Below are 144,179 nucleotides of genomic sequence, written 5' to 3'. Positions count from 1 at the left end.
TGGAAGCTGAAGCAATGCATGCTTTTATGTGTGTGAAAGCTTAAGTGTATTTGACTGTGAAGCAGACAAAGGGTCATACACCTTGACAATCTCAGCAGTTTAGGGAGAAAGCTGCATTTAAATTTTAAAAGGCAAGCAAAACAGACGTACTACATTTACACTGTCCCCATTAGAACTGCAAACTATGAATAAGCAGGAAAGAGTGCTATCAATGCTACTTCCAAGCCTATGACAAATTGTGTGAAAATTTCTCATATTTTATGTTTTCCCCATATATTCTATAGTAAGGATATCTTTTTTCAATATGAGTTTTATAAGAGAAACTTAACTAGTGGTTCATTTTCAACTGTTTGATGTTCATCTTAAAACAGTGGAGCTTAATTTCTATGGTTAAAAAAAGACTTGGAAATAATCTTTAAGTGTGCTGTATTAGTAAGAAAAAGTTCAGAACAGGTGATAGAACTGAATTCAGATTGTGCCTTATCATTTATTGAGTAGGTGATGTTGAGCCAATTGCTTACCTTGTCTAGGTCTTCATCTCATCATGATTAAATGAATGGGTTGATACCCAGATGATCTCTGAGGATCAACCATTCTATATTAATAAAGCTCTGTGCTCATTTTATACAGTAAAGTAAAAATGATTCCGGAATCTTCAAATAAAAGCCAATCTCAAACAGAATTTTCTATGGGTAATACCAGTTAGGACAAATGATATCTTTTCACTTTCTTTTGGATAAATTCAAATAAAAGAATGAACACAGTTAAGAGGAAGGTCAAACTGAGGACGGGTTCATGATGAATAAACACTCTTAATGATGCAAAATATCATTTTGAAGATCTTGTTTTTCAAAACCACAAGCCTATTTAGTTGATTTACTTGCTTATTTCATTGCAAGGTTGTTTTATGTACACCAAGAAAGCATGAGTATTTGTTTATTTTGTTGTTGTTTGACTTTGGGTTTTCATTCTTATAAACATAAATTTATATTTGTCCTTCAAAAGTAATAAGCAGAAGTAAGGCAAGTAGGTATCAACTATTCGGGAGCAGCCCTGTCCAAAAGAAAGGTAATGTGAACCATATATGCAAATTTTAGATCTTTAGTAGCCACATTAAATATTAAAAAGAAATGAATAAAATTAATTTTAACGATCTATTTTATTTAACACATTTTCATTTCAAAATGTAATCAATATCAAACGTCATATTAGTGACACATTTTGCATTTATTCTTACTTGGCCTTTGAAATCCAATGTGTGTTTTATATTTATAGAACATGTAAATTTGGACTGGCCACATTTCAAGTGCTCGTGGCTACTGTATTACACGGTGATGATCTAGAAAAATGGTGTAATATGGCTTTTACAAATTATTAAGTGAAAGCTATCTCTCATATTGCCATGCCAAACAGGTCACTAGTGGGGAAATGCACTGATATGACTAAAAAACCCAGGCTGGCTGGTGGAGCAAAGATTTCTAGTCCAGCTTTCAGTCCCCAAGATTCAAACTTTAGGGGGATGCATCAGGATGGACAAAAATGGCTAAGTTGAGACCTATATGCAGACAATTGCAATATGGAGTAGTTCTGCAAAAGTAACATTTGCCAGATGTGATGTTATTGCAAACTTAAAATGCACTCAGTTCAATACATTTGGTTTGCTGATTATTTGATTATAATTTCACAGTATCTGTGAGAGGCTTTTTTTCATTTTCATTTTTATTTTTTGCTTGTTATGGTTTGAATGTCCCCTCCAAAACGCACACTGAAACTTGGTCCTTAATGCAGTAATGTTGAGAAGTGAGGCCTTTAACAGGTAATTGTATTGTGAGGGCTGTGCCCTAATGAATAATTCAATCTATTCATAGATTAATGGATTCATGAATTAATGAGTTAATGAGTTATCATGAGAGAACTGATAGCTTTATAGGAAGAAGGAGAGAGGCCTGTGCTAGCACGTAGCATACTTAGCCCCCTTACTATGTGAAGAAACCACCTCAGGTCTCTTCACAGAGTATCCCCCAGCAAGAATGATCTTACCATATATGGCCCCTTGACTGGAGACATCTCAGCCTACATAACTCTAATAAATAAATTCCTTTCCTTATAAATTCCTCATCTTCAGGTATTCTTTAATAAGCAACATAAAATGAACTAATACAAGGTTGTACACAGAGGATAAGAGCATGATTTTTCATTTTCTTGGTATTGTTGGGGTGTCTCTTGGATTAGGTGGGAATGATTGGAATAATTATGATGCAGGGAATGCATTGCATAAAATTTGTCCACAGTCTTCCATAAGCTCAGAAGTGGCTCTTATGAGTTTCAGTTTCTCTAGATCAATCAATCAATATATAGAAAGAAAGGAAAAGAAAGACAGAAAGAAAAGTAGAAAGAAAGAAAAGTGACAGAAAGAAAGGTAACAAAGAAAGAGAAAGAAAGAGAAAGAAAGAAAGAGAGAGAGAGAAAGAAAGAAAGAAAGAGAAAGAAAGAAAGAAAGAAAGAAAGAAAGAAAGAAAGAAAGAAAGAAAAAGAGAGAGAGAAAGAAAGAGAGAGAGAGAGAAAGAAAGAGAGAAAGAGAGAAAAGGCATCTGTGAGGCTCTGGCAGATGTAGATGGCCCTATGCTCTTTATTTTATAGTAATGGCCCTTAGGCCTTTGCTCAGTAACTTTTCCTTCTTAAGTTTAAACGCCAACATATCATAAGAATAATAATGATACCCTCTGTTTATATTTCATTTTCATTTTCAAAGTCACTTTCACATATATTATTTTGATTTCCGTGAACTATTTGCAAGTTAAAGAAAGCAATTCATCCCTACTACCCCCACGGTATTTAACCCTGATAAAATAAGCTCTGGTTTGTGAGCCTTACTCCTCTTATCCTGTAATGTGAATAATGTCACTTTTGTCACATAATTGTTAGATTAAATAAGAGGGCATGTTTAAAATGCATTGCATAATGTATGTGATCATTAGATGTTAGTTACTCTCATGGATAGAAACTTAACTTAAAAATTGAGCAAACTGTATGGCCAGTTTTAGACATATTGCAACCAAATACGTAAACATTTTGTCAGATAAAATCATGCTCTCATAAAGCTAGAAGGAGTGAAGATTCAATTCATTGGGAAGCTGCTGTGTACCAGACACTGTGTTAGGCACAGATGATCTAATCCACACTTCAAGAGACTGAAGCTGAGGAGAGGAAGTGCTTTGTTCGAGGTCACGTGGTTAATATATAATGACAGTGGCATGTAAATATAAGTTTTTAAAGTAAGCACAAACACTTTTCAAGATATTACTTTCATCCCTTCTTCGAAACGCATAATTTTGTGACTTAGCTTGTGTGTTTATAGAAACAGCACACTGCGGGCAACCTTGATGGTATATGAATCAGGTATACCGACAACAGTAGTGACAGTTGACATCCTGGGCTTAAGGGGAGAAAGCCAAAACAGTACATTCCTATGGTCCGTGACAACATCTCATGTTCACAACGATGACACTGATCCTTCCAAAAATAGAGTTGAACATATTAAAAAAAAAAAAAAAAAACAAAACAAAACACAAACCTTTTTGAACTTTTTTGAAAAGTTCAAAAAATTTTCATCAAAATTGTTAAAATGAAACTAGAAAAGATATTAGGCAATAAATGATTTTTAAAAGTGCTCCTTACAGAGGAGGCTCTGAGGCCACTGACTACAAATTTCATATAAGGTTTTATTTGACAATAGAGATAGATAGATAGATAGATAGATAGATAGATAGATAGATAGATAGATAGATAGATAGATACAACTGTATCTGTATCTCAACACTAATGTTGTTCAACCACTTTCTGTTGTCAAATGTGGAAACTTAGGCCTGGCTGTAGTTGCCCTTCAAGTCTTCCCCCATCCTTGTTTCCCTGGGTCCAGTAGGCTGGACTACTAAACCAGGTTCTGACATATCACTAGGTTGCACACACTACTAAGCTAAGCCAAGGACATCACCCTGTTCTAGGAATTTAAATCTCACACAGAGATATACGGAGACTGAGAATGTTTGGACCTACAGCATCTGACAGCAGTTCCCTAAAGATGGAGTTCATGAGCTTCTTTTGCTCTAATCTCCAGAGCTACTCTGGTTCCTGTCCTTCCTGAGATTTTCTTATCTAGTTCTTTTCATTGAGTGAGTTAACCCAATATCCTCTCAATACATCACCTTGGTTGCTTAAATTCGTCAGATTATGTATCCTCTGTTTGCAACAAAGTTGCTTAAGGAAAGCCTTGGGGAAGAAAAGTGATTTGCTCAAAGTCAGACAGTGAATGGTAAAAACTTGACAAAATGGCAGTCTCCTGATTCTCAATCTGGTCTGTAGAGCTACATGCCCCACCTCCCATGTGGGACTCCCCATTCTATAATGCTTCTGAATGAATGTGGCATTACTGTATCAGACCAACACAAAATTAAGGGCTAAAATTGAGAACGGGCTTTTCGGTCCCTGAGCTCAAAACATACCTACATAACATGTGCCATTTGTATAGTACTTTCTCTCCGTGACTTGCTCAAAGATCAAAAGGTCCAGAAATTAAAAAGCTGGATTGCTGTCTTTGTTTTGGCACACTAAACCTGACAGCATCCTCCTATCTGAAGAAAGGATAACTGTGCTTCAGCTCATATTAGTCCGGATCATCTAGGCTTTGCTCTAGTAACAAAAACAAATCCTGAATCTGATGGATTAACACATGGAAGTATTCTCATTTACATATAGGTCTGCTGGTCTGTCCACCCTGTGGACCAATTCCCCCAAGAGTGACTCAGAAATCCAGATTTTCCTCATCTTGTAGCTCTGCTATTTCAACAGGAGGCTTCTATGGTGACAGTGAGGGTTAAAATAAAGGAAGGCTTTTCACCTTCTCAGTTCAAAAAATGACAACACACTTTACTTCTGCTCACAGCACTCGTTTACCTAGAATATTCAATGTCTGTACTGAATAATTTTGTAACACTTCCCTCCTCTATATGACACGATTATTTGCAGTAATAATCATTACATAAAATAAATAATAATGGTCAGAAAAGTTGAAACTTTTATTTTCCTATGAAGCCTGTAAAAACTAAAAGATTACAAATAAAATAAATATTTTAGTGAAAAAAGTAATAGATTAATACTTCCTATTTACAAAAAGGTCATTTTTGATAATAGGGAGAAATTATACCTATATATTGGTAGGATACAGTAATAAATAATAAAATGGTATTACTGTTTCTGATTTTAATATTTCTGCTAATTTGTCAGATTCATCAAAATCAATCTCGTATTCATGTTCGCTCAGAGTCAATTGAAAAATACTTATTAGCTTTAATTTTAAAATGTTTCTTTTCTATGAAACAGATTTACAAATAATTAGGAAACACACATAAGGATAAGTTTGATAGAGATTCATCAAATGCAGCTTCAAAATAAATTCTGCAAATTACAATACTGTCCATGTCTTTGTTTATTTAAGATTTCTTTCAGAGGCCTTCAAGTTTCTCTGCAGTCAAAACAAAATTTCAATACAAATTAAAATGCTGAGTGGTAGCATAGAAATAAAGGTTTATGGTAACTAATGTCTAAGTCTTTGTCTTCAGATCCCTAAGCTATCACGGTTTATTTTGTATCTACTGGAGGGATATATGGTATCCCAGGAGTTGGAGAAAAGAACTATGTTCCAGGGAGCTCAAATGATTGCAAACTCTGACAAACTTACCGTTAAAGGAAACTTGTGTAGCTGAGTCTGTGTCTTGGAATTGACTTTATACCTGGTAGTTCTCCAAGTTTACTTTCATATAGAATACAGTATTTCTGAAAGCAGGGGTCCCCAACCCCTGGGTCATGAACAGGTATCAGTTTGTGGTTTGTTAGGAACTGGGCTGCTCGGCAGAAGATGAGCTGCACGTGAGCAAGCAAAGCTTCACCTGTATTCACAGCCTCTCCCCATCCCTCTCATTAGTGCCTGAGCTCCACCTCCTGTCAGACCAGTGGCAGCAATAGATTCTCATGGGAGTGAAAACCGTATCGTGAACTGCGCATGCGAGGGATCTAGGTTGCTGGCTCCTTATGAGAATCTAATGTCTGGTGATCCGTCACTGTCGCCCTTCACCCCCAGATGGGACTGTCTAGTTGCAGGAAAACAAGCTCAAGGTTCCCACTGATTCTGCATTATGGTGAGTTGTATAATAATGTCATGATATGTTACAATGTAATAATAATAGAAATAAAGTGCAAAATAAATGTAACGCACTTGAATAATCTCAAAACCATCCCGCAACCCCCAGTCTGGGAAAAAATTGTCTTCCATGAAAATGGTCCCTGGTGCCAAAATGGTTGGGAAACACTGTCTTAAAGGATTAGTAATAGCTAAGTGCTAAGTTGAGATTTGGATATATATGATTAAGACTCAACAGTAACCACAGCAATTCCTTTGAACATAGACTGCCAAAATATACAGTGCGTGCATATATATGTATGTATGTGTGTGTATTAAGGAAGGAATAATATATCACTGATACTGTACCGAATTGCCAAAATGAGGTGGGAATAGGTTGGTTTTAAATTCTCTACAGACTCCCTTATTATATGTGCCCTGGGGGACTGCTTCCACTACCATGGGGTTGCTACAACAGTGGCTCACAATTCATTGGTGACAACCAGTCACTCGACTTTCCTCAGCTGCAGGAGGTCTGGGAAGTGTGGGCAGCTACTAATTTTAAGTGTTCAAGCCACGCTAGCCAGCTCTGTGCCCCAGGTTCGGCAGGATGTTTCCGTGTGTGTGTGTGTGTGTAGAAACACTTCTGGCAACAGGGGGTCAGATTCTATTGGGTCTGGTAGAGATCAAGAGAAGAGATACACGTATATTAATGAAAAAGTTTTTCTACATAAGGCCAGAGGTTATTGTTCAGAGAGGTTTCAGTAAGAACACTGCATAAATCATAGCTTTAGTACAGAGGGATTAATTTTCAAGGCCTCCTTCTATTCTCAGAATTCAGTGCTGTCTTCTGGGGTTTGGCTGCACCCCACATAAACCTAATCCTATGGTCAGAAGAGATAAATTGGGAAAATATACAGTAATAAGGTATTTTCAAAAAATGCTTGCTAAAAATCACCTGGGGCAACCTGTTAACGATACAAATTACCAGATCTTTCTCCAGGAAATTCTACTTCAGTAGTTCTGGGTTAGGCCCCAGGACTCTGTGTGTATAACAAGTATACCAGGTGATTATTATCTTCAGGTGATTTTGGAGAACACTGTGCTAGTTGGAAGAGTAGAGTCTCTGTAGTGGAAAAAAAAAAAAAAAACAAACCTGGGTTTGACTATCTGTTTAAAGGAAAATTTGAGTTTCCCTGAGAGAAGAGCAATTTTTAGCTGCCTGGTCCTGACAGCTTCGTGCCTGATGAAAGGAAGACTCAGCACTCTTCAGTTACTGTTCTGGCTCATCTGGTCAATGTGGTTACTGGCCTCAAGGGGAACAATTGTACAGGTGACAGAACGGATTGTCTTGGTTGCTTGTGGGGATAGGTAGGACGACAGAGACCTATAAGGCAGGGATTTTCAACATGTTCGAGGTAAGATGCATTGTAGTTTAAAGGAGATTTTCACGTGCTTTTAGCATGCATTCCACAAGTACTCAATCAGTGTATTTCAATGTTGGTCCCATATAGAATCAGAGAGTAAGGGTAGTTTTAAAAAATAATGATGCCTGGATCCCAACCCCAGAGATTCTAATTTAATTGCTCTTGGGTATGGTGTGGGCACTGGGATATTTTTAAGCTGCCAAGGTGATTTTAATGCTCAAAGTTTAGAACTGCTCCCTTAGATTGAAAACCAGTGATCAATGACCTCCACCTGGCAGGTAGTGGTTAGGGTTTTTCCTTTACACGGAGAGGCTTGCAATTGGCAAATGGAAGCAGTAGGAAATGTAGTCAAGGTTTACCTTGGAACCAGGGTAGACTGGCAGCAAACTGTGAAGTTTCAGGTTTGCATATAGAGGTCAGGTCTGCGTTCCAGACTCTGAGAAATCTTGAGATAAAAAGACTTTCAAAGACGCCTGGTACAGAGAAGATGATCAATGCAAAATAAGTGAATGGCAGTGCGATCTGACACCTGGATGAACTGCAGTATTTGAAAGTGAGCAGAAGAGGGCACTCTAACACGGGTCATATTGCAGCATGATCCCTAAGTATGTATGAGGTGGGGGCTTGATATGAGAATAAGGCAAGAGCCCAAATTGTGAAACCAGATTTTATCAGTTTAGATAATTTGGATGCAAGTAATAGAATACCCAACTAAAAGGAGCTTAAACAGTAAGAGTATATTAATCTCATACCGGAATTTTGGAGGTAGGCAGCTCCACGTTAATTCATCTCAATGATCTCAGGGCTGTAGACTGGCTCTTCTGTTCCGTGATTCTCTTTGCTTGACCTTTACGGTCACAAGATGCATGCCATATCTCTAAGTTTTGTGTCTGAAAAACTGCATACAAGAGCACAAGAAAAAAGTTGAATCTGAACTGATGTCTTCAGAAAAAAATGAGAAAAACAATTCTTTTCTAGAACACTCTGCATCCTACTCACCAACAGACTCCCCTCATGCTTCATTGGCTGTGCCAACCTCTACATTAATTACCATCAGAAAGGTACGGAGCTACCATCATTGTCTTAGATTATTGTTCATTCCCATGGACCTGTACTTTGCCATTTCATATTTTCTGTTGGAAAGGAAGGGGGAGAACACTGAGGGGGGGACTTGCACTACCCAGTTGATTTGAAATTGAGCTTATAACATCAGGATGTAACCCTCTTTGTATTTTCCTAGCTTGGGAACAGTTTGATCTTAGGCTCTGGACTACTTTGCTCATGAATGATGACTGGGGTGGCCTTAGCAAGGAAGCAAGCCAGTTATTGCAGAGTATTGGATAGTGAGTTTTGTATTAGTTTGCACAGCTGCTAACTAGAGGGCAGATGCATGTGTATTATTAACAAAGAGTGACAAAAGACATGCATGCCCTCATATACAAAGAGACTTTACAGAAAATGATTCAACCAGCTGGAAGGTATTATTTTAATGGCCACCAGTTACAGGATGGTTAGGCTGGAAACCTGCCAAGTTGTATTTTCATTTTTCTCTCTCTCTCTGTCTCTCTGTCACTCACCCTTGCAAGCACACAGAGCTTGGAGAGGGCACTTGATCTTGTGCTTGTTTGGAGATGCTTATTGACACACGTAGGGAATTATTGCGGTCAAATAATTCCTAATTTGTACACATTTGCTCCTTTTGCCCCACTCTGCATAAATTTCGTATGCTTCTGAGAATCCCATGTCAGTGAGTAAATTCTAGAGAAGCCTGTCTCCTGTCCGAGGAAACCAGGTACCCAGCCTGAAGAAGATTGTTGCATATATTTGATGTAAAAAAGAATAGAGATTATGCACCGTGGTTTTATATGGCAGTACTAGGAGCTTATTCCTGGTTACAATATGAACATATTGCATGAGTCTTCTAGTGAATTTTTTTAATTAATCTGATAGGTGACTATTGTCCAGTATTGCTTCTTTGATGAATTTGCTGATTGCAGTGCAATGAAACCTTCTCAAATGAAATGTCAGTGAACCCTAGCAATTTACTATTAATAAACACCTATAGATTAATATCTGTTGTGATAACCATATCTCCTAGAGTTGTATTTTTCATTACAATTGCCGATAATTATAATAATTTTACAATAGCTAACACAAAATGCTTTCCTATATTCTGGGCACATTTGTAATTTGTTTATTCACCTTGACTTAATCTTCATAGTAATGCTATATGTACTAATGTTATCCCAATATTACAGGTGAGGAATCTGAGGTTTAGAAAGATTACGTAATTAGGTAATTGCACACAGATATTGAAAACAGAGTCTGTGTTAAAACCCAAACTATCAAATGTTAAAATTAATATATTTGCTCATTCTGCTATAATACCAAACATTTTGGAACCATGTCATGTAAGTAGCAGGAATAGTAGGATTGTTTAGTTCCTCATTTTAATGGGACTGTCTATAATACAGTGTTTCACATAGAAGTTTGATATTGGCTATGATTTATCATGTTAAATGGTAGCCTTTAATTTCTAATTTGTTAAACATTTTATCAGGAATAAATTTTATTATGACCAAAAACATTTTCTGTATTTACTGAGAAAGTTGTCTCATCTTTTATTTTTTTCCTAGTGATGCAATTAATTATATTGATAAAATTTCAAATATTACATAATCCTTGCATTTCAGGGATTTGAAAAACATTTTTATGTAAATCAAAACCACAGAGAGATGTTACCTTGTGCCTGTGAGGATGGTTATTATAACAAACAAACAAAATATAGCAAGTATGGGAGAGGATGTGGAGAAATTGGAACCCTTGTATACTGTTAGTGAGAATGTAAAGTGGTATAGCTGTTATGGAAAACAGTATAGAGGTTCCTAAAAAATTTCAAAATAGAACTACCATGTGATACAGCAATCCTCTTTCTGAGTGTTTATTCAAAATAAATGAAATCAGGATCCCAAAGAGATATATATACTGCAATATATATTGCAGCATTATTTAAAATAGCCATGATATGGAAATAACCTAAGTGTCCATCAGTGGATGAATGGATAAGGAAAATGTGGTATATACATACAATGTAATACTATTCAACCTTAAAAAAGAAATCCTGGCCAGGCGCGGTGGCTCGCGCCTGTAATCCTAGCACTTTGCGAGGCCGAGGCGGGCAGATCATGAGGTCAGGAGATCGAGACCATCCTGGCTAACACGGTGAAACCCCGTCTCTACTAAAAATACAAAAAACTAGCCGGGCAAGGTGGCGGGCACCTGTAGTCTCAGCTACTCGGGAGGCTGAGGCAGGAGAACGCCGCCGTGAACCCGGGAGGCAGAGCTTGCAGTGAGCCAAGATCGCGCCGCTGCACTCCAGCCTGGGCGACAGAGCGAGACTCCGTCTAAAAAAAAAAAAAAAAAAAAAAAATTCCTATCATGTGTGACAACATGGAGGAATCTGGGAAGACGTTATTCTAAATGAAATAAACCAGTCTCAGAAGTACAAATATTGCATGATTTCACTTAGATGAGGTATCTAAAGAAGTCAAACCCACAGAAGGACAGAGAAAAATGTTGGTGGCTGGGTACTGGCAGGATGAAAAATTTGGGGGAGGAGATTGTTGTTCAATGGGTCTAGAGTTTCAGTTCTGCAAGATGAGTGAGTTCTAGAGATCTGCTGTACAATGTTGTGCCTATAGTTAACGATGCTGAACTGTGCACTTTAAAATGTGTTCAAAGAATAGATCTCATGTTAAGTGTTCCTACCAGAATAAACAATTATAAAATATACACACTACTAGATGTGTTTTATTATCATTTTACTTGGTGTTTTTTGCATATGTAAGTATAGTCTATAGAGTACTGTATGTTTTTGGTATTAACTGTTTGATTTCCAAATAGCAGAAGAATGTTTGCTATAGAAGTTGCTTTGAGGCACTTTCCTCATTTTCCTATGTGTTAGAATGTTTTATATAGCAGAGAATTTTTTTTCAAGGGTAAAGAAGGGTTTCTTAACCTCAGCACTATTGACAGTTTCAGCTGGATAATTATAAACTATAGAATGTTTAGCAGCATCCTTGGCCTTAACCCACTACATGTCAGTAACGATCCTCCCCACCCCGCTTGTGATAACCAAAAATATCTTTAGACATTGATGAGAGATTTTTGCCCCTGGGTGCAAAATCTGCCCCCACACCCTGCTGCCACACACACACCAGTTAAAAACACTGATGTAAAGGAATTCTGCTACTAACTGCCTGGGCCTGGAGCCTTTTTCAGAAGATTTTTCTTTAATAGCATTTTCTATTCCTTTCATGAGTGTTATCTTTCCAAGTTTTCCACTTTGTGTGCCAGTTCTGATAGTTCTCATATATTCATAGAATCATGTATTTCCTCAAGAATTTCTTCATTATTAATAGAATCTCCATTGTATCTATTATTAGCAATATCATCTTTCCCATTTTTTTTTATTTGAATTTTCTCTTTTGTTTGCAGTTACCAGAGGTCTCTCTATTTCAATGTTTTGGTGTTCTATTAATTTCCAAAATTCATTTCCTGATTTATTACCAGGTACTAGGTACTGGGCCATATATATCAAACAAGTTCCCTGATATAGTAAATGAGCCTGGCCAGGCGCAGTGGCTCACATCTCTAATCCCAGCACTTTGGGAGGCCGAGGTGGGCAGATCACCTGAGGTTGGGAGTTCGAGACCAGCCTGGGCAACATGGAGAAACCCCATCTCTACTAAAAATACAAAATTAGCCGGGCGTGTTGGTGCATGCCTGTAATCCCAGCTACACGTGAGGCTGAGGCAGGAGAATCACTTGATGAGCCTGGGAGGTGGAGGTTACAGTGAGCCGAGCTCGCACCACTGCACTCTAGCCTGGGCGACAAGAGCGAAACTCTGTCTCAAAAAAATAAAATAAAATAAATAAAAATATATGAGCCAGTTGCAGGGTACAAATTTGTAAACCTGTAATTGCAGTATTGTAAATTGTAGAATAACAACATAGACTAGGTACTGTCAGAAGACAAGAAGAACAAGTAAATATGAACTCTACAGTCAAGGAACGCTTACCAGAAGTTTGATTGGAGTCTCGAAGAAGTTGAAGCAAAATGATCTTAGACATTATTATGTGGAACTGATGATAAATGTTCTAAATATTTTTTTTTTTTTTTTTTTTTTTTTTTTTTTTTTTGAGGCCCGAGGTCTCGCTCTGCCCTGCCAGGCTGCAGGTGCAGTGGCGGATCTCAGCTCACTGCAGGCTCTGCCTCCTGAGTTCAGCCATTCTCCTGCCTCAGCTCCCAGTAACTTCTGGGACTATGCCCACCACCTTATACCCGGCTAGTTTGTTTTGTTTTGTTTTTGTTTGTATTTTTTTAGTAGAGACGGGGTTTCCGTGTTAACCAGGATGGTCTCTGTCTCTCCCTGATCTCGTGATCCGCCCGCCTCGGCCTCCCAAAGTGCTGGGATTACAGGCTTGAGCCACCGCGCCCAGCCCAAATGTTCTAAAATTTTTAAGAAAGCACAGCTGAGTATGGGAAGATCTGGAGAACAGGTTACATTTTGGATAGAGTTGTTAGTGGTGGAGATAACTTCGGGTGGGGAGAACTGCAGAAATAGAATTTTAAAATTTAAAAGTCAAAAAATTAAGGTACCTTTTTATACTTGAAAGAAAAAAAGAATGCTTTGGAAAATCTCTAGAATTAGTGACAGGAATGTGTGTGCTGTAAGAAAATTAGGATGCTGAAGTAATTAGAGGACAAAACATTAAAGTCTACTTTCACTCATATTTATTCATTATATTTCTGCGTGCACCATGCACTTTCTAACTCTCCTTTTCTCTTTATGATATGTCCTTTTCTGAAGTGTTACATTCATTTCCATAACTGTAGGAATTTTGCTGTTGCCTGAAGAAACCTGTTCTTAATGTGAAAAAAAAAAGGTGTTTCACATCCCTTAGCATAAGTGTTATGGTCATTGTACATATATTTCTCAAATTATTTTTATAAGGAATGGCAGGATCTCTCTTTGGGCCCATCTGATTTCTGGCACAAATCATAGTCTTGCTAGGCAGTGCACCAATGTAAGAAGGACTGAGTCAAGGTCAGGACTACTAAAGAGGAAAAAGCTAAGTGATAATGTTGTTAAATGAATATGAACTGAAAGTTTGGTTTCTGTTTACCTCTCTCGAAATTAGAATTGCCTAGCTTGTGATCTGGAAATGTGTGCATTGCTTTCCAAGTCCCCTTTTGTACTGCGGTTTCCAAAATTGTAATGTGACTTCTTCAGTTCTTTCCACGTGTTCATGTCCCTAAGTAGAAGAGCTATTATACTGCACCTTGCCAAATGGCAAGTGTACCAGCCTTTCTGAGGAATCCCAGGTGACTTTAAAGAGAGATAGGCCAGAAATAATGGATTTTCAATCAAGCTAACTTTTACAATGGAAAATGTTTGATGCAATGCACGTAAGTCGTGAAAGACCTATGCCAAGAGTTAAAAGCACTTGGTGTACCACTTGGCTATTTTAAGAGTGAGGTGCTATATAAAGTTACTCCGTGTGGAGTGGGGTGGTATTGTAACTGGCTAGCATTTCCTGGTGTTTATGCAAGCATACTTGTGTTTACTTTTGAATAGCCTTTCCTTTCTCCGTACTTTTTTTTTTCCCTTTGAGAGAGATGGAAAGGAAAAATCATTTGGGAAAAATTCAGACAGCGTTAAGTGGCCTGCCTGAAAAATCACAGCAACAGGCAAAAATGAAACAACCTGGGAAAAATAAAACATTCAGGCTGCACCTGCACACACATAAGCAAACAGGGTCCAGCACAGAAGGTCTTGGTTCTTTATATAATTACTGAGCTCCCAGGAAAAAGTTTCCTCCCATTTTCAGGCATATACATGGCGGGAACTTGTACAGGGAGGAGGGGGCTTACCTAAAACAAGCACACAGGTATACAGAAAAGAGAAGCAGTGCTTTGTGCTTGCCTAGAGACATACCCATAGCTGCATAAGATAAGGGAAGTTGCACAGACAGCTTTACTGAAAAATTACTCATACTGCTGCAGAGATGAGAGGAGTTTCTTACAAAAGCTTTTAAACTCAGCTATAACTCGGCAATCCACTTGGACTCCCCTCTCTACTCTGGGGAGCTTTCTTCTTTCACTTATTAAACTTTTGCTCCAACCCCCCCTTCATGTCCATGTTCCTTAATTTTCTTGGAAGTAGGACAAAGAACCTGGGGTACTAGTTCAGACAACAAGAAACTGCTACATTAAGGTGCATTGGTGAGACTTCAACATCATGGGCATGCCAGTGGGCCCTTATTCATTCTTCAAGACTTCAGTCACTTATGCTAGGAGGTTGTCTGTGATTATTTTGTCTTCTCCAAGGGGAGTTTGCCATTCATTTTTTTGTGCTTCCACTGTAATATCTCCATTCCCTTTTCATGACATTTATCATGCTGTATTATAATATGTTTGTTTACTATCCTCTCCTCCAGCAATTAATATACTCTGAAGTGAAGTGCCTAGCATGGGTCCTGTCAAGCACTTGGGAAATGAATTGAATGCCGCCTTCTCTGCTGATGTGGCTGACTTCTATATAACTGTCACATATTGTTCAGTCTTTGAAGCTAATGGAAACCTTCCCTTTGGCTTGGGGTAAAGACTTTATCTGTGGCCTCATAGAGCATTGAGTGCTTTTGCTCTAACAAAAAACTGTTGCACTTTATTTTCCTTTTATTTTCTAAGCCTGTTTCCTTTGATTTTTTTGAGGGCGGAGTTTATACTGGATTTATCTTTGTAGCACCCACACTCTAGTGTTTTCCCAGTTCATAACATATAATCAATAAATGTTGGAAGAATGAATGGATGAATGGATTTGTGGATAACTATTGGAAATAATGTGACAGAACAGTGACTTAGAATCACAACATCTGGATGTAATTCCCAGACCTGTCCATTATTATCTGTTTGATTTTGGACAAGTCACTTCATTGTTTGAAGGTTCAATTTTCTCAGTTATACCATAGAAACAGAAATCCTTATTCTGCCTACCTGAGGGGTTTGGTGCAAAGAGAAAACACCAAATAAATAAAGACTGTGAGATTAAAAAAAAAAAAATTAAGTGCAAAATTATGGGTGATTATAAAAGGAAAAAAAAAATGTCAGTCAGGAATGGTGGCTCACACCTGTAATCCTAGCACTTTGGGAGGGCGGGTGGATCACAAGGTCAGGAGTTCGAGACCAGCCTAGCCAATATGGTGAAACCCTGTCTCTACTAAAAATACAAAAATTAGCCAGATGTGGTGGCCTGTGCCTATAGTCCCAGCTACTCATGAGGCTAAAGTAGGAGAATCCCTTGAACACGTGAGGCATAGTTTGCTGCGAGCCAAGATCATGCCACTGAACTCCAGCCTGGGCGACAGAGCGAAACTCCATCTCAAAAAAAAAAAAAAAAAAGTCAAAATGACCTAACTTTATCTTTTTTATATAAAGCTGGAATCGTATTTTTATTTTCTTGAAACAAGGTCTCACTCTGTCACCCAGGCTGGAGTACAGTGGCTGGATCTCAGCTTACTGCAACCTCCACTTCCTGGGCTCAGGCAATCCTCCCACCTCACCCTCCCGAGTAGCTGGGACTACAGGCACACTCCACCACACCTGGTTAATTATATATATATATATATATATATATATATATATAATATATATATGACTGACACTGGGCTAGATGAAATTTGTTTGTTACACATGTCCCCAAATGAGAGAAGGCTATTGGGCAGGACCACATAGGGGATTGCACCTGGGGACAGGGTGACAGCCAAGTGGAGCCAGAGGGGGCAACTTATGTATGACAAGAAGGGTGGATTAGCTAGGTTTTTCAGTCTCCCTAAAGATTGGTTAATTTGAATAATTTCTTATGCACCCAGTGTCATACAGGCTGTGCCTACTTGTCTGGCATCTAGCCCTGAGGCAAATAGGGTGAGTGCATACTGTCCCAAGTGTGACAGTCTGGATAAGGGTTGCCAGCCAGTGTCTCAAAAGTGGGTCAAGAATGCACTGAAGGCCGGGCGTGGTGGCTCATACCTGTAATCCCAGCACTTTGGGAGACAGAGGCCGGCAGATCACAAGGACAGGAGTTCGAGACCAGCCTGGCCAAGATGGTGAAACCCTGTCTCTACTACAAATACAAAAGAAAAAAAAAAGTAGCCAGGCGTGGTGGCAGGCACCTGTAATCCCAGCTACTCGGGAGGCTGAGACAGATAATTACCTGAACCAGGGAGGCAGAGGTTGCAGTGAGCCAAGATCATGCCACTGCCTTCCAGTCTGGGTGGCAGAGAGAGATTGTCTCAATAATAATAATAATAATAATTATAATAATAATGCACTGAAAGCAGCAAAAACAGAAAACTATAATAAAGTGTAAGGATCTCTAATATGTATATACATTTTATCTACAATAACTACATAAGAAATATTTTTCCTACAGAAACTCCTAGTTTCTATCTAAATCAATGGATGGTAGATACGGAGGAAAAGAGTGGGGGCCAAATTCTCAGCTCTGTTTCACCCGAGATTCTTGGTAAAAGTGCAGCATTATAGATGTAACCCAGAATTTGGACTTTCATCATCTGCTTTCAAAATTTAGTTCCATATTCTATTTGCTTTTGAATATATTACCTAAAATGCAAGGTTGTTAATAAGACAGAAGATAATACATGTAAAGTGCCTATGTAGAAATTATAGCTATATTTCAATTCCCAGTGAATATATGAATATAAGCAATAAGTAAAACTACCTGCTAAAATTAAAAAAGAAAGACATCCATAGATAATATGCATCTGTATAAAAATATATAAACCACCTATAAAACCATCTTGGAAAAGAAATATGAATAAACAAAAAATAGACAAGACAGAGGAACATATTTAAAAAATCAAAGGCTCAAAATCAGCAAAAGCCACAATGCAGGAAATTTTACAGAAAAAAATTATTCATTTCCTAGGGCTGCTGTAACAAACTACCAGAAACTTGTTAGCTTAAAACAACAGAAATTTATTCTCTCACAGTTCTGAAGGATGGAAGTCTGAAATGAATATCAATAGGCTGAATTCCAGGTATCAGCAGGGCAAGACTTCCTTTTCCAGCTTCTGGTGGCTGCTGGCATTGCTTGGCTTCTGGCTGCATCACTCCAATCTCTGCCTCTCTGGTCACTTTGCCTCCTCCTCTTCTGTAAAATTTCCCTCTGCCTCTCACTTACAAGGATCCTTGGCCGGGTGTGGAGGTTCACGCCTGTAATCCCAGCACTTTGGGAGGCCGAGGCGTGCAGATCACGAGGTCGCGAGATCAAGACCATCCTGGCTAATACGGTGAAACCCCGTCTCTATTAAAAATACAAAAAAAGGTCCCGGGGCACGCCCAAGATGGCCAAATAGGAACAACTCCAGCCTCCAGCTCCCAGCATGAGCAACACAGAAGATGGGTGATTTCTGCATTTTCAACTGAGGAATGCAGCTCATCTCCAGCAACAGAACAAAGCTGGATGGAGAATGACTTTGACAAGTTGAGAGAAGAAAGCTTCAGTCGATCAAACTTCTCAGAGCTAAAGGAGAAACTATGTAACCAGTGCAAAGAAACTAAAAACCTTGAAACAAGAATGGACAAATGGATAACTAGAATAATCAATGCAGAGAAAACCTTAAAAGAACTGATAGAGATGAAAACCATAACACGAGAACTACGTGACAAATGCACAAGCTTCAGTAAACTGACTTGATCAACTGGAAGAAAGAGCATCAGCGATTGAAGATCAAATGAATGAAAGGAAGTGAGAAGAGAAGTGTAGAGAAAAAAGAGTAAAAAGAAATGAACAAAGCCTCCAAGAAATATGGGATTATGTGAAAAGACCAGATCTACATCTGATTGGTGTGCCTAAAAGTGATGGGGAAAATGGAACCAAGTTGGAAAACACTCTGCAGGATATCATGCAGGAGAACTTCCCCAACCTAGTAAGGCAGGCCAACATTCAAATTCAGGAAATACAGAGAACACCACAAAGATACTCCTCGAGAAGAGCAACTGCAAGACACATAATTGTCAGATTCACCAAAGTTTAAATGAAGGAAAAAATGTTAAGGGCAGCCAGAGAGAAAGGTCGGGTTACCCACAAAGGGAAGCCCATCAGACTAACAGCAGATCTCTCGGCAGAAACTCTACAAGCCAGAAGAGAGTGGGGGCCAATATTCAACATTCTTAAAGAAAAGAATTTTAAACCCAGAATTTCATATCCAGCCAAACTAAGTTTCATAAGTGAAGGAGAAATAAAATCTTTTACAGACAAGCAAATGCTGAGAGATTTTGTCACCACCAGGCCTGCCCTACAAGAGATCCTGAAGGAAGCACTAAATGTGGGAAGGAACAACCAGTACCAGCCACTGCAAAAACATGCCAAAATGTAAAGTCCATCAATGCTAGGAAGAAACTGCATCAACTAGCAAGCAAAATAACCAGCTAATATCATAATGACAGGATCAAGTTCACACATAACAATATTAACCTTAAACGTGAATGGACTAAATGGTCCAATTAAAAGACACAGACTGGTAAATTGGATAAAGAGTCAAGACCCATCAGTTTGCTGTATTCAGGAGACCCATCTCACATGCAGAGACACACATAGGTGCAAAATAAAGGGATGGAGGAAGATCTACTAAGCAAATGGAAAACAAAATAAGCAAGGGTTGCAATCCTAGTCTCTGATAGAACAGACTTTAAACCATCAAAGATCAAAAGAGACAAAGAAGGCCATTACATAATGGTAAAGGGATCAATTCATCAGAAAGAGCTAAGTATCCTAAATATGTATGTACCTATTACAGGAGCACCCAGATTCATAAAGCAAGTCCTTAGAGACTAACACAGAGACTTAGACTCCCATACAATAATAATGGGAGACTTTAACACCCCACTGTCAACATTAGACAGATCAACGAGACAGAAAGTTAACAAGGATATCCAGGAATTGAACTCAACTCTGCACCAAGCAGACCTAATAGACATCTACAGAACTCTCCACCCCAAATCAACAGAATGTACATTCTTCTCAGCACCACATCACACTTATTCCAAAATTGACCACATAGTTGGAAGTAAAGCACACCTCAGCAAATGTAAAAGAACAGAAATTATAACAAACTGTCTCTCAGACCACAGTGCAATCAAACTAGAACTCAGGACTAAGAAACTCAATCAAAACCACTCAACTACATGGAAACTGAACAACCTGCTCCTGAATGACTACTGGGTACATAACAAAATTAAGGCAGAAATAAAGATGCTCTTTGAAACCAACGAGAACGAAGATATAACATACCAGAATCTCTGGGACACATTTAAAGCAGTGTGTAGAGGGAAATTTATAGCACTAAATGCCCACAAGAGAAAGCAGGAAAGATCTAAAATTGACACCCTAACATCACAATTAAAAGAACTGGAGAAGCAAGAGCAAACACAATCAAAGCTAGCAGAAGGCAAGGAATAACTAAGATCAGAGCAGAACTGAAGGAGATAGAGACACAAAAAACCCTCCAAAAAATCAATGAATCCAGGAGCTGGTTTTTTGAAAAGATCAACAAAATTGATAGACCACTAGCAAGACTAATAAAGAAGAAAAGGGAGAAGAATCAAATAGATGCAATTAAAAATGATAAAGGGGATATCACCACCGACCCCACAGAAATACAAACTACCATCAGAGAATACTGTAAACACCTCTATGCAAATAAACTAGAAAATCTAGAAGAAATGAATAATTTCCTGGACACTTACACTCTCCCAAGACTAAACCAGGAAGAAGTTGAATCCCTGAATAGACCAATAGCAGACTCTGAAATTGAGGCAATAATTAATAGCCTACCAACCAAAAAAAGTCCAGGACCAGACGGATTCACAGCCGAATTCTACCAGAGGTACAAGGAGTTGGTACCATTCCTTCTGAAACTATTCCAATCAATAGAAAAAAGCGAATCCTCCCTAACTCATTTTACGAGGTCAACATCATCCTGATACCAAAGCCTGGCAGAGATAAAACAAAAAAAAGAGAATTTTAGACCAATATCCCTGATGAACATTGATGCAAAAATCCTCAATAAAATACTGGCAAACCAAATCCAGCAGCACATCAAAAAGCTTATCCACCATGATCCAGTGGGCTTCATCCCTGGGATGCAAGGCTGGTTCAACATATGCAAATCAATAAACGTACTCCAGCATATAAACAGAACCAAAGACAAAAACCACATGATTATCTCAATAGATGCAGAAAAGGCCTTTGACAAAATTCAACAGCCCTTCATGCTAAAGTCTCTCAATAAATTTGGTATTGATTGAATGTATCTCAAAATAATAAGAGCTATTTATGACAAACCCACAGCCTATATCATACTGAATGGGCAAAATCTGAAAGCATTCCCTTTAAAAACTGGCAGAAGACAGGGATGCCCTCTCTCACCACTCCTATTCAACATAGTGTTGGAAGTTCTGGCTAGGGCAATCAGGCAAGAGAAAGAAATAAAGGGTATTCAGTTAGGAAAAGAGGAAGTCAAATTGTCCCTGTTTACAGATGACATGATTGTATATTTAGAAAACCCCATCGTCTCAGCCCAAAATCTCCTTAAGCTGATAAGCAACTTCAGCAAAGTCTCAAGATACAAAATCAATGTGCAGAAATCACAAGCATTCTTATACACCAGTAACAGACAAACAGAGCCAAATCATTAATGAACTCCCATTCACAATAGCTTCAAAGAGAATAAAATACCTAGGAATCCAACTTACAAGGGATGTAAAGGACCTCTTCAAGGAGAACTACAAACCACTGCTCAGTGAAATAAAAGAGGACACAAACAAATGGAAGAACATACCATGCTCATGGATAGGAAGAATCAATATTGTGAAAATGGCCATACTGCCCAAGGTAATTTATAGATTCAATGCCATCCCCATTAAGCTACCAATGACTTTCTTCACAGAATTGGGAAAAAAAAACTACTTTAAAGTTCATACGGAACCAAAAAAGACCCTGCATTGCCAAGACAATCCTAAGCCAAAAGAACAAAGCTGGAGTCATCACGCTACCTGACTTCAAACTATACTACAAGGCTACAGTAACCAAAACAGCATGGTACTGGTACCAAAACAGAGATATAGACCAATGGAACAGAACAGAGCCCTCAGAAATAATACCACACATCTACAGCCATCTGATCTTTGACAAACCTGAGAAAAATAAGAAATGGGGAAAGGATTCCCTATTTATTAAATGGTGCTGGGAAAATCTGCAGGCCATAAGTAGAAAGCTGAAACTGGATCCTTTCCTTACTCCTTATGCGAAAATTAATTCAAGATGGATTAGAGACTTAAATGTTAGACCTAATACCATAAAAACCCTAGAAGTAAACCTAGGTAATACCATTCAGGACATAGGCATGGGCAAGGACTTCATGTCTAAAACACCAAAAGCAACGGCAACAAAAGCCAAAATTGACACATGGGATCTAATTAAACTAAAGAGCTTCTGCACAGCAAAAGAAACTACCATCAGAGTGAACAGGCAACCTACAGAACGAGAGAAAATTTTTGCAATCCACTCATCTGACAAAGGGCTAATATCCAGAACCTACAAAGAACTCAATCAAATTTACAAGAAAAAAACAACCCCATCAAAAAGTGGGCAAAGGATATGAATAGACACTTCTCGAAAGAAGACATTCGTACAACCAACAGGAACATGAAAAAATGCTCATCATCACTGGCCATCAGAGAAATGCAAATCAAAACCACAATGAGATACCATCTCACACCAGTTAGAATGGCGATCATTAAAAAGTCAGGAAACAACAGGTGCTGGAGAGGATGTGGAGAAATGGGAACACTTTTACACTGTTGGTGGGACTGTAAACTATTTCAACCATTGTGGAAAACAGTGTGGTGATTCCTCAAGGATCTAGAACTAGAAATACCATTTGACCCAGCCATCCCACTACTGGGGATATACCTAAAGGATTATAAATCATGCTGCTATAAAGACACATGCACACGTATGTTTATTGTGGCACTATTCACAATAGCAAAGACTTGGAATCAACCCAAATATCCATCGGTGACAGACTGAATTAAGAAAATGTGGCACACATACACCATGGAATACTATGCAGCCATAAAAAAGGATGAGTTTGTGTCCTTTGTAAGGACATGGATGCAGCTGGAAACCATCATTCTCAGCAAACTATCACAAGGACAGAAAACCAAACACCACATGTTCTCACTCATAGGTGGGAATTGAACAATGAGATCACTTGGACAGAGGAAGGGGATCATCACACACCGGGTCCTATTGTGGGGAGAGGGGAGAGGGATAGCATTAAGAGATATAACTAATGTAAATAATGAGTTAATGGGTGTAGCACACCAACATGGCACATGTATACATATGTAACAAACTTGCATGTTATGCACATGTACCCTAGAACTTAAAGTACACTAAAAAAAAAATTAAAAAAAAAAATTAGCTGGACGTGGTGGCAGGCACTTGTAGTCCCAGAAACTCGGGAGGCAGAGGCAGGATAAATGGCGTGAACCTGGGAGGTGGATCTTGCAGTGAGCCACTCCAGCCTGGGTGACAGAGGGAGACTCCGTCTCAAAAGAAAAAAAACAAAAACAAAAACATAAACCCTTAAAATTGCCTTGAAATATCACCCAGATAATCTAGGATAATCTCTTATTTACAATATCCTTGACTTAATCACATCTGCGAAAACACTTTATTCTCATATAAGATAGCATTCCAGGTTTCCATGAGTTCGAATTTGGATATCTTTGGGAGGAGTCATTTTTACCACAGATAACAATCAAGTTTCCTCAAAAATAATTTCAAAATTGAGTACAAAGAAGAGAAAGAATGGAGAAGAAACTATAAATTAAAAGAGATTTAAGAGCCAGTCATGGTGATTCTTGCCTGTAATCCAATGACTTTGGCAGGCTGAGGTGGTAGGATTGCTTGAGGCCAGGAGTTCAAGACACACCCGGTCCACATAGTGAGACCATATCTCTATTAAAGCATTAAAAATTATCTGGGCGTGTTGGCAGGCTTCTGTGGTCCCAACTGCTTGGGAAGCTGAGGTAGGAGGATGGCTTGAGGCCAGGAGTTCAAGGTTACGGTGAGCTATAATCATGTCACTACACTTCAGACTCTGCAGCACAGTGAGACCTGCCTCTATAAATAATTAATTAAATGAGATTTAAGAGATAACAGGAACCAATATCAAGATGTGAAACTTATTTGGATCCTCATTCAAACAAATACGTTGAAAAAAAGACCTTTGTGAAATTTGCACATCAAATGATATTTCATGATGATAAAAGTTTGTTTTTTATGAGAGAAAATGGTATTGTGGTATTCCTTAGTGAAATGATTATTATCTTCTAGAAATATGTGATGGAAATACATGATGGAATAGTTAATGATGAAATGATATGACACTTCCGTGATGATACATGATATGATGAAAAGCAGCCTATCCAAAGGCTTGGGACATAGTAGGAACTAAATAACCATAGCTGCTATTATTAGAGTTACCAAATAATGTTGTCAATTTTGGATGGAATAAGCTTAATATTTGAGTGAGAAGAGATAATAATATTTTACTAAGTCATTTGGTTTTGAGATTTATTTGATATTGCTATTTATTTTCTTAGTGTTACAATATTATAACTTATCTGGGATCTGAGTATTTTATCACAAGTAGTCAAATAGTATTTGTTCAGATGTATATAGTCATCCATCAGTATCTCCAAAGGGTTGGTGCCAGCATCCATACAGATACCATAATCTGCAGATGTTCAAGTCACTTATATAAAAGGGTGTAGTATTTGCAGATGACCTATGTACATCCTTCCATATACTTTATTTATTATTATTATTATTTTGGAGACAGAGTCTGGTGCTGTCCCCCAGCAGGGCAGTGGTGCGATCTCGGCTCACTTCTGCAACCTCCACCCCCTGGGTTCAAATGATTCTCCTGCCTCAGCCTCCTTAGGGCTACAGGTGCCCACCACTATGCCCAGCTAATTTTTTTTTTTTTTTTTTTTTTTTTTTTTTTTTAGTAGAAACGGGTTTTCACCATGTTGGCCAGGGTGGTCTCTAACTCCTGACCTCAAGTGATCTGCCTGCCTCGTCCTCCCAAAGTGCTGGAATTACAGGCGTGAGCCACCATGCCCAGCAATCTTTTCATACACTTTAAATCATCTCTAGTTTATTTATACCTAATACAATGTGTTATGTAAATACTGGTTTTACTGTCTTGTGTTTTGGTTTGTATTATATTTTAAAAATATTTTCACCTTGCAGTTCCATCTGATGATGTAAAACCCATGGATATAGAGGGCGAACTGTATAAATACACACATGCATGCATAGACACATACACACATAACATATATTTATATTTACATACATATATTCATATTTGCATACAAATAGATGTGCATATCTATCATCTATCTATCTATCTATCTATCTATCTATCTATCTATCTAGCTATAGGTTCAGCATCCATAACTCAAAAACTTGAAATTCAAAATTCTCTAAAACACGAAACATTTTGAGCACCAACATGGTGCCACAGTGGAAAATTTCACACTGGGCCCCATGTGATTGGTCAGAGCAAAAACATAGCTGAAACTTTGATTCATGCACAAAATTATTAAAATTATGGTCTAAAATTATCTTCAGGGTATAAATTAATAAGGTGTATGTGAAACATAAATGAATTTTGCATTGAGACTTGGGTCCCATCCCCACAATAACTCATTATGTATATACAAAATTCCAAAACCCAAATATGAATTCCAAAACACTTTTGATGCCAGATAAGGGATAATCAACCTGTACTATATGTGTGCATATATATATTTTATATATACATGTTACATGTGTATCTATAACATGCATATATGATATATATAACATATATGTATATATATAATATATAAAGATATATAATATATATACAGTGTGTGTGTGTAGTACATATACACATAGTATTAATGAAGGATCTCCAGAGAGGCAGAATCAGTATAATGTATATATTAGGTTGTTGCAAAAGTAATTGTGGTTTTGGACCGTGAATTTTAAATCATTATAACTATTCTCCAATACATCTTTATTCATCAAAATAAGAACCATTACAATCAACACATTTTTGTCAATAAGAAATACATTTGCTTATTCCTGTGGTGTAAAAATCTATGCTTTGGGATTCACCAAACTCTTGGAAAGCATTTTCTGCATCCTGGTTGTGGAAGCATTTTTCTTCAAAAAGTTGTTGAGATGCTTGAAGAAGTGGTAGTCCATTGGTCAGAGGTCAGGTAAATATGGCGGATGAGGCAAAACGTCGTAACCCAATTTGTTCAACTTTTGAAGCATTGATTGTGTGATGTGCAATCAGGTGTTGTGGAGAAGAATTGGGCGCTTTCTGTTAACCAATGCCAGCTGCAAGTGTTGCAGTTTCCTGTGCATCTCATTGATTTGCTGAGCATACTTCTCAGATGTAATAGTTTTGCTGGGATTCAGAAAGCTGTAGTGGATCAGACCAGCAGCAGACCACCAGTGACCATAACAATTTTTTTTTTTTTTTTGGTAAGTTTGGCTTTGGGAAGTGCGTTGGAGCTTCTTCTCAGTCCAACTACTGAGCTGGTCACCCCTGGTTGTCATATAAAATCCACTTTTCATCGCATGTCGCAATCCAATCGAAAAATTGGTTCATTGTTGTTGGATAGAGTAAGAGAAGACCACACTTCAAAAGGACGATTTTTTTTTTCACCCAGCTCACAAGGCACCCACTTACTGAGCCTTTTCACGTTTCCAATTTGCTTAAAATGCCGAATGACCATAGATAGCCCCTGTTGCCATAATTAGTCTCAGAGGTAAAATCGCTTTTATTATCTCCCTCCTCCAATACCCATTCTAGATTTCCTTACATGAATCACCTCTTCTAGACCAGATGACTTTCCTGGAGTTCTGATGCAGCGATGCAGATTTTTTTTTTTTTTTTTTTTTTTAACTGAGACTTGAGTCTTTGTTCACAGAATTTTATTTATTTTTATTTTTTGAGACAGAGTCTTGATCTGTTTCCCAGGCTGCAGTGCACAGTGGTGCAATCACAGTTCATTGCAGTATCGACCTCCCAGTCTGAAATGACTCTCCCAACTCAGCCTCCTTAGTAGCTGGGACTACAGGCATGTGCCACCATGCCTGGCTAATTTTTAACTTTTTGTAGAGATGGGTTTTCTCTGTGTTGCTCAAGCTGGTCCCAAACTCCTGGGCTCAAACAATCTTCTTGCCTCAGTCTCCTAAAGTGCTGGGATTGCAGGCATGAGCCACCGCACCTGGCAAGATTCTTAAGCTGAAACCTTTTAGCTACTCTACTTGTCCATTTACATCAAAATTTTTTGATGAAGAAGCAAAAACACAGCTTACTATTGCGCTTTTAAAAGCATTCCTTCTCTGGGAACCAACATGTCTAGAACCACTGAGTCTAAAGAAGTTGCAGGGATAGGACACACATATTTCCTAAATAGGTCACAGGAATTAATTATAAACAAGCATTCCTATTGTCACCCATTGAGTTCTATCTATTGGTGATGATGATCAATGTTTTAGAGCATTATCTCTAAGCTATAGCCTCAGCTGTATCTTTAAAAAGTCATTCCATTGCTCTATCAGACTGATCACTTCTGGGTATTGCTGTATGTGATAAAGACAGTGGACCCAAATGTCATGTGCAAATACTGTATCTCTTTTGATATAAAGTAGATCATTTGATCCAAGATCATGTTGTACAGAACCCCATATCAGTGGGCTAAACATTCTATATTCCTTGAATAATTGTGCTGCCTGAGATCCTGCAAGCGGGAAAGTTATATCCAAAATATACGTTGATCTCGGTCAATATGCCACCGTCAAGTTGCTGGTGGGTCTAATTAATATTGCCATATTAGAGCATTAGTTTTGATCTCCTATGATAGCATATGGAACAGTGGATGGTGTTAATAGCTATATCAGACTTGATGAATGAGCGTTCCTGCCATTAGGCCCATGCATAGCCTTCATTTGTATCTATCAACATGGCTACTTCACCTACGTGCTTTTTATGCCAGCTGAGGTAGCCAATAAAAGAAACTGGTTAATGTCAGCTGACCAAGTAATTCTATTTGTTTGTTTAGTGCCTTTCTCATGGTCGATGGTTCTTGGAGAGAATTAGTATGTAATCCAGATGTCTTCACAGTGTGCACACTACCATAAGTCCATTCACATGCCTCTTCCTTAGACTTCCTTGTCTGTGATCCTCCAGTCTTTTTTATTCTAAGTCTTGGAGCAATAAGCCAAACAATGATTTTTTAAATATAATTATTCTAGACTCCTTCTCTTTTCACATGAAATGGATGAACAGGTGCATTGGCTTTAGCTCTAAGGATTTAGAGGATTTTCTTTCTCTGCTATCTTAGGGGGGCATCCCTGTGTGAAGCTGTAATGTCGTCACAGTCCACCTGGGGGCTGTACCCACATACCGAGCAGACCCTACTGTAAACCAAGGTTGGCTTTCCTTAGCCTCAATTATGTGGCCATAGGGGTGAGCTGAGGGAAAACTGCCAGTGCAAGAACTGGGGGTGCCATACAGTTTGAGGCCACTTGCCCATGCAGATTAGCTGCATCATTGGCCAAACACCGTTTACCCGAGGGCATAATTATCTGATCTGGCAAAGCTATTACATCAGCACAAAAGGTGTGATTGAGGATATTATTTGGTTGAGTTTTTAATAGTCCAATTTCATCTGCCAGGGTACATTTATTTTTGTAGGATCCAAAAACAGATGGAAATATAATGATGGATGACTGTCTCTGTTTCCCTGAAGTCTTTTAATCAGGTACTAATTTCTGCCATTTTTTCTGGGATGCAGTATTATTTTAGATTTGCTATGTTGGCCAGCAGTGAATGGATTGTGGTGTTGAGTGTTTCGGTGATTGTCGCTCAGTTTTCTGCAGAATGATACCTCTTACCTTCAAGCCAAAACCCAAAGTGGGGTCTCTGTAAGCTCCCAAGTATGTACATTCCAATTAAACATTCAGTAACTAGAATAATTACCATGAGGTACATCTGTAGACCCAGTGATCTCTATATGCTCCATAACTCCACTTATTATTTGCTCCCTATAAGTACCAACTTTAAAGGAGGGGGGGCGGCTAATGACATTTAAGGTCTCTGAGAATCAATGCCGGCTTGGACTCCACGTCTCAAAATATGTGGTATTATCCTTTCCACAATGTACAATTACAGAAGTGGATGGTTATAGGTTCTTTTGGAGAAATACTGTGGTACTATTCACCTTATATCCTTACCATGGTGTTGGCAGGGTCTTTCTCTATGGGAACCTGGCCTAGTTTTCAATCAGTGAGTTCTGGGTCTGAGAACTGACTATCAGCCAGAACTTGGGTGAATTGACTATCATCCAGAATGTGGGCAAGAGACCATAATTTTTCACTGGATCACCTACCTTCAGTTTCTTCATCACCTATTCTTGATTTATCTTGGTTGTATAAATTAAGCAATACCTTTGTTTACTATCCATTTATCTTGCCCTCAGAGACACTGTATTCTATTAGTCATCCTTAAAGCTCTTTGTGGATCAGAATCCTTTGGCAACCTGATCTACTCTGGTCTTGATGCACTTTATGATCATTGTATATACTGGGCTTCTACCATTTAATTACTGCCACCTGGTCTCTATTTATTTTTTGAATCCTCTTGTCCTCTTTGCTGTCAGGGAAAATAAATCTGTAACACCATCTCTTACTCTCAACCCTGACCTAGAGAGTACAGCCAGCGTATAAATCCTAGGATAACAATCAGTATCTCACATGCCACCGTATAATCCCCTCCTCTTGAGTGTGGGAAAAACCTTTCACTTGTTTCTAGCCAACAGAATATAGCAGAGGTCATGGGATGTTATTCCTTGATTACAGCACATTATACAATACATACTGTATATATACAGAGTATATATAGCATTATACATACTCTGTATATATACAGTATTATACATACTCTGTATATATAACATTATATATTCTCTGTCTTAGTAGCCTGGAATGAAAGTTTCTCCTTCTAGACTTAGAGAAGCAAAAAGGCATGTTGTGAAATGCCTATGGATAGGGCCAGCCACATGATGTTACTGTGGCCAGCCTCTATGACCTGACGACAATTTCCAGTAAATATCCAGTAAGAAGCCAGGGTTCTCAGTTCCACAATGAAATAGATTCTGCAACAACCATGGAAGCTTGGAAAGAGAACCCTGAGCCCCAGAAAGGAATGCAGGATGGCTGGCACCTTGACTGTAGCCTTTTGAGAGATCTTGAAACAGAGGATTCAGTTAAGCTATACCTTGACTCCTGACCATGAAAATTGTAGTATAATAATTGTATGTTGTTTTAAGCAATAAATTTGTGGTATCTTGGTACACAGCAATATAAAAGTAACACAGCCACACACTGGTTTCTCAACATTGCCAGTTCCTTTGTTACCAGTGTATTCCATATTCCTTTGTTAAACGGATTTTCATCTGGACCTGTCTGCAGCCTGTGATGAGCTGTTGGTTTTTCTGGCCTTATATAGTAAATCTGCTCTAGCATGTCTAACTATCTGAACTTTTGGATTCCTTCTTCCTTCTACCATGGTATTTATTTTTCACTTAGAGTAGGCACTTTTTGCATTACTCTTCTTCACTTCGAGTAGGGACTTTTTGCACTTTCTTACCTTTGCTAGGTTTTAAAATCCTTAATCCTAAGACATCTATTCCATATTGATAAACTCACCCCTTCCAACTACATTTTGCCTCCCTTTGAGTCATCATCTCCAGGGTCTAGCCCTGTTTATACCCTTTTTTTTTTAGTATCTCCTGTCCATTCAGCATACACTCCCTTTCTCTCCTTTGCCAGCCCAGTACTTTCCCTAGCCAAGTTATGTTACTACTTCACCTTAGTTATTTTTCTCTTGGCCAGAAGGTGGGTGGAGATTAATTGTGACTCTAAATTGTTGTACAAAGCAAAAACCTGTGCACCTTCTTCAAGCAAAGAGTGAATGCTATTTTGACAGAGAACAGTGAGCCACTGGGCCAACTCATTGGGTTCAAGGGAACCTGGGGAATCAAGAATTGCAGATATATTGACACAGATGGCCCCATCCCAAGATTCAGAGTTTTTTTTTCTTCTCTGTGATGGTTCTGTCTAACATAATCAGGATTAAACATTCAGGCTTCTTGAGAGCTTATTGGGAGGCTCTAGCAGGGGAGTGCAGCTACTCATATACCCTTGACCGAAGACCGGTCCTCCTCTATCAGGGATGGTTGTCCTCTTTGACCAAGCACGCAGCTTCAGGAGGGATGTACATGGAGTGGTGAGGCAGGAAGGAGACACCCGCCTAGCCAGCCATATCAACTGGATCAACCCTGGCAATCAATGGGGTGACAGATGTCACAGCCAGATCACCCTCACATCCAAGCATTCGAGCTTCTTGAGCTACTCTACCCTTATAAATAATTTCTGAGCCATAGCCTCATCTTTTTCTGCCCTTCAGCTGCAGAAGATGAGAGGTTCTTTATAAAAAAGAATCCCTCAGATTTTTCTATTCTGCCTTAAATTGGGAATTTGTTACACTCAGCCTTTCCTTGTTTTTCTCCAGTGCATCATTAATAACCACAAAATCATCAAATTTCCTACCCCTTATAATTACCACTCTCCTAAAACCTTGTAAAGGCCTCAGATATTGTGTATACTATTACATTCTTTTCTATCCCCTATTCCATTCCAGTTTACCACCAATGAATATTTTAATAATTGCACTGCTATATCATGCTAGTGACTATTAGTACTCCAACTACTACCAGAAATGAGGTCATCCCATCTAGCTAACCAGTGAATAATCCAGCTCCAAAATCCCGTAATTGAGACTATAGGTCAGGTTTCTCAGGGAAACAAATAGTTGTATAATGTAGGTTTATTGGAGAATGGCCTCAAGAGTGGCATCTTTAGGTGAATGAGAGAAGAAGAAAGAGCAGAGAGAAAATTTAAACCTTGATGTAGTTGCAATCAGGCTATCCCACAGGGACCTCTGAACCTGGAGTTGTCCTTCAGAATTGTCCTGAATTGAGGCAGGGGGGTCAGGTCTTTGTCCCTTCACACTGACCAGGCATTCAGTGCAGACTGTTGCAAAAGAAGATGTACAGCTTTGGGCAGGGTTGCTTCGTTAGGTCAAAGGCAAGTTCCAGAGGGGAATCATAAGCTGTGAGTCTTTAGCAGCCACCAACAAGTGGGAAAAAGAGTGGCTTTGTCCTAGTGGAAATATTTGTATGGAGCACTGCACCATGTACTCTTATTTCTAAAGAGGCTGGTAGTCTGTGATTATAGATTATATTATAGTTAAGGAGGCTTTCTCATCAGATCCATTTTTTTCCCAATAGTATACTTTAAAACAGAATGAACATTTTAACAGTATTTTCTTTAGTCAATAAATATTTGTGGAATGCCTACTATGATAAGCACTGTGGATACAGCCATAAACACTCTGCAACTGAAGAAATAAAAGCATCCCCTTCAGTCCCGCCAGATGGAGACTGGGAATTAGAATCATCCTTGATTTAGAATGTAGTCATTATAAACACTATTTTGAAAGCTTCAGCTGCATCTTTCTGTAGTTAAAGGACATAAAGAAATGTATGGCTCAGCAACCACGTTATTTTCCATTCACAGTTGACAAAATAAAACCCTGAAAGGGAAATAGGTATTAAGACAATGAAGAGGAGGAACTAACACTTCTCTGTATAATAGAATAAACTAACATCAGTGCGAGAGCCAGTTTTGCAAATTATGGGACAGTTGATAGGTTAATACTGTACTATCTTTGCCAATTAGTTTTTGTCTGTTTTCTTGGTCAGCTTTATTAAGGTAAAATTACATAATTTTTAAACCAACTTTAAGTGCACAATTTGATGAGTTTTGGCAAATGAACATAGGCATGTAGCAACCACCAAAATCAATATATAGAGTATTTCTATCACTCATAAAATTTCTTTGTGTTCCTTTGTCACTGATCAGATATCTGTCACTATACTTTGTGTCTTCCATAACATATAAATAAAATTAGACAATACATAGTCTTTTATGTCTGAATTGTTTCACTTAGCATAATCTTTTTGAGATGCACCAGCAAAGATTTGTGCACAAATATTGATATCAGCTTTATTCATAATAAACCCAAACTAGAAACAACCCAAAGTCCATCAGCTGGTGAAAGGATAAAGAAACTGTGTTAATCCTTTACTATGGAATAAGTACTCAGCATTAAAATGGAGCAAACTACTGATAAACATAAGGGTTTTCTGTTTTACAGGCATAATAAGTTATGTTTTATTCACTGAAAAATTGAATTCATAAGATAAGAGAAAAAATTATTCAATGTTTTGATACAGCTAAGGGTTAGATCAATGGAAGACGCTGAGGAGCCAAGAAGACGCAAGCCTACTACCTTTGTTTTCCTATTAGAATAAGCATTTTGTTATTTCTATCCATATTCTCATGACTTAGCATACATGTAACCAATATTTACTGTTTTGTGAGTTGACTTGACAGGATTAGAATAGTTCAAAAAATTGAAAATCCCATACAAGAGTCTGAGATGGAACAGTGATCATTGGTGTGGGGATTGGTAAAACACTTTGGCAAATTCATTAATATATAACAAACATCTTAAATATAACCATACACATGTTTTTAACTTTTATTTTAGATTCAGGGTACATGTGCAGGTTTTTTATATAGGTAAATTATGTGTCATGGGGGTTTGGTATACAGATTGTTTTGTCACCCAGCTAATAAGCATATTACCCAATATATGATAGTTTTTCAGTCCTCACCATCCTCCTACCCTGAACCCTCAAGTAGGCCCTGGTGTCTATTGTTTCCCTTTTTGTGTTCATTTGTACTCAATGTTTAGTTCCCACTTATAAGTGAGAACATGCATAATTTAATTTTCTATTCCTATATTACTCCATATATTCTGTTTCATGTTACTCCAAAGGAAATTATCTCATTTTTCCATGGCTGCATATACCATTATGTCTATGTACCATGTTTCCTTTATCCAGTGTACTGTTATGGGCATTTAGGTTGATTCCATGTGTTTGCCATGGTGAATAGTGCTGTAGTGAACATATGCATGTATGTGTCTTTATGGTAGAATGATATATATTCCTTTGGGTATATGCTTAGTAATGGGTTTTCTAGGTAGAATGGTAGTTCTGTTTTTAGGTCTTTGAGGTATCTCCAAACTAATTTCCACAGTGGCTGAACTAATTCACATTTCCTCCAGTGGTGTATAAGCCTTCCCTTTCTTCCGCAACCTTATTAGCATCTTTTATTTATTGACTTTTTAATAATAGCCATTCTGACTGTTGTGAGATAGTATTTCATTTTGGCTTTGATTTGTATTCCTCTAATGATTAATGATGTTGGGCATTTTTTCATATGCTTGTTGGCCATGTGTAAGTCCTCTTTTGAAAATGTTTGTTCATGTATTTTGCCCACTTTTTAGTGGGGTTGTCTGTTTTTTGCTTGTCAATTTGTTTAAATTTCTTAATAGATTCTTCATATTAGATCTTTGTCCAAAGCATACTTCGCAAATAATTTCTCCCATTTTCTAGGTTGTCTGGTTACTCTGATGATAGTTTCTCTTGCTGTGCAGAAGCTCTTTATTTTAATTAGATTCCAATTGTCAATTTTTGTTTTTGTTGCAATTGCTTTTGGAGCCTTCATCATAAAATTTTTGCCAGGGCTTATGTCTAGAATGATTTTCCTAGGTCATTGTTCATGGTTTATATAGTTTTAAATGTTAAATTTAAGTCTGCAATCCATCTTGAGTTAATTTTTATATGGTATAAGGAAGGGGTCCAATTTCAGTCTTCTGCATATGGCTAGCCAGTTACTCCTGAACCATTTATTGAATTGGTAGTCCTTTCCCCATTTCTCATTTTTGTTGACTTTGTCAAAAGTCAGATGCTTTCAGGTGTGTAGCATTATCTCTGGAATGTCTATTCTATTCCATTGGTCTATGTGTCTGTTCTTGTACCAGTACCATGCTGTTTTGTTTACTTTAGCCTAGTAGTATAGTTTTAAGCCAGATAATGTGATGCCTCCAGTTTTGTTTCTTTTGCTTAAGATTATATTGACTATGTGGTCTCTCTTTTGGTTCCATATGAATTTTAGAGTAGTTATCTTCTTCTTCTGTGAAAAATGCCATTGGTAGTTTGACAGAAATAACATTGAATGTGTAAATTGCATCAGGCAATATGGCCATTTTAACAGTATTTTTCCTATGCATGAACATGAAATGATTTTCCGCTTGTTTGTGTCATGTATGATTTCTTTCAACAGTATTTTGTAATTCTCATGTTGACATTCTTCGCCTCCCTGGTAGGCTGTATTCTTAGGGTTTATTTTATTTTATTTTTTGGATAATGTAAAATAAGATCTATTTTTTTATTTGACACTCAGCTTGGATGTTGTTGGTGTACAGAAATGATACTGAATTTTGTAGGTTTATTTTGTAGCCTGAAACTTTGCTGAAATTGTTTACAGATCTAGGTGTTTATGAGCACAGACTACTGAAATTTTTACATATAAAATTATATCTATGTACATATAGAGATAGCTTGACTTCCTGTCTTTCTATTTGGATGATTTTTATCTATTTCTCTTGCCTGATTGCTCTGACCAGAAGTTCCAGTACTATATTCAATAGGAATGGTGAGAGTGGGCATCCTTGTCTTGTTCTGATTTTCAAGGAGAATGCTTCCAGCTTTTACCCATTCAGTACAATATTGGCTGTGGGTTTGTCATAGATGGTTCTTATTATTTTGAGACATGTTCTTTCAATACCTAGTTTATTGAAGGACATGAGGGAATGTTTAATTTTATCAAAAGCCGTTTTTGCATCTTTTGAGATAGGTGTTTGTTTTTGTTTGTTTGTTTTTAATTCTGTGTATGTGACTTACTGATCTGCATATGTTGAATCAGCCTTGAATCTCAGAGACAAAGCCTACTTGACTGTGGTGGATTAGCTTTTTTGTGTGCTGCTGGATGTGGTTTGCTAGGGCTTTGTTGAGAATTTTTGCTTCTGTGTTCAGCAAGAATATTGCCCAGAAGTTTTCTTTGTGTGTGTGTGTGTCTGCCAGGTTTTGGTATCAGAAAGAAACTGGCCTCATTGAATGAGTTAAGGAGAAAACCCTTATCCTAATTTTTTTGGAATAGTTTTAATAGGAATGCTAACAAGTCTTATTTATACATCTGATAGAATTTGGCTGTTAATCTATCTGGTCCAGGGCTGCTTCTGGTTGGTAAGCTTTTTATTACTGCATCAATTTAAGAACTTATTATTACTGCTCAGGTTTTAAACTTCTTCCTGGATCAATATTGGGAGGTTGTACATTTATTGATTTCTTACAGGTTTTCTAATTTGTTTGTATAGAGGTTTCCACAATACCCCTTGAAGGTTTTTTTTGTATTACTTTTAATATTTTTTAATTTTTGTAGGTATATACATTTATGGGTTACATGAGATATCTTGATACAAACATGCAATGCATGATATTAACATTGGGGTAAATAGGTATGCATCACCTCAACCATTTATCCAATCAAATTATATACTTATACTCATTTTAAAATGAACAATTAAATTATTTATTATTATAGTCATCATTTAGTTCTAGCAAAGACTAGGTCGAATTTTTTCTTTTTTTTTTTTTTTATTATACTTTAAGTTCTAGGGTACATGTGCATAACGTGCAGGTTTGTTACATATGTATACTTGTGCCATGTTGGTGTGCTGCACCCATCAACTCGTCAGCACCCATCAACTCATCATTTACATCAGGTATAACTCCCAATGCAATCCCTCCCCCCTCCCCCCTCCCCATGATAGGCCCCCGTGTGTGATGTTCCCCTTCCCGAGTCCAGGTGATCTCATTGTTCAGTTCCCACCTATGAGTGAGAACATGCGGTGTTTGGTTTTCTGTTCTTGTGATAGTTTGCTAAGAATGATGGTTTCCAGCTGCATCCATGTCCCTACAAAGGACACAAACTCATCCTTTTTTATGGCTGCATAGTATTCCATGCTGTGTATGTGCCACATTTTCTTAATCCAGTCTGTCACTGATGGACATTTGGGTTGATTCCAAGTCTTTGCTATTGTGAATAGTGCCGCAATAAACATACGTGTGCATATGTCTTTATAGCAGCATGATTTATAATCCTTTGGGTATATCCCCAGTAATGGGATGGCTGGGTCATATGGTACTTCTAGTTCTAGATCCTTGAGGAATCGCCATACTGTTTTCCATAATGGTTGAACTAGTTTACAATCCCACCAACAGTGTAAAAGTGTTCCTATTTCTCCACATCCTCTCCAGCACCTGTTGTTTCCTGACTTTTTAATGATCGCCATTCTAACTGGTGTGAGATGGTATCTCATTGTGGTTTTGATTTGCATTTCTCTGATGGCCAGTGATGATGAGCATTTTTTCATGTGTCTGTTGGCTGTATGAATGTCCTCTTTTGAGAAATGTCTGTTCATATCCTTTGCCCACTTTTTGATGGGGTTGTTTGTTTTTTTCTTGTAAATTTGATTGAGTTCTTTGTAGGTTCTGGATATAAGCCCTTTGTCAGATGAGTAGTTTGCAAAAATTTTCTCCCATTCTGTAGGTTGCCTGTTCACTCTGATGGTAGTTTCTTTTGCTGTGCAGAAGCTCTTTAGTTTAATTAGATCCTATTTGTCAGTTTTGGCTTTTGCTGCTGTTGCTTTTGGTGTTTTAGACATGAAGTCCTTGCCCATGCCTATGTCCTGAATGGTATTACCTAGGTTTTCTTCTAGGGTTTTTATGGTATTAGGTGTAACATTTAAGTCTCTAATCCATCTTGAATTGATTTTCGTATAAGGAGTAAGGAAAGGATCCAGTTTCAGCTTTCTACTTATGGCTAGCCAATTTTCCCAGCACCATTTATTAAATAGGGAATCCTTTCCCCATTTCTTATTTTTCTCAGGTTTATCAAAGATCAGATGGCTGTAGATGTGTGGTATGATTTCTGAGGGCTCTGTTCTGTTCCATTGGTCTATATCTCTGTTTTGGTAAAGGACCTCTTCAAGGAGAACTACAAACCACTGCTCAGTGAAATAAAAGAGGACATAAACAAATGGAAGAACGTACCATGCTCATGGATAGGAAGAATCAATATCGTGAAAATGGCCATACTGCCCAAGGTAATTTATAGATTCAATGCCATCCCCATCAAGCTACCAATGAGTTTCTTCACAGAATTGGAAAAAACTGCTTTAAAGTTCATATGGAACCAAAAAAGAGCCCGCATCTCCAAGACAATGCTAAGTCAAAAGAACAAAGCTGGAGGCATCACGCTACCTGACTTCAAAATATACTACAAGGCTACAGTAACCAATTTTTTCTTTACAACTATGTTTTTTACCCATCAACACTCCTCCCTTCCATCACAGCCCATGGATTACTATTTCTAGTCTCTGGTAACCATCTTTGTATTCTCAATATCCATGGGTTCAATTGTTTGAATTTTTAGCTCCGACAAATAAGTGAGAACACATCATGCTTGTCTTTCTGTGTCTGGCTTATTTCATTAAACATAATGACCTCATATTCTATCCATGTTGTTGCCGTTGACAGGATCTCATTTTTTTCTAGGTGAATAGTACTCCATTGTTTATAAGTGCCAAATTTTCTTTAGTCATCTGTTTATAGAAACTTAGATTGTTTCCAAATCTTGGGTACTATGAATAGTGCTGCAGTAAACATGATAGTGCAGATATCTCTTCAACATAGTGATTTCTTTTTCTTTTTTTGGATATATACCCAGCAGTGGGATTGCTGGATCATGTGATAACTCTATTAACTCTATTTTTAGATTTTTGAGGAACCTCCAAATTGTTCTCCATAGTGGTCGTACTAATTTACATTTCCTGCAACAGTGAATGAGGTTCCCTTTCCAACACATCTTCAGCAGAATTTGTTATTGCATGCCGTTTGTTTTTCTTCTTTTGAGAAGTTGTATGTTCAAATATTTTCCTTGTACTTTGATCGGATTATTTGATTTTTTTTCCTATAGAGCTGTTTGAGCTCCTCATATATTCTGGTTATTAATTCCTTTTCAGATAGCTACTTTGTAAATATTTTTTCCCACTCCGTGTGTTGTCTCCACTTTGTTGGTTGTATCCTTTGCTGTGCAGAGCTTTTTAACTTGATGTGATCCCGTTTGTCCATTTTTACTTTGGTTGCCCGTGTTTGTGGAGTATTACCAAGAAGTTTTAATTCTGTTGCATTTTGTTTCTTTCATTTCCAGGTTTTTAAAGGTCTTTTATCATGAAGGGATGTTTACTTTTATCAAATGTTTTTACAGCATAAACTGGAATTATCATATAGATTTTTCCCTTCATTCTGTTGGTATGATGTATCACATTAATTGATTTGCCCATGTTGAACCACCTTTGTATCCCTAGGATGAATACCACTTGATTATGATGAATGATGTTTTTGACGTGTTGTCAAATTTTATTTGCTAGTATTTTATTGATTATTTTTATGTAAATATTTATCAATGATATTGACCCATAGTTTTCCTTTTTTAATATGTCTTTGGTTTTGCTATCAGGGTAATATTGGCCTTGTAGAATGAGTTTGGAACTGTTCCCTCCTCCTCTGTATTTTGCATAATTTGGGTGACATAGGTATTAGTTCTTCTCTAAATATTTGGTAGAATTCAGCAGTGAAGCCATCGGGTCCCAGGTTTTTCTCTGCTGGCAGACTATTTCATTTTTTTATGGCTTCAATCTAATTTCTTATTGTTGGTCTGTTCAGATTTTGTATTTATTCACGGTTCAATATTGGTAGGTTATATGTATCTAGGAATTTGTTTATTTCTTCTAGATTTTCCAATTTATTGGCATGTAGTATTTCATAGTAGTCACCTAATGATCCTTTGAATATCTGCAGTATGAATTATAATGTCTTCTTTCTCATCTCTGATTTTATATGTTTGTGTCTTCTCTTTTTTTATTAGTTGTGCTAAAAGTTTGTTAATTTTATTTAACTTTTCAAAAAGCCAACATTTAGTTTTGCTAATGTTTTGTATTACTTTCCATTTCAATTTTATTTATGCTTTGATATTTATTATTTTTTTCTACTAATTTTTGATTTGGTTTGCTCTTGCTTTTCTAGTTCTACAAGATGCATCATTACGTTATTCATTTGAAATTTTTCTCATTTTTTGATCTCATTTATAGCTACAAATTTTCCTCTTATTATTGCTTTCCCTGTATCATAGGTTTTGGTATATTGTGTTTTAAGAAATGTTTCAATTCTAATCAGTAGGTGGCAGTCAGGCTTGTTTCTTTTTCTTCAGGGCATAAATTTCCCCAGGTCCCAGGCAAGTAGAGAGGTGCCATTGGGAGTCCGGGACTGGGGTCAAAGATCTTTGAAGCTTACCTGTTTTTGTTTTGTTTTGTTTTGTTTTGTTTTATTGTACTATTACTGAGCTGGGACTCAGTCCATGAAGTGAAGTCCTTACTGCTCTTCCCTCCCCTTTTTACAGGCAGAGTTGCTTCACACTGTAGCCACTACAGGCCCATGGGGAGTACTGCCAGGTTATTGCCAATGTTTCTTTAAGGCACAAGGACTTTCTTAAGTCAACTTGGGAAGAATGCTGCCTTGCCTTGGAGTCACCCTTCAGAGCAGTGGGCTCCCATCTGGCATAGGGCAGGTCCAGAAATATCATTTAAAAGCCAAATCCTGTAATTGGGGACCCCCAAAGCCTGCCAGGTGCTCTATCCCACTGTGACAGAGCTTGTAACTATTGTGAAAGACAAAGTCCCCTTTACTTTTCACTTTTCTCACGCAGAAGTCTCTCTCCATAGCCACCACAATTAGGAATGTACTGAATCTCACTTGAAGCCAGCAAGTCTCAGAGTCTCACCCAAGACCCATCGTGTAGTACCTGGGTATTACTGCTGGCTATTCAGGGCCCAAGGGCTGTTCAGTTAGCAGGTGATAAATCCTGCCAAGACTGGGTTCTTCCCTTCAAGGCAGCAGGCTCCCTTCTGACCTAAGGTATGTCTAGAAATGTTATCTGGGTGCTTGTTCCTGGAAAGGGCACGTCATGTCTCTGACAAATGCCCTATCCTGCTTCGACCGAGCTGGTATCTAAGATGTAAGACAATGTTCTTCCCACAATTTCCTCTCCTCTCCTCAAGTGAAAGGAAGGGGACTCTGGGAGCTGCAAGATATGCAGCCTGTGTTTAAGTGAAGGGTGGCACCAGACTTCCTTTGGCAGCTCTGGCTGGTGTCTCAGTGGGTTGCGTGGCTCACCCATCTACTGGTTCTGAGCCCAGTTCAGCACTAGGACTCCCCTACTAATTGCAGTACTCGTGGCTGTCTTTCATGTTTATTTAGGGACCCATAGCACTCCAGCCTGAAGTGGGGAGGCTTTGCAGAACTCAAATTCCAACTGTTGGGGTGGGTGATTCCCCTCAACCTAGGGCTGGTTTAAATACCTCCTCTATGGACAGGCATCAGCTGAGTTTGGTCTGGTTTTGCTTTCTGCTATAACAGAGCAGCATTGAGTTCAATGCAGCGTGTCACAATTGCCACTCTCTGTATCTCCCAAGTGCACAGATTCTCCTGACTGCACATCCACTACCAGGGATGGTGGGGAGAGTGGTGTTTGTAATTTAAGATTGTTTTCTTCTGCCTCTTTAAGCTATATAAATATAAAACCAGATACTTTGAATTCTCACCTGATTTTTGGTTCTCATGAAGGTGGCCTTTTGTCTAGATAGTTATTAAATTAGCATCCTTGCTGGGGGCACCATCAATGGAGCCTTCTATTCAACCATCTCTCTTCACTCCTCCCCCAACCTCAGTATTTTTTTTTTTTTTAATTTCTCTGCAGTCAGTGGTAAAGTCCTTATTGTCTTTTCTGATTGCTTGAAACCTCTCTCTCTCTCTCTCTCTCTCTCTCTCTCTCTCAATCCAGCTAGCATTCTATCAATCTTATTCCTTCTAAGAACCAACTTCTGGTGACATTGAGCTTTTGTATGTTTTTTGTGCATGTCAATTTCATGTACTTCAGCTCTGCTGATTTTGTGTATTTCTTGTCTTCTGCTAATTTTGAGTTTAGTTTTCTCTTGCTTTTCTAGTTCTTCTATGTGTGACATCTGATTGCTAATTTGAGAATTTCTAACTGTTTTATGTGGGCATTTAGCACTGTGAACTTTCCTCTTACTGCTGTAGTTGTGTTTCAGGGATTCTGGTCTGCTGTATCTTTGTTCTCATTCATTTCAAATAATTTCTTGAATTCTTTCTTAATTTCATTGTTTACCCAAACATCATTCAGGAGCAGGTAGTTAAATTGTCATTTAGTGATATGGTTTTGAGTGATCATCTTAGTATTAATTTTTATTTTTATTGCATTGTGGTCTAAGAGTGTGGTTGGCATAACTTTTTTTAATTTGCTGAGAACTATTTTATGTCCAGTTATGTAGTCAATTTTGAAGTATGTGCCATGAACACATGAGACTAATGTACATTCGGTTGTTTTTGGTTGGAGAGTGCTGTAGATATCTGTTATGTCCATTTGTTCTAGATTTGAGTTCGGGACTCAAATATCTTTATTCATTTCCTGCCCCTATGATCTGTCTAATGCTGTCAATGGTGTGTTGAAGTTACCCACTGTTACTGTGGCATTACCTATGTCTCTCTGTTAGTTTCTTAGGTTCTTTATTTATTTATTTATTTTGAGATGGAGTCTCACTTCTTCACCCAGGCTTGAGTGCGATGACGTGATCTTAGCTCACTGCAAGCTCTGCCTCCCGGGTTCAAGCAATTCTTTTGCCTCAGCCTCCCCAGTATCTGGGATTACAGGCATGTGCCACCAAGCCTGGCTAATTTTTGTATGTTTAGTAGAGACGGGGTTTCACCATGTTGGCCAGGCTGGTCTCCAGCTCCTGACCTCAAGTGATCCACCTGCCTCAGCCTCCCAAAGTGCTGGGATTACAGGTGCGCGCCACGGCACCTGGCGGTTTCTTAGTTCTTGCTTTATGAATCTAGGTGCTCCTGACTTGGGTTCAAATATATATAGAATAGTTAGGTCTTTTGGTGGAATTGAATCCTTTAGCATTATGTAATACTCTTATTTGTCTGTTTTGATCACTGTTAGTTTAAAGTCTGTTTGTCTGAAATTAGAGTAACAACTGTTTTTCTCTTTTCCATTTTATCAGTACATTTTTATTGATCCCTTTAGTTTGAGCCTATGGTTGTCATTGCATGGGAGATAGTTCTCTTGAAGACAACATACCATTTGGTCCTGCATCTCTATCCAGTTTGCCACTCTGCCTTTTAATTGAGGCATTTAGCCTGTTTATATTCAAGGTCAATATTGATATTTGCAGATTGGATCCTGTCATCATGTTGTTAGCTCATTATTTTGCAGAGTTAATTGTGTAGTTGATTTATAGTTACAATAGTCTATGTATTTTAGTGTGTTTTCTGTGATGGCCAGTAATAGTCTTTCATTTTCATAATTAGCACACCGTTATATGGTAGGTATGGTAGTAACAAATTCCCTTCACATTTATTTATCCTGTTTGAACAGGGTCTTATTTCTCCTTTGCTTATGAAGCTTACTGTGACTGTATATAAAATTCTTGGTTGGAATTGCTTTCATTTAAGAATGCTGAATATAGGCTCCCAGTCTCTTCCGGTTTGTAGGTTTCTACTGAAAGATCTTCTGTTAGCCTGATGGGGTTCCCTTTGTAGGTTACGTGCTTCCTCTCTCTAGCTGCCTTTAACATTTTTTCTTCCATGACTTCCTTGGAGAATCTGATGACTATATGTCTTGAGAATGATTGTCTTCCATAGAATATCACAGGGTTTTTTAAAATTATTATTTTTGTTCATTTCCTGAATTTGAATGTTGGCCTCTCTAATGAAGGTGTGAAAAATTTCATGGATAATATCCTGAAATATGCATTCCAAGTTACTTGCTTTCTCTTTCTCTCTTTCAGGGATATGAGTCATAGATTTCGTCTCTCCATAATCCTGTATTTCTCAAATTTTGTTTATTTTTTTAATCTTTTTTTCTTTATTTTTGTCTGAGTTCATCCAGAAAAGCAATTATTGAGCTCTGAGATTCTTTCCTCAGCTTGATACATTTTGCTTAATACATGCAATTCTTCTCTGAAATTCTTGAAGTAAGTTTTTCAGTTCTGTGAGATCAATTTGGTTCTTTCTTAAAATAGCGATTTCATCTTTCAGCTTTGATAAAATTTTATTGTATTCCTTAAATTCTTTGTATTATATTTTGACTTCCTCCTGAATCTTGATAAACTTCTTTCCTATCCATGTTCTGAATCCCATGTCTGTCATTTAAGCCATTTCAGCATGTTTAAGAACCGTTGCTGGAAAACTAGTGGTGTCATTTGGAGGGAAGAAGACACTCTGGTTTTTTGAGTTTCCAAAGTTCTTGCACTGGCTCTTTCTCATCTGTGTTGGGTGATGTTCCTTAATCTTTGAAGTTGCTCTCCTTTGTATAGGGAGTTTTGCTTTTATTTTTGTTGATACCTTTGGGTATTGTATTGTGTTATAAGATCCGTTTAGTCAACTGACTTCCTCTCTGGAAGATTTCAGGGTGTTGAGGTTCAGATCAGCACTCCTGGGATGTATGCTCTAACTCTGGGGGACTAATACCAGGCCGGATGCTTTGTTCTCTGGCCCCTTGAGGTTAGGAAACTGTTACACTGGAGGGATTGAATTGCTCCCAGTTTTCTGGTCACAGCAGTCTAATGGGGGTTGCCAGACAAAGTACTTCATTAGCATAGTGGCAGCAGGGACCGTGGTCCCTTGTGCATGCCGGCAGCAACAGTGGTGTGGATGTGTGGCACTCATCAGTGGGGTTACTTTGGCAACATTCTTGCATGGGCTTGCACCGGTGGCAGCAGCACAGCAGGGGCAGGACTCCAGTGTTTTTGCATGCACTTGTGCTGGTTGCAGCAGTGGAGTGGTGGAGTGCCCGTGCATCAATGGGATGAGGTGCTGGCGGGAGCAAAGTGATGGCAGGAGGATTCGGTCGGGGAAGGCCATGAGTGGGTGTGTGTGCATTGGTGGGACCAGTTTTCTGGAGCTCCTTAAAAGTTAGGCTTGGTCTGCAGTGAGGAAGGTATAAAGAGGGTCCTTGGGCAGCATTCTGATTCAGGATGTGAGGCTACTTTGCATGCAGGTATGTCCAGGGTAGGGCCCCAGGAGAGGCTAGCAGACAGGGTGGCACTCAGAGCAGACTGTCCCCATTTCATGGGCAAGACCTCGCTGCTTTGTCCATGTCTAATAATTACCCAAAAGCTAAAGCCACATAGGGAAACGTGGGAAGCCGTGGGGTATGGGGATCACTGGCTGTCTTCCACTGCAGCCATTTCATTTCCATGGCAAACCCTCTAGGTTCTGCAGAGGCTGGAGTCCTGCTCCTGCCACCTCTCTAAGCAGTTCTCCCTTCCAGCCCAAGTGTCCATTGGGTCATGGGGTCTCCTATAGCTAGAATTCCAAGGTCCATGGTAAGAGTGGGCCACTCCTTGTCTGTTTAACTCACCCCTTCCCAGGAGCCACTGCGAGTCAGGGGTAAGTCCCAGTGCTCAGCAGCGCAGTCACATGTTCCCAGCTTATCCCTCTCCAGCCTAGTGTTTGCATCCTCCCTCCATCCACTCTGAATGCCTTCCTTCCAAAAATCTGCTCACAGTTTGCCAGTCTTCCTGATGTCCCTGTCTTTTGGTGTGAGATGTTTTTCCTGGCTGCATTTAGTTGGCCATCTTAGCTGACATCCACTGAGCTGCTGTCAGTAGGGTTTAGTAATTAAGTAATGGAGAGTAACATTTCCCAGCTTCTGGGTGTCCCAGTATCCTCCCTATGGATTCCCCAGTACTTGCAGGTCACAAGGTGACATGGGCTGTGACAAAGTCACCTGGTGCCTTCCAGAGATTAGGAGATGGAGCAATGGAGACAGGACCCAAGCTCAGTGTGCAGGCACAAGAGACATACATATTGACTCACTTTACTTATGGAACTCTTTTCTGTAAAAACAGAAATGCAGCTCAAGGATTTTATACACTGATGATCAATGTAATTTTATCCATTTTATTTTATTTTTAAATAAAATAATTTATTAGAACAGTTTTGTATATTTAAATAATATAATTTATATATTAGAACACTTTTAAGTTTACAGAAAAATTGACCTCAAGTACAGAGTTCCTATATGACTCTATACCTGCCCCCAGTTTTCTCTATTATTAACATCTCGTATTTATATAGTACATTACTGTTAGAATTGATAAACCAATTATATTGATATATTATTGTTAATTAAAATTAATAGCTAAATTTGGGTTCATTCTTTGTATTGTACAGGTCCATGAATTTTTACAAATTCACAATATACAAATTCACCATTATATCATAAATAATAGTTTTACTATCCTAAAATTATTTGTGCTTCACTTATTTATAAAATCCCCTCTCACTCCTCAACCTTTGACAACCACTGATATTTTTACTGTTTCTATATTTTTGCTTCTCAAAAATGTTATATAGTTGGAATCATACAGTATGTAGCCTTTTCAGATTGATTTATTCCCTAAGCAATATAGTTTTAATGATCTTGTGTGGCTTGATAGCCCATTTATTTTTATTACTGAATAATATTCCATGGTATGGATAGATCACAGTTTGAATAACAATTCATCTATCGAAAGACTTCTTGGTTGCTGACAATTTCTGACAATTATTAATATAGATGCTATAGACATATGTGTGCAGGTTGTTTGTGTAGACATGTTGCCTACTCATGAGTATAGGAATACCTCAGTGATATTGGGGTTTGGTTCCAGACCACCACAATAAAGCATATATCCCAATAAAGCAAGTCACATGAATTTTTTCCAGTGCATAAAAAAGTTGTGTTTATACTGTACTGAAGTCCATTAAGTGTGCAATAGCATTATATCTAAAGAAAACAATGTGCATACTTTTTAATTTAAAAATACTTTATTGCTAAAAACTGCTAAGGCGCATCCGAACCTTCAATGATTTGTAATCCTTTATTCTGATGAACAATCTTGCCTCATTTTTGATGACTGCTGACTGATCAAGGTGATGGTTGCTTAACATCATAAACCAAACTCTGCTAGCTTCAAGATTTTTTTGCTGCACCTTTCTAGCCTCTCTCAGCTTTCATAGAATTATAGAGTTAGGGCACTGCTGTAGATCAGGCTTTGGCTTAAGGGAATCTTATAGCTGGTTTTTGATCTTCTATCCAGGCGATTAAAATTTTCTTCTTATCAGCAATAAGGCTGTTTTGCTTTCCTACAATTCATGTGTTCACTAGAGAAACAATTTTAATTTCCTCTAATAACTTTCCCTTTTCATTGACAACTTTGCCAACTGATTGTCACAAGCGGCCTAGCTTTCAGCCTATCTAAGCTTTCAACATTTCTTTCTCACTAAGTTTAATCACTTTCTGGCTTTTGATTTAAAGTGAAAGATAGACAGCTCTTCATTTCACTTGACCACTGTGAGGACATTGTAGCATTATTAATTGGTTTAATTGTATTATTTTTGTGTGTCATTGAATAGGGAGACCAGAGAAGAGGTAAAGAGATGGGAAATAGCCAGTACCTCAGCAATCAGAACATATACAACATTTATGGGTAATAACACAGTAATGATAGTAACATCTAAGATCACTGATTACAGATCACTGATCACAGAACAGATTTAGTAATAATGAAAAAGTTTAAAATGTCGTGAGAATTACCAAAATGTGACACAAAGACACAAAACGAGTACATGCAAAAAGGCAATGATAGATTTTCTATACATAGAGATGCCACAAATCTTCAATGTGTAAAAGAAGCAATATATGCACAATAAAGTGAAGCACATGAAGCAAGTTATGCCTGTAAATACTTAGGAGCACTATTTCTTCATTTTATAACAACCTCACCAGAATTTGGTGTTTTGAGTATTTTGGATTTTAGCCATTCTTATAAGTGTGTACTGATACCTCACACCTTGTTTTATTTTGCAATTCCCTAATGCCATTTGATTGAGCATCTTTACATTGTTTATTTTTAAACTGTGTATCTTCTGTATTGAGGTATCTATGAAGACGTTTCACCCAGATTTTAATTAGGTTGTTTTCTTTCATATTGTTGAATTTTAAGTTATTTAAATATTTTGGATATAAGTCTTTTATAAGTTTTATATTTCCTGTTATGTCTTTATCCAGTGGTTTTGGTATCAGGGCAATGCCCATTCACAGAATCACTTGGGAAGTATTCTCTTTGCTTTTATTTTTTGTGGAACAGTTTGCAGATAAAAAATGCTATCATTTTTATCCATAATTGTGTCCTAGAATTAACCAGTAGAATCATTTTGGCCTGCTGTTTTTATTTTTGGAGGTAATTAACTGTTGATGCAAGATTTAAAACAGATGTAGCCATTTTCAGATTATCTGTTTCTCCTTGTGTGAGACTTGATTATTTGCATATTTCCAATAGTCTATTTTATCTCAGTTATCAAATTTGTGAATTTTTACTCTAACATTTATTATATAACTTTTCTGATTATGTTGGATGGAATTTACCCTTTTTTATAGTTTACTAAGGTGAAATTTTAAATTATTTATTTTACATACTCTAATTTTCTTATATGCAGTTAATGCTCTAAATTTACAATTAAGGACTGCTTTTATTGCATGTAACAATTTTTAAATATTTTTGTTTTATTTAAAAAATTGGCAAATAATGTATATATTTATCATAAACAACATGGTGTTGGAATTTCCAAATGGAGCTAATTAAAATATGCATTACATTAAATTGTTAAATAACCTGTTATAACAAGGTTTCTTGTAAGACTAATGGTAATCACAAAGCAAAAATCTTTAATAGATGGAGTAAAGCTAAAAAGCAAGGGATTAAAATATACAATTTTAATTGTATATTGAGAACACTTGGACACAGGAAGGGGAACATCACACATCAGAGCCTATTGTAGGGAGGGGACAGCGGGCAGGGATAGCATTAGGAGATATTCCTAATGTAAATGATGAGTTAATGGGTGCAGCACACCAACATGGCACATGTATACTTATGTAACAAACCTGCACATTGTGCACATCTACCCTAGAACTTAAAGTGTAATAATAATAAGAAAAAGAAAAAGAAAATACACAGAGGAGAAAATTTAAAAACCATTAAACACACCTACAGGATCTAGGAAATAGCCTCAAAAAGGGAAATTTATGAGTTTGGCCTTAAAGAGGAGGCAGAAAAAGGGATAAGGGAAGAAAGTTTATTGAAAGGGATAATAGCAGAGAACATTGAAAACCTTGAGGAAGATATATATCAATGTTAAAATACAAGAAAGCTATAGAACACCAAACATATTTAACCCAAAGAGGACTACCTCAAAGAACTTAACAACCACATGTCCAAATATCAATGATAGAGAAAGAATCCTAAATGCAGCAAGAGAAAAAAAATGAATAACATACAATGGAGCTCCACTATGTCTGACTATACAGTTTTTAGTGGGAAAGTTATAGGCCAGAAGAGAGTAACATGTTGTAAGAAAAGTGCTGAATGAGAAAAACATTTACCCTAGAATAGTATATCTAGCAAAAATACTTTTCAGACATGAAACAGAAATAAAGACTTTCCCAGAAAAGCAAATGCTGTGGGATTTCAACACCACATCATTCCTACAAGAAATGTTATAGGAAGTACTTCAAATAGAAAACAAAGGACTTGAATACATAATAAGTAATCACATAAAGGTACAAAACTCACTGGAAATAGTAAGTCCAAAAAAAAAAAAAAAAAACCCAGATATTTTAACACTGTTATTTTGATGTGCAAAATATTCTTATTTTAAGTAGGAAAACAAAAAGATGGATCAATCAAAAATGATAACTACAACAACTTTTCCAGACTTCGGCAAAAGTACAGAAATATATAAATAGAAACAAAAAGTAAAATACTGAGGGGGCTAAGTTAAGACATAGAGTATTAGTTTTCTTTCTCCAAGTTTGTTTATGTAAACAGTGTTCTTATTAAGATAAAATAATGGGCTACAAGAAAGTATATGCAAGCCTCTTGACAAACTAAAAAAATATATGATAGATGCACACAAAATAAAAAAGCATGAAACTAAATCATATTACCAGAGAAAATCACTTCACTAAAGGAAGATAGGAAGGAAAGAAAGAAAGAACACTACACACACACACACACACACACATACACACACACACTCATACACGGAGAGAGAGAAAAAAAAATGAAAACAACAAAATAGCAGGAGTAAGTTCCTACTTATCAATAATAACCTTAAATGAGGATGGACTAAATTCTTTAATCAAAAGATATAAAGTAGCTGAAAGGGTAAGAAAATAAATATTTATTTATATTTGGCCTGCAAGAAACACAGTTCACCTATAAAGACACGCATAGCCTGAATATAAAGGATGGAAAAAGATATGCCATGTCAATGGAAACCAAAATAATAGCAGGAGTCACTATACTTACATCAGATGAAATAGAATTTAAGACAAAGTTATAGTAAGTGACAAAGAAGGTCACTATATAATAATAAAGGGGTCCATTCAGGAAGAGAATATAACAATTTCAAATACATATACACCCCAAACTGGAGTACCCATATATATAAAAAGATGTTATTAGCACTACAAAGAATGATGGGTCCCAATATAATAATAGCTGGAGATTTCAACAACCCACTTTCAACATTGGACAGAAGTTCTAGACAGAATATCAACAAAGAAATGTTTGATCTAATCTGCAATATAGACTAAATGGATCTAACAGATATTTACAGAACATTTCATACAATGACTACAGAATAAATATTCTTTTATTTAGCATATGGATTATTCTCAAGAAGAGGCCATATGTTAGGTTCACAAAATGAGTCTTAATTTTTTTAAAATGCAATAATATCTAGCATTTTCTCTGGCCATAATGGAATAAAACTAGATACCAATAACATGAGGAATTTTGGGAACTATACAAAATACAAAGAAATTAAACAATATGCTTCTGAATTACCAGAGGGTCAATGAAGAAATTAAGAAGAAAATTTGAATATGTCTTGAAATATATAATAATAGAAACACAATATATGAAAACCTGTGAATCACAGTAAAAACAGTACAAAGAGGGAAGTTAATTGATACAAGTGCTTACATAAAAGCATAGAAAAAACTTTATATAAACAATTTAACCATGCATTTTTTTTTTTTTTTTTTTTTGTGACGGAGGCCTGGCCTTCTAGCCCAGGCTGGAGTGCAGTGGCCGGATCTCAGCTCACTGCAAGCTCCGCCTCCCGGGTTCACGCCATTCTCCTGCCTCAGCCTCCCGAGTAGCTGGGACTACAGGCACCCGCCACCTCGCCCGGCTAGTTTTTTGTATTTCTTAGTAGAGATGGGGTTTCACCGTGTTAGCCAGGATGGTTTCGATCTCCTGACCTCGTGATCCGCCCGTCTCGGCCTCCCAAAGTGCTGGGATTACAGGCTTGAGCCACCGCGCCCGGCCATTAACCATGCATTTTAACAATGCATCATTAAAAAGCAAGTTCAAGCCAAACCCCAAATTAATAAAAATAAACATCAGAGCAGAAATAAATTTCAAATGAAAAAAATACAAAAGATCAATGAAATAAAAAGTCAGTGTTCCATTTCAAAATGCAATTCTACTTTCCTGACAGTCCCCAAAGTCTTAATTCACTCCAGCATTTACACAAAATTTCACAGTTCAAAATCTTATCTCAGACAAGGCAAATCCCTTCCACCAATGAACCTGTAAAATTTTAAACAAGTCAGTTAATTCCAAGATACAATGGGAATGCATGCATTGGTTAGTACTCCTGTTTCAAAAGAGAGAAATCAGACAAAACAAAGGGGTTACAGGCCCTATGCAAGTCCAAAAGCAAGCAGGTCATTCATTCAATCTTAAAGCTACAAAATAATCTCCTTTGTCTCCATGTCTCACATCTAAGTAACACTGATGTAAGAGGTAGGCTCCCAAGGTCTTTGATAGCTCTGCCTCTGTGGCTTTGCAGTGTAGAGCTCCCCCTACCACCCCACCACCAACAGCTGCTTTCACAAGCTGATATTAAGTGCCTGTGGCTTTTCCAAGCACATGGTGCAAACTGTCATTGGGTCTATCATTCTGGGGTCTGGAGAATTGTGGCCCTGTTCTCACAGCTTCACTAGGCAGTGCCCTAGTGGGGACTCTGTTAGGGGTTCAAACTCCACATTTTCCCTCTGCGCTGCCCTAGTAGAGGTTCTCCGTGAGGTCTCCACCCCTCAAGCAGACTTCTGCCTGGGAATCCAGGCATTTCCATACATCTTCTAAAGTCTAGGAGGATGTTACCAAGCCTCAACTCTTGCTCTCTGTATATCTGAAGGCTAAATGCCCCATGGAAGCCATGACTTGCACCCTCTGAAGCAGCAGCCAGAGCTGTACCTTGGCTCTTTTGAGCCATGGCTGGAGCTGCAGTGGCTGGGAAACAGGGAGCAGTGTCCCGAGGTTGTGCAGGGCAGCAGGGTCCTGGATCTTGTACACAAAATATTATTTCCCTCTTAGGCCACCAGGCCTGTAATGAGAGAGTCTGCCCTGGATGTCTCTGAAATGCCTTCCAGGCATTTTCCCCATTGTCTTGGCTTGGCTTCTCTTTATAAAAATTTCTGCCACTTGCTTGAATTTCTCCCTGGAAACAGGTTTTTCTTTTCTACCACATGGTCAGGCTGCAAATTTTTTAAACTTTTACACTCTGCTTTTGTCTTAAATATAAGTTCCGGTTTCAGATTATCTCTTTGAGCAAAGCTGGAGTCATCATTCTGTCTGACTTCAAAATATACCACAAAACTATAGTAATCAAAACGGCATGGTACTGGCATAAAAACAGACATATGACCAATGGAACAAAGTTGAGAGCCCAAGAATAAATCCTCTAACTTTCATCCAACTGATTTTCAACAAAGGGTCCAAGCACATACATAGGGAAAAGGAAATTTGTTTAATAAATGGTGTTGGGAAAACAGGATACCCATATACAGAAGAATGAAATTAGACCCTTCCCTTATTTATCACCATATTCAAAAATAAACGCAAAATGGATCAAATACTTAAATGTAATTTCTGAAACTATGAAGAAATTAAAAGGGAAATTTTAAAATTTCTTGAGACAAGCACATCAAAAAGATAATTCATAATAATCAAGTGAAATTTATCTCAAAAAGAGGTTTCCAAACCTGGGCTAATTTTGTGACTATTTAGTAATGATCCACACCCTCAAATTTTTCATTTGCCTTATATTCTGTTCAGTGCTTTAGTGAAGATGGTTGTAAACAGGTCATAAAATTCAGATGCATGGAGGGGAGTTTGTAAGCATTTCATATGATACAGAGGTTGAATGCAGCCAGAATGCCCTTGGTGTAATGGTGAAGTAATTAATATTTAACAACTGGCACTCTGGGTTGAAAAAGCCCCTATTAATAGCATTGGTTGACTTCTGTGGTGTTAAACTACTTACTATTACTAAGTTAAAGTTACCAAGCTTATGTTACTGAACGCATAGATGGGAAGAGATATACAGTAGCACATTCTTATTTAGTATTTCATTATACAGGTACAATAGATGTAAATAATCTCAATAACATAAATAATAATAAAATGGAACAAAATATTTAAGTTTATATAACTTAATTTTTAATAATGACTGAGGGAACCAGATATAAAAGTTCCTACAGATTTGGGCTGGGCACGGTAGCTCACGCCTGTAATCCCAGCACTTTGGGAGGCCAAAGCGGGCGGATCATGAGGTCAGGAGTTCAAGACCAACCTGGCCAACATGGTGAAACCCCGTCTTTACTAAAAATACAAAAATTAGCTGGGCATGATGGCGGGCATCCGTAATCCCAGCTACTTGGGTGGCTGAGGCAGCAGAATTGCTTGAACCTGGAAGGTGGAGGTTGCAGTGAGCTGAGATCGTGCCATTGCCCTCTAGCCTGGGTGACAAGAGCAAGATTCCATCTCAAAAAGTAATAGACCAATGGAACAGAACAGAGCCCTCAGAAATAATACCACACATCTACAATGATCTGATCTTTGACAAACCTGAGGAAAACAAGAAATGGGGAAAGGATTCCTTATTTAATAAATGGTGCTGGGAAAACTGGCTAGCCATAAGTAGAAAGCTGAAACTGGATCCCTTCCTTACATCTTATACAAAAATTAGTTCAAGATGGATTAGAGACTTAAATGTTAGACCTAAAACCATAAAAACCCTAGAAGAAAACCTAGGCAATACCATTCAGGACATAGGCATGGGCAAGGACTTCATGTCTAAAATACCAAAAGCAATGGCAACAAAAGCCAAAATTGACAAATAGGATCTAATTAAACTAAAGAGCTTCTGCACAGCAAAAGAAACTACCATCAGAGTGAACAGGCAACCTACAGAATGGGAGAAAATTTTTTCAATCTACTCATCTGACAAAGGGCTAATATCCAGAACCTACAAAGAACTCAATCAAATTTACAAGAAAAAAACAACCCCATCAAAAAGTGGGCAAAGGATATGAATAGACACTTCTCAAAAGAAGACATTCATACAGCCAACAGACACATGAAAAAATGCTCATCATCACTGTCATCAGAGAAATGCAAATCAAAACCACAGTGAGATACCATCTCACACCAGTTAGAATGGCGATCATTAAAGTCAGGAAACAACAGGTGCTGGAGAGCATGTGGAGAAATAGGAACACTTTTACACTGTTGGTGGGACTGTAAACTAGTTCAACCATTATGGAAAACAGTGTGGCAATTCCTCAAGGATCTAGAACTAGAAATACCGTTTGACCCAGCCATGCCTTTACTGGGTATATACCCAAAGGATTATAAATCATGTGGCTATGAAGACACATGCACATGTATGTTTATTGCGGCACTATTCACAATAGCAAAGACTTGGAATCAACCCAAATGTCCATCAGTGACAGACTGGATTAAGAAAATGTGGCACATATACACCATGGAATACTATGCAGCCATAAACAAGGATGAGTTTGTGTCCTTTGTAGGGACATGGATGCAGCTGGAAACCATCATTCTGAGCAAACTATCACAGGAACAGAAAACCAAACACCACATGTTCTCATTCATAGGTGGGAATTGAACAATGAGAACTCTTGGACACAGGAAGGGGAACATCACACACCAGGGCCTGTTATGGGGTGGGGGGAAAGGGGAGAGAGAGCATTAGGAGATATACCTAATGTAAATGACAAGTTAATGGGTGCAGCACACCAACATGGCACATGTGTACATATGTAACAAACCTGCACGTTGTGAACATGTACCCTAGAACTTAAAGTATAATAATAATAATAAGTAATTATAATAAAATTAAAAATCCTAAAGATTTAACATTTAATTCTTATGAGTTTGACAGGATGGTTTCAGCACACTACTGTATTGTAATCTTCTAGAAGTTGCAAATATTTGCTAAAATTCACCCAGATGCCTATTCAAGGAACTACTGGTGAATAGAGTATGGATGATTCCATCTTCACTGTGGGTAAACATCCTCATGGCTACTCGTAATTATAATACTAAGGACTTAATATATGGTAAGCATAACTCTAAGAAGCAACTGTTACTGATTTTATTATTTCCATTAAAACAATTAGGGCTCTGAAGCACTGAATAGACAATGATGTTTCCATTGTTTATATAACTTATGTGAAAGGGCTAGACTACAGGTCTACATCTGTCCAATACTAAAACCAACACTTTTAAAGAATATCCCATCCTGCATATATGTGAGCGTATTAAATCATACAAAAATCACTGGCATTTTGCCAATTTTGACTTACAAAAATGCAGTGTGATTGCATTTAACTTAATATAAATATGAATATGAATACAGACACAGATACAGGTGCAGATAAGGTACCACCTGCCTGCTCTAGTTGGCATGTACTCTTAATATTATAAAGAGGTAACAAATGGAAGAGCACACATGTAGAGATAAGCAGCCTTGTATGTTGTAGCAAGAGCACTATATGGTCTCAGAAGATTCGGACCCTATCCTTTATTAGCTACAATAAACACAACAAAACTTCTTCTGCCTCATTTTCAGGATTTTTACATATTAAGGAAAGCAGTTTAGACAACATTGATATAAAAATTATTTTTATGAGTTTCATAGTGTTTTTGGTATAACAGTGCCCTGTATGGCAATGCGAAAAATATACCAATAGCATTTATCACCAAAGCTGTGATCCCTCATTTTTGTTAGATGCGTTTCATGTTTCTTGTACTACCTAGCTTTCTATCAATAATAATAACTGAAATAAAAATGTTTAACTTTTGTACACCAACTATGTGTCAAGCTCTGGACACTTTATCTATGTTAAACTATGAAATCCTCATAAAAATCTTCTGAAGTGTATGTTGTTATTTTCAGTTAAACATAATGTGAATTTCAGAAATACTAAATAGTGGATCCAGGACAGGGAGCACTGTCTACATTTTTAGCTGGTGCTTTTATCTTCCAGCACTGATTCCCACTTTGAAGACATAATTGTGTTTTGTAACTTGTATCTATTCTTATAGCTTCTTGCATCTATCTGTTGCCAGCACAATGAATGGCATCATAGCAGATATCTCAATGACCATTGAAATAAATATTTGAAACAAAATTTGTTTAGGAATTTGAATTCTATGTAGAATCCTAGATTGAAGTGTAATATTTTGGTTTAGAACTTTGATATAAAATCAGTTGACTGTGGAATTACTCCTAACTTTGCTCTCTGAATCAGAAACCAAAGGGCCCATTTCCTGCATTTTGGGGCTTGAATTCAGATTCCAACATGTTGAGGATCTCGCACAGGCCCTTTGGAAACTGTAAAGTTTCCAATAATGTCTACTTAAAATGATTTTCTTTCCTTCAAGTACCCTAAGCATTCACAGGATAGAAATTTATCTAGTACCACCAGCTGTGTTAATTAATGTATTTTGGCAGAATTTATTGTGTAGATAATTTATTCAGAATCTGAACACATGGTCAGGATTTGGTACTAGGCTATGTGGAATATGTTATAGAGGAGAAAATGACCTGAAGTGAATCTAATTCATAACTCTAGGCTACTATCAACAACCTCAGAAAGGAATGTTAATTAGAAAATGGCAGTGTTGTAGAGTGAAGAAAGCAATGTCCTATTTCTCTGAAGACCCAGGTACATATCATGAATAACACTTCTCAAATGGGTGGCTTTATAGTGTTCCTTCAACTCTCTGAGCCTCTGGTGTTTTCATCTAGAAAGAGAGGATTATAATTGTATCTTCGTCATTCGGTTGTTGTGAGGATCACTTGAGTTAACATATATACATACGTGGCTAGAATACAAATTGTTGCAATATAAGTAACACCTGCCTCTAATGTAAAAACCTCTAAGATTTTTAATAATGCCCTCTGAAGTCAACGAAAGTCCAGTGCAGGGTGGGTTTTCAAGTTCTCTGTGGGTTGTCTCTTAGTCTAATTCATTCAACAAGTTGTCATTTTGTTTCTGTGTTAAAACAAGTCTGCTACATGTCAATGAAGATGAAAAAAAAAGGAACTCTTCAATCAGGTTTGTTGCTAGTCCTATAGGGACTAGTCTGAAATGTAGTCATTTCACAATGTTAGTTGCCTATGAACCATAACTTTTATAAAGCCTTTTCATGGATGTCTGTTATAATGGTAAATCCTGGGTTGAATGCTCTTTAAGTATTAATCTACAAATTTGATTATAGCATAAGTTAATTATTTCTAAATAGTATTCAATATTAATTAATTCAACTAATATTTTCTGAGCATTTATTATGTGCTAGAACATTCTAGGCACGGGGATACAGCAGAGAAAAAGTTGATGTTTCTATACACAGTTAGCTGTCATTCTAGTGGGGGGTAGTCAGAAAACAAATTTTAAGTAAATAAATAAATATATTGTATGTTAGATAGCAGGTACCACAAGGAACAATAAACAGAAGGTATATGAAGATATGCTTGCAAGGGAAATAGAAATTTATGATTTTAAAAGAATAGTCAATTAAGACTTCATTGACAATGTGTAATTTTAGCCAAAGTTAGAAGAAAATAAGGTAAGATAAATTATACTGATCTATAAATCACTGTCAGTTTGTGTGCTAAATTATTTAGAAATGATTATCTCATTTAATCTTCACAACCACCCAATAAAGTAGACATTTTTATATTCATTTTTTCATTGAGGAAACAGAAGATTAAAGAAATTACATAAGTTGTTCAAGGTCACACTATTAATCTTTCAATGAATAAATAAACTAGAAATCATCAAAGACTTTTCTAATGTCAAAATTTTAATTTCTTTTTTTTTACATGATTCTAGCTCAGGTTTACATATATGCATGAGTTTATAATAGATTAATTATTCTAAGGTCCTGTTATGGGCTGAATTGTGTTTCTCCAAAAGTCATATATTGAAGTCTTAAAACTCAGTAGCTCAGAATGTGACTGTATTTGGAGATAGTGCTCTTAAAAAGCTGATAAAATTAAAATGAGGCCTTTAGGGTGGGCCATAAACCAATCTGACTGGTGTCCTTATGAAACGAGAAATTTTGGACACCTAAGGAGATATCTGGAATACAAACAAACCGAAGAAAGGTTATATGACACCAGAGTGAGAAGACAGCTATCTCCAAGCCCAGGAGAGAGGCCTAAGGAGAAACCAACCCTGCTAACACTTGACCTTGGACTTCCATCCTCCAGAGCTCAAAGTGGCTGTTTATGGTATTTTGTTATGGCAGCCCTAATAAACTAATACAGATCCACAGTGATATTTCACTGTATTTCATTGTGTCATCTGACATACTCTTCTTTCACAGTACTTTTAACACTGGTACTTTGCCTCAGGCTGTTTACTTCACCTTAAACCTTCTTATGCTTTTTCCTCTCTTCATTTACAGTTCAATACCACATAAAATGCTAATTAGTGTGTAAAAGTTTCTCTACTTTTTGAAACTAGAAGCAATTTTCTTTTCTTTTTCCTTCACAACCCACTAGCAATTGTCTTCAACTTTACTGATTGATTGATTGATTGATTGAGACAGAGTTTTACTCTTGTTCCCCAGGCTGGAGTGCAATGGTGTGATCTTGGCTCACCACAACCTCCACTTACCAGGTTCAAGCAATTCTCCTGCCTCAGCCTCCTGAGTAGCTGGGATTACAGGCATGCACCGCCACACCTGGCTAATTTTGTATTTTTAGTAGAGATGGGGTTTCTCCATGTTGGTCAGGTTGGTCTCGAACTCCCAACCTCAGGTGATCTGCCCTCTTTGGCCTCCCAAAGTGCTGGGATTATAGGCACGAGCCACCACACTCAGCTTTGAACCTTTCTTATAGCATTATTCATAGTATTTTTGGAATTATAATTATTTGAGTGCTTACCTTAGCAAACTTGGTTAGTTCTTGGGCCTTTGAATAACCACTAGAGGGAAGTGTATAGCTTCCATATGAAGCAGCATCTTGTTTTCACTGGTCAACAAAGTTGACTTAGGCCTCCATATTTTTGTGGGTGGAGATAGACCACAGTCTACTGAGTTTCTCAAACTTCAAGAAATCTGCCTTAGGATTTTAAAATTGGACTAATTAAAGCTGCTTTTCCTAAGTTTGACATGAAAAGGATATCCCTCCCCAACCACCAAAAAAAAAGAAAAAGAAAAAAAATTTCTCCAGAGCACAGCAATAATTCTCTTTTAAGTAATATAAATTATTCACAAACCCTCCCCTTATCTCTCTTAACTTAAATTTTTAATATCTTTGTTTGGGATCAGAACTTTGTAATGGGTAAGGTATCAATCCACCAAGATCTCTTCAGAGCCAATGTTGGGAATGTCTTCTGCTGGCCGCTCACAGTTGGGAACCCCAAAGAACACTGCTTCCTTACCCAAATTTACAGCCACTCTTATGTCATTTAGTCTATGGACAATGATTGGCTCTCTGAGGGTTCAAAAGTAAAATCCCGTTTCTTCAATTTGAGACAACACCAAAAAGCTGGATATTCAAGCTCCAGTTATTTCTGAAGTATACTCTTAAGACTCCATTTGCAAAGCAGTGGGGATAAAATTTTCCCTCTGCTCCACCTTGCCTTCCCTGCTTCCTTATACGTATATCTTCTGAGATCATTCCCAGTAAACCTTCTGCATATAAACCCTCATCTCACAGTCTGTTTCCAAGAACTCTCATCTGTCATAAAACAAAATCAGATATACACTTCGGAAAGATGCCTCTGTTGACAATGTGGAGTAAAGAATGGAGGGATATGGGTGAGACTAGAGGCAGAGGAACAAATTAGAAGACTAACTTAGATAGGATTTGATGAAGTCATTGAAATGGTCTTGTTGCACCATTTATTTATTTATAAATTATAAACATGTATAACAATAACAGTATATATGTGAGTTATAAAACACAAAACAGGAATTACAAGACATGAGATAAAAATAAACATGAGTTGTTTTTTATAATTGTCTTCTAACACCTCTTTGAATGATATTTGTTTAGCTTATCTTGGAATTATATTTTAGTAAGAAGGCTTTTATGATGAAGAAATAAAGTGCTTTTCTGCATTCTCCTTTTTGTACAAGGAGAATTTTATTACCATACCCTGCCATTATCATTTCACTTAACCTATAACATAATAGCTTCCATCAATTCTTACAATGAATGTTATTCTACAATTACGTTATGTGTTGGCACAGCATTAAAAGGGCATGCAATGGAATATATTTTACATTGCAAAAATATATAAATATACTCCTGTGATGTTAAATGCTTGAGTCCTTTTGAAGTGATTATAGAGATCTATAATTTGCAATAAAACACAAAGACTTTGTCATTTATCACACTGGTTATTTTCTCTGTGTTAATTTATTTTGTGTTTGTATTCCTTTGTTTTAACATATAAACTTTCTAAAGATCATAAACTGACAAGCAGTCGCCTTTGAATAGTATTTGAAAGTTTATAATAAATCCTGTGTTAGCTAAGTATCATCCTAGCTCCACAGTTAAAATGAGGAGCAGTAATGACGTTTTTGTCTCTTGTACCAGTAGCAAATCTTGTCAGAGATGAACCCCAAGTCCCCTGACACCTAATGGAATTCTTTGTTAACTATTCCAAATTTTAGGTGAAAAAAAAAAATGTCATTTGCTCCTTCGTATGGAGCTATGGATAAGTAATAATCTCTGATTCGTTTTCAAGTAACCATAAGGAATAATACTTTCTGTGTGGGATGTCAGTCCCTTTGAATCAAGTAGCATTACAAACAGTCATTTCATCACTGATTTTCTTTTTGCATTTTATTAGAAAAGTAACAGCCTGAGATGTTGAAAGTACGGAGTTGATATGAGGTGGAATTTGCCTGGACTAAAGATGCAGAATCGTTTCTTTCTTTCATTTACTTTTACTTTTACTTTCCTTTCTTTCATTTTACTTTTACTTTTTCTTTTATAAGAAAAAGTGATTGGACAGTAGATAGACATTTCATTTCATAGCAAAATAATTTTGTATAATACTTTAAAGGCAGTAAGAAATGGACCCTTATTGAAAAAGACATCCTACAGAAGAACTATCTGGTAAAGTGAATAATAGCTGTGAAAACTGTCTCCAAACTGCTAAACTCTGTAATTCTTTTGATGGAAAAGTGGCAGATAGGTGGAGAAGGGCCTGTCTTAAATCCTTTCCTACAAAAGGGCATGAGGAGGTGAAGGAATGCACAAATAAAAGCTCCTATTGTGTTGTGCCCTTCTTTATGAGAGCAGGTAGGAAGAGGCTTGCCTAAGTTCCAGCAGCCCATAACTTCCATCAGAGTGGTTTTCCCAGGAGATGACTTTTGTTACCTCATTACTTCAAAAACGATGTTTTACCTCCAATAGTCTACTAGATAAAAAACAAATTTATCTATGACTTCAAGACTCTTACTATTACTTAACTTTCTTTTCATCCCTTTTTCATCCTTCTTAAGTATAACATGAATATTGCTTACTGTCTATATTATCTTCTATTCCTCTCCCCAATACCTCTAACCCTTTTATAAATGAGGTGACACACACATGTACACACATGCACACACATGCACACACATGAAGATTGCTTGATTCTTTTATTGCTGTTTATCCCAAATTCAACTTTAGCCTAGAAATAGCCTGCTAATCCAAAGAATATTTTGTTCTTCACCCCACTCAAAAAGTCCAGGTAGTTTCATCTGAACCCAAGTTTTATGTGTATATGTAGTTTTGTATATATATGAAGTTTAAACATACAAAATACAAGAAAACAAGGTGCTGATAGCAATACCTGTATAACTACCACTGAGATTTAACAAATGTTAATATTTGATTCCGATTTATTTTTAATTTTTAGTTTTGTGTGTACATAATAGGTGTATGCATTTATGGGTTACATGAGATATTTTGTCACAAGAATGCAATGCGTAATAATCACATCAGGGTAAATGGTGTATCCATCACCTCGAGCATTTATCCTTTGTATTACAATCTAATTATACTCATTTAGTAACTTTAAAATGTACTATTAAGTTACATTTGATTATAAATTACATCTGACTATTGTGCTAGAAAACACTAGGCCTTATTTATTATTTCTAACTTTTTTTTGTACCCATTAACCATTGCCACTTAAGCACCACACCCCCACTACCATTCCCAGCCTCTGGTAGCCAGCCTTCTACTCTCCATCTCCATGAGTTCAACTGTTTTAACTTTTACCTCCCACAAATAATTAAGACCATGAAGGGTTTGTCTTTCTATGTCTGGTTTATTTCACGTAACACCATGACATCCACTTCAAACTATGTTGTAGCAAATGACAGAATATCATTTTTTTGAAGGAGGGATAGTACTCCATTGTGTATATATACTGGTTTTTCTTTATCCATGTATAGGTTGATGGACATTAAGGTTGCTTCCAAATCTTGGCTATTTGTGTATAGCCAAAGTGTAATAAACATGAGAGTGCAGGTATCTCTTTGATATACTGATTTCCTTTATTTTGAATATATACATAGGAGAGGGATTGATGGATCTTATGGAAGCTCTATTTTTAGTTTGTTGAGAAACCTCCAAACAGTTCTCCAGAGTAGTTTTCCTAATTTATATTCCCACCAACAGTGTACAAGGGTTCCTTTTTTCCAACAGCCTCATCCGCGTGTGTTATTGCCTTACACTTGGATAAAAGCCATTCTAACTAAGATGAGATGGTATCTCTCTGCAGTTTTACATTTCTCTGATGATCAATGATATTGGGAAGCTTTTCATATATACGTTTGCCATTTGTATGTCTTCTTTTGAGAAATGTCTATTCAGATCTTCAGCCCATTTTTAATTGGATTGTTAGCTTTTTTTTCTATAGAGCTGTTTGAGTTTCTTCTATATTCTGGTTATTAGCTCCTTGACAGATGATTAGTTTGCAAATATTTACTTCCAATATGTGGGTTGCTTCTTCACTTTCTTTATTGTATTCTTTGCTATGCAGAAGCTTTTTAACTTGTGATTCCATTTGTCCATGTTTGCTTTGGTTGTCTGTGCTTGTGGTGTATTACTCAAGAAATCTTTGCCCAGACCAGTGTCCTGGAGATTTTCCCCAAAGTTTTCTTGTACTAGTTTTATAATGTTATGTCTTAGATTTAAGTTTTTCTTATCAGTGTAGTTTTTTGGTTTTTGTTTGTTTGTTTGTTTGTTTTGCATATGATGAGAGACAGTGGTCCAGCTTCATTCTTTTCCATATAGATGTCCAGTTTTCCCAACACCATTTATTGAAGAGAATCTCCTTTCCCCGATGTATGTTCTTGGCCACCTTGTGGAAAATGAGCTCACTGTAAGTGTGTGGATTTATTTCTGGGTTGTCTATTTTGTTATTTTGGTCTGTGTGTCTGTTTTTATTCCTGTACTATGCTGTCTTGGTAACTAGACCTCTGTAGTATAATTTGAAGTTAAGTAATATAATTTCTCCAGTTTGGTTCTTTTTGCTTAGGATAGCTTTTGCTATTCTGGGTCTTTTTGTGACTCCATATATATTTTAGAATCATTTTCTCTATTTCTGTGAAGAAGATCATTGGTATTTTGACAGAGATTGCATTTAGTAGATACTTCTGTTAGTATGGATATTTTAACAGTATTTATTCTTCTAATACATAAGCATAAAATATCTTTTCACTTTTGTCTTCTCTTCAATTTATTTCATCAGTATATTATAGTTTTTATGGTAGAGATCTTTCACTTCTTTGGTTAGGTTTAATTCCTAGGTACATTATTTGTATCTATTGTAAATTGAATTAGCTTATTTATTTCTTTTTCACATTGTTCACTGTTGGCATATAAAAATGCTACTGATTTTTTGTATGTTGATTTTGTATCCTACAACTTTACTTAATTAGTTTATCAGTTCTCATAGTATTTTGGTGGAGTCTTTAGGTTTCTCCAAAGGTAAGGTCATATCATCTGACCATCAGGATAATTTGACTCTTTATTTTTAATTTGGACGCTCTTTATTTCATTCTCTTGTCTGATCACTCTAGCTAGGACTTCCAGTACTATGTTGAACTGCAGTGGTTAAAGTGGGCATTCTTGTCATGTTCTAAATCTTTGAGTAAGGGCTCTCATTTTTTTCCCCCATTCAGTAGGATACTATCTGTGAGTCTGGTGCATATAGCTTTTATTACGTTGAGGTATATTCTTTCTACACTACACTCAGGTTTTTAAGGTTTTTTTTTTTTTTAGCATGAAGACATGTTGAATTGTATCAAATGTCTTTTGAGAATCAACTGAACCGATCATATAATTTTTGCCCTTCATTTTATTGATATGATATATCACATTGATTGTTTTGCATATGTTAAACATCCTTGCATCCCTGGAAGGATAAATACTTGCATATTTGGCTCATCACCAACATTAGGCTATAGAACAGGAAGTAGCTGACTTATGAGTAATTGTTCATCCGCCCACCCAACATCCATAATGTGGTAACTGTTCATGCCTCTTTTGCCTCCACTACTTGATCTCTGTTTTCTATACCAAGAGGGATTATAGAGGCTGGCTAAAACTATACTACTGTAAAATTCATGTGTCTCTTCCAGATATCCTGAAATTCCCCCAATAAGCCTTGCATTCTGTGTGACTGTTTTCTAAATAAGTACAATCTACCATGAAATGTCTGTGGCTCTCTATAAGTAGTACAAAAAGAGGGATGTTTTCATTGTTCTAAAGTTTTAGTGACTGAGAAGTGCCATTAATCACAGTTTCTCTGCCACTGCCCTAAGATGTTATCTGGAGGGCAGATTCAGAGGTGTATTCATTTGGTAAGGAATTAAGTTCCCTTTTACTTGGCAATTTGTACTTAGAGACAGTGCATAGGCATGTTACAACCTGGCTTCCCACAAATTTGCAAAGTGGTTGTCAGGACTTCTCCTCCAGCCAAAACCCACGCCAAATGGTATCTGACTCTAAATTACCTGGGCAAATCTCCTCTGTTACAGAATCTCTGTCATCTGTGTGAATGCAGATGACTTTTTCTCCAGCTCTCTGAAGTGTTTTTAAGAGGTTTATCCAGTATGCATTTTGATTTTCAGCAAGAAAGAAAACCTCTTCTAAAGCTTGCAAAGATTCAGCCAAAGTCACTTGTATGCTTCCAGATTCCAAACACCTTTGGGTATTACATCAAATTCTGCAGTTTCTTGGCCTCAGATGACTACAGCATCTTTTGTATCTACTCTGAACAAGATTCAAAAGTCTTTTCTCCCTAATAGAATTTCCAGTGCTAGAAATATCCTTGAGTTTTGGTAGGTTATCATTCCTATAGCAAGCAAAATATTCTAAGTAAGATAGTTCATGTCTTAAGCAGGATATCTAGGCAAGGGTGAATTAGGGCTCTTTAATATCCCAGGAAATCCTAACATCTGTTGTTATATGCCACTTTCTCTCAGAAAAGAATTTCCTGTTTTGTTTCATTTCTGGTTTTAATTTAAATAAATTAAAAATCTAATATAAGGCCACAAACATGAAAATTTTATGAACTTTCTCTTTCTACATATTCTCCTGTGAATTATGGAGAAGTTAATCTCATCATCAAATTGTAGTAAAAGTGCATTCATTCTCTTCTACTGAGAATCCCTTCTATAGATCATCATGCCAAGGAGGTAAAATATATACTGCAACACTCTGTCCAATATAATAATGCAATATCCCCCTCTCATAGCTTTGGTAGATTTATATAACAGACCTTAAAATAATAGAAAAGTTGAAAATATACTACAAATAACTTTTTTTTTTACTGGAAACATTTGAGAGTAAATTGATTACCTTTTTTGTAATCCCTTCTGAATAATTTGGTGTATATTGCCTTTAGTCAAGGATATTCTACATAACTGCAATACAGCCACAAAATTAGAAAATTAACCCTGTTATATTATGACCATATAATCATACTTGAGTGTACAGATTTAGAAATAGCCAAATCAAATCTTGACTTCTTTGTTGCTTAGAAATGTCTTCTGCCAGATACCCTAAATCATCTTTCTCAAGTTCCATAGATCTCTAGGGCAGGGACAAAATGTCACCAGTCTATTTGTAAAAGCATAGCAAGAGTGACCCTTCCTCCAATTCCCAATAAGATCCTCATCTCCATCTGAGACCACCTTAGTCTGGACTTTATTGTCCATATCAGTAACATCATTTTGCTCAAATTCATTTAACAAATCTCTAGGAAGTTTCAAGCTTTCCCACATTTTCCAGCCTTCTTCTGAGCTCTCCAAACTGTTCCAACCTCTGCCTGTTACCCAGTTTCAAACTCGCTTCCACATTTTCAGGTATGTTTATAGCAGTGCCCCACGCTTGGTACAAATTTTCTGTATTAGTTTGTTTTCACATTGCTATAAGGAGCTACCTGAAATGGGGTAATTTATAAACCAAAGAGGTTTAATTGACTCATAGTTCCACATGGCTGGGGAAGCCTCAGGAAACTTACAATTATAGCAGAAAGTGAAGTGGAAGGAAGGCACGTCTTACATGGCAGCAGGAGAGAGTAAGAGTGGGGATATATGACACACTTTAAACTATCAGATCTCGTGAATACTCATTATAACAAGAATAGTAAAGGGGAAGTCTACCCCCATGATTCAGTCACCTCACCCTAGGCCCCTCCCCTGACATGTGGAGATTACAATTCAGGATGAGATTTTGGTGGAGACACAGAGTGAAACCGTATTAGGGTTTCTTTTCTTTTTTCTTTTCCATATTTGTTAAAGCCTTCTTTTGTCCTCATTAGCTTTAATATATTTACGTGTGTGATCAATATCTTCACACAGACACAGTCTCCCTTTACTGCCACCTTAACTTCCATATCAGCCTAGATTTCTTTCTCACCTATTTTGGGCTCCAAAATCCTGTCACCTTTTTGTATGAGTGTACTTTTTACCAAATTTTTGCTCCAACACATTAAGCCAGACTGTTGCTGATGCCAGTACCCTGTATGGAAACCTTGCTTACCCTGCTCAGTTATCTGTACCTCACACTGATATGCCTTTCATGTGGAAGCCCTCTTCATTCTGCTTGTCTCTCATACCACATGTCAGATTGCCCCTCCACACACCCTAGGCATGGATTCTTTCCTTACCCCACTCAGGCTCTGACCTTTGAATTCAGAACACTCCCCTTTCTCAGGTATATCTTTTTCATCCTTCTTGCTCACTGACACCTACCTCTAGGCCACTCTACTTCATCTGCTTATTGATAAAATATAATACTCTTGTGTATCTGTGTGGTTGAACTCAGACACTTCTGATTGGTGCTGCTAATTACCATTTCACAGCCAACCTAAGAGTACATGCATGTGTAGGAGTCTTTGGATGTACTATATGTGTTTAAGAGGTTGGCTATGCTATGGTTCCTTTCTTGACCCTGGATAAAGTTCTAAACTAGATAAGAAAAAAATGGCATCTGGATTAATGTCCTACTAATGCATACCAACGTGCAGCACTAACAATATAAAAATAGTTGAAATGAGCTTCCATAAACCTTAGTGTTGAATTTGAAGCTTACTTGTTCCAGATTGAAATCGGACATCTAGAAAAGACTTACCAGAATATTCCAAAAAAATAAAAGGATTTAAAGTACAATTAAAATAAGGAGGTAAGCTTAAATATTGAAAGAATTTCATCTTAGTTTCTTCACATTATTAATAATAATGTTTCTAACATTATTCATATTTTATTTCAGTGAAATGTTTTTACAGAATAATTGAAATCATTCTTAAAGTCCCTATGATGGATAAAGGTAGCCCAACAAGAATTAGACAAAGGTAGAATATTGGAATTACAATGTGGTTTAGGAAAGACAAAATACATATTTGCTGTATTCTTCAGCGACGAAGGCAGTTTAAACCTTTTACAGATTCCATCATTTGTGTTTGCAATACCTGTATTGTTTAAAACAGTGTTGGTAAACATTTTCTATAGAGAGTCAGATAATAATATATGCTTCATGGGAAACATAGTCTCTGTTATATATCCTTGGGTTGGGGGGATGTTTTAACAACCCTTTAAAACTTAGAAAATAATAATTCTTAGATCATGGACTGTACAAAAATATGCTGAGGGTAAATTTACCAGCTGGCTGTAGTTGGTTTACCCCTGGTTTTTAAAAAAAAATATCCCATGGTTCTCAAAGTGTGATTCCTAGAGTAGTAGCATTAGTGTCCCTTACGAACATGACAGAAATGCAAATTATTAGCCCCAGACTTACTGGATCAAATTCTGGCAATCTATAGTTTGACAAACTCTGCAGTTGATAATGATGCCTCCTCAGTTTGCAAGACACTGATTTAGATTCAAACAAGAGCCTTTTAACCAGATGTTATGTTAGACGTTGTCAATCTAAAGATGAATAAAATCCACCTTCATCTACAAATGCCTTATAATTTATTAACAAGTAATTTATTGCCTAAGGAATGCTGCAGATTTAAGATCCACATCGAGATTCTTTGCCACGACTTAGTGTACCCGCTTATACTACTCTTTGATGCATGATTTCCTTAAGGATAACTTTTTATCTCATTATAATACTTTTCCTAATTTGTTTGTATGAGTCTCTTCCGTTTTCCTACGTCTTCCCTCTCTTTCATTTCTCAGGGTTTGGGCCATTTGACACTTGTCTTCTACCTTTAGAGTCCTCCAGTCTCCACAACCCCTTATCACACCCATTTCTGGATTGATAATAACTCTTCCACCACCGTCAAATGTGAAAAAGACTTTAAATCTATGTGTGACCTGGAAGTACCCCTCTGAGTTGTCCTGACCTCCCTGTTAAAACCAGTGTAAATCTTACAAGCACTAATTGATGTATTACATCTTCCTAAAATGTGTAAATGCAAGCTGTAAATTTGAATCACCCTGGGCAGATCTTTGTCAGGCCTCCCCAGGCATGTGTTCTTAATAAAAGTTGGCAAATAAACTTAAAATGATTGAGATCTGTCTCAGATACTTTGAGGTTCACAAATTGGTAACCATGAAGGGATTCTTAGTGTAGGTGCCCTTGAGCTTTGACAGGTCTCCTATAGGTGCTTAGTACCAGCTTGAGATAATCTTATGGCCTCGTGCCAACAGGATACTCAAGCAAAAGACTGAGGCCTCACCCCTTTAATAGAATCCCCGGTCTTCCAAAAATGATTTTTAAAAGTGTTCCTTACAGAGGAGGCTCAGAGGCCACTGACTACAAATTTCATATAAGGTTTCATTTGACAATAGAGATAGATAGATAGATAGTTATGCCAGCAATAAAAAATTGAATTTTTACAATAAAATCACACTATTCACAATAGTATAAAAACTAAATGGTATAAACCTAACAAAATATATACCAGATCAATAGAAGGAACAGTATAAAACTCGGGTGAAGGAAATAAAAAAAGATCTAAATAAATGCAGAGATATTTTATGTTCGTGGATAGAAAGACTCAATATTGTTAATTTGTTCATTTTTCTTAACTTGATCTATATATTTAGTACAATCCCAATCCCATCAAGTTATTTTTTGAATATCAACCAAATGATTATAAAATTTATATAGAGAGACAAAATAATTGTGAATACTGATACAGTATTAATAGGGAAGAACAAAGTTGGAGGGCTTCCATTACCTGACATCAAGGCTTACTATAAAGCTAGGATAAATTAAGAGAGTGTGATATTTGTGAAATAACAGACAAATAGATCAATGAAACAGGATGCAGAGCCCAGAAACAAGGCTCAATGTGCGCCGCGCCGGGAAAACTGGCTGTACCACAAGCAGAAAAGCCGAAACCGCGATCCTTTCCTTACTCCTTATATGAAATTAATCTTAAGATGAATTAGGATCTAAAAACTATAAAACCTAGAAGAAAAAAAACCTAGGTAACACTATCTGTGACAGCCATAGGCATGGGCATGACTTCATGTCTAAACACCAAAAAGCAACGGCAACAAAGCCAAAATTCGATAAATAGGATTCAATTAAATCAAAGAGCTTCTGCACAGCAAAAGAAACTACCATCAGAGGAACACTAACCCATAAGCATGAATGGGAGAAAATTTTGCAATCTATCATCTGACAAAGGGCTAATATTCACAGAACCTATAAAGAACTCAATCAAATTTACAAGAAAAACAACTCCATCAAAAAGTGAGCAAAGGATATGAACAGACACCGTTCAAAAGAAGACATTTATGCAGCCACCAGACACATGAAAAAATGCTCATCATCACTTTGTCATCAGAGAAATGCAAATCAAAACTGACAATGAGATACCATCTCACACCAGCTAGAATGGCAATCATTAAAAATCAGTAAACAACAGGCGCTAGAGAGGATGTGGAGAAACAGGAACACTTTACACTGTTGGTGGGACTGTAAACCAGTTCAACCATTGTGAAACACAGTGTATGATTCCTCAAGGATCTGAACTAGAAATACCATTTGACTCCAGCCGTCCCATTACTGGGGATATACCCAAAGGATTATAAGTCATGCTGCTAATAGCATATGCATATGTATGTTTATTGCAGCACTATTCTGCCAATAGCAAAGACTTGAACTAACCTAAATGTCCATCAGTGATAGATAGGATTAAGAAATTGTGCTGGCCATATACCATGGAATACTATGCAGCCACAACAAGGATGAGTTCCTGTCCTTTGTAGGGACATTGATGCAGCTGGAAACCATCATTCTGAGCAAACTATCTAAGAACAGAAACTAAATACCGTGCAAAGGGCTGTTCTCACTCATAGGTGGGAATTGAACGATGAGAACACTTGGACACGGGAAGGGGAACATCACACACTGGGTCCTATTGTGGGGAAGGGGGAGGGAGGAGGGGGAATAGCATTAGGAGATATACCTAATGCAAATGACGAGTTAATGGGTGCAGCACACCAACATGGCACATGTATACATATGTGACAAACCTGCACATTGTGCACATGTACCCTAGAACTTAAAGTATAATAATAATGTAAAAAAAAAAAATCAACATTTTCAGAAATTCTTTTTAGTTTTCTCATTAGGACAAAGATTTCTGAAAAGACAGAGGCAAGCTTCTTTAGACATCACATAAAGCAAAGTACACTCCAGGGATAACTGCAAAAACAAGCTAGGGGAGACCGAAGCCAAATGAAATGTGACAAGCAACTGTCATATTCCAAATGGTCAATCAAAAGCTGAAACAATGTGAATGCAACAGAAGTCTATTATGAGGAAAATAATCATCTCAGGACAAGGGACACTTAATGATTTGCAGATTTAAGTACAAAATAAATATTCATCCATGTCCGGGGGTAACTTTTCAAGTTCAAAAAAAAAAAGAAATAGGTTTATACAAACATAATTTTTGGGCTAAGGAGCAAAGTCAAATTTATGAAGAAAAATTAGTCTTTTCAGCAAATGCTACAGAAAAAATGGAACATCCACATGCAAAATAAAAAATGAATCTAGAGACACACCTTAACACTTTTCACAACAATTACTTCAATATTTATGGTTACACTAAATGCAAAATATAAAATTATAATTGTGTATTTTTCAGTTCTCATGCTACTAATAAAGACATAACTGAGACTGGGTAATTTATACAGAAAAAGAGGTTTAATGGACTCACAGTTCCACTTGGCTGGGGTGACCTCACAATCATGGCAGAAGGCAAAAGAGAAGCAAAGGCACCTCTTACATTGTGACAGGCAAGAGAGCTTGTGCAGGTTTATAAAACCATCAGGACTTGTGAAACTTGTTCACAACAAAAAGAACAGTATGAGGGAAACTGCCCCCATGATTCAATTATCTCCACCTAGCCCCCCACTTGACACGTGGGGATTATTACAATTAATGGTGAGATTTGAGTAGGGACATGGCCAAACCATATCATTCTACCTCTGGCCCCTCCCAAGTCTTACGTCCTCACATTTCAAAACCAATCATGCCTTCCCAACTGCCCCAAAGTCTTCACTTATTTCAGCATTAACTCAAAAGTCCACAGTCCAAAGTCTCATCTGACACAAGGAAAGTACCTTCTGCCTATGAACTTGTAAAATCAAAAGCAAGTTAGTTACTTCCTAGATACAATGAGGATACAGGCATTGGGTAAATATGCCCATTCCAAATGGCAGACAAGGAAAAAAACGGAGGGGCAACAGGTCCCATGAAAGTCCAAAATCCAATAGGGCTATCATTAAACCTTAAAAGTCCCAAAATGATCTCCTTTGACTCTGTGTCTCACATCTAGATCATTTTGATGCAAGAGATGGGCTTCCATAGCCTTGAGAAGCTCTGCCTCTGTGGCTTTGCAGGGTACAACCCCCCACCCCAGCTGCTTCCACAGTTGAGTGCCTACAGCTTTTCCAGGTGTACAGTGCAAGCTGTCAATGGATCTACCATTCTGGGGTCTGAAGGATGGTGGCTTTCTTCTCACAGCTCCACTAGGCAGTGCCCCAGTGGGGACTCTATGGGAGCTTCAAACCACATTTCCCTTCCTCACTGCCCTATAGGTAGTTCTCCAGAAAACTCCGCCCCTGCAGCAGACTTCTGCCTGGGCAACCAGGCATTTTTACACATCATCTGAAATCTAGGCAGAGGTTCCCAAACCTCAATTCTTGACTCTTGTGCACCTGCAGGCTCAACACCACGTGGAAGCTACCAAGGCTTGGGGCTTGCACCCTCTGAAGCAACAGCCTGAGCTGTACCTTGGCCCCTTTTAGCCACAGCTGTAGCAGCTAGCATGCAGGACACCAAGTCCCAGGGCTGTACAGAGCAGGGGGGCCCTGGACCTAGCCCAGGAAACCATTTTTCCCTCCTAGGCCTTTGGACCTATGATGGGAGGGGCTTCCATCATGTTATTTGACATGCTCTGGAGACATTTTCCCCATTGTTTTGATGAGTGGCATTTGGCTTCTTGTTATTTATGCAAATTTCTGCAGCTTGCTTGAAATTCTCCCCAGAAAATGTTTTTTTTTTTTTTTATGTCTCATCATCAGGCTGCAATTTTTTAAAACGTTTATGCTCTGCTTCCTTTTGAACACTTTTCTACTTAAAAATTTCTTCCACCAGATACCCCAAATCATCTCTCTCAAGTTCAAAGTTCCACAGATCTCTAGGGCAGGGGAAAAATGGCACCGGTCCCTTTGCTAAAACATAGCAAGAGTCACCTTTATTCCAGTTCCCAACAAGATCCTCATCTCCATCTGAGACCACCTCATCCTGGACCTTACTATCCATATCACTATCAGCATTTTGGTAAAAGCCATTCAACAAGTTTCTGGGAAGTTCCAAACTTTTCCACATTTTCCTCTCTTTCTGAGCTCTCCAAACTGTTCCAACCTCTGTCTGTTAATCAGTTCCAAAGTTGCTTCCACATTTTCAGCTATCTTTACAGCAGCACCCCACTTTCCCAAGTAACAATTTAATGTGTTAGTCAGTTGTCATGCTGGTAATAAAGACATACCTGAGATTGCATAATTTATACAGAAAAAGAGATTTAATAAACTCACAGTTCCACATGGCTGGGAAGGCCTCAAAATCATGGCAGAGGCAAAGGAGGAGGAAAGGCACGTCTTAAATGGTGCCAGGCAAGAGAGCTTGTGCAGGGAGACTCCCATCGATAAACCCAGCAGATCTCATGAGACTTATTCACTACTATGATAACAGCATGGGGAAAACTGTCCCCATGATTCAGTTATCTCCACCTGGCCTGCCCTTGGCACATGGGGATTATTACAATTCAATGTGAAATTTGGGTGAGGACACAGCCAAACTCTATCAAATTACTTTAGAAGAAAGTCAGAAAAAGTATAGGCAAACTTGGCTTTGAAGGTAAGTTGTAGCAACCCAAAAAGCAAAGTTTATAATAGAAAATATAAATTGTTCTTTATTAAAATTAAAATATTTTGCTTTACAAATGACACTGTCTAAAGAATTATAGACAAGCCAAGACTGAGAGAAAATATTTGGAAGACACATATCTGACAGAGAACATGTTTCTATAATATACAAAAACATTTAAATTGCAACAATAAGCAAAAAACCCAATTTTTAAAAATGGGCAAATATCTGGACGTATGTTATCAAGAAGATAAATTGTTGGCAAACAAACCTGTGAAAAGGTGCTTAACATATTTTTTATTATGGAATTTTAATTAAAATTACAATTTGGTGGCAATATTCCTATGAGTTGAATTTTGTTTTGTCAAGGACATGTTGTATTAGTTCGTTTTCAGGCTGCTGATAAAGACATATGCAAGACTGGGAGGAATAAGAGGTTTAATGGACTTACAGTTCCACATGGCTAGAGAGGCCTCACAATCATGGTTGAAGGCAAGGAGAAGCAAGTCACATTTTACATGGATGGCAACAGGCAAAGAGAGCTTGTGCAGGGAAAGTCCCCTTTATAGATACATCAGATCTCGTGAAACTTATTCACTATCACAAGAACAGCAATATAATAAGCTATCAATATTGGTTTGTTAGTTTTAACAAATGAGCCATACTAATATAAGATGTTAATAGCAACGAGATTTGGATGTTGAGTATATGAAAACTCTATACTATCAGTGAGATTTTTCTGTAAATCTAATATTGTTCTAAAATAAAAACTTTATTTTTAAAACAGTAAATAATATCAAACAAGGGTGGCAAGTTTAGAAAGCTTAGAAATACCATTAGGAATAGCATTCTTGTGGCATCATCTCTAGAAAGCTTCCATAACTCTACTTCCTTTCCAGAAAGACAGAACTAGATGTTTTCCCATGTGATTCCATATTTTCACTGCTTATTTTCTTCATGACATCACACTGTAGACAGTAAGCTTATTATTTGATTCTAAACTCATCGCCAACATCATACTAAGTGGGCAAAAGTTGGCAGCATTTCCCTTGAGAACTGGAACAAGACAAGGATGCCCACTCTCAACACAGTTCTAAAAATCCTAGCAAGAACAATTAGGCAAAAGAAATAAAAGCCATCCAAATAGGAAAAGAATAAGTCAGAGTATCTCTTCACTGAAGATACAATTCTATATCTGGAAACCCCTAAAAATTCCTGCAAAAGTCTCCTAGAACTGATAAACTACTTTAGTAAAATTTTAAGATACAAAATACATATACAAAAGTAATTGGTATTTGTAGACACTAATAACATTCAAGCTGTGAGCAAAATCAATAATGAAATCCCATTAGCCACAAAAGAATAAAATACCTAGGAGTACATCTAACCACAGAGTGAAATATCTCTACAAGGAGAACTACAAAATACTGCTTAAAGGAATCAGAGATGATATGAATAAATTGAAAAATATTCTATGCTCATGCATTGGAAGAATCAATATCATTAAAATGACCATGCTACCGAAAGCAATTTACAAATTCAAAGCAATTCCTAACAATCTACCAATATAATTGTTTGCAGAATCAGAAAAAAATATATTCTAAAATTCATATGGAACCAAAAAGAGACCAAATAGCTGAAACAATAGTAAGCAAAAAAATCAAAGCCAAAGGCATCATGTTACCCTACTTCAAACTATACTACAAGGCTACAGTAACTAAAACAACATGATACAAAAACATGTATAAAACTGATATAAATACAGACACATAGACCAATGGAACAAAATAGCCCAGAAATAATGCCACACAACAATGACCATCTGATCTTCAAAAAAGATGATAAAAATGAGCAATGAGAAAAAGATTTTCTATTCAACAAATTGTGCTGGAATAACTGATAACAGAAGAATAAAAATGGACCCCTACCTATCACCATATACAAAAGTCAACTTGAGATAGATTAAAAGATTAAATTTAAAACCTCAAACTACAAAAATCCTCTAAGAAAACCTAGAAAATATATTTCTTGCTATCAGCTTTGGCAAAGAATGTATGACTAAATCCTCAAAAGCAATTGCAACAAAAATTGACAAGTGGGACCTGATTAAACTAAAGAGCTTCTTCACGGCTAAAGAAATTATCAACTGGCCGGTCACTGTGGCTCACACCCGTAATCCAAGCACTTTGGGAGCACGAGGCAGGCAGATCACTTTGAGCTCAGGAGTTTGAAACCACCCTAGTCAACATGGCGAAACCCCATCTATATTTTAAAAAATAAATAAAATACAATAATTAGCTGGGCATTGTTGACTCCTGCCTGTAGTGCCAGCTTCTTGGGAGGCTGAGGCTGGAGAATCACTTGAGCCCAGGAAGCAGAGGTTGCAGTGGGTCAAGATGGTGCCACTGGACTCCAGCCTGGGTGACAGAGTGAGACAAAGAAAGAAAAGAAAGGAAAAGAAAAGAGAAGAAAGGAAGGAGAGACAGGAAGGAAGGAGAGAAAGAGAGCAAGAAAGGGAGGAAGGGCAGATGGAAAGAATCAACGGAGTAAGCAGACAACCTAGAGAATGGGAGAAAATAGTCACAACTGTGCATCGGAGAAAGGTCTAATATCCAGAATCTATAAATAACTTAAACAAATCAATAAGAAAAAATAAATGACCCTATTTAAAAGTAGGCAAAGGTCATGAACACTTCTTAGAAGAAGGCATACAAGTGGCCAAGACACATACAAAAAAGAAAGCTTATCATCACCAATCATCAGAGAAATGCAAATCAAAATCACAATGAGATACTATCTCATACCAGTCAAAATTACTTTGGTAAAATGTCAAAAAAATAACAGATGCTGGTGAGGCTGTGGAGAAAAGGGAACATATATACACTTCTTGATGTGAATGTAAATTAGTTCAGTCACTGTGGAAAGCAGTTTAGATAGTTCTTTGAGTAATCTCATAACTGGCTATATACCCAAAGGAAAATAAATCATTCTACCAAAAAGACACTTGCACCCATATGTTCACTGCAGCACTATTCACAATATCAAAGACGGAATCAGCCCAGGTGCACACTGATGGTGGAGTGGATTAAGAAAATGTGGTGCATATATGTGGGGAAAAGAAAGATCAGACTGTTACTGTGTCTATATAGAAAGAAGTAGACATAAGAGACTCCATTTTGTTCTGTATTTGAGACGCTGTTAATCTGTGACCCTACCCCCAACCTTGTCCTTGCAAGAGACATGTGCTGTGGTGACTCAAGATTTAACGGATTTTGGGCTGTGCAGGGTGTGCTTTGTTAAACAAGTGCCTGAAGGCAGTATGCTGGTTAAAAGTCATCACCATTCTCTTAATCTCAAGTACCCAGGGACAGGTACACTGCCAAAGGTCGCAGGGACCTCTGCCTAGGAAAGCTAGGTATTGTCCAAGGTTTCTCCCCATGTGATAGTCTGAAATATGGCCCCGTGGGAAGAGAAACACCTGATCGTCCCCCAGCCTGACACCCGTGAAGGGTCTGTGCTGAGGATGACTAGTGTAAGAGGAAAGAAGGCCTCTTGGTGGTTGTTGGCGGTTGAGGTAGAGAAAAGCATCTGTCTCCTGCCCGTCCCTGGGCAATGGAATATCTCGGTGTAAAACCGGATTGTATGTTCTGTTTACTGAGAAAGGAGAAAACCACCTTAGGGTGAAAGGTGGGACTTGCTAGCGCAATGCTGCTCTTTATGCACTAAAAAGGTTTATGGAGATGTTTGCATATGCATATCAAGGCACAGCACTTTTCCTTAAATTTATGTCACAGAGATTTTTATTCATATGTCTTACTGCTGACCTTCTCCCTATGATGATCCTATTATCCTGCTACTTCCCTTTTTCTAAGATGGTAAAGATAATTATCAATAAATACTAAGGGAACTCAGAGACCAGTGCCTGCGTGGGTTCTCTGTATGCTGTGCGCTGGTGCCCTGGGCCCACTTTTTCTGTCTCTATACTTTGTCTCTGTGTCTCATTTCTTTTCTCAAGTCTCTCCTTCCACCTAACGAGAAACACCCACAGGTGTGGAGGGGCAGGCCACCCCTTCACATATACACCATGAAACACTACATAACCATAAGAGAGAACAAAATCATGGCCTTTGCAGCAGCATGGATACAGCTGGAAACCATTATTCTAAGTGAATTCGTGCAGGAAAAGAAAACCGAATAATACATGTTCTCACTTACAAGTCAAAGCTAAACATTGGGTTCACATGGACATAAAGATAGGAACAAGAGACACTAGGGAATACAAGAGAGGGGAGGAAGGGAGGAAGGGGAGCAAGGGATAAAAAACTCCCTATTGGGTCCTATGCTCAGTGCCTGGGTGACAGGCTCAGTCATACTCCAAACCTAAGCATCAAGCAATACACCTTTGTAACAAACCTGCACATGTAGCAACTGATTCTAAAATAAGAGTTGAAAATAAAGCAGAAATTGACATTTATTTTTGTATCCCCATCCTTTAGCATAGTTCTTGGCACATAGTATGCCTTTCATAAAAGTTTGTTGAATACATGAATAAATAAATGGAGAAAATAAGCTTCCTCTACAATAATTAAGTGCACTTGATTCTTAAGTTTGCCTAAATCTTCAGCATTCAATAGTATATTCGATGCATAAAATCAGTAATGATACGGAGAATGTGTCTGTAGCTAATGAAAGTGAATGAAAGCTTTTCAATAATCATTGTTCAATTGTGTTTGATTGAAGAATGTTCTATATTGTCCCTAATATCTTTATTCTCCACATCCTTCCTCAAAAGTAAGGAGATAGGAATACCCAGTCAATTGCTAAGGAGAGGCCACTGAGGCTATCAAAGATATCAACATGACATTTCACCTCTTCTGTTTATAAACTTGGTTTGAAATTGACTGCTCTCTACTCTCTCTTTGAAATTATTGTTCATTATCTTTTACTGACTATAAAATGTATCACTTAAATCTTTCAAATAAATTTATAGGTCTATTCTGTTGAGATAATAAGGAGCTAATATTTTATAAACCATGGTCTTTACAAAGCCTTTTCTTGCCATCTGCATTTAATATTTAATTTACTCTTAGCTTTGCACAGGGATCTCTCAAAACAAAAATCAAATCACTGCTGTTATTATTGTCATCCATTTCGTTTCAGTTTAGGCTTTTGATTTTATTATTAAAGGTTAGTGATTACTCTCTTTGTTGTGCATTAGTCATTAATAGGCCTCATTATTCAGTAACTACTAATTTTCGCAAGTGAGCAACAGATATCTTGTCTTAAGATAAAATGTTAAAGAGAACAAAGCAGAATAGTAACCTTTGAGTTTTTCCCTATCTGATGTCTTGCAAGCAGAGCACATATTTTCTTCCTAGTAAATATTTATGTAGTACCATACTCAGTAGATCCTGGCTGCCTAGCACTGTGCTTTATAACATGGGAAATACAAAAAGTCTGATGCCTAGCTATGACATTTTTCTAGTTATTTTTTAAGCTTAACAAAGGGTTGTTTTTAGTAATTAGCTTTATTCAATTATATGATTAATACATGATCATGATTTAAAAATTTAAAACAATAGAGAAGACTGTAACGTGAAATATCAGTTTCCATTCCTCCTTTTCTGATCCACCATTCTCCCTTCCTGGAGACAAATGCTTACCAGTGCCTTGCAGAAAACAAATGTCAGCCTGTTATACATTAAATTATGCCTTTTTACTTTCCAAGTCAGTATACAGATGTTTATCTCATTCTTTTAAATGGATATATATTAATAGTAATATAGTAAGTAAAGATATTTTAAGACATATTTTATGTAGAAAATGAATTTATGAAAAGGTAAAATAAATACAAAATAAAGGAGAATTTTGTGTCAAATACTGACAGACGCACATGCACTGTAGAAAACTAAGCTTATGTTTATTATCTTTGACAAGTATAGGCCTTTACTAGGAAGCTGTTATAAGTATTTTGAAATCCTTTATGCAGATTAATATTTATATGTGTTATTCACTGAGTACCATATCTGAGTCAAAATCAGTACTAGTTGCTTACTATGTATCATACTATTGAGTTATCACCAAAGACATTGTAGTCAAGGAACCTTGCGTTTCATTCCCTAAGTTGTTTAACAACTGTATAGTATTAGGTACTGTGTCCTCTGTCTCCTAATCTTTAAAAAGACAATCATATTACTTACCCAAAAGAGTTTATGTGCTAATTGATATATGTAAATACCTGAAGAGTTTTTATGAAAATGAAATGAATTCCAGAACAGAGGCTAATGAAGTATAAGTTCTATACAAGTTAGCTAAATAGTAACAAACTATGTGTTTAGCATAATGCCCACAGGTCATGCAACAAATTACGTAAGTCACAAAATATGTTAGGGTCTAGAGATATAATGGAATATTCTGGACAACTGAAATTAGAAAAGGTATTGGAGGGATGGATTTCACATTATTTGTAAGGTTACGTGTTGTTCGAATTATGAATAATATTTAATATATGAATTGACTTATATTTTACTAGTTACACATGCATATATAGTCTCTAAAATAAAATAGAAAAAGGCTTACAATAAGTGTATGTATACTTCTGTCCCTCCTCTCTCTATACTTAGTCGCATTCTTAAGAGGCAATCATTTCAATTTTAGCTATTTTAAATGATATCAACTGCCATGTTTGTAAATAATATATGTATATTGGATTCATCAGTTTCTGACAGTGACTATTGAAAATATAGTATATTAGTTGGAAATGTAACTTCTTATACTACAATGCTTCCCCCTTTCCCAAGCCAGTTTCTCCCCATGTGGTTATATTAGACAGTTTTCTGCCATTGTCAAATGAATGTTTAACCTTTGCATCAATAATGATTCAAATATTCTTGATTTCTGGGTCATTTTTTTTCATGGAGTACACTTACTTTTTCTTAAAGCCTTTTATTTGTACCAGAGTTAATAATCTCCTTCTCTTCCTCCTTCTTACCTTTCATTTGATTGGCTTTTAGGTACTCATTGCTACATTTTTCTCCAAATATGAATAAATATGCTCCAAAATATGTCAAAAGCATCTATTGATAATGTCTATAAATAGTCCAAAACATTATGTTACCCATTAACTTCTTTATGTAAAATTATCTTCTTCCTAGAGGCTCCAATTTTCTCTTTTTCTGACCTTCTCTGGTTGTTTTCTAAAGCCTGCTTCCTAGCTGTTATTCTGGTACTTCATTTGACCATTCCTCAGGTATGTGTCTCCTATATCTTGGGTCCCAAGTCTTTTTTTTTTTTTTTTTTTGAGACGGAGTCTCGCGCTGTGTCACCCAGGCTGGAGTGCAGTGGCGCGATCTCGGCTCACTGCAAGCTCCGCCTCCCAGGTTCACGCCATTCTCCTGCCTCAGCCTCCGAGTAGCTGGGACTACAGTCGCCCGCCGCCTCGCCCGGCTAGTTTTTTGTATTTTTAGTAGAGACGGGGTTTCACCATGTTAGCCAGGATGGTCTCGATCTCCTGACCTCGTGATCCACCCGCCTCGGCCTCCCAAAGTGCTGGGATTACAGGCTTGAGCCACCGCGCCCGGCCAGGTCCCAAGTCTTTATCTCTTAGTTTACCCCTTTGTCATCTGAAATATATCTTTCGCTAACTTTCTTAGAGTACACCATATGCAAATTATTGAGTTTTCTAATGTCTAAAAATGTGTTTTCTACCTTCATTTGATTGATAAGTGGGTTGGTATAGAGTGCACTGGTGAAAAAATTTAGTACCTGGAGATCTTCTTACGTATACTAGGAGCTGGGTAGAGGATGAGACTAAGAGTTTAGTAATTGAACTTTTACTTAATTCGCCTTTAAGCCTGTGTCTTATGCAAGTTTTCTGCTTCACTTTTAATCCCCAAGTTGAAAGACCCTCAGATCTAATTTCTCCCAGGAATTGAGAGCCTTCTGACTGACAAGTTAGGAGAGGAACTAATTTCTCATAGTGTCTATGCAACTACCTCCACTTTCTGCATTACCTAACGACTTTATCCCTAATCATTGAAGCTAGTGGGAGTCCTTCACAGGACCTTTTCTTGTCAGTCTTTTCTGATCTTTTCTTGTCAGTGTCTTTTTGAAAAAAAACAAAATCCTATTTGTTGGTTTTTTCTCCCGTTTTTTTAATCTTTCTGAATTTGTACCTTACAGTCTGTATTAGGCAGAATTCTGCCCTGAAAAGCACACAAAATGTCTACTATTCAAATTTCCTATAACTTGCAGTTCTGTCAGTAAATTGTGGGTTCCGTGAAGGCAGAGCCTTTTAAATTCCTCTAATATTCTTGACAGAACATTAGAAGCTTAGTAAAAAGTTTTTCCTGAAAGTGTAAAAAAGAAAAAAGTAAAGTAACCACATCTGGGACAGAATTCAATTGCTTCTGTTCTTCTTCATCAAAATGCCATCTAGGTATTATCTTGCTAAAATAGTCTGTTAAAATAGTTTATAAATTTTTATGGACAAGCCTAAGTAATCACAAATGTAGCTAAAAACTAATTGTATAGATTAAATTGTGTCTCTTTGGTTCTTCATCTGTGTGTTATAATTAAAATTAAACTATCTGCAGCCATTTTGTATTGATGGTAATTTAGAACTTTTGATTTGGCATTTTATAAAGGTGATGTGTTTAAAGTCAAATTGCCTCAAATACATTTTATGTTTCCTCCCTTGACCTTTGAGGAATTCAATTAGGTAATTAATATATATAATTAATGACATCAGTGACTTTAGCTCTTCTGCAGCAGAATCTCTAAGATGCCTCATACCTATCCAATGAGGAAAAAAATGCTTCTATTTTCAGGACATGCTTTTGGTTTCCATGGAAACAGTTCAGTAAAAAGTTTGGAATGTTACATATTACTTAATATCTTATATTCATATAAATATTGCCAGAAGATATGTCATATCTATTCAAGTGTAAAGTATCATGAGAATTAAGCAAAGGAATATATTAAATTGAAATTCTTTGTGGTCCATCACTGTTAACACTGCTGGCCTGGAAGGAACTTCAGTGAGAATCTCAAGGACTATCTTGAAAAAATAATCAATATTTTCGGTACAGAGTGCACTGATTTTAATTACAGAGGATTCTTGTAATCACTCTTTACTCTTCTATTAAAATTGCCAGTAGAAAAAATCTTCTGGGCTCAAATTTAGCTTAGATTTTGAGGGATATCCATTTAAAATTGGCTTAAATATATTCACTTCAATTTATTGGGGAAGCATTAAACTGGATTGATCCTGAATAACAGATGTTGTTGGCTTTGCATTATAATATAAAGATCTCAAATGTGTTTGTTATTTAAACAGATCAAATGTGTTCGTGATTTTTTTTTTTTTTTTTTTTTTACTTTCAAACAATTCCATATACTATTGGCCAATCTCAACTATTAAGCCCAGGCATCTAGTTGTTTTGGATCACTAGGAATTCTCACATTGTAACTCTACAAATCTTACAGATTACAAAAACACTGCTGAATAAATCTTTAGAGATAATCATGTTCAAGTGTTTTCTTTCATGTTTAAATTTGCCAAACATTGAAGGAAATTGACAAATATTAAAGGAATTTGATGATTGCCATGAAACCTACATTTCATACTTTATTCTATAATATATTTACATTGAGTGTCATATGCAATTTCCATTAATGGCTGCTACATATCAAACTGATCATTCTCTAATGCACAAATCCCTGTGAAATCTTTCCTGTGCTGCTTAGTCTCAGAAGGAGAAAAGCTAAGGCAGACACTGCACCCACCTTGTCCTAGTAGTACTTTCAAATCTGTGTTTGCTTCCTTCCATATCAATCTTGCCATATTGTAAACTCCCTGATGCCAGGGGCCATGCTTATCAATTTCTAATTCATTCTTGCCTAGCTTATCTGAGGTGGAGTTCAATAAATTAATATTAATTGATCCAGTCTGAAACAGGCTTTGCTTAAAGGAGTATATTATTGTATTTAACAATTTATACTGGATGAGTATTAAAAATAACCTAGAAATAATTTTTGCATAAATTTCAATGTGTGACACATGCTACATTTTCAAACAGCCAACGAGCCTCTTCCACAGACCCCCAAAATGCCTATGTGACTTTTCTGTGAGAATCATGCATGAATGGCTTTTAAATAGCTCAGAGGTTAAAAGATACTGATAGGGTATTACAAAAACAACCTTGAGAATGCATTGTTTAAGAAAAAGACTATTTCAAAATCTATCCTTAAGTCATTATTGCAGTATAAAACACTGTGATTTACAAGAGGAGTGGTTACACCAACAATATATGATGGTACCCAGGAACCTTGTTGCTGTCTGACTCACTGCCTGACCTTGTCACTAAACATTTTGGTGCTTGTCAGTGAAGCTGTAAAAGTATGAAAAAAACAGTCTCGCCTAGAACCTTCCTAAACTGAGTTGTTCTGAGAGGTATGCATCTTAAAAATAAAAGTAATTGAAAGGAGAATGCTATAAGCAATACTATCAATCTAAGTAGCAGAAATTGCCCAAATGCTTATTGAAATATTTGACACAAAGAATTTTAAGAACATCATTGACTCTCCTGTATCCCTATCTCATCCCCTTTGGGTGGAATTAATCCTCCTCGGTAGCCTCAAACACTGCAGAAATCAATCAAAAAAGAAAGTTGCAACAAGTGCTACCAACCCAAAGTAACTCACAAAAGTCACCACACCAAGCCAAGGAGCTCTACCTGCTTTTTTTCCATTTTTGTTTGAGATAACATCTAGTATTGCCCATTCTGGAGTGCAATGGCACAATAATAAAACCTCTACCTTCTTTCAATGCTAGGATATTCTTCCATGAAGTAATGGATGAGATGGAAGGGGCATGGTAATATGATGCATGGAATGTTTCATTTATTGACATTGACTAAAATAAAGTCAGTTATGTAGCTATGGTATTGAAAATATCTTGTATGCAGGTTCAGTACAATTTTATGTAATTTTTTTCCAGCAGATTTAGGGGGTACAAGTGCAATTTAGTTAAACAGATATATTGTGTTATAAATATATCTTTACCAGTATATCTGTATTAAATAGATCTATTTAATACAGATATACTGGTAAAGATATATTTATAACACATGTATATTTATATATATAAAATATATGTGTATATATGTGTGTGTGTATATATATATACACATGTGTATATATATACACACACATATACACGCACACAGTGTATATATATACACACACACATATACACACACAGTGTATATATATGTACACACACACACACATAATGTGTGTATATATGTATAGATACACACACACACACACACACACATACATACCACATTTGGTTTATTCAGTTCTTCATTGATGGAAATGAAGGTTGAGTTCACATCTTTACTGTTGTGAATAGTGCTGTGATAAACAAGTGTAGGTGCCTTTTTGGTAAAACCGTATATTTTCAGATTCCTGAATCAAATGTAGTTCTGTTTTTAGTTCTTTGAAAAATCTACATATTATTTTACATAGAGGTTATAGTCATTTACATTCCCACCAATAGTGTATAAGTGTTTCCTTTTCTCCACATCCTCACCAATATCTGTTGATTTTTGACTTTTTAATAATAACTATTCTGACTGTTGTAAGATGATATCTCATTGTGGTTTTCATATGCATTTCTCTGATGATTAGTTATGTGGAGCACTTTTCATACTTGCTTTGACTGCTTGCATGTCTTTTCAAAGTAATTTAAATGTCTGTATGTATAATCTTATACTTTGTCTATTGAACAAAACCCCTAACAAATTCTTTCCTTTTCATACCCTGAAGGTGGAGTTTGCTGGACCATATTTTACTCTGATTCCTGGTATACTTTCTGATTACTATTTACTTCATTTTATAAGCTTTCTTTTTTAATTATTAGAAGCTAACTCTGAAGGGCACAGAAAATAGCCTGGGCAACAAGAAGTGGGGTCTATGGAGTTCAGTCTGTTATAACCTCTGCTTAATTTGGTCAAATTCAAATGCGTTCTTCACTCACTTCATTCCTGTTGTTTACTAGAGTGCAAATACTCCACTGTCTCTTCGTCGTTTTCCTGTTTTCTTTTTCTGCAATGTGTTATTTCTACATGTATCCCTGATTTCATTGATCTGGCAAACACTGTTTCTACTAATTGAAGCAATGCATTTTTCTTCTCCTATACCAGAGATGCCTTCTCTAACAACCTATCTAACAACCATTAAATCAATTCTGTTGTCTGGTGGTACTCAACTAGGCATTATAAAGGGAATATTTAATATTGTTTCTGATTTAACCAACTCTCCACAAAGTAATATGTAACATTTTATGTATCTCCTTCTTCTGCAGACCATTCAGACCATTCACTTCCAAGCTGCTTTATTCTTGAAAATACCTAGGGAAGCCATCACATGTCTCTCCTATTTCATACTATAGATGCTTTATTAATAACTTTACAAATGTTTTGTGAGAAAACAGAACTCACTACTCTTATTGTTTAAGTTTTCATGATAATATATATTTTACCTGAACACTTTCGTGGTATTTCAGTTTGTTGATGTTTTGGAGGTTAGATTATTTATATAGAGAGGTTGATTTTTATCTAACTGTATTTTTGCACCCAGTAACCAACCTCTTTTCATCTCCCTCTCTCATACTGTTCCCAGTCTCTATTAAATGCCATTTTACTCTTCACCTCTATGAATTCAACGTTTTTAGCTCCCACCTATGAGTGAGAGCAAAAAGTATTTGTCTTTCTCTGCCTAGCTTATTTCACTTACCACAGTGAACAATGAACTTACCTCTAAGTTCATCCATTAGAGATTGATTTTTTAGGCTGTTACTACTTAGAAACCAAGACTGGCCCTAGCTATCCAGGTTGAAAAGAAATCGTGAAGTATACTTATAATGATGCAGACTTGTATTTCTTTTGGAAAATGTCATTTGTTAACTTTAAAAATGTTCTTTTTGATGTAGACTAAAAATGAGAAACAGAAAAAAGAACTAAATGGGAGAAGACGTGCCATTAGATTATTCCAGAAATACATTAACTTCAAAAATATGCATGATTCACAAAAATACAGAGCAAAATTAAGGTTAGCATAAGGCATATTTTAAAACCATGTGAATTCATTTCAAACGGTAAATTGTTTTATATTAAATAGTAAATATAGTTCCCAAAATGGACTATGGCTACTAATGAACATCAGGTCCCAGGCTTTTCATTACTGGGAGACTTTTTATTACAGATTCTACCTCATGACTTGTTATTGGTCTGTTCAGGTTTTGAATTTCAGGTCCAGTGTTGGTAGGTTATATGTGTTTAGGAATTTGTCCATATCTTCTAGGTTTTCCAATTTATTAGCATATGGTTACTCATAGTAGCCACTCATTGTCATTTCAATTTCTGCAGTACATTTGTAATGTAACCATTTTTACTTCTGATTTCATTTATTTGATCTCTCTTTTCTTCTTAGTTTGTCTGGCTAGAGGTTTGTAGATTTTTTTAACTTTCCAAAAACCACCTTTTTATAGAATGGTCTGATAATTGATGAAATCCCTCAGTTTTTGTTTCTCTGGATAAGTATGTATTTCTCCTTTAAATTTGAAGAACATTTTTCACTGGGTATACTATTCTAGCATAAAATGTTTTTTTTTTTTTCTTTTTCTTCAGCACTTCATATATGTCAAGCCACTCTATCCTGGCCTGTAAGGTTTCCACTGAAATGTCCGCTGTCAGATGTATTGGAGCTCCTTTGTATGTTATTTGTTTATTTTTTTCTTGCTGCTTTAAGGATCCTTTCCTTACCCTTGGAATTTGGGAGTTTGAATATTAAATTCCTTGAAGTAGTTTCCTTTAGGTTAAATCTGCTTGGCATTCTACAACCTTCCTGTACTTGGATATCGATATCTTTCTCTAAATTTTAGAAGTTCTCTGTTTTTATCCCTTTGATTACATTTTTTACCCTCTTTGTCTATCTCCTTTTCAAAGACAATAACTCTTAGATTTGTCCTTTTTAGGCTATTTTCTAGATATTGTAGGTGTGCTTCATTGTTTTTTATTCTTTTTTCTTTTGTTTCCTCTATTAGTCCATTCTCACACTGCTAATAAAGACATACCTGAGACTGGGTAATTTACAAAAAAAAGAGGTTTAATTGACTCACAGTACAGCATGGCTGGGGAGGCCTCACAATCATAGTGGAAGGCAAAGAAAGAGCAATGGTACATCTTACATGGCAGCAGGCAAGAGACTGTGTTTTCCTGAACTGCCCTTTATGAAACTATCAGATCTCATGAGACTTATTCGCTATCTTAAGAACTGCACAGGAAAACCCGCCCCCATGATTCACTTGCCTCCCACCAGGTCCTTCCCTTGACACATGGGGATTATGGGAGTTCCAATTCAAGATGAGATTCGGGTGGGGACAGAACCAAACTATATCATCCTGCCCTGAGCCACTCCTAAATCTCATGTTCTTCTCACATTTCAACACCAATCATGCCTTCCCAACAGTCCCCCAAAGTCTTAATTCATTTCAGCATTAAATCAAAAGTCCACATTCTAAACTCTCATCTGAAACAAGGCAAGTCCCTTCTCCCTATGAGCCTGTAAAATCAAAAGCAAGTTAATTACTTCCTAGATACAATGGAGGTACAAGCGTTGGGTAAATACACCCACTCCAAATGTGAGAAATTGGCAAAAATGAAGGGGCTGCAGGCCCCAAGCAAGTCCAAAATCCAGCAGGGCAGTCAAATCTTAAAGCTCCAAAATGATTTCCTTTGGCTCCATGTCTCACATCCAGGTCATGCTGATGCAAAAACTGAATTCCCATGACCTTTGGCAGCTCTGCCTCTGTAGCTTAGCAGGGTACAGCTCCCTCCTGGCTACTTTGATGGGCTGGCATTGTCTGTGGCTTTTCCAGGAACACAGTGCAAGCTGTTGGTGAATCTACCATTCTGGGGTCTGGAGTATGGTGGCCTTCTACTCATAGCTCCACTAGGCAGTGCCCCAGTGGGAACTCTGTGTGAAGGCTCTGACCCCACATTTCCCTTCCTCACTGCTGTAGCCGAGATTCTCCATGAAGGCCCCAACCCTGCAGCACACCTCTGCCTGGACATCCAGGTGTCTCCATACATCCTCTAAAATCTAGGCGGAGTTTCCCAAATCGTGATTCTTGACTTCTGTGTACCCACAGGCTCAACACCATGTGGAAGCTGTCAAGGCTTGGGGCTTTAACCCTCTGAAGCCACAGCCCAAGCTCTATGTTGGCCCCTTTCAGCCATGGCTGGAGTGGCTGGGACACAGGACACCAAGTCTCGTGGCTGCACACAGCAAAGGAGGCCCTGGGCTCAGCCCAGGAAACCATTTTTCCCTTTTGGCCTCTGGGCCTGTGATAAGAGGGGATGCTTTGAAGTTCTCTGACATGCTCTAGAGACATTTTCCCCTTTGTCTTGGTGATTAACATTTGGCTCCTCATTTACTTATAAAAATTTCTGTAGCCAGCTTGAATTTCTCCCCACAAAATGGGGTTTTCTTTTCTATCACATCCTCAGACTACAAATTTTCCAAACTTTTATGCTGTGCTTCTTCTTGAGCCCTTCACCACTTGGAAACATTTTCCCCCAAATACCTTAAATAACCTCTCTTAAGTTCAAAGTTTCATAGATCTCTGGGGCAGGGGAAAAATGCTGCCAGCCTCTTCGCATAGAAGGAGTGACCTTTACTCCAGTTCCCAACACATTCCTCAATTCCATCTGAGACCAGCACAGCCTGGACCTTATCGTCTATATCACTATCAGCATTTTGGTCAAAGCCATTCAACAAGTCTCTAGGAAGTTCCAAACTTTCCCACATCTTCCTGTCTTCTGAGCCTTCCAAGTCACTAGGAAGCTCCAAACATCCCCACATTTTCCTGCCTTCTTTTGAGCCCTCTAAACTGTTCCAACGTCTGCCTGCCTATTACCCAGTTCCAAAGTTGCTTACACATTTTCAGGTATCTTTACAGCAGCGCCCCACTCCCTGGTACCAATTTATTGTATTAGCCTGCTCTCATTCTGTTCTCTTTCCTCACTTTCTTCCACACATTCAGAGTTTCTCTCTGTGTCCTGAGCAATCTAAAGCTGGGGTGGAGTTACAAGTACACCTGTGCTCACCACTCCTGGGAGTGATCTGAGTCAGACCCAAAGGCAGCATAGCACTGGGTCTTGTACAAGGCCTGCTGTAACCACTCCCTGGCTACTGCCTTTGTTCAAGTCCCTTGGGCTCTACAATCAGCAGGTGGCAAAACCAGCCAGGTCTGTGTCTTCCCCTTCATGGTGGCAAGTTCTCTCAAGCCTCAGTTGGGTCTAGAGGTGCCTTCTGGGAGTCAAGAACTGGAGTCATAAATGTTAAAAGTCTCTCTAGTGTTCGTTGTAGTGCCACTGGACCAACATTCAAACCACAAGATACAGTTTTTCCCACTCTTTGCTCCCGTTTCCAAAGGTAGGGGAGAATTCCTTGTTTCCACCACCAGCACATGCCATCGGGAGTACTGTCAGACTACTGCCAATGTTCCATTAATGCCCAAAGGCTCTTGAGTCAGCTTGTGGTGAATGATGCTTAGCTTGAGACTCACACTTAAGGGAAGTGGACTCCCCTTTAGCCAAGGGCAGGTCCAGATATGCTATCCAAGCGTCAAGTCTTGGCATCAGGGAGCTTAAGAGGCCACTTAGTGCTACACCTTGTATGGCTGTGCTGGTACCTAATGTGTAAAGCAAAGCCCCTTTATTTTTCCTCTGTTTTTCTCAAGCACAAGGTGTTTTGCCCAGTAACCACCACACATGGTAATGTGCTGAGTTTCACCAAAAGCCATTAAGTCTCAGAGGGTCACCCAAGGCCACTGGGGGTAGTAACTGGGTATCACTGCTGGCTATTCAGGGCCCAAGGGCTCTTCAGTTAGCGGGTGATGAATGCTGCCAGAACTGGGTGCTTTCCTTCAGGCAATTCCTTCTGGCTGAAAGTGTGTCTAGAAATGTTATCAGGGTACTAGGGCCTGGAATGTAAGCCTCATGACTCAGATTGGTGCCCTATCCTTCAGTGGCTGAGCTAGTAGCCAACATGCAAGACAAAGTCCTCCCCACTCTTCCCTTTCCTCTACTAAAGTGGAAGGAATGGCTCTTTTTTTGACCCACAAGCTGTGCAGCCTTGAATTCAGGAAGGGATGATGCCAGCATTTCCTTTGCCCCTTCAGCTGGTGTCTCAGTGGGTTGTGTGTCTTCCCAGTCCATTGTCTTTAAGGCCACTTCGACACTATGACTCACCTAAAAGTTGCAGATTTTCTGGCTGAGACTGCCTTTCCAGGTTACTTAGAGACCAAGAGCAGTTTAGCCCTTGGTGGCAAGATTTGTGAGAACTGAAGTCCTGACTCTTAAGATCAGTGATTCCCCTCTGGCTAGGGCTGGTTTCAGAGCCCTCTTCATGGGTGGCCATCAGCTAAGTTTGGTTTGGTTTTTGTTTCTGCTCTAACAGGATATCACTGTGTTCAGTCCCTCACAACTGCTGTGTTCTCCCTCCTCCAGCACCCAGACACGCTGTCTGTGCCATGCTGCCACTGCTGAGAGCTGAGGAAGTGGAAACATGGGCAATTTGAAGCTGCTTTTTTTTTTCTCTCTCTCTCTTCAGTGCCTCTTTCAGCAATGTGAAGATAAAGCTAGGTATTATGATTTTTGGTTCTTATGAAGGTATTTACTTAGTGTAGATAATTGTTAATTTTGTGTCCTTGTTGTGGAGATGATTGGTAAAGCCATCTATTTTGCTATGTGAAGGAGGTATGTAGCTTTTTTTATTTTTGTAGCTTCTTATTTAGAATAAAATGGGAGGCAGCTTTGCCTGACATAGTTCCCTGCTAGACTTTTTTCTTGGCTTAGTGATTTAGGGGTCCCGAGATTAATTTTCTTTTCACAGGTGGCAGCATATAGGCTTATTGGATATTGCTCAATGATCTAAGAAATACTATGAAGCATTCTTACTTTTAGTTTTTAATTTCTGTGGGTAGATCTGTGACACATTCTTAATGTTTATTTCTGGTTCTGATTTATTCTTTCCAGGACAATGCATTTGTATAGTAGAGAAAAAGGGTTTTCTTGTATTTTTCAAATGTATGCCAAAAAAGTTCTCATGCTTAAATTACCATTAATTCTGTATATGTTGCTATTACAATGTTATATTTCTATTAAAATACAATGCTATACAGCTTTCTAGAATTTTTTTGTAATGACCAGATTATCAGTATTGTTGTTATAAGTTAATAATTTTTGACTCTTCAGTGTGTCTGTGATATTATCCTAGATATTTGGAAGAGGACACACAGATTAATTTTTAAAAGTCACATCTGTATCCTTGCAACCTACTTTTTTTTGGCAACATCAATATAGACTCATCAAGAATAAAAGAAATGAGATTGAACAACATATGGACTCATTGCTTTCATTTCTCTTAGTGTTTAAAAGACTCACTAAGTGTAATGAGGTTCTAAAGAAAGCATTAACTATTTCAAGCCAAAGTGAAGTTTTCATGGCAATTAGCTGATAAAATTATCCTTCAAAACGCCAGACGTAGATGGTAGTTCAATCATTTCTTCAACAAATATTTACTGAGTGCCTATATGTTTTCAGGTATTGTTCTCAGCACTAAAATATAATAGTGGAAAAAGAAAAGACAAGATCCCTGCTCACATGGGAGCTTACATTCCAGAAGTGTGAACCGAAAATTATCTTCTCTTTACTTCCCTTCATTTTAACCATCCCTAGGCAACATTTATTCCCCCCTGTTCCTTATATTGACTGAAGGTAGTATTATCCACTAAGGCATGCAAGTTAGAAACTTGGGAATTATTTTGCACTTTTTCTATTTCTTGCAATATTTAATCAGTTATGTATACTTTCTGATGTGTATTTCTACCTTGTGTCTACTTTGAAATAGGCCTTCGTTGTCTCTCAAAAAGACTTAAAAGAGAGTGTTATTTTTGGTTTGTTTCCCAATCTAGGTTATATTTCCCCAGTACTTTAAGAAACTTGCTTCCAATTCTTGTCCCAAAATATGTTTGATTATTCTATTTCCTGATTCAAAGTAAATCAGTGACTTCTTATCCTCTATAAATCTCTGCATAATTTGAGCCAAATGCAGGGGCCTGTGGGAGCTGTCTCATACAGCTTGTAGGAGTCTATGATGAGCATCTCTTCCTGATTCTGTGCTCAGTGACATATGTTAGCAGCTTGAAATTGACCATGATGAGAATATTTGTACTGTATGTATTAGTCTGTTTTCATGCTGCTGATAAAGACATGCCCCAGACTTGGAAGAAAAAGAGGTTTAATTGGACTTACAGTTTCACATGGCTAGGAAGGCCTCAGAATCATGGTAGGAGGCAAAAGACACTTCTTACATGGAGGCGGCAAGATAAAATGAGGAAGATGCAAAAGCGGAAACCCCTGATAAAACCATCAGATCTCATGAGACTTACTCATTACACGAGAACAGTATGGGGGAACCGTCCCCGTGATTCAAACTATCTCCCACCAGGTCCCTCCCACAACACTTGGAATCTATGGGCGAACAACTCAACATGGGTAGAGACACAGAGCCAAACCATATCACAACATAAATTGACAAAACTTACAAATGAGGGCTTTCTGGGGAGCTGACTGTTAATTTACCAGCACACAGTTTGCACAAACTATTTCCCTGGGTTTTCCTTTCACTCTGCTCCTCCAGTGAAACCTTCCTTTATTCATTTCATTCTGTTCCAGTTCTTGGCCTTGTTCAGTCCATTTTGTCAGAAATGTCCTCCTCTACCCCAGGTTCTTACCTGTCTATGAAAACCTACTTATCTTTCAGACCCTACTCAAATCCTCATCCTATGATTGTTATTAGACAGCCCTCCTCAACCACCAACCGGAAATATATCTCTCTTTCCATACTCCCAGAGCCCTTGTTCCTCTAATATTACAACAAGAACTGTTGTCTTGCTCAGTGCTTTACTGTGTACATGGCTGCTACTTTTACAAGTGAGTGAATATTTTACTTTACTCCACAGTACCCAACAAAATGCTTTGTACATTGAAAATGATCAATAATAATAATTGGATTAAAATTGACTGAAAAAAGCATGACTCCTAATCTTTTCATGATGCAAATACTAGAAATTTCCTAAACAACAAGGGAGAAAAAGTCATACATTGGTTGAAAACAAAACTGGTATAACTTTATTAAAACTGTGTACTGGTGATTTTCTTATGGATTCAAGTAGGATATTTCTTCAATATCCATGATGCAATATATTAAATATTTTCAGTGAAATTGCTAAAGAATTCTTGGCATCACAAACTATTTTTCATAAGCAATATTTTCAGGCTTATTAATACTCTTTTTCCATTTCAGTTATTGTTGAAATCTGCATAATATTTAAACAATTGACTGACCATTATTCATTTCTCTACTCATTATCTTTGTCAGTTAATCAATTAGCATGCTTATCTTTCATTGAAGTGACAGCTTCCAAAGTATAGAAAAATTCATTTATAAATGAGTTATCAATATATTGACCTTTGGATTCAACTAATGTACCCACTTGAGAGTATGGGCTATGAAATTTTTAATGGAAAATAACATTAATTACATTTTCTCATTTAATATTAAAAGATGCTCATTAACTAAAAAGCACAAGATGCTGATAAGTGAACGGAAGCAACAATAGTGACCTACTATTTCATCTATCTAGAGATAAACATAATTGTTGTGTATCTTTTCCTTTTATTTCTTTCCTATGTATTTTTATATGTACTAATTCATTCAATCACTCATTCAAACATTTATTAATATTTATATGCCAAGAATATTTCTGAGCCTTAGAGACAGATGAGGGAACAAAACAGACAAAGCATCTGCACTAAATGGAACTTAAACTCTAGAGATGAATACACAGAGAAAATAAATGATGCATCTATTTTAAAATATTACATAGATTATAATGGATATGAAGAATGCTGATGTAAATAAATAAATAGTAGAGGTGTTATATTAAAGTTGTCAAGAAAGGCCTGTCTGAGAAGGTGATGTCAAAGTAGAAGTCTGAATAAAGAAAGGCAAAATGCCATGTGGATGTCTCAGGGAAGGAAATTACAGGCAGAAAGAACATCATGCAAACTCAAAAGGTAAAAATGAATGTTATTATTAATGAGCAGCAAAAATATCAAATTTGTTTTAAGTACAGTGAGTGAAGAAGTAAATAGTAAGAGAGGAAATCTAGAGAAAGCTCGGTCCCAGAATATGTCATTCCCTTGTATTAATCAGGGTTCTCCAAATAGACAGAATCAATAGGAAATAGAGATAGACGTGGAGAGAGAGAGACTGAGAGAGAGAGAATTGATTATGAGGAATTGGCTCATGTGATTATAGAGGCTGAGACGTTTCATGCTCTGCCATCTGTAAGCTAGAGACTCCAGAATGTTGGTGGTATAATTAGGTCCAAATCTGAAGTCCTGAGAACAAGGGGGGACAATAATATAATTCCCAGTATGAGGGCTGGAGAAGATGAGATATGATGTCCCAGATCAAGCGGTGAGTCAGGAAAAAAAGGAACAAATTACTCTTTTCTTCACCTTTTATTCTATTCAGGTCCTCAATGGATTAGATGTTACCCAACCATAATTGTGAGGAGGGCTATCTACTTTACTGAGTCCACTGATTCAAATACTAATCTCAGTTACAAACATTCTCACAGGCACATTCAGAAACACTGTTTAATCTTCTCATTCTGTGGCCCACTCAAGTTGTCACATAAAATTAACCATCACAGCCTTTATGCACATATACTTACAACCAAAACTATTGCCAAGGACGTTCCAAATTTCAGCTTGCTGCGTGAATCACAAGGACAGCTAGCCAGATGCACATGAACATTTGCCTGACACAGTGTCTCCACTAATGAAGTGACTTCAACTCCTGTGATTAGCCCCTGTAACCAATGTTCTTTTATCACAATACAACTTACATGTACTCCTACTTTTGACTTTAAAAGCTTCTTCTTGCCTCAACCTATTTTGATATGCCTGTGGTCCCCATAGCACATATTCCAAATTTTCAAATCCCCTGCACATTCCCAAGTAAACTCATTATCTATGGAGAATCTCTCTCTCTCTTTGTTATTTAGTTTGACAAATGTCAGGCGTTTCCAATTCACTCACAGTGGGCCACCTTGTGGTTCATGTTTCAGCAAACCAATGAAACAAATTGAGCCTTTTCTAATTCCCTGAGCTGCAATGTTAAAGGCAGAATCTCTGATTAGTAAGCCCTTGTCAATAAACTTGGCCCGATCTAACTTCATGTTCCTTCCACATATCATCTAACATCTTTAATATCCACTCCCACATATGCTCTCTGGATTTTTGCCTGTATAAATTAGAAAACTCAAATAGTTATTTTGGAGTATAGCACATCTCCTCATGAGTCACACTTTGTACCTCACTTTTAGGAACTGTTGGGACTTGAGTCTAGTTATAGTTTTAAAAGAAAGAGGGATGATGGGGATGGGTTATGAGGATGATCACCACTGTCTTGCATGGCTACTGCCTCAGGGGAGGACGTTAGAGTTTGCTCAGGCAATGTAGAGTTAATTCCCATAAATGGAAGTGGAAAGGCTGCTCAGACCATGGGTGAGGATGCCGCCACCACTAGTAATAGGGAGGCGACTTCCACCGGGGATGAGAAGACCACTTCCAAAAACAAAGAAAACGCATCAGAATTTAAGGGTTCAATATGCCCGGCTTCATCAATATCTTCCAATACATTCCAATCCTAACTTACAGAATTCCATTCTTTCCCAATCAATTTCCTCACTATAACTGTAGATACCCCTAAAGGCTGGAGGCTACACTTGGTTTTAATTCAGCCACTCACTGAACAAGGTTCAGTGTTTGATTTTCAAGAATTTCAGCTCTGCAACTACAGGGGGTTAGAGTTTCTTTCAGGGTATCCAGAGAAGACTTTAGGTCCTTTATGTGGCTCTTGAACTGAGAATTAAAATACCTGAGCTTATTCTTTTCTTTCTAGTGACATTAGGAGCAACCAACCAGTGGCATTATATTGGTTAGCTTTTCAACAATGTTTGAAGGTATTATATACAAAGTCACATAGCTCCTTACTTCTTATAAGTAGTTTATTAGAAGTATCCAGTATAAGTATTTTCCATGTCTCTATAAACAGTTTGTACCATGGGCTATCAGTGCTTTCTTCATTATTGAAAACAGAGTCATGAGCATCTTAAAATCTAGTCAGATTCACAAGCTAATTCCAGAAAACCCAGAACCAATTCAGAAAACTTACTCTTAAAATTATGCTCCTCTAGAAAAATTCTAGGTACCAAAATCTATGTTAGTCATTGTTCTCCAGAGAAAGAGATTTGAGATGAATGGCACTTGCTGGAAACAAAATTTGAGTTGTCAGTAGAAGGTTGTCATTTTGTCATAGATCTCAGTGACCTCACCTAGAAAGAGAGAGTAAACAGAAACAAGAAGTCCTGGGATGTGCCTTGGAGCACTCCAATAATTAGAGATTTAAAATAAGAAGAAGAATTAAAACAAACAAACAAACAAACAAACAAACAAAAAAAAACAGACCAAGAAAATGGAAATGAGTTATGAGGAAAACAGGAGAGTAGATTTGATGTCCTAGAAGCCAATGAAGAAAATATTTTAACAAGGAAGCAATCAACTCTGTCAAAAATATATGATGGATCAAAGAGTTAGATTGGCATTTAATTTGGCAATTGTATCAGTCATTGGTGAAATGACTTTTAGTGTTAGTGTCGATTTTGGCTTGTAATATTTAAATTTGATGTGAATAGGTACAATAAGTGGATATATTAGAGAGATGCGATTTTGCTAATTATTTTTATAGAGTTAAGCAGTCTATATTGCATGCTCTGTGAGTTAGAAAATATATTGATGTATAAGTTTGAAAATATACATGCTCTTTAAGTTTGAAAGTCTATACTTCATGTTCTATACATTTGAGAACAGAGAAATTACTGAATTAATTCAACAAATATTTATTGGAATCACCTTTGTGCCATATACTCTTTTGAGTTCTGGAGGTGGGGCAGAAAAACAAAAGTTTTAACTGCAAGGAGCTCATATTCTGATGGGGGGAGATAAACAATCAACAAAATTAGGTAAATTATACACTATGTCAGATGATGTCTTAGTCTGTTCAGGCTGTTAGACAAAAATTCCTTAATTTGGGTGACTTATAACCAACAAAAATTTATTTCTCACAGTTCTAAGAACTGGGAAACCCATGATCAAAGTGCCAGGATGAGTGCATTCTGGTGAAAGCCCTATTCCAGGTTGCAGACTGCCAAATCCTTGCTGTGTCATCACATGGTGGAAAGAGTCGGGAAACTCTCTAGGTTCTCTTTTATAAGGGCACTAACTTAATTCACAAGGGCTCTGCCCTGGTGACCTAATCACCTCTCAAAGGTCCCACCTCCTAATACCATCACATTGGGGGTTAGGATTTCAACGTATGAATTTTGGGGAGACACACGCATTCAGATCATCCCATATGCCAATATGTGTTATAGAGAAAAATGAAATTGAAAAGGGACATAGTGTATGACAATGGTGGAGGAAAGGTTGCAATTTTAAATACAGTGGTCAAAGAAGACTTCTCTAATAAGGTGAATTTTGAGATGAGGCATGGAAGTAACGAGGTATCTGGGAAAATTTGCTGGCTGGAAGAGACAGGAAATGCTAAGGTCCTTAGGAGGGAACAATGGCATACATGTTCTACAGAATGTAAGAAGATCAATGTGGTGGCCGGGCGCGGTGGCTCACGCCTGTAATCCCAGCACTTTGGGAGGCCGAGGCGGGCGGATCACAAGGTCAGGAGATCGAGACCACAGTGAAACCCCGTCTCTACTAAAAATACAAAAAATTAGCCGGGCGCGGTGGTGGGCGCCTGTAGTCCCAGCTACTCAGGAGGCTGAGGCAGGAGAATGGCGTGAACCCGGGAGGCGGAGCTTGCAGTGAGCCGAGATCGCGCCACTGCACTCCAGCCTGGGCGACAGCGCGAGACTCCGTCTCAAAAAAAAAAAAAAAAAAAAGAAGACCAATGTGGCTACAGCATAGTGAGAAAGACTTAGAATTGCAGTAGATGAAGTCAGAGAGGAAAAGAGGGGCAGAGGCAGAATTTAGGTCAGATCATGTAGAGCCTTTTAGAAAACTGTAGGACTTCCGCAGTTCAGGTCTAATAACAGTATTCTGTGAATGGGGACTGTCCAGAGAGCTGTAAGACAGGACAAACACGGCCTTCCCTTACTATCCAGTATAGGGAGAGGAATTAGGTCGAGAACCCATGAGGATACTAAAATCCATGAATGCTCCAGTCCAGACAATTTTCAACTTTGAATTGCAGAGTTTACATCATTTTAATTTTATGTAGTAGAACAAAATGGAAAATAAATAGCAACATAGTAGGTTTAAATGCAAATCTATTGACCTACTATCTTGCTATTTATTTTCTATTTGTCACATTTGCTCTTGGTTTCAGTTTTTCTCTTACCTTGCTTTCATTGAATAAATTTTTATGATTCCATTTTCTTTCTAATGTTAGCTTGCAAGCTATTATTCATTTATTTTTGGTTGCTTTAGGCTTACAAAATTACATTTTTAGTTCATTACTCTCTACCTTTAAATACTAGCATATTATGTAAAGTATAGTAAACAAAAACAAAAACAAAAACCTGAAAATAGTATATTTTTATTTTCTACCTTTCTGTTTTTTGTTCTAGTGTTTGCTTCATTAAAATCCCCACAATGCATAATTACTGATTTTGCATTAAATGGTCAATTATCTTTGATATGGTTTTTAAAATGTGTAAAAAAGGTATTTTATATTTCCCACACATTTTGCATTTTAGGACTTTCTTTCTTTGTGTAGATGCAATTTTAATTTTGTATCAATTCTTCTTTAGTCTTCAGACTTCCTTTAAAATTTCTTCTAATACAAGTGTGCTGGTAATGTATTCTGTCACTGAAAATATAAACACAATGTAAATGTCTTCATTTCACTTTCACTTTTGATATTCTTGTTGGATAAAAAAAATACTATGTTGGTAGTTTTGTTTTGCTTTCAGCACTGAAAAGATGTATCCCTACCATCTCTTGTCTTTATAATTTCTAGTAAAAGTCCATTGTCATTCTTAACTGTGTCCCCTGTATGTCATGAGTCATTTAGTTCTGGCTGTTATTAAAAATTCTATTTATCACTGGTTTTAAGCAGTTTGATTAAGTGTCTTTGTTTGAATCATTACGCTTATTTTCCCTGGAGTCTGTTAAATTTCGATTTTTTTTTTTTTGGCGGAGTCTCGCTCTGTTGCCCAGGCTAGAGTGCAACGGTACGATCTCGGCTCAATACAGCCTCTGCCTCCCGGGTTCAAGCAATTCTCCTGCCTCAGCTTCCAGAGGAGCTGGGATTACAGGCATGTGCCACCACACCTGGCTAATTTTTGTATTTTTAGTAGAGACGGGGTTCCACTGTGTTGGCCAGGCTGGTCTTGAACTCCTGACCTCGTGATCCGCCTGACTCGGCTTCCCAATGTGCTGGGATTACAGGCATAAGCCACCGTGCCCGGCCTAAATTTCTAAAATTTGTGAGTTTATATATATGTTTTTTTAATCCAGAAAATTCCTAGCCATTATTGTAGCTTAATATTGTCCCATAGCTCACTCATGCTCTACTTATGTTCATGTTTCACTCTGTTTTTCTCTCTGTGCTTCAATTCAAATAATTTTTTCTATGTTTTAAAGTTTTCTGATTTTTTTCTGCAAAACCTAACTTGCTTGTGATAGCATCCAGTGTATTTTTCATTTCAGTTATTGCATTTTTTCTCTTTACAAGTTTCATCTAGCACTCTTTTATTTATTCTGTTTTTCTCCTCATCATGCTCATATATTTGTCTAGCTTATTAAACACATGAAAAGTATATATTCTATATAAGAATTTATAATTGCTTTAACATCCCTGGATGCTAGTTGAATCATCTCTATTATTTCTGGATTTCTCTATTGATTGATATTTTTCTCCTTAATATAAATAATGGGTCATATTTTCCTGCTTCTTTGCATACCAGGGAGATTTACCTTTTGGGTAGTAGAATTTATTGTATCTACAAAATAGTGTTGGATTTTGCTCTGGCTTCCGGATGACTTACTTAGAATTAATTGAATTCTTTCAAGGCTTGATTCTATCTTCGTTAGATGTAGTTCATAGCAAAATAGATCTAGAGCTAATCTAACCTCACTACTAATGTAATACCATTCTAAGGATTCAAAACTATGACAAAGGAATCTTTGTCCTCTGATTTGTGGAAGCAGGACCTACTTGTACATCTGTGTGGACTTTAGTAATTGGTTTGCCTGCTCCCTTTTGGTTGTTCTTTTCAGTATTTCAGGTAATTTTCAGGCACGAGTGCATAGATAAATACTCAGTCAAACATGTGAGGATTCCACTATGCATCTCTCCCGAGCTCTTTCACTCTCTCTGTGTACTTCCCTATTCTCCAGTAATCTGTGCTGCACATTTCTAACCCTTTCAAGTTTTCTTGCCAGGTTTCTATTTGCATCTCCTTAGTTCAGCAAGACTGCAGACCTTGAATGGGTTTCTCCTGCCTCAGATGTAGCCTAGAAACTGCTTACAGGAAATAAACTGATGAAATCATTAGTGCTTACATTGTTTGTTGTCCTTGTTTCAGAGTCTGCATTTCTGTATCATCTGTTTTCCAATGCCTGAAAACCTGATTAACGTTTTTCTGGTTTCCTCTTGCCTAAGGCAGGAGGACTAATCTGATTCTCGTTACTCTATCTTGACTGCCAATTATGTTTTGAAAAGTTCTCTCTGCTATTTTGTTGAGGATACATTGAAGGGAAGAAAGTATGTAGCAGTGAGACCAATTAAGAAGCTATTATGCAAAATTCCAGGCTAGATATGATGATGGCTTGGATCTGGGTGGCAGCAACTGAGGTTGAGAGAGCTAATTATATTTTGGATATACTTTGAAGACAGAAAAAAACAGGATTTTATTACAGAATGAGTGCAAGTTGTTTGAGAGAGAAATCAAGAATAACTAAAATAGATTTTTAACATTTATCAATTTATTTCGTGGTCGTTTATATATTTGTGTTTGCTCACTTTTATTTTCGTAGAAATTGTCCATTTGTTTGAAACGTTCAAGTTTACTCTAATAGAGTTTCGTGTGCTTTTTACTTCTTCAGATCTCGAATTCTATAATTATTACCAATTTTTCATTTCTGAAAAGTTATATTTTTTTCTCATACATAATCAACTAGAATTGACAGGGCTGTGGTGATTTTAACTCAAGTCTATCTCACAGTGTAAAAAAAGTAATTAGCTACAAGAGAATTAGAAGACAACATCATGATGCGAGAAACTATCATAGTTATATCGTCAATAAAATTATGTCTTGTAATTGTATAATTAATTCAAGAAACATTTCTGAGTTGACTCTGTATACAGAATTTTAGAAGAAAAATGGCATCAAAAATACAGTCTTACATGTATACAACACTTTCTAGTTTATGCAATGAACATTCACATTATTTTCTTTGTGTATCATAATTACATTATGATGCAACATTTTCCTTGGTGTTTTACAAGGTATAAATTGAAGTTCAGAATGGAAAAGTTCTTTGTCTAATATATCTATTGAATGGTAAAGCCTGTATAGTATACACACACACACACACACACACACACACACACACACACACACGATAGATAGATAGATTATATATATTTATATTATATATAAAAATTTCTGTGGATACATAACAGTACAAATTTTTGAGGTAAATATTATGTTTTGATGCAAGCATACAATGTGTAATGATCAAATCATAATAATTGGGATATTCATTACTTGGGTAATGGAATATTAAATAGTAATTGAAATATCCACATGCATTTATTATTTTATTTGAAACATTCCAATTCCACTTTTCTAAATTATTTTGAAATATACACTAAGTTATTTTTAACTATAGTCCCCCTAATGTGCTACCAAATATGAGATCTTATTTATTCTATTGAACTATATTTTTGTACCCATTAGCCAATTCCTCTTTATCCTTTCCTGTTATCTACCTTTCCCAGGTTCTGGTAATCATCATTGTAATCCCTATCTCCATTAGATCAACTATTTTATTTGAAACATATAGGTGAGGACATGCAATATTTGTCTGTTTTTGCCTGCTTTATTTTTAACTTAATATAATGTCCTCCAGTTCCATCCATGTTGTTGCAAATGAGAAGATTTTATGTTTCATGGTTTAATAATATTTATTTGTGTATAGGTACTACATTTTTGAAAATCCATTCATCTGTTGATGTACACTTAAGTGGATTCCATAACTTGGTTATTGTGAATAGCGAATAGCGCTGCAATAAACATGGAAGTACCCATATCTCCTTGATCTACTGATTTCCGTTCTTTTAAATATATACTCAGCAGTGGGATTGCTGAATCATATGGTAGTTCTATTCTTAGTTTTTTGAGGCCCACCATTCTCTTCTCCATACTGGCTTATGAATTCACATTCCCATTAATAGTGTATAAGAGTTCCCTATTCTTCACGTTCTTGCTAGCAACCATTATTGCCTGTTTTTCTTTTTCTTTTCCTTTTTTTTTTGACATTGTTGTCTGCCTTTTAAACAGAAGTAAGATGACATATCATTTTACTTTTGATTTTCATTTATCTGATGTGATTAGTGGTGTTCAACATTTTTTCTTACACCTCTTTGACATTTGCATGTCTTCTTTTAAGAAATGTCTATCCACATATTTTTTCCCATCTTTTAATTGGAATATATATATTTATATATGCGTATATATATATATATATTTTTTGAAACAAAGTCTCACTCTGTCGCCCAGGCTGGAGTGCAGTGGCGTGATTTTGGCTCACTGCAACCTCCACTTCCTGGGTTCAATGAACAGAGCTTCCTGGGTTCTCATGCCTCAGCCATCTGAGTAGCTGAGATTACAAGGGAGTGCCACGACTCCTGGCTAATTTTTATATTTTTAGTGGAAGTGGGGTTTCCTCATGCTGGCCAGGCTGGTCTCAAACTCCTGGCCTCAAGTGATCTGCCAGCCTCAGCCTCCCACAGTGCTGGGATTACAGGCATATGCCACTGCACTCGGCCTGGATTGTCTTTTCACTTTTTAAATTATTTCCTTTTCTGTGCAGAATATTTTTAGTTTGATGTGATTTCATTTGTCAATTTTTGCTTTGATTGTCTATGCTTTTCAGGTCTTACTCAAGAAATATTTGTCCATACTAATGTCCTGGAGAATTTCCTCAATGTTTTCTTCTAGTAGTTTCATATTTTCAGGTCTTACACTTAAGTGCTCAAGTAATTTTGATTTTATTTTTATATGTGGTGAGAGATAGAGATCTAGTATTTTTCCTCTTCATATGGATATCCAGTTTTCCCAAAACCATTTATTGAAGAGACTGTTCTTTCTCCATTGTATGTTGTTGAGGCTAAAGTAACTCCATCTTGGAAACTATTCCACCATATTGACTTCTAGTTAACCCAGGTTGGAGAATGCCTTTGATGTTTCCACTTTATCTATTGTCCCTTTTGTAAGAGCATGTACTTAGTGTAACTCCTGCCCTTAGAGCAAATTAACCTTGATAAACTCCTACTTACTATAAACCCTGCCCTTAGGGCAAATTTCTACCCTTTCTCTCTGAAGCATGTGTAACCCTCCCTTATGGTATATCATCCCTGGGTCTGAGAGGTGATGATGTGGAGATGTACCTGTCTTGTAACCACTCAAGACTACACTTCTGTCCATAAGTTTTGCAATAAAATCAAATTATAATGACAAACTGAACTTTTCTACCTTGGTTTCTTGGCTCCTTCTGTGTTTGGGGATCATTTTATATATACGCACCTTTCACAGAATAAGTGTCTATCTCACCAGGATCCTGAGAACCAAAGTACAGACAAGTGGTAAGAAGCATCTGAGGGAAAAATCCTGGGGTGGCCCTCCTCATCTATGTGGTGTGGTGTTGTCCATTTGCAAGATGCCCGTGGACCACTGTGTGTATATGATGATGCCCTAAGAATGCCAGAGGGCCTAGAATGCTTGTTAGTGGAAAGCCACATGACCCACTGGGGTAAGGAAAACTGCTAGGCAGTGTCAACAGTGGGAAGGTTCCTGTTATGTGCTGTATAAATGGTCATGGAAGGACAATTAGCAGAAGAATGAGGGTAGGAAAGATAGATAAATAATTACAATTAAAAAATGATATGTGAACCTCCATGTCTATGTTAGTGTTGAGTTTGGTGTGGACAAGGTTGAAACTCATAAAGCACAATTGGAAAATGTAGCCTGTCTATTTGATTTGTGCCACTGGGAGGGAGGCAGGTGCACAGACAGAGGTGAGCCATCTTTGCTAAACCAGACTGGAATGCTAAGACTTAGAATTCAGTGGAAGCAACCGTTTAGTGAGACGAAGACAGAGATAATCTCAGAGGAGAAGAAAGATAACTCTCTTCCCCCCTTGAGGGCAAGACCACTCATGCAATGGAAAGCAAAGGCCCAACACATGCAACTGAGCAATAATGAACAGAGTTTCCAGGGAAACCTTAACTATCTGAGACTACACCTTGGCAGTATTATTAGACATGGCAAAAACCTGTAAACAGCTGCTGAAAGAAAGCTCACTACATTAATGTTAATTAATGCATCACCATTAATGTACTACTGTGGCACACTGGTGGAGAAGGCTTCTCCCTAACAGGGAATTAAGTTAAAAAAAATGAGCGATGTAACTGCTCATCCTGATTTAAGACAGCATTTGCACAATGCTGGAACTGTTGAGGGCAATTGTGGTCTTATGTCAATCTCTGGAGAAAGTGCAGAGCAATTTAAGAGAGTTGGGCTTGCACCAGACAATCTATTCACAATAATCTGCAGGACTGGATAAGGTGTGTTTACTGTGGGATGAAATATAACTTGTTAAAAAGTGCTTACCCCAACTCCCACCAGATTGACATGGTCCCCTCATCTCTCTCGGGCCTCCTTGTGGGATAAGATGTGTATGACGTGGGAGAAACTATAACTGATCTTGGAAAAATTGAAAACAGAAGGTCAACTGGTTACCAGGGAAAAAGACAAGAAATAAGATTCTAAGTTTGTTGGACTGAAAAAGAGAAGTCTAAAAGGCCCAGTTAAGGTTATCAGAAAACAAATATGGTATGATCTCATCTCAGCTTGGGTAGACAGAGAAAATATAGATTGGCAACCTAATGCCATTATTTGTGGACATTTGGAAAGATTTAACTCCTTCTCAGCAGCTTAGGACCATCCCCTGTGCCCTGTCAGAGGAGGAAGAAGAAGGAAAAGAAACCCCAGGTAAAAGAATTCCAGTCTCTGCATTCCAGGGGCAGACTCCTCTCAACCTAGAGACTACGGGTGTGGTCAAGTTTTCCTCCATGTGCGAGCCATAGGGGGTGACCAGAGGCCTCATATGGAGCTCACAAACCATTGGTGCCCCCCAAACAAGCAGAGAACCTTAACTTTAGTAACTTAATTTATGGAAATACAGAAAACCATCCTGGCAAGTGGACAGCTATAGATGATGATGGAGGATGAACAATCCGAGGGAAGCAAACTTCTCTCCCCCTTAGTATTGGGCAGAGTTCAGTACTTCCTTAGTTACTATCCTGTCTTTATTTCAACGATTCCAGAGAAGATCTTAGGTATGAATGTCCTTTTAGGATGTACTTTACAAACATCTGTGAGGAAATTTTACGTACAATTTAGGTAGTGAAAGATATTTAAAAAGGGAACGCAAAAAGGAAATCTGTATATTTCCTTCCCTCATGGCATGTTTCTAATGTGAAACAACACCATCTTTCTGGTAAGATGGAAGAAATTAGAGCCACTGTACAGGAGCTGGCCAAATCTAATATTATTCTACCACCCCAGAACCCATTTAGTAATTCCACATGACCAGTGGGGAAGGTTGATGGCACCTGGTACACAATGATAGACTACCAGGAATTAAATAAGTTGGCTCCCAAGATATATGCTGCAGTTTCTATATAACTCAGCTGATAGGAAAACTAATACAAAGTATAGGCACTTAACATACTGCATTAGATCTAGTCAATGCCTTCTTCAGTATCCCTTTACATCCTGACTCACAGGATCAATTTGCTTTTACTTGGAACGACCAGCAATGGACATTCCAGTTGTTGCCCTGGGGAAATCTACATAGCCCCACTATTTGATATGGATTAATTCCTGGAGATTTAACTATATGTCCACCACCCCCTATTGTAAAATGGTTTCATTACATTGGTGATGTTATGCTGACCTCCAAAGACTTGTCATTGCTATGACAACACCTTGACTTATTGTGTACCTATCTCCAATCCAGAGGATGAGCCATCAATCCACAAAAGATACAAGGCCCAGGACCAGCTGTAAAGTTCCTAGGGGTCACTTGGTACTCAGATGGGTGGAGTTGAAGTAACCCTTGTGTATACAAGGCAGTAGCTGTACAACCACAGACAGGTACCATATGGTTTGAAACGGTAACACAGCAAAGCAGTCAATGGTCAGAACTCTGGGCTGCGGTTGATTTGTACCCAGGAGTTATGGCTTATAGGTCTCTGTACAGACAGTTGGGCTGTATTTAAGAGTCTTTCCACCTGGCTTGCCCAATGCGACCGAGATGACTGGTATGTCGTCAATAAATCCTTATGAGGAGCTGCTATGTGGAAAGATATTTGAGAAAGGCTACAAGAACCCACCAAGAGGCTAAATGTGTATTAGGTTTCAGCACGCTGGTCAGATTCACCTCTCAGTAACATGGAGGCAGATACTCTAGCAAATATTAGAATGCTGGCTGTCTTACAGCCATTTGAGCTAGCTAATTGGGTACATAAACATAAACACTGCAGTACACGAGTAGGCTGGCAAATAGCCAAAGGAGCAGATATGCCTCTCCACTATGTAGATTTAGTGTCACAAGCAACAGACTGCTCCCCTGCCACATCCCACATACACCTGGACAAATTCATAAGATGTCCAGCCATGTGAGAGGCTAGCAGATAGACCACATCAAACCCCTGCCAGTAACCTTGGGACGAAAGTGTGCACCAACATGTGTAGACATTGCCATGGGATTGTTACACACTTTTCTTTGCAAAAATGACAAACCAAACAGCCACCATTAAGTGCTTGGGGCAGCCCAGTGTCATGGATTAATACCCTCATTGCATTAATAGCAACTGGCGTGAGCATTTCACTGAACATAACGTACAAGATTGGGAACATGAAAGAGATATAGACTGGAGATTTTTCTTGTCATACAATCCCCAGAGTGGAAGGGTTGATTGGTAGGAAAAATGGCATTTTCAAGGAACAACTTTGAGCACTTTCACAATGCAATACCCTGCCTTGGTGGGTGAAGGTTTTCCTCAAGCTATTAGGAAACTTAATTCAGTTGAGATAAGTACAGGGCTGGCACCCTACCAAGGACTTGGGATGACTTTAAAGGAGCGCCCATTAACCATGGTTGTAAAGAAATTTCAGACCAGACATGGTAGCTTACGCCTGCAGTTCCAACACTTTGGAAGGTGAAAGCAGGCACATCGCTTGAGCCCAAGAGTTCAAGACCAGCCTGGGCAACATGGTGAAAACCCATCTCTACAAAAAAAATACAAAAATGCATGTCTGTATTCCCAGCTATCCGGGAGGCTGAAGCGGGAGAATTGCTTGAGCCCAGAAAGTTGAGGCTGCAGTGAGCCAAGATCACACCACTCTACTCCAGCCAGTGACAAGGGAGACCCTGTCTCAAAAAATAATAATAATAAAATAAAATACAACACAATAGATAAATAAATTGAAAAGAAAAAAAGAAAGTTTGACCAGATGCATCTCTACCAGAGCTGATAAAGAGTGAAAGCAAATGTTGTTTAGGACTTCCCAAGATCTTGAGCTGGAGTAGGGGACATTTGAATGGGGGTTGAATTGGCATCTCCCCTTAGGTTGAATAAGATATTTCTTGCCAGGAAGCAAAACGTATCTATGTGACGTAGGTGTTATTGTCTGGATTATTGCTGCGGACTCTTCTACAAGTATTAAACAAACTGATGCCATCCACAACCTCATCAAATAAAGGCCCAGGGCATTGCAAAAAAGAAGGGCATGTGAGATTGTAAGAGCCATATTAGAGGGGTGGACTATGGAGGATAAGGTAACTCCGTCTTTGAAACTAATCTGCCATGTTAATTTCTAATTAACTCAGGTTACAGGAATGCCTATGAGAGTTCCAGTTTATTTCGGGTTCCTTGTGTAAAGTAAGAATAGGTACTTACCATAAATCCTGCCCTTAGATCAAATTGACCTTGATCAGCTCATATTTACTGTAAAACCTGCCCTTTGGGCAAATTTCTGCCCATTCTCCTGAAGTACGTGTGCCTGTCCCTAGGGTATACAGTTACTGGGTCTAGGGGGTGATGGCATGGAGATCTACCTGTTGGGGGCAACCAAAGACCATATTTCTGTCCATAAGTTACCAAATAAAGCCACCTTATGACAAGCTGGACTTGTCCTCCTTTGTTTTTTCTCAGCTCTTCTGCATTTGGGGGTCATTTTATATATATGGCCCTTCACAAAACATACCTTCTTGGCACTTTTGTTGAAGATGAGTTGGCTGTAAATACATATATTTATTTAAGGTTCTCTGTTCTCTATTTCATCAGAATATGTGTCTGTTTTTATGCCAGTGCAATGCTGTATTGGTTACTAGACCTTTGTAGTGTAATTTGAAGTCAGGTAATACATACAGTGCCTTCAGTTTTGTTCTTTTGTTCAAGATTGATTTAGTAATTCTAGGTCTTTTGTGATTCCATATACATTTTATAATTGTTTATATTTCTGTGAAGAATATCATCTTTTTTTAATTTACACATTTTTCTTACGGTGGATACATAGTAGGTGTATAAATATATAGGGTATATAAGATATTTTGAAACAAGCATATAATGAATAATTACATCAGAGAAAATTGGGTATTAATCACTTCAAACATTTATGTGTGTTACAAACAATCCAATTATACCATTTTAGTTACTTTAATATGTGAAATTAAATTATTATTGACCACAGTAACCCTGTTGTACTCTAAAATATTAGATCTTATTCATTCTATTTTTTGTACTCATTAAACATCTCCACTCCCCTCTGCTCAGCCATGATCCCCCACACCCGATACCCTTCCCTGACTCTGGTAACCAACATTCTACCTTCGATCTCCATTAGTTCAATTGTGTTATGTTTTAGCTCCTAAAAATAACTGAAAACATGCAAAGTTTATTGCTTTCTGATTTATTTCACTAAACAATAACCTCCAATTTCATCCATGTCGTTGCAAATGACAGGATCTCGTTCTTCTTTATGACTGAATAGTACTCCATCTGTTGATAGATACTTGGGATGATTCCAAATCTTTGCTATTGTGAATAGTGCTACCATAAACATGGGAATGCAGATATCTCTTCCATATACTGATTTCCTTTATTTTAAATATAGACCTAGGAATGGGATTGCTGGATTATATGGTAGCTCTAGTTTAGATTTTTGAAAAACCTTCAAAGCTGTTCTCCATTGTGGTTGTATTAATTTACGTTCTCACCAGCATTGTACAAAAGTTTCTTTTTCTCCATATCCTGACCGACATTTGTTGTCACCTGTCTTTTGATAAAAGTCATTTATACTGAGGTAAGAAGACACCACACTGTACTTTTGATTTGCATTTCTCTGATGATCAGTAATGTTCACCACTTTTGTGTAACTGTTTGCCATTTGTATGTCTTCTTTAAAGAAATGTCTATTCAGATTTTTCCCATTTTTAATTCAGATTATTATATTTTTTCCCCTTGAGTTGTATGAGTTCCTTATATAGTCTAGTTATTAACCCCTTGTCAGGTAGTTATTTCACAGATAATTTCTCTTGTGGATTGTCTCTTAAAATTATTGTTCCCTTTGCTGTGCATAAGCTTTTTAACTTGATGTAATATTATTTGTCTATTTTTGCTTTGGTTGCCTGTGCTTGTAGGGTATCATTCAGGAAATTTTTGTGTAGATCAATGTCCTGGAGAATTTCCCCAATGTTCTCTTTTGGTAGCTTCATAGTTTAAGGTGTTAGATTTAATTATTTAATCCATTTTGATTTGATTATTTTTCTTTCTTTTGCCCATTTTGTTTGATTTTTTTTTTTTACATAGTGAGAGTTAGGGAGGGGTCTAGTTTCATTCTTCTGTATATCTATATCCAGTTTGCCTACCACCATTTATTGAAGTGACTGTCCTTTTCCCAATGTCTGTTCTTAAAACCTTTGTCAAAAATGAGTTCACTGTATATGTATAGATTTGTTTCTGGGTTTTTCACTCTGTTCCACTGGCATATGTGTTTCTTTTTATTCCAGTATCATGCTGTTTTGATTACTATTGCTCTATAGTATAATTTAAAGGTATGTAATATGATTCCTCCAGTTTTGTTCTTATCGTTCAGAATAGCTTTGGCTACTCTGGGTCTTTTGTGGTTCCACGTAAATTTTAGCATTGCATTTTCTATTTCTGTGAAAAGCATCATTGGTATTTTGATAAGGATTGCATTGAATTCATAGATTGCCTTGGGTAGTATGGACAATTTAACAATATTGATTCTTCCAATCTATAAACATGGAATATCTTTCCAGTTTTTTGTGTCCTCATAATTTCTTTCATCAATATTTTATAGTTTTTATTGCAGAGAGTTTTTATTTCTTTGGTTAAGTTTATCCCTAGATATTCAATTTTACTTGAAGCTGTTGTAAATGAGATGACTTTTTTATTGTTTTTCAAGTTTTTCACTGTTGGCATGCTACTGATTATTGTCTTGATTTTGTGTCTTCCAAATTTACTGAATTTGTTTATCAGTTCTAATATGTTTCTGGTGGAATCTTTTGGTTTTTTCAAATATAAGATTATATTATCTGCAAACAAAAATAATTTCACTAATTCTATTTGAATGCAGATGTCCTTTTTATCTGTCTCTTATCTGATTTCTCTAACTAGGACTTCCTGTACTATGTTGTTGAATAACAGTGGTGAAAGTGGGTATCCTTGTCATATTCCAGATCTAAGAGGAAAAGCTTTCAGATTTTCGTCATTCAGCATGATCCTAGCTGTTGGTCTGCATAATTGACTTTTATTATGGTGATGCATGTTTTTTATATATCTGTTTTTTAGGATTTTTGTTAAATTTTACCAAATCCTTTTTCAGCGTCAATTAAAATGACTATACAATTTTTTTCCTTCATCCTGTTGAAATGATGTATCACATGGTTTGATTAGTGTATGCAGAAATATTCTTGCATCCCTTCAATGAATCCAACTTAGTCATAATGAATAATTTTTTAAGTGTTTTTGAATTTGGTTTGTTAGTATTTTATTGATGATTTTTGCATAAATGCCCATCAGGGACATTTGATTTGTTTTGTCTTTGTCTGGTTTTGGTATCAGGGTAATAATAACCTCATAGAATGAATTTGAAAGCATTTTCTCCTCCTCTATGTTTCAGAATAGTTAGAGTAGGATTGGTATTAGTTTTTCTTTAAATGTTTAGTAAAATTCAGCAGTGAAGCCATTTGATCCTGGACTTTTTTGGCTGGGAGACTTTTTTATTATGGCTTTAATTTTGTTACTAGTTATTGGTCTGCTCGGGTTTTGGATTTCTTTATGTTTCAATCTTGGTAGGTTGGATGTGTCTAGGAATTTTTCAATTTCTGATAAGTTTTCCAATTTATTGGCATATAGTTGCTCAATATAATCTCTAGTAATACTTTGCTTTTCTGCAGTACTGGTTGTAATCTATTTTTTTTTTTATCTCTGACTATTTATTTCAGTCTTCTGTCACGTTTTTTCATCAGTCTGTCTAAACATTTGTCAATTTTGTTTACATTTTCAAAAACCAATTTTTTACTTTGTTGGTGTTTTGTATTGTTTTCTTTGTTTCAATTTATTTATGCTATGATCCTTAATACTACTTTTCTTCTACTAACTTTGCATTGGGTTTGTTCTTGCCATTCTATTTCTTTATGATGCATTGTACAGTTTTTTGAGTTGTTTTTTTTTTTCTGATATAGGCCCTTACTGCTATAAACTTTCCTCTTAGTACTGCTTTTGCTCTATCACATAGGTTTTGGTATATTGTATTTCCATTATTATTTGCTTCAAATTTTTTTTTCCATTTTTTTCTTAATTTCTTCATTTACCCACTGGTCATTCAGGATTATACTGTTTAATTTCCACATAGTTGTATATTTTCAAATTTCCTCCTGTTATTGACTTACAGTTTTATTTATTTGTGGTCAGAGAAGATACTTGATATTATTTTATTTCTTTGAATGTTTTAAGATTTCTTTTATTGCCTAGCATATGGTTTATCCTTGAGATTAATTTATGTGCTGAAGAAAAAAGGTGTATTCTGTAGCCATGAGATCATTAGATTAAATGCTCTGTAAATATTTATTAGGTCTATTTGATCTATACTGAAGATTATGTTCAATGTTTCTTTGTTCATTTTCTGTCTGGAAGATTTGTCCAATCCTGAAAGTGGGGCATTGAAGTCTCCAGCTATTATTATATTAGGGTCTATCTTTCTCTTCAGCTATAAAAATGTTTGCTTTATGTACCTGAGAGGTCTATTATTGGGTGCATACATATTTACAATTGTTGTATACTCCTACTGAATTGACTCCTTTACCATTATATGATGGTCTTTGTTTCTTTTTACCAATTGTTTTCTTGAAATCTATTTCGCCTGATGTAAGTGTATCTACTCCTGCTCTTTTTTGGTCTCCATAGGCATAGAATATTTTCTTTCATCCCTTCATTTTCAGCCTATGTGTGTCTTTGTAAAGTGTGTTTTTTATAAGGAACAGAATATTGGGCCCTTTTTTTTTTCTTAATCCACCCAGCCACTGTAGTTCTTTTGATAGGAGAGGCTTTCCATTTACACTTAATATTATTATGGATAAGTAAGGACTTACTTCTGTCAGTTTGTTATTTGTTTTCTGGTTGTTTTCAGATCCTATCTTCCTTTCTTCCTTCCTTCCTTCATTTTTATTTTTCTTCCTTCCTATCTAGCTCTTAGTAGAGATAATTCTCTTTGGTTGCATTTTAAATTTCTTGCTTTATATGTTTTGTGTTACCATTTTATTTTTTTAATTTGAGGTTACTATGAGTCTTGCAAATAATATCTTATAACCCATTATTTTAAATTCATGGCAACTTAACACTGATTGCATAAACAAACAAACAAACTATTAATGAGAAAACTAATTTTAAAAAATCATATACTTTAGTTTTGTTCCTCTATTTTTTTACTTTCTGTTGTTTCTATTTATTTTACTGAATATGTTTAGAAATTTTGCAGTTATTGTTTTTGATGAATTCATGTTTTAGACCTTCTACTCCAGATATGAGTAGTTTACATACCACAAACACAGCGTTATAATGTTTTGTATTTTTATGTTCTTACCAGTGAGTTTTGTACCTTTAGATAATTTTTATTGCACATTAACGTCATTTTCTTTAAAGTTGAAGAACCTCCTTTAGCATATCTTATAGGATAGGTCTGGTGTTGATGAAATTCCTCAGCTTTTGTTTGTCTGGAAAAGTATTTATTTATCCTTTATGTTTGCAGGATATTTTTTGCCAGATATACTATTCCAGTGTAAAAAGCTTTTCTTTCAACATTTTAAGTATGTCATGCCACTGTCTCCTGGACTGTAAAGTTTTCAGTAAAAAGTCTGCTGCCAGACATATTAGAGCACCAATGTATGTTACTTTTTTTTTTTTTTATTGTACTGCTTTTAGGATTCTTCCTTTATGTTTGCCCTTTAGGAATTTCATTATTAAATGTCTTGAGGTAGGCTTCTTTGGGTTAAATGTGCTTGGTATTCTATAATCTTCTTTTACTTGAGTGTTAGTATCTTTCTCTAGTTTGGGGTAGTTTTCTGTTATTATCTCTTTGAATAAATTTTATTTCCTTCTCTCTCTCTCTTTCTCTACTTCCTCTTTAAGGCCATCATCTCTTAGATTTGCCCTTTTGAGGCAGATTTCTAGATCTTGTAGGTGTGCTTAATTCATTTTTGTTTTCCTTTTTCCCTTTGACTGTGTATTTTCAAATGGCCTGTCTTCAAGCTCACTCAGTAATTCTTTCTTCTGTTTGATAAGTTCTGCTATTAAGAGACTCTGATGCATCCTGTAGTATGTCAGTTACATTTTTTAACTCTAGAATTTTTGGTTATTTAAAAAAAATTGCAATGTTGTTTTTAAATTTATCTAATAGGATTCTGAATTCCTTCTCTGTATTATCTTGAATTTTATTGAGTTTTCACAAAGCAGCTATTTTGAATTCTGTCTGAAAGTTCATATATCCCTGCCTCTCCAGGATCAGTCCATGGTGCTTTTTTTGTTGTTCATTTGATGAGGTCACATTTTCCTGCATGGTATTGATGCTTGTGGCTATTCCTTGATATCTGGGCACTGAAGAATTAGGTATTCATTGTAGTCTTCATAGTCTGGGTTTATTTGTAGCTGTCCTTCTTGGGAGTGCTTTCCAGGTATTTGAAAGGATTTGAATGCTGTGATCTAAGCTGCTTCTGCTTTAGGGGGCCACCTCAAGCCCAGTAACATTGTGGCACTTGCAGACTTGTAGAGATACCACTTGTTTGTACCCATTATTGTGGGGAAGTTTTTCCAAGTATTTGAAGAGTCTTGGGTATTGCAGTCTAAGTTTTTAGTTACTGCAGCTGAATCTGCACAAGTGGGCACCCCAAGTTTAGTAATGTTGTGGATCTTGAAGAGTTATAGAGGTACCACCTTGGTGGCCTTGGGATAAGATCCAGAAGAATTCTCTGGATCACCAATTTGATACCTTTCTTCACTTCCTTTACTTTCTTCCAAACAAATCGAGTCTCTCTCTTTGTGCTGAGCAACCTGGTGCTTGGTGAGGGTTGACACAAGCACCCCTGTTGCTACCTCCACTGAGTCTGCTGGGTTGGAGCTGAATCCAGCACAACACTGCATCTTGCCCAAGGCCTGGTGTAACTACTACCTGGCTACCATCTATGTTTGCTCAAGGCCCTAGTGCTCCACAATCAGCAGGTGGTGATGCTAGCCAGTATTGTGTCCCTCCTTTCAGGTTGGCAAGTTCTCTGTAGCACTGAGCAGCTCTTAGATGCTATCTGGGAGCCAGGGCCTGGGATCACAAACCTTAGGAAACTACCATTTGGTCTATTCTACTGTGACTGATCAGGCACCCAACCCACAAGACAAATTATTTTTCATTCTTTCCTCCCATTTCCAAAAGCAGAGGGTCTCTCCGCATGGCCACTGACACCATCGGTCCACAGAGAGTACAGCCAGGCTACCAATCATGTTCACTCATGATAAAGGGCTCTTAAGTCTACTTGTAAAAGCTGTCAAGCTTGGGATTCACCTTTCAGGGAAGTGTCCTCCCCTCTGGCCCAGGAAAGGTCCAGAAATGCCATCTGATAGTTTCAATATTTGTCCCCACCTAAATCTCATGTTGAATTGTAATCCCCAGTATTGGAGGTGAGATCTGTTGGGAGGTTTTAGGTCATAGAAACAGATCCCTCATAAATGGCTTGTCACCATCCCCTTGGTGATAAGTGAGCTCTCACTCTGAGTTCACACAAGATCTGGTTGTTTAAAAGTGTATGGCAGTTCCCCTCCTCTTGCTCCTGAATTCAACATGTGACATACCTGCTCACACTTTCACTTTCGCTATGATCTTAAGATTCCCAAGACCTTCCTAGGAGCCAAGAAGATGCTAGCACCATGCTTTCTGTAAAGCCTGCAAACCGTTAGCCAATTAAACTTTTTTTTTTTTTTTAATTACCCAGTCTCATGTATTTATTTATGGATATTCAAGAATGGCCTAATAGAGAAAATTGGTCCAGAGGTGTGGGGCTTTGCTATAAAGATACCTTAAAATGTGGAAGCAACTTTGGAACAGGATAATGAGCAGAACTTGGAAGAGTTTGGGGGGCTCACAAGAGGACAGGAAGATGAAGGAAAGATTTAAACTTTTTAGAGAATGTTTGAATGGCTGTAACCAAAATGCTGATAGTAATATTGACAGTGAAGTCAAGGCTGAGGAGGTGTTAGATGGAAATGAGGAACTTATTGGAAACTAAAGCAAAGGTCACACATGTTATGCCTTAGCAAAGAAATTACCTTCATTCGTTTTAAGCCCTAGGGAATCCATTGAAGTTTGAGATTGAGAGTGATTTCCTAAGGTATCTGACAGAATGTATTTCTAAGCAGCATTTAAGATGTGTCTTGGCTGCTTCTAACAACCTATGCTCAGATGTGAGAGCAAAGAAATGTGTGTCCTAAAGTTGCAATTTATGTGTAAAAGGAAAGCAGTGTGTAAAAGTTGGGAAAATTTGTAGATTTGCCATGTGACACAAAAAAAGAAAAAAAAAAAAAGCTTTTTTGGAAAAGGAATTCCAGCAGGATGCAGAGTAACCACTTGCTAGAGACATTTGCATAACTAAAAAGGACCAAAGCACTAATAGACAAGACAATAGGAAAAAGGCCTCAAAAGAATTTCAGAGACCTTTGTGGCAGCCCCTCCCAAAACAGGCCCAGAGACCTGGAAGGAAAGAATAATTTCAGGGACAGGCCTAGGGCCCTGCTGCCCTATGCAGCCTTGGGACACTGCTCCCTCCATCCCAACTTCTATGGCTCCAGTCTCATCTCAAAGGTCCCCAGATACAGCTCATACTACTACTTCAGAGGGTTTGAACCATAAGCCTTGGAGGCTTCCATGCAGTCTTAAGCCTCCAGGTGCACAGAATGCAAAAATGAAGGAGGCTTTGGAGGCTCTGCCTAGATTTCAGAGAATATATGGAAACATCCGAGTGTCCAGACAGAAGCCTGCTGCAAGGGTGGAGCCCTCACAGATAACCTCTACTAGATCAGTGTAAAGGGGAAATGCAGGGTTGGAGGCCCCACACATAGTCCTCACTTGGGCACTGTCTAGTAGAGCTATGAGAAGGGGTCCATTATTCCTCTGACCCAAGAATGATAGATCCACCAGTAGCTTGCACCCTGCTCCTGGAAAAGCAACAGGTGTTCAACTCCAGCCTGTGAGAGCAGTCTTAGGGATAAACCCTGCAAAGCCACAGGGGTGAAGCTGACAAAGGACTTGAGAACCCACCCCTTGCTCCCGTGTGCCCTGTATGTGTTACATGGATTCAAATATTACTTTGAAACTTTAAGGTTTAATGACTGTTGTGCTGTGCATCAGACTTGTATGGGGACTGTAACCTCTTTCTTTTGGCTAATTTCTCCTTTTGGAATGGCAATATTTACACAATACCTATACTCTTATTGTATCATGAAAGTACATAACTTTAAAAAAAAAATTTGTAGACTCATATGTGGAAGAGATTTGCCTTGTCTCAGATGAGACTTTGAACTTTTGGGTTAATGCTGTCATGAGTTAAATCTCTGGGGAACTGTTGGGAAGACATGATTGTATTTTGCAAAGTGAGAAGAACATGAGAGTTGGGAGGAGCCAGGGATGGAATGATATAGTTTGCATATTTGTCCCCACCCAAATCTCAAGTTAAATTGTAATTCCCAGTATTGGAGGTGGGGCCTGGTGGAAGGTATTTGGATCATTGGGGCAGATTCTTCATGAATGACTTGATACCATCTTTTTGGTGATGAATAATCTCTCTCTCTTACTTCACACAGAATCTTGTTGTGTAAAAATGTGTGTGGCACCTCCCCTGCTATTGCTCCTGCTTTAGTTATGTTATGTGCTTGCTCCCCCTTCATTTTCTGCCATGATTATTAGCTTCCTGAAACCTCCATAGAAACCAAGCAGATGCTAGGACCATGCTTTGTGTAAATCCTACAGAACTGTGAGCCAATTCAACCTCTTTTTTAAATAAATTACCCAGTCTCACATGTTTCTTTATAGCAATGAAGAATGGTATAATACACCATTCAAGAGCCAAGGCCTGGAATTGAAGACCCTGAGAACCTGCTTGGTGTTCTACTCCATTATGGTGGATCTGGTACTAAAGGTGCAGGACAGTCACTTTTACTATTTCTTCTGCTTTTCTCAAGCAGAATAAGTCTCTTCCTGCAGCTATCATGGCTGAAATGTGATGGGTACCCCCTGAAGCCCACACATCTCAGAGTCTTACTTAATACCCACAGCATATACTACCTGGCTGTTGTTGCTGATTACTCAGGACCTAATGACTCTTTAATCAGTAGGTGATAAATCCTGCCAGGACTGAGTCCTACTTGTCAAGGAAGAAGGTCCTCTTCTTGCTCAGGGTATGTCTAGAAATATTCTCTGGGAGGTAGGTCATAGAAGGGGGACCCATGATTCTGCCCAGTGCCCTATCCTAGTTGCTCAGCCGGTATTTGGATCATTGGAACAGATCCTTCTGATGTACTTTTTAGTTTGCCAATTGAATTTTTCAGCTCCAGACTTCCTGTTTGATGTTTTATATTATCTCAATTTAAAAAATTACCTGTTGGAATTATGAATTCTCTTTCTGTGTTATTTTGGCTTGTTGAGCTTATCAAAACAGCTATTTTGAATTCTCCATCTTCAGTCAAATATTTCTGTCATTCCAGGATTTGTCACTGGTGCCTTCTTTAGTCTGTTTGGTGAGGTCATGTTTTCTTGGGTGTTCTTGATGCTTCTAGATCTTTGTTTATGTCTGTGTTTTAACAAGTTAGGTATTTTTTCTCATCTATGGAGTTTGGGCTGGTTTGTACCCACCTTTCTTGAGATCGCTTTCCAAGAATTTAAAGGGAATTGAGTATCATGACCTAAGCCTATGGTTACTGCAGCCACTTTAGCACTAGGGGGTGCCCTGAGCCCAGTAACTCTGCAACACTTGCAGACTCCTAGATACACAGCCTTGGTGGACTTGAGGAAAATAAGGAAGACTTCTCTGGGTTTTCAGGTGAAGTCTCTCACTCTCTTTCCTCACTCTCTCCCATGCAAAGGAGTCTCTGTGATGAGCTACCTGGAGTTTGGGAAAAGGGGATGTGGGCACTTTTGTGGCCCTAAAACATGGCACCTTAATGGGTCCCACCAGCAGTCCTTAACTTTCTAGGCCAGCACAGTACTGGGGCTCACCCAAGCCCTGTGGTCTCTACTCTCTGGCTGTCCCTGATTATGCAAGAGCCAAGGTCTCTTTACTCAGCAGGTCATGAATACTGCTGGCACTGGGTCTGTTCCACCAAGGTAGCAAATCACCTTCTGGCACAGGGTAAGTACAAAACACCATCCAGGAGCAAAGGCCTAGAATTAGGGGCAAGAAGAATCTGCCTGGTGTTTTACTTTACTGTGGCTGAACTTAACACCCAAGTTACAAGACAAAGTCCTCTGTAATCTTCCCTCTCTTTTCCCCAGGTGGAAAGAGTCTCTCCCTGATTGCACTGCCTGGAGTTAGGGGGAAAGTGATGCAGGCATTGCTGTAGCTACCACAGTTGATGTTGTACTGGGCCACACACCAAGCCCATTGACTCTAAGACCAGTGCAGCACCAAGGCTTGCCCAAGGACTGTAATCTTTGTGGCCTGACTGCAACTCAAATTTATTCAAGACTTCAGGCCACTTAAGTTAGCTCGTGGTGAACACTTCTGGGACTGGGGTTTCTCCTACTGGGGCAAAGGATTCCTCTTTGGCCCTGGTCTGGTATAAATGCTCTCTGTGGGTGCCCGCAGAATTCTGCCGTGATGTGTTCCAGCGTGACATAGTAACACTGAGTTCCCATATAAATTTCCACACTCACTTTGCTCTCCCTCCCCCAAGCATACAAATTCTTTCTTCAGACTGAACTTCCTACCATCTTCAATGTCTTTTTAAAATTGTGTTGTTAAAACAAAGTACTGTGTTTGTTTGCCTGATTTCTTGGTTCTTATGGTGATGCTTTCTTGCTGAATAGTTGTTCAATTTGGTGTTCCTGTGGGGCCATGTTTACTGGAGGGTTCTAGCGAACCATGTTGTTCCACCTCCCCTCTCAAGCCTATATACATTTTCCCCTATAACATTCTGTGTTCTGTATAAGGGAGTATGTGAATGATCATATTTATGAGTGTGTGTGTGTGCGCGCGCACGTGTAGATGTTTGCAGTACTTATAGTTTTCTTGTGTTTTTTGCCTGTAAAATATGGATTGTTATTATGGTTTACAGAACACTAATAAGGGTGAGAATAAAAGGTATTTGATGCTGTATAAAATAATTTTCTTCTAAAATGTCAATACTGTTTTTATTTGTTTTAAAAAGCTTACTTATTATAAAAAGCATTTTAATGATAAATTTCTAATTAGGTATAGTGAAGCTATTTGATGTGGGTGGAATAATTTGAAATAATGATTTGTCTCATTGTCTATTGTATAATTCTGTCTTGTATGTGTGAATATCTCTGTGGAACTTAATGGGGGTATTTGTGAGTGACATGAAAATAACACACATTATTTGAAGCATATTAGAATAAAAGAGAATTCTGATGACAGACAATATATTAAAAAAGAAAGTGAGAGGAGGAAAGACCTGTTTGATTTTTATCAGGTCCCTATATACATTTCTTCTTACCAAGTATTGGAAAAGAAAGATTTTCATGCCCACCTGAGTCTAATAAATCCACAGACATGCTGATGATTCAAAATTCAAAATACTCTTTTGGAAAAAGTATCTTTAAAAATAACAACATTTTTGTATCATGAGGCACAGTGTGTTTTCCATGCTTATATTTGAGTTATTACAATTCAGGATTTTTACATATGACTAATTCAGTAGCAATTTTATTTTATGAGAAATATGTTATATTCTAGAGATACTTTTTCCTATTCAGCCATCTTATAAAACTTTTTATGCTATCATAAGTTATCAAACAATAAAATCATTTTATTGAATTTGAGAACAGACACATAACATACTGGAATTTGTGAGTCAGAGAATATGATTTGTTGAGAACAAAGTATGTTACAAAAATTCTCATGTATTCTGTTTGCCAATCTGAAGCTACTTCCAAAAGTAAGACTCAAGGCCTTCATTTCATATTGTGCTATGTAACATCTGGATTATGTTTAATTACATGAGGAGAGCAAAGCGATCTAAAATTCTTTATATTCTATACAGAGACATATGTTATGTCCTTTTAATTGAACATCTTTATCTGCTTTGTTTATAACATTCCAGGATAATAAACAAGTCCCGCTCACTTACACATTAAGTGGCTGGAGGCTAGTATATTATGTGAACCTGCCAGGAGATGTTGATATACCTGATGATGGCCATCTTGCCACATTAACTATTTTAACTGAGATTATTCCTTTTCATTAAATCAATAATAGGGAATAGTCTGCCTCACTAGCACCATTTCACAGCCGGAATGATGATGCTGAGTGATAGTTCTCAGAAACATTTGGTTAGGCTAATTTCTATTATAAACAGATTCCCGGAAACACACACACACACATACACACACACACACACTCTCTCTCTCTCTCTGTCTCTCTCTTTCTCTCTCTCTCTCTCTCTTTTCTTTTTAAATTCGCATTTGTTTAGTGCTGCCTGTACTCTTTGCCAATAATTCTACCAGCTGGCCTGTGGGAGATGTTTGCAAAAATGTTTGAATTTCCCTTCTTTCTCCTCTAAACCTTTGTTTCACCACAATAATGAAGGGGACAAATGTTCACATTTTCCAAAGGTTTATCATTTGCAAGAAAAACACAAAAGCTGAAGTAAAATGAGTGTTCACTTGCTGGGAGACAGCCAAGTACAAACAGATGTTTAGCTTTTGTGGATTAACTTTTCAGTTTCTGAGTTTGACTGTAGAAGAACACTTTGTGCTTTTAGAGATGGACTGATTCCTAGTATCAGCATTCTACCTCATAAAAGGTATAATTTCCCAGCCATATCTTGGCCTATCCAAATGGTAGTGAACTTCTTTTCGTTTCAGTGTCTAAAAGCAAAAGTGTGTATCCTCCCAGGTGATTATAGTGAAATCAGGCTTAGACAGAAGGCCTGGATCCTGCTTCTTTGCAACTAATCCCTCCTGTAAGCCTAGGGAATTATATCCCCTCTCTAGGTATTAATTTCCTGTGTGATTAGAATACCTTCTAAGATAATATAAGTCCAAATTCTCCTAATTATGTTAATTCTCATGGGGAAAATATTGACGGTTGAAAGTTTATTGGAAATAAACTCTTAATAGATGAAATCACCTTTATTCTTGTTATCTATTTCTATTATAAACAGATTCCCGGAATCAATCTCTCTCTCTCTCTCTCTCTCTATCGCTCTTTTTTTTAAATCTGGACGACTTAATTTATACACTGTGCAGAGATTTTCAAAAGAGTCCCCCGTCCAAAAAAAAAAGCCAATGGGAAAAAGAGGCAGCTAGATACTATGATCAGGCTCTGGAACCAGACTGCTTGTGTGAAAATCTATTTCTTCTTACCAGCTGCATGACCTTGGGAAAATCACTTAAATTGTTCAGAAACTTGAGAAGCCTCAGTTTATTCATCTGTAAAATGGATATGGTGATAGTGCCTACCACATAAAATTGTTGTGACGATTAAATGAGTTAATACATAATACAAAGTGTAAGTCCTTAGAAAAGATAACTATAATTTCTCCATAACATTATTTGACAAATCAAGAAATTAGAAAGCATACAGAGATTTATGAGATAAAGGTAGTCTCCGAGATAAAGAAATGCAATCATGTCGGATACACTCTCATTGAACTTTAGTGTCTTTGAGCTATGATCTAATACTACCACCACTATTTTCTCACAGTATACAATACAGGATACATTTCTTCTGGGCCTACGATGTGTCAGGCTCTGATTCACACGATGACATGTGCTCTCTGTAAGAGGGGAAATTGAAAATACTGATATTGTACCATGGACTCAAATAGTTTGCTATGGTGCCTACAGTAGTTCAACATGCAACCCGGTTGTATTTATTAAATTTTTGACTATTAACTAATCTTCATTTAACATCAAATACAACAATATTATTGAATACATTTAATTAACAGGGAAATTGGGAAAGCTGAATGATACGGTTTGAATCTGTGTCCCCATCCAAATCTCATATTGAATTGTAATCCCCAGTGTTGGAGGCAGGGCCTGGTGGGAGGTGACCGGATCATGGGGGTTGATGCTTTGTGAATGGTTTAGCACCATCACCTCGGTCTGTATTCATGAGAGTAATGGAGTTCTTATGAGAGCTGGTTATATTAAAATGTATAGCATCTCCCCTCACCTCTCTCTCTCTTGCTCCTGCTCTGGTCATGTAAGACATGCCTGCTTCCCCTTCTGCCATAATTATGAGTTCCCGGAGGCCTCTCCCAAAACAGAAGCCACTATGCTTCCTGTATAGTCTATAGAACCATGAGCCAGTTAAACCTCTTTTCCTTATACGTTATCCAGTCTCATGTATTTTGTTATTGCAGTGCAAGAATGGAAAAATACACCCAATTCTTAATTTTATAATTAAAATATACTTTATGATTTATATTCTAATAATTAGTAAATATTTGAGGTACTAAATATTAATCAGTATAGTCTTTTTTATATTTCAGAACTAATCAGCTTGTCATGAAAGGAGATACACATATATTTTTTCCCATATACCAGTAATAGCCATTTTAAAGTATATTTTAAAAATTCCATTGGTAACAGTGACCTAAACTCTAAACTTTAATAAATCATAAATAAACTTTGCAATGAGTATGTGAGATCTTAAAATAAAAAGCTATAAATCTATGTTGAATTTATCAAGAAAGCATGAATAAATGATGAAGCATATTATGTTGTTGGATTGGGGATCCCAATGTTTTAAAACTGTTTGTTTCCAAAGTAATTTATAAATTTAGTGAAATTTTAATGAAAATAATAACATAGTTTGAAACTTCACAGTCGAATCCAAAAGATCATATAGAAAAACAAATGAGTGAGAACTGTCAAAATATTTTTATTTTATGAGAAGAATTGACCTGTAAGATGAGAAAACATACTAAGAAAGTAATTTAAGCTGAGTAGCACTGCTACACAAACTAACAAGTAGATCAAGGGAACAATTCAGAAACAGATTTTTGTGTTTATGAAAATGTATTATAATCTATTTTAAATCAGTAAAAAAAAAAGGTGGTTTATTATTCTTTTGATAATTAGAAATAATTGTGTTGGGACAATTGGATAGCTATATATAAGAAAGTTTCATTTTGTATTTTATATCATACCCTCTAAAATATTCTGGTAAAATTAAATGTTTTAGTTAAATACATATATATAAATATATATATATATACCATATATTCAAAATTATATAATCTTTGTAAAGAAAATACAAATCTATAATAAACAAAGATGAACATATATGCTTAATTTAAAATATTGTATATCAAAATATACAATGGACAAGGTTAAATATTTTAGTCACTGCAAACATGCAGTATATATAACAGAGAAACAATAAATATCACAATATACAGTGAATTTATATTAATAAGCAAGAAAAGAATGAGTAGCTCAAAAGCAAATGAGCAATGGTTAAGAATAGAATAGAAACATACACACACACACAGACACAGTCAATAAACTTTTAAAAAGACATTCTACTTCAATAACAATCAAATAATGAGAAGTAACATAGCTACAAACAGAGAAATAATGTAACCATGAGATTATTGTTTTTTACTTATTGTTTCAGCAAATAATGAGGAAAAATGATTTATTCCAGCTCTGAGTTCTCAAGATACTGCAGAATCAAGTATTTTCATTAACTCTTTTAGTGAAAATATAAATTAATACAGTTTTGGAGGGGTTAATTTGAGAATATTTTTTAAAACTAAAATTCCCCTATTCTTTTAGTCAGTATTTCTTCTTGTATGCATCTGTCTTATAGAACTACTGTGCACAGAGGGTAATGGACAAGGGTGGTTTATGATTCTTTTAATAATTAAAAATAATAGGAAATAATGTTATGCTCATCAGTAAGAAACCGAGTAAAGAAATTGTGGTGTATCCATACAAAGGCAAACTATACAGTCATTAACAAGAATGAGGTAAAGACATATGTACCATGATAAAAACTTGATCACAGTACATATTTAAAAATAAATTACAGCCGGGCGCGGTGGCTCAAGCCTGTAATCCCAGCACTTTGGGAGGCAGAGAAGGGCGGATCACGAGGTCACAAGATCGAGACCATCCTGGCTAACACAGTGAAACCCCGTCTCTACTAAAAAATACAAAAAACTAGCCGGGCGAGGTGGCGGGCGCCTGTAGTCCCAGCTACTCGGGAGGCTGAGGCAGGAGAATGGCGGGAACCCGGGAGGCGGAGCTTGCAGTGAGCTGAGATCCGGCCACTGCACTCCAGCTTGGGCAACAGAGCGAGACTCCGTCTCAAAAAATAAATAAATAAATAAATAAATAAATAAATAAATAAATAAATTACAAAACAGTATGCCTAGTATGATCCCTTTAAAATATACTATTAATAACATATGTTTGAATATGTATAAAAAGAAAAATGGAGAAATATTAGCGATTGTCTTTCTGGGGTTGTAAGGATGTCACTCCCACATTATATATTTTTACAATGTTTGAATTTTTATCACAAACATATAAATTTAAGAACAAAAATAACTAGGATGAAAAATAAAAATGCCTTCCATGACCATTATTCCTGCCTCAGCCGGGGACATATCTCCTCAAGATAGTTGAGAAGGTTGAATAATAAGAATTCTAGATCTCTTGGAAGGTCATTGATGGAATTAAAGAGGCCTTTGCTCTCTGCTGGCTCTCTTCCCATAATGCACCATTCAATCTTCACACGTAGGTAGGACAGTAACATTGACTAAAGGAAGGTGTGAGAGAGTAGCTTCTGTCCCATACAAAGTACCCAGCAAGAGGATAAATCCTGATTTTCTTTATCCCACGGGTAACTGGTGACTCAGAATGGGTCTCAGCAGGCAGTGGTTCAGACAGTTTTCCATGGACAGAACTTCTTACAGGAAAGAAGCATTTACTATTTAGAGTCATACTACGAATGAGGTCGACCCCTCACCTCTCCTGCTTCTCCAGTGTCTTGAAGTCAGGTCAGGAGTGGCCAGAGGATGTAGACCTCAGAAGCCTGACAGCTCTAATTTGACAAATCAGTGGACTCTGTGTGGATAAGAGATGTGAGAATGGACATGTCACCTCAGGCCACTAGGTCTGTCTTTTCTAATCCTATAATCTGAGTGTTCAGAGGCTTAGGAGCTGATTCAAATCAGTGTGCCTGTCAGTATGCCTCTGTGGAATGGGTCTGAACTCTTGGGCACAGAGAACTCCATATCAGAAAGCTTGTCCTTTAGCACAGTCACATGGCAAAAGCCCATGTGCCCACCCCGGGAGCCCCCCTGGAGTCCACCATGCTAGGAGCTGCCGGGATGGGGCCAGATCAAGTCACCCACCACCAGGGTAGCAATGTAATTGGGCACGGAGGGGCAGGCGGAGTAGAGCCCCAAGGCAGATCTGGGCCCAGAGTGGTGCCATGCTCCACAGAGCTAGCTGGAGCCAGGAGCAGGTAGGATCTTCACCCTCCTGGGCACAGCTGCAGCAGCATCTCACTCCAGACAGTGGAGGAGAGGCTTGACTCGGAAGTAGTTGACTGGACTCTGTGAAGGTTGTAGGGTGGAGAATGTGGTATTAAGGTATGTGTTAACAATAGCAAAGACTTGAAACCAACCCAAATGTCCAGCAAGGATAGACTAGATTAAGAAAATGTGGCACATGTACACCATGGAATACTATGCAGCCATAAAAAAGGATGAATTCATGTCCTTTGTAGGGACATGGATGAAGCTGGAAGCCATCATTCTCAGCAAACTATCGCAAGGACAGAAAACCAAACACCACATGTTCTAGCTCATAGGTAGGAACTGAACAATGAGATCACTTGGACACAGGAAGGGGAACATCACACACCGGGGCCTGTCGTGGGGTGGGGGGAGTGGGGAGGGATAGCATTAGGAGATATACATAATGTAAATGACGAGTTAATGGGTGCAGCACACCAACATGGCACAAGTATACATATGTAACAAACCTGCACGTTGTGCACATGTACCCTAGAACTTAAAGTATAATAATAATAATAATAATAATAATAATAATAATAAAGGTATGTGTTAAAACTGAAAAACTAGAACATTAGGCGAGAAAAGGTGCATGAAAGGATCACCCTGAGAGAAAAAGGGAAGGGTACTTACAGTGTGATGGAGTGTCCTGGGGCCTCAGATGAATCCGAGTTCCCAATGAACAGAATGCTCAATGGAAAGGAAGGTGATGAAGGCACTGTGGCACAGTGAGAAGAAAGAAAGGGAGGACCATGGCCTGTTCTGTGGGAGACTGTTGCTTTTATTAGTCTTCAATGCCCTCAGAATGACCACCTCCCATTGGTCTTCAGGTTGTTTCACAAAGACCTTATGCTAACACAGTGGTTTCAACCAGGGACAATTTTGCCTCTATCTCCACAGGATATTTGGTGATGTTTGCACCCATATTTCATTGTCATAACTTGAGAGATGCTACTGGAAATTAGTGAGTAGAGGCTAGGAATGCTGCTAAACACCATGCAATGCACAAGATATCCCCCCACAACAAATAGTTAGCCCCAAATTTCAATTGGATTGAGGTTGAGAAATCCTGCACTAAACATTTCCTTTGACTCAGTTGAAATACTCAAGAAATTCTTCTATGGAATGCTAGAGTTCGGCATGGTAAATTATTGGCCCTGTTTGTAACAGACTAAGTTTATCTACTCAAATCTTGGGTGTTAAGGGGAATGATAGGCCCTTCTGTTATAAACAGAGAAATCTTGACAAGGGAATTTTCATCTTTTTCCTCTAGAGTCACAGGACAGTGAAAGATTTTGGAAATAATGATGTGAAAAATAATTATATTTTTTCAGTAAGATTCAGAAGCTTATATTTTCTTGGAGGGATTATACAAAGATGTGACTTCTCATTAGTTTCTTTATTGGTCCAGAATTAAGAGATTACTTAGGCTCCAGAATAAGAATCTTATTTTATGCATTTAATCCCAGGATGTGACTGATCTGCTCTGTATTAGTTTTCTATTGTTGTATAACAAAGTACAACAAATTCAGTGGCTTCAAACAATCTCCATTTATTATCTCACAGTTTTCATGGGTCAGAAATACAGGAAAAGCATAGCTCAGTCCTCTGCTCAGGGTTTTCCAAGGCTGAAATCAGGATGTTGGCCAAACTGTTTCTCATGTTAGCCTTGGAGTGACCTTTTAACTTAAAAATGAGTCTGGGCGAGGTGGTGGCTCATGTCTGCAATCCCAGCACTTTGGAAGGCCAAAGTGGCTGGATCACCTGAGGTCAGGAGTTCAAGGCTAACCTGGTCAACATGGTGAAACTCTGTCTCTACTAAAAAAAAGGAAAAAAAGAAAAAAGCTGCATGGTGGCATGTACCTATAATCCCAGCTGCTTGCTTGGGAGGCTGAGGTGGGAGAAAACTTAAACTGGGAGGCAGAGGCTGCAGTGAGCCAAGATTGGACCACTATACTCCAGCTGGCCTGGGCAAAGAGTGAGACTCCATCTCAAAAAAATAATAAATAAATAAATAAATAAATAAATAATAAACAAAGAATTTTTTTGTAATGGTCAGTTACAGAATCAAGTTCCTTGTGGTTGTAGGAATGAGGTATCCCTCTTCATCCCAGCTGCCATTCCGGAGCTACTCTCAGCTCCTGAAGGCATCTACAGTTCCCCACTACATGGCTGTCTCACAGGCCTACTCACATTATGGTGTTTGCTTCTTCTAAGCTAGCAGGAGAATTTCTCACTATGATGGCAGTGGCAGGCTGTCCAAGGTGGTCACTGCCATCATGCCAGCTGCAGCAGGGAGGCACAGATGGTGGCATCAGGAATGGCTGTAGGAGCAGAAGTGGTGGTGGGGGGTCCCCTGTGCCCCGCATCCCCAAGGCAGCTGACTGTGCCACCTCCACCCTCACATGACCCCAGAGCCTCTGCTGTGGTGGCAGCCTCGCTCCCCACCCTGTCTTGTGAGCCTGCAAGCATCTGGCTGAAGGCACATCCAGGACTAGCGGGGCCAGTCCTGAGAGCATCCAGTTTGTTTGTGCAGAGTTGGCTGGGGCCAGTGCCACCTGAATCTTGTCTGCTGCCATTGCAGGGAAAATGCAGAGAGAAGGTGGGCAATCCCCAGATCCCACCCCTGAGAGCCCTCCTGGAGTCCACCATGCTAGGAGCTGATTGATGGGGCCAGATCGAGTTACCCACCAGCAGAGTAGCAATGTGATTGGGCATGGAGGGGCAGGCAGTGTAGGGCCCCAAGGCGGATATGGGCCCAGGGTGGTGTCATGCTCCACAGAACTGGCTGGAGCCAGGAGCAGGTAGGGTCTTCACCCTCATGGGCACAGCTTCAGGCACCCAAGTCACAGCTGTGGACCTGGGCCTCCGTGTGCTCTCGGGGGCCAGTAGCAGGCAGGAGTCCTGCCATCCCGGGTGCAGCTGCAACTGCCCTGCTATGGCTGTGGACCCAGGCATCTCTGCACTTTTGGGCACCTGGGAAGACTACCCCCTTGCTCCTGCAGGCTTAGAGGTGTCTTCTCCTGTTGCCTGGCCTCTCCCTACCCCTGGTGCCTGCTCCAGTCTCAGAGCAGGGTTGGAGCCAAGTTCACGCACTGTTGTAGCCTGGCCAGGTGTGCACATGCTTGGGACAGTACTGACACACTAGGCCCCTGCTGCCTCAGCCCCCTGCAGACTTGGGCACCAACAAGCGTGGGAGGGAGACTGAGGTGGACGCTTAGGGCAGCTTAGCACTGGCCCGCGGGTGCCCCTTGGCATGAACAGCCCAGGAGCCACATACAGCAGCAGGAGTCAGACAAGCTTCTGGGTGGAAGGGGGCAGGTCCCCAGTGAAATCTCACCTTCAAGTGAGGGAGGACTTGAAGCCTGGGATTGGGCTGCCGGTCCCATGGACCAGAGTAGAAACTTGTGGTGCTCTTTCTGGGACTGCTCATGGCTGCCCATGGACCAATTGGTGCACACTTCCTCCCCTCTGAGGCCCATAAAAGCCCCAAACTCAGCCAGACTCAAAGAGACAACAGGACGACCTACCTGCAGAGAAGAGCTACCATCTCTGCTGAGAGCTGAACGCTTGTTGGGATGACCTTCCCAACAGAGAGGAGCTATCCTATGTGCTGAGAGTTGAAAACTTGTTGGGACAAACTGCCTAGTAGAGAGGCGCTACCCTCTCTGCTAAGAACTGAATACTCACTGGGACACCCTGGCTATGGAGAGGGGCTACCCACTGCAGGTCTCCTCTGAGCTGTTCTATTGCTTAATAAAGCTCCTTTTCATCTTGCTCTCCCTCTGCTTGTCTGTGTATTTCATTCTTCCTAGACACAGGACAAGAACTCAGGACCCACTGAATGAAGGGGCTAAAAGAAAGTAACACAACCAGGGCTAAAACATGCCCCTTGCTTGCCACATTGCAGATGACAAGAAGAAGAGAAGAGAGAAGGAGAGAAGTGCTGTGGCCCTTTGGGGAGCCTAGACCTTGGAACTCCTGGAGCAAGTGCTATGGGACCCTCTTTAGGGCTTTGCAGTTCCTGGCATCTCCAAGCTTTGGGGTGTCACTGCATTCCCTGGTGTCAGCCGTGGAAGCTTCTTATGGTATGCCTGGTCCAGCCACAGCCTTGAAGGGAGCCGGAGCCCATGCTGGCACCTGGAGCTGCCTGCCCCACTGCAGCCAGCATGCCTGGCTGTGTGCAGCAACTGGACCCCATGCTCGCTCACACACCCTTCATCGCTCCGTGCCTTGGAATATGTGGGATCCAGGCTGGTAGCATAAGCTAACGACAGCCTGACAGGCCGAGTGGGCAGAATGAGTCCAGCAGGCCAGAGCAAAACTCAGGCAAAGGCACCACTAGCCACAGCGGTTTCTGGCTGGTGAAGTGACACCCACAAAGATCCTGTAACAACTCCATTCTGCTAAAATGCAATCTTTTATAATGTAATATAAGCACTTGAGTGACTCTGCCATCACCTTTGCCATATTTTATTGGTTAGAAGGAAGTCACATAAGAAAAAGACTGAATTATACATGGGCATGTGCCTCATTGAGTGCCATCTTAGGGAATGCTGCCTAACACAAAATCTTTCTTCTAAAATTCACTCTTCCCCAGGTTGGCTTTAGATTTTGGCTTGTAATTCTGCTATCTTGGCAACAGTATTCTAATCTGGCCTGCCAATAAATGTAGATTACATTTGGAGGTTGCAAAAGATCTTGCAGGACCAACTGAAGAGAACAGCCTCGTCACCTCCCTTTTGTAGGGGCCTGGACTTTTATTACTACTGCCTCCTGATACTGTCACATTATTTTCCCTGTTTAAAAAAATAATCAAGAAATAATAGATAAAATATAGGTCTATCAGAAGCTGGTGCTAAATTGTTGGCAAGGGCGAACTTTCTCAAGGAAGAATGAAAGGCTTACAGCCCTTGGAGACCAGTTTCTCTTTTCCTAGGTATCTCAGGAAGAGCTGCATAAGCTATTATTTTCAAATCTTGAATGTCGCTTTTGGTTTTCAGTTACTTTCTAAGAAAGGCAAAAATAAAAACGTATCCTGGCATTTTAAGCATTTCCCGGCAACTGATTTTTAAATTATTTATAGATTTGCTGTCTTATTTAATTAACGGTTTTTGTTTGTTTGGCACCAAACAAACTGTATGGTTGTTTTCTTGTCTTCCTGTTGTGCCTGAGCTCTGATATTCTAGACAGTTTTGAAATAAATCTTATAACTCTGATGTCTCAAAGTAGGCAGCAGAGATAACTGGCATGTCAGTACTATTATTTCTTTCACTGCATAGCACTCACAAACTCTAAGCTCACTTTTCATATAACTGGTAATAATCTGTACCGTTTGTTGTGTATTATACATATAGATTAGCCATCAAGTCTCTCAGGGGATAATTCCCTTCGTTTTGACATAAACTGATTTAGCAAATATAAATCTCAGCCCAAATATTCAAGTATGCCAAAAAAAATCATTTTTAAAATTTTCCTTAAACCAATTTAATGCTGACATTGAGGCCACATGTTTCCGGGTTGGTGTGAAATTCCATCTCAATCATTATTGTGAGGTTGTTCTTCACTGAAAATACTAGGAGAATTTAGAAGACTTTAGTTTGCCTCAAAAATAATAATTATAACCACCAACAACATGACCGCCACCACCACCACCTTGTATATATAGCAAGTCCTTTGTGCCAGGCACTGTTGTATGCAATTTAAGTGAGGGAATGGGTGGTTCATTATTGTGGGCACTAAATCTTGTTTCAGAACTCTCTGTTTAGGAACCCTTAGACCTAACTTTTACTAACCGAGGGCGGAGCAGAATTGCTTCCTTTTCAGTGGACTTCTCTCTCTTGCTTTTCTGTCTTAGTCTGTTTGTGCTGCTTAGAACAAAATTCCATAAACTGACAACAGAAGTTTATTTCTTACATTTGTAGATTCTTGGAAGTCCAAGATAAAGGACCAAGAAGATTCAATGTCTGGGGAATGCCCTCTTTCTTATAACTGGTGCCTTCTATTTGTTTCTTCACATATCAGAAGGGCCGAGGGATCTCTCTGAGGTCTCCTTTATGAGGGCACTAACCTTATTCATACGAAGGCACCACCCTCATGACCTAATTACCTCACCTTCTAATACTATCACATTAGGAATATGCTCCTTCCAGAGCACAAACTCTAATAAAATAGAATCTTCTTTATTTTTGACACTCGGCCTGTTTAACTTTTCTAGACAAGGACTTACACAACCATGGTGTGGTAAGTTATAGTATGTTATGTTAGGCTGATATGATGTGATTTTGAAATGAAGCTTAAGACAATGAATCTGACAAAACAAACTTTAGCATTTGTTTATGTATATTTAATTTATATATATATATAATTCTCTCTATTCTACTCACCACCCTCATCACATTTCAGCCAGTGATCATCATAGATTCTTTCAATCTTAGGTTCTTAGAGAATATGTAGCCCAGTATTTTCAGTTTAATGTTGACAAGCTAAGATTTGAACAGTTGACCTGCTCAAGGGCATGTAGAACATTGACTGAAGACCAGGAACACTTGGATTTCATATGAAAATAGGGTGGAGATGGGGTGGGCAAGGGAGGAAACAGTGGTATAGCAAACACCAATTGAAACAAGTTCTTATAATGGTATCTGATGCTTTAGTTTCCCAACAACCCTGCAGCTTAATTTTATTGTGTCTATCTTAAAGATTTTAAAGGATAGAGAAAAAGAGCTAATACTCAGAGTTTGACTTATCTAAAGTCATATGGCTACATAAAAGTAGTATAGATTCTAACTTAGGTTTGTTGGGCTCTGTAATCAGCTGAATTGTATCCCCTAAAATTCATATTTTGAAGTGTTAAAATCATGTAATTGTTTTCTGAAAGAGGAATCCTCACTTGTATCAGTCACTACACATTTATAATTTTGCCTTCTTTTTCTAAAAGAACAAACATTTCTTTTTTCTCTTTTGAGAACATTGCTATAAGCTTAGAGACATGTGAAAATCTTCAACAAGATTATGGTATACAAGCTATGTCATCCTTGTAATGATTTAGCTCTGAGTGGCTCTTGAATAAGATTTTAATCTATAGATGTGGGTGATGTGCAGTTCATTGTGTGTTATGCTTGGCTAATTTTAAAAGATACCTTAAGGTACTGCTAATTGACAAATGAGATGTTATTCATTTGAAGAAGAAAGCTGTATTAGTGTGCTGTTAATGTCAGAAGAGTGGTGGGCTATTTTTAATTACATATATAAAGAGATACCTGATAACAAGGAATGGCTACCAGAAGATGAGACTGAACCATTTACAAGTATATACAAAGCTATCTGGATGGTTCAGGAATGCGTTAAAGGCAAATTTCTCATTTCTGTTATTTTTGGGAACAAAAAAAAGGTTGCAAGGTCATGAATTAACTTTCCAATCTGTCAGTACTATATTACAGAGAGATTTGGAAGGCTCAAAGCAATATTGTGCTCTCTGCTGAAAATCCAAATGAAGGGCACATTCCCATGCTTCTATTTCGTATGATTAGTCCAGCAGTAGAGTGTGGCATACTGTTTTTATGGTATAGTTTTAGGTGGATTATTGATGAAAAACAAGTCAGAATGCGGAAATATGAACTATAAAAGTGCTCCGATATTCCTACAAAGAACTCATTAACTGAAAGGAAGTAAATGACATTCTTTCACTATCATGGTGAAACTATTCTATTGTCTTTCTAAATCAGTTTAAAGAAGGCAGAATTTTCTACCACTTAACACTTATAGCTACCACCATGCCTTGACATTTTATTTTTATTTTTATTTTTTTCCGTATAGATTTGTTGCAGTCATTGATTGATCTATTCATTCCACAAATATTTATTGAGAGCCTAAGATATTCCAGATATTATGCCGGGTTCTGGGGATTCATCAATACGTATTATAGATACAGGTTTGGAACTAATGTAATTGTGCCCTTGTGCAAAAGACTGGTGTTAATAGTCACAAGGATCAATATAAAATAACAGTGCCACATGGCATGATGCTAAGTGATATGATCAGTAGATCCCAACAGCATGATTTAAATTAGTGTCTTCATTAGGATTCTCAGAAATAATTTTCGCTTGGTGCTAGGGCCCCCAAAGCAAATGCCACTTTACAGAAGACTGTTTTGTGTGTGTATGTGGTGTGTGTGTGTGTGTGTGTGTATTTCCAGTACTTTCTCTGAATTAGTTGAAGATTTTACCTCTGAGATATGAAACTGGTTTGTGCACCTTGATTATAATATAGGTTTAATTCGAGTGTCAATTCCATATTTGAAACAATAATGAATGATTGCTTTTTAAAAATTATTTCATTGAAATACTAATGGAAGAAAGTGCACATATAATAATATATCTCAATGAACTATAAAAAAATACACATACCCATTTAACCAGCACCCAAATAAAGAAATAAAAGATGACAGAATGGAAAGCTTCACCGATTGTCCCCTCCACAAAGACATCAAATTAACAACTATCTTCACAGAAAAAAAAAAAAAAAACAAACTTCAGAAGAACCAAAATTAGGGTGAGCACTCATACTACCTAGTTTTAATAGTATATCATTGAAAAAGAGACAAAAGATAAAAATCAGTCCTGAACCACAAGGCAACCAGAAAACAAATAACAAAATTACAGGAGTAAGTATTTACTTACTCCTATATATTATTCAATAGTAATGTTGAGTGGAAATGAACTAAATTATCATATAGACTGGCTGAATGGATTGAAGAAAACAAGATCTGTTGACCTGTTGCCTACAAGAAACACACTTCACCTATAAAGACACACATAGACTAAAAATAAATGAATGCAAAAAAATTCCATTCCAATGGAAACTGAAAAAGAGCAGGAGATGCCATACTTAATCAGACAAAATTGATTTCAAAAGAGTCTATAAGAAGAGGCAAAAAAGTTCAATATAATGTTAAAGGGGTCAATTAAGCAAGAGAATATAACAATTTTAAATATATATGCACCCAATACTGGAGCATGTAAATATATAAAGGAAATATTATTTGAGCCAAATAAAGAGATAGGCCCCAATAAAATAATAGCTGGAGATTTCAACATCTCACTTTCAGCATTAGATAGATCTTTCAGGCAGAAAGTCAACAATAACAACAACAAACATACTTAATCTGCACTATAGGCCAAATAGATCCAATAAATATTTATAGAACATTTCATCCAAGAGGTACAGAATACATATTCTTTTCCACAGCACATGGATTATTCTCAAGGATAGATCATATGTTAGGTCACAAAACAAGTCTTTAAATATTGAAAAACTTGAAATAAATATCAAGCATCTTCCCTGACCACAATGGAATAAAACTATACATTAATTGCAAGAGGAATTTTGGAAACTATACAAATAAATGAAAATTAAACAGTATGCTCCTGAATGACCAGAGGTCCAATGCAAACCTTAAGAAAAAAATTTTAAATGTCTTAAAATAAATGAAAGTGGAAATACATTGTACAAAAACTTATGTTATATGGCAAAAGCACTACTCAGAAAAACGTTTGTATCTATCAGTGCCTACATCAAAAAGAGAGAAAGCTTCAAATCAACAATCTAATGATGCAACTTTAACATAAAAGCAAGAGCAAACCAAATGCAAAATTGTTGGAAGAAAAGAAATAATAAAGATCTGACCAAAAATAAATAAAATGCAAATGAAAATACACAAGATCAGTGAAACAAGTTGATTTTTGAAAAGTCAAAATTGACAGATTAACTAAAAAAAAAGAAGATATAAATCAATAAAATCAGAAATTTAAAAAAGAGATGTTACTACTGATACTGCAGAAATTCAAAGGATCATTATTGGCTACTATGAGTAACTATATGCTAATAAATTGAAAAACTGAGAAGAAATTGACAATTTCCTAGTTACATACAACTTACCATGAGTCAGAAAGAATTAGAAAACCTGAACAGACCAATAACAAGTAACAAGATCTAAGCAGTAATAAAATGTTTCCCAGTAACAGCAAGCCCAGGACATGTTAGCTTCACTGCCAAATTCTGCCAAACTTCTAAAGAAACTATAGAACTATATATTTGTCTTTAAAAGAATCCTATTTCAACTCTTTAGAAAAATAGAAGAGAAGACAGTACTTCAAAACTCGTTATACCAAGCCAGAATTACCCTGATACCAAAAACAGACAAAGACACATCAAAAAAAGAAAGCTACAGGCCAATATCACTGATGAAGATTAATGCAAAAGTCTTCAACAGAATTATCACAAGTAGAATTAAAACATTAGAAAGATCATTATGACCAAGTAGAATTTATTCCATGAATGCAAGGATGATTAAACATACACAAATTAATCAATGTGATACATCAAAACAGAATAACAGACAAAAACTATATGATCAATTCAATTGATGCTTAAAAAGCATTGGATAAAAGTAAACATCCCTTCATGATAAAAAACCCTCAAAAAACTGGGTATGTAATAAAATCCATAGATGATAGATCATAGCTAGTGTCATACCGAATGGGGAAAAGCTGAAAGCCTTTTTCTAAGATCTGGAACATAGCAAGAATGCCCATTGTTACCACTGTTATTCAACATAGTACTGGAAGCTCTAGCTATCCTTGTTTGCAGATGATATGAGTTTACATTTGGGAAAACCTAAAAACTTCACAGGAAAACTATTGAACTGATAAAAGATCTCTATAAAGAAAACAATAAAATAATGATGAAGGACATTAAAGAGGACAGCAAACAATGAAAAAAAAATTCTATGTTCATATATTGAAAGAATTAATGTTTTTTTGTTTTTGTTTTTGTTTTTTTTTTTTTTTTTGAGACGGAGTCTTGCTCTGTCGCCCAGGCTGGAGTGCCGTGGCCGGATCTCAGCTCACTGCAAGCTCCGCCTCCCAGGTTCACGCCATTCTCCCGCCTCAGCCTCCCGAGTAGCTGGGACTACAGGCGCCCACCACCTCGCCCGGCTAGTTTTTTGTATTTTTTAGTAGAGACGGGGTTTCACCATGTTAGCCAGGATGGTCTCGATCTCCTGACCTCGTGATCCGCCCTTCTCTGCCTCCCAAAGTGCTGGGATTACAGGCTTGAGCCACCGCGCCTGGCAAGAATTAATGTTTTTAAAATGTTCATACTACCCAAAGCAGTCAAAAGATTCAATACAATTCCTATCAAAATACCAATGACATTCTTCATATAAATTTTAAAAAGACCCTCAAATGTATGTAGAACCACAAAATATCCAGATTAGACCAAGCTATCCTAAGCAAAAGAACAAAATTGGAGGAATCACATTATCTGACTTCAAATTACACTACAGAGATATAGTAACCAAAACAGTGTGGCACTGGCCTAAAAACAGATACATAGACTAATGAAATAGAATAGAAAATCCAGAAATGAATCCACGCACCTACAGTGAACTCATTTTTGACAAAGGTGCCAAAAACTTATGCTAGCAAAAAGACAGTTTTTTCAATAAATTGTGCTGGGAAAACTGGATATTCATAGGCAGAAGAATGAAACTAGACCCCTATCTCTTGCAATATACAAATATCAAATCAAAATGGATTAAAAACTTAAATCTAAGGCCTCAAACTATGAAACAACTTTAAGAGAACATTGGGGAAAATCTCCAGGACATTAGTTGGGGCAATGATTTTTTGATCAATACCCCACAAGCACAGACAACCAAAGCAAAATAGACAAATTGGATCACATCAAGTTCGAAGGCTTCTGCACAGTAAAGGACACAACCAACAAGTGAAGATACAACCTGCGGAATGGGAAAAAAATATCTGCAAACTACCCCTTTGACAAGGGATTCATAAGAATATATAAGAATCTCAACTCTATAAAAACTCTAATAATCTTACCAAAATGGGCACAATATTTGAATAGACATTTCTCAAAAAAAGGCATACAAATGGCAAATGGGCATATTAATAGGTACTCAACATCACTGATCATGTGAGAAATGAAATCAAAACTAAAATTAAGTATCACCTTACCCCGGTAAAAATGGCTCATATTCAAAAGAGAGGCAATAACAAATGCTGGCTAGGATGTGGAGAAAAAGGAACTTTACACACTGTTGGTGGGAATGTAAACTAGTACAATCACATGGAGAACAGTTTGGATGTACCTTATAAAAGTAAAAATTGAGCTAGTATATAATTCAGAAATTCTGTTGGGTATGTACACAAGAGAAAGGAAATTTTTGAAAAAATGTCTGCACTTCTATGTGTGCTGCAGTACTGTTTACAATAGTTAAGACTGAGAGGCAACATAAGTGTTTATCAAGGGGTAAATGGATAAAGAAAATGTGGTATATAAACACAATAAAGTTATATTTATCCATAAAAAGTATGCGATCCAGTCATTTGCAACAACATGAATGGAACAGGAGAGCATTATATTGAATGCAATAAACCAGACACAGAAAGACAAATATTGCATGTTCTGAAATATTTATGGGGTCTAGAAATAAAATCAATTGAACTCATGGACATAGAGAGTAGATATATGGTTACCAGAGGCTGGAAAGGGTACTTGGGCATTTGGAGGAAAGTGGAAATGCTTAATGTGTCCACAAAAAGTAGAAAGAATAAGACCTACCTTTTGATATCCCAATAGGGTAACTTAATAATGATTTAATTGTATATTTTAAAATAAATAATGTAACTGGATTGTTTGTAACACAAAGGATAAATGCTTGATGGAATAGAAACCTCATTCTCCATAATGTTCCTATCTCACCTTGCATGCCTGTATCATGTACCCCATAAGTATATACACCTATTGTGTACCTCAAATTTTTAAAATATTATTTTTAAAAATTAGAAAAAAATCAAGAAATAGAACATTATCCATTTCCCAGAAGCCCCCTTTATGCCACCTCTGACTATATATCTTCAAAACAAATCGGTGAGCATTTGTCTTAGAAAATTAGCCCACCAATGTCTAATCACCGTCATTGGCTCCTGAGCAACACAGTCGTTGCTTTCCTGGTCATACTTACCTGGTCAGAGGAGTAGTTTGTAGATATTTTCCCCCATTCAGAGTCAGGATGGCACTGAGCTTATTCTGTAACAGGCAGGCAGGATAGATGTCACCGTGGAGTAGCCTAAGGCACCACGTCCATGTGGTTGATGTGGCATTCCTTAGACCAGCTGATGGCTATTCCACCTCTGATCAAACAAGAAAGGACCCTATTTCCTTGAGAAATCATAAGCTGTGGTGACGGCTTCATCTGGCTTTCTTGGCTGTGAATGTGCTCCAAACTCTAATTGGAATGGGAGATATTTGTAATCTTTAACTAATTGATTTGTTTAGGGATCCTATTCTCTCTTCTCCATACAGCCTTGAGAAGTTAAAGGTAACATCTGAGAGTGCACAATCCTTATCTGTTCCCTATGATTTTATTCTCTGCCTGAAGTTCAACTCATTAGAAGTAAAACAGTGTGTTCCTATCTCCACCAATGCAACTGAAAAATTAGTCCTTGAGCAATTTGATACACCTAGTTAGATAACTCAGGGAATAATCCTTAAGTATGACATTCAAAGTGAGATCAGAAGGATGAGCAAACTTTAAGAAGGCAAATTGGGAGGGAAGAACATTCTATAAAGAAAAATAGCTCATGCAAAAGCCTTATGGCAGGAGAGAGAAGAGTACATGAACAGATATTATTAGAGGAAAGAATGATGTGAGATGAAGCTGTTACAAGTTAGATGCTAGACTATGTAGGGCTTTGTAGGTCATGTAATAATTTTCCCCCTTTATTCTAAGCATAATGGAAGCCTCCTCTTTAATAGAGGAAGGAACACTTATGTGAAGTGAAGTGACCAAATTTATATTTTAAAAAAGATCAACCTGGCTACAGTGTGAAGAATAAAATGTCAGGGCATAAGTGCAGAACTAATAATAGCTAACAAGGAGGCAGTAAATGGAGGTGATAAAGGTAATAAGTATCAAAGCCAGGATTTGAACCCAGGCACACTGGCTACAAGATCGATGCATTTAAACACTGTGCAACCTACATTTGGCTAGTCATTTAGGAAGAAATGAATCATATTTAGTAAGAGATGATGGTGACTTGGATTTAAAAGGATGTGGTAGAGACAGAAAAAAGTAGACCAATTTGAAAAACTGTTAGAAGATAAAAATGATAGAATATGGTGACCAGTTAAGGAAAAGGGAGTTAGAGGTGCATAATAATGATTTTTTAGGTTTGGAATATGCAAATGTATCTATGCTGGTATCATGCACTGATACAGGGAATGCCGGATGAACACCAGGTTCAGGAGAGAGAATTCTTTTACTCTGGAATGTCTTGAGTTTGAGAGAGCTATGAAACAATTGGCAGAAAAGTGATGTCACATGAGCAATAGTCTATATGGGCCTCGGGCTCAGGGACCGAATATATCAATGTGTGAATCATCAGCATACATTATATTGATTACCTACATCTGAGACTTCAGAAACTTTAATATTGAACGTTCAGGTAGAAGAGGATAAAGCTACATAAAACACAGAACAAGAGCAGACAGAGTGGTAAGAACAGGAGAGAAAGATCAGGAGAACAGGAGAGTCGTGTTAAGTCCCAGCAGTCAGAGTATGGGTGTCTGGGTAAAATAACTTTGATTGAAAATGTCTTTATCTTATACAATCACAGTTTGGTGAGGTAATGGGGATAGAAGTCTAACAGCAAAACTTAAGAGTGTCACAAAAAAAAGTACAACAAATTTAAAGATTGTAATTGGCTTTCTTTGTGATTCTAGAATCAGGCAACATTTTATTCCATAAAATAGAGTAAGTCTTCCAATGAGCCAAGTAGAGGAGACCGGCTTTGAAACCTAGGAGAGCTGGAGAAATCAAAACCAGAATCAAAGCAGATTGGTTCTTTCAAGTTACTGCCCTTGTAAGGGAGAAAAGGGGAAACGGAATCATAGAGAAACAACCGATTGGTTTACAGCAGGTTTTTAAAATGCGTTTATAGATAGGGTCTCACTCTGTGGCACAGGCTGGAGTGCAGTGGTATAATCAGAACTCACTGCAGCCTCGATCTCTCAGGCTCAAATTATCCTCCCCACTCAGCCTCCCAAGTAGCTGAGAGTACAGGCACATTCTAGGATGCCTGCCCAATTTAAAATATATGTCTGTGTGTGTGTGTGTGTGTGTGTGTGTGTGTGTGTGTGTGTGTGTATGTGTGTATTAGTAGAGACTATGGCTGGCTATGTTGCCCAGGCTGGTCTTGTACTGCTGAACTCAAGCAATCCTGCCACCTTGGCTTCCCAAAGTGCTGGGATGACAGGCATGAGCCACTGCACCCAGCCTAGGTAACCTTTTTGTTGTAAGAATTAAAGCAGAGGAAACTTCATTGTCATGTCTATTGAAACTGGCCTGTCTGGGAAATTAGGCTGTTGTCTCTCTCTCTCTCTTCCCATCTCTCAGTTTTAGTTTGATGATGTGGAACTTCAGCATGAGTGACTCTATTCTGAGTTTTCATCTGGTCTTTTTGATCCTAATACAGAATCTGAGTCCACCACAGTGGCCTTTTATTGTTTTATTTAACAGGAGTGGTTAGGAGTTGAGGAAACAAAACTAAAAAAAGTAGGCAGCTTTTAGATGTTGGCCTATGAAAGCAAGAAGAGAAATTGGAAAGTACTGAAGGATGATGATAAGTTTGTTTTAGGCTGGGTGTGGTGACTCACTCCTGTAATCTTAACATTTTGGGAGGCCGAGGTGGGTGAATCACCTAAGGTCAGGAGTTCAAGACCAGCCTGGCTAACATGGTGAAACACTGTCTCTACTAAAAATACAAAAATTAGCTGGGTGTGGTGGCAGGGACCTGTAATCTCAGCTACTTGGGAAGCTGAGGCATGAGAGTCACTTGAGCCCAGGAAGCGGAGGTTGCAGTGAGCCAAGACT

This window comes from Papio anubis, chromosome X (genome assembly GCF_008728515.1).
Source record: "Papio anubis isolate 15944 chromosome X, Panubis1.0, whole genome shotgun sequence".
Taxonomy (NCBI): domain Eukaryota; kingdom Metazoa; phylum Chordata; class Mammalia; order Primates; family Cercopithecidae; genus Papio; species Papio anubis.
The sequence above is the reverse complement of the archived record's forward strand: the minus strand, read 5'-3'. Positions refer to the sequence as shown.